The sequence below is a fragment of the Anabrus simplex genome, chromosome 1, assembly GCF_040414725.1.
Source record: "Anabrus simplex isolate iqAnaSimp1 chromosome 1, ASM4041472v1, whole genome shotgun sequence".
Taxonomy (NCBI): domain Eukaryota; kingdom Metazoa; phylum Arthropoda; class Insecta; order Orthoptera; family Tettigoniidae; genus Anabrus; species Anabrus simplex.
In genome coordinates, this window is record NC_090265.1 from 18,411,902 (window position 1) to 18,551,579 (window position 139,678).

Consider the following 139,678-nt stretch of genomic DNA (forward strand, 5'->3'; position numbering starts at 1 on the left):
ATCTCTGCACATGGTTATGAGAGTATTTAGGGGTTGTAGTAAGGATGGAAAGGAGAGAGCATATTTGTCTCCGGTAAGACCCCAACTAGTGTATGGTTCCAGTGTATTGGACCCTCACCAGGATTACTTGATTCAGGAACTGGAAAAAATCCAAAGAAAACCAGCTCGATTTGTTCTGGGCGATTTCCGACAAAAGAGTAGCGTTACAAAAATGTTGCAAAGTTTAGGCTGGGTAGACTTGGGAGAAAGGAGACGAGCTGCTCGACTAAGTGGTATGTTCCGAGCAGTCAGTGGAGAGATGGCGTGGGGGGACATCAGTAGACGAATAAGTTTGGATGGTGTCTTTAAAAGTAGGAAAGATCACAATATGAAGATATAGTTGGAATTCAAGAGGACAAATTTGGGCAAATATTTGTTTATAGGAAGGGTAGTTAGGTATTGGAATAACTTACCAAGGGAGACGTTCAATAAATTTCCAATTTCTTTTCAATTATTTAAGAAAAGGCTAGGAAAACAACAGATAGGGAATCTGCCACCTGGACGACTGCCCTAAATGCAGATCAGTATTGATTGATTGATTGATTGATTGATTGATTGATTGATTGATTGATTGATTGATTGATCCCTCCCTGCCGCTTGATACCTTTCAGCAGTTTCAGCGGTTGAGCCATGTAATCTATGAACAGTAAAGGTGAAAGTAAGTACCTTTAATTCCATACTCCCCCAGTACGCGTGCTACGTGTACGTAAGGGTAGCATCGTGCTTCACCGAGCACGTTCAGAATATTCTAATCAAATTGTAAAGAAGAATGTTGACACAATGTTTGCCAATAAGAGTAGCAGGCAGTCAACTTAGTTTCGAACAAGCTCCGTTAATTATACACTAGGCTTATCAGCTGTGCTATTTGATATTTTGAAACTTTATTTGAACAGTTTTTAATTAATTTTGTCCGTAAAACTGTTTGTGTTGTAGTCGATACTTCGCTATCGGTTACAGCGTATAGTTCTGTAGTTACTGAAACTAATTAAAGTTAAGTAGGAACATTTAAGTGGTGCACGTTGACCCACGCAGGCAGTCATGCAATATATTGCATTACGTCCTACTGCTGTAATTGCATTTGTGCTGATTATTCATAGGTTACTACATTTTATTTGAGGGGAACCGAATTTTTATTTTAGCACTCTGGCGCATCACATTCGTTACGCCCCTGCGCCTAGAGAAACGCCGATTATGTCGCTTTGTATTCCGCAGGCTGATAGACCCATGCCGTACACAACTGCAGGTGTAATTTTGGCCGTGCGGTTAGGGGCGCGCAGCTGTGAGCTTGCGTGGTGGTGGTGGTTTAAGAGGAAGTACAACTAGGCAACCGTCCTCTACATAACACTAATCAGAGAGAAAAATGGAAGGGTCCGACACTTCCCACTCCTAGGCCTTTCCTATCATCGTCTCCGTAAGACCTATCCGTGTCGGTACGACGTAAAGGGAATTGTAAAAAAAATGTTTCATTACATAAAATGTATGGAGTAAATTCGAGTCCTGTTCCCGAGGTGGAGATGGAGGTGAGGTGCATGCACCAGCCCTACGCTACGGGGCGGACATTCTATCATGCATGCTTTCCTTTTACTAGGAATGTAGCCCAAATGAATGGCTGTGATATTTATTGTAATAATGTTTTAGACCTTATCCTATACGTAACTATTTAATTTTAACCGTCCACACTTCTTTGATCATTAAATTACTTTGTTCATGCTTAGAACTAGGCTACTAGCTGAACATTTATTGAGATAATTTTTCATATAATCTGTTTTTAATTCCACTGCAGCTGTTCACAATATTGCCGGTGAAGAGAGAATACCACGTGCGTAGTTAAGTTATTTCATTCCTGCCACAAGAGTGGCAGGCGGGCCGTCAGCTGAACGGGCAGCTCTTTGGCCATAGATTAAGAAGTAAGAGAAAAACAGCTTACCAGGGAGTATGTGTTGTACATACTTAAGGGGAGGAGTACATAGAATTGGCGCAGGGGTTAAGCGATCACAAGATGACCCCCACGGAGAGACCCACCATCGCACCCCCCAAGTATTAAACCCCCACTAGTCCCCCGTTTATTGAAAAAAGATTACATACAGAAAAGTATAACAGTACAAGCAAGGGTAAAATACATTTTTTTCTCAATTGTCTCTGAGATGTGAGTCCATGGTGCACTGATTGTAACACGTATAAATGAGAATAATGAAAACAGAATAAGTAAGTACTGTAATAGAAAATTCCGTCGTCGAAGTGTGTGTAAGAGTGAAAGAGGAAACATAAAAGTCCAATGTGCATACGAGGTGAGAAATACATATGGGAATAAAGCACAGCTGAAAGAAGCAAGCACAGATTTGATAGCAACACAGAAAGAAACAGGAGAAAATGTATAAGGTAATGAAAGTAAACAGTGCACTGAGTAACGTAGTAGGTGATGATACAAGTCAAGCACACTGGGAGGAGCACAAAATTGTAGTGTTGCGGCGGAAGTAAATGTATGCCAGTAAGAGCACTAAAGGAAAAACAACACACAGAAATACGCTAAGGTACACACTCGGTGAGAAACACATACGCATTGCACTTGAACACAAAACACTGTCGGCGCTTGTGGCGCCATAGTCGGCGCGTGGAGGAGATACTGCGACCGTAGCCTCGAGCAGCTGATGCAGGCAGTGTCCTATAATCTAGTTTCGAGTACAGAGCAAATGAAGGCTACGGGATCAGGAAAGGATAAGTGGAAGCTATGTGTGAGCAGAAGGGAATAAGTAGGCAAACTGTGGAGAATGGAAGTGGCTAGAGGGGAAAGGGATAAAGCTTCACGTACTAAGTGATTATGATCACGGCCTGAGGTAAGATATTTTAAACGGAGAGAATGAAGATGGGTAAGAATGGGAGGGAACCGAAAAATATGGCATAAAATGAGCTGAAGAAGTGTCATAGGGTAGGCGATAAACAATTCTAAGTGCGTGTCGGTCCAGTCGGCTAAGGCGAGCATATTCAGTCGGGTGAGCAGTAATCCATGTCAAAGAGGCATAAGTGGCGAGTGGGCGAATACATGACGTGTAGACATGTAAAATATGAGCAGGCTTCAGACCCCAGGAGGGGCCGGTGAGAGAACGCAAGGCACGGAAGCGATATAGGGCTTTGCGATATACTTAGTCAAGATGATGGTTCCAGCGTAAGTTGTTTTGAAATAGAATTCCAAGATAAGTGAGTAATTGAGTTTGACTAAGGGAACAGTATACATGGTAAGGCGGAGGCGATGACTGGTGGGACGGAGGCGCGAGGCGAGTCGAAATGTGAGAAATTGAGTTTTGGAAGGATCAACAGAGAGGTGCCAAGAGTCGAACCAAGTTTCGAGAAGGTTAAGATAAGATTGAAGTTTAGTAGTAAGGGAAGTGAATGAATGACCAAGGGCAAGTATGGCAAGGTCATCAGCGTATTGGTACAACCGGAGAGGCGGGTCGGGATGAGGAATGTCGGAGGTAAAGAGGATGTACAGAAGGGGAGAGAGGGGAGAGCCTTGGGGTACGCCAGAGCGGATAGGGAAGGGATACGAACAAGTACCGTTGATAGTAATAGTACCGGAACGATGGGCGAGGTAGTTAGAGAGGAAGCGTATGATCGTGAGAGGAAGGGGGATGGCGGAGTTTGTAGACAAGGCCCTCGTGCCAGAGGGAGTCGAAGGCCTTGTTTACATCAAGGCAGACAAGAGCAGCAGGGCGATGTGACCGTAGAAACGAAGTAAGAGAGGACGTGATGTGCGTCGAAAAGTGAGCACGAAAACCTGCCTGTGACGAAGGAAGAAGATCAAGGTAGTGAAGATAACGGGAAATCCGGTGACAAAGAATGCCTTCGAAAATTTTAGAAAGTACCGGAAGGAGAGAGATGGGGCGATAGGATGTAATGTCAGAAGGTGGTTTGGATGGTTTAAGAAAAATAAGAATAAGAGCATGATCCCAGTGGGTGGGGAACAGACCAGTATATAATAAGGTATTATAAATAGTACAAAGGGCATGAATAAGAATGAGTGGGGCTTCGCGAATATGACGGTATGTAATGTGGTCAGTACCAGGAGCTGTAGATCTCTTGGGGAGTGATGGGGGCATTCAAAGGATGAGAAAAATCAACATCACGAAAATGAGAAAAATATGGTTGCAGTTGGGGGAGGGTGGGATTACAAAGTTGATGTATGAGAGGTTCGTCAGGATGTTGATTACGTGTGAAAGAAATAGGGGAAAACAAGGTAGAATAATAATCAGCAAACATATCAGCTTTCTGTTTATCAGTGGTAGAGGGAGTGGGGTAGGCAATAAGAGGATAAGTGGGACGGAATTGTTTAGTTTTTGTCAGTTTACGATAAGTAGTCCAAAATTTACGAAAAATTTCCATTTCAGAGAGATTAGTACAGACAGTCGTGCAAAGTTTACGCTTAACAGCTTTAATGTACGATCGAGCATGTCGAAGTGGGCGTCTATGAGCTAGGAGGATGGTTGGGTCACGAGTACGAATATATGAATGATAATAGTCATGAGCAAGCTGTAAGAGAGAAAGTGCCTTAGGAGGAATAGGAGGTTTGGAAGGGTGGTATGAATGGCCTGATCAGCGATTTGAAGTGCATGTTCTACTTGGGAAATGAATTGCAGAACATTAGGCAAAGAGGTCGGAGGCGGGGGGGTCACGTAATAGTTCAGTAATCGTAGTACGATAATGCGTCCAGTTTGTCTGATGAAAACGGCGAGTAGGGGGAGGGCGGGAATGATCAGGACGGGAAGTAAAGGAAACATGTGAAATAGTAAGGAGAGCAGGGAGATGATCTGAGTCAATATGAAGAAGTTTGTCAATGGAAATGTTAGTTGTAAGTGACGGCGACAGAATCAGGACGTCCGGGGTGGAATGGGAAATGGGGCGGGTATGAAAAGGGAAGGAAATCTGCACGGCCCGGATGCGAGATAATAAATTAAGGAAAGTAGTAGAGGCGGAAACATTATAAGAAGTGACATTAATATCGATAAAAAAAATGAAATTGGAGAACGTGGAATCAATATAACTGAGAAAATCGACTGGGGGTGGCGTGCGAGGGGGAAGATACATAGTCACAAACGTGATGGCTGGGTGGTTAGGAGGAAAAGTTTCGACAATGAGGTATTCGTTAAAGTTGTTAGAAAAAGTATAGGAGTGGAGTTTACAAGTAATGTGTCTTTTCACGCCTACAGCCACGCCACCACGACCTTCAGAAAAACGATCCGCACGATAAAGATGATAAGAAGGGAAACTCGGCCGTTGGAAATAAGTTAGAAAAGTTTCATTTAGGATAAAGACATCCGGGTCGTACAGATTAAGGGAGAGGTCCAATATGGGACGACTGGTGTTAATAGATTGAAGGTTGGTGTAATAAATCTTCAACGTTTCATTCTATTAAAGGAACAGCCCGGAGGGGAAAAATGCAAAATGCATTTTATTCCCCGCGTAGGAGACATCCATATGGGTACTGAACACCAGCCGAGCCGCTAACTGAACCACGCTCTTCCTATCCATTATTGCCTTCCCAGTCACAAGTCGTACAGAACAGCGCTCGTTGTGTTGATTTTCCTATCCGAAGTTATAAAGGAAAATGCAGTACACTATTGTTACAAGTTGCTTTACGTCGCACCGACACAGATAGGTCTTATGGCGACGATGGGATAGGAGAGGCCTAGGAGTTGGAAGCAACCACGGAAAACCATCTTCAGGGCTGCCGACAGTGGGGCTCGAACCCACGATCTCCCGGATGCAAGCTCACAGCCGCGCGCCTCTACACGCACGCCCAATTCGCGTTGTATGAATATTTAAAATCTTCCGGCCTTCCTTTCAAGTGCCAGTAACGAGAGCTACCGAATATAGCCGATTTCCAACGATACAAGCACGACAGCTGGTATATATATAACGTAGCCAACGTTCGGCGTCAGATGAGGCAAACCAGTGACTGGAGGCAGCGTTTTGCGACGAAGTCCAAATACTAACCAAGAGGAAGAAGAGGAAAGACGACTGCAAGGCCAATCAGAATCTAAGAAGTTGTACTCCTTGACTTGAAACATCATGAGCATCGTAATGCCAGCTGTTGTTCTCTTCATAGTAAGGTAATATTAGGCCTACTTATGGCTCATTTACATCTTTAAAATAAGATTTCAGCCGAAGCTATGAGTTCAAGTAACAGGTTAGCTGAGCTATGATTTTTGAACATTTATGAAAACATAAAATATTTTAAAAATATAATATAATTTCGTGTGGCTATTTCTAGCTGAGTGCAGCCCTTGTAAGGCAGACCCTCCGATGAGGGTGGGCGGCATCTGCCATGTGTAGGTAACTGCGTGTTATTGTGGTGGAGGGTAGTGTTATATGTGGTGTGTGAGTTGCAGCGATGTTGGGGACAGCACAAACACCCAGCCCCCGGGCCACTGGAATTAACCAATGAAGGTTAAAATCCCCAACCCGGCCGGGAATCGAACCCGGGACCCTCTGAACCGAAGGCCAGTGCGCTGACCATTCAGCCAACGAGTAGGACTTTTTTAAATACGAACTTGATGCATTTGACAGTGAAGCATTAAAGTGAAATTCGAAGTATTTGTAAGCTGATTGCATAGCCTAAATGTAACATGATGACACATATTCAGGTTGGGGTAGGATAGAGTTAATTTACGGTAATTACGATACTTCAGATTGGACTGAATACATTTATTTCAGGCAATGGCATGTCTTGTTAAGCGGGATGCGTCCGGCTCCATGGCTAAATGGTTAGCGTGATAGCCTTTGGTCACAGGGGTCCGCCGTTCGATTCCCGGCAGGGTCAGGAATTTTAACCACCATTGGTTAATTTCGGTGGCGCAGGGACTGGGTGTATGTGTCGTCTTCATCATCATTTCATCCCCATCATGACGCGCAGGTCGCCTACGGGAGTCATATAGAAAGACCTGCACCTGGCGAGCCGAACCCGTCCTGTGATATCTCGGCACTAAAAGCCATACGACATTTCACATTTCATTTCGAAAGAGATGGGATATAATGTAGGTGTAATGACGATTCCTCTGTGGTGTAATGGTTAGTGTGATTAGCTGCCACCCCCGGAGGTCCGGGTTCGATTCCCGGCTCTGCCACGAAATTTAAAAAGTGGTACGAGGGCTGGAATGGGATCCACTCAGCCTCGGGAGGTGAACTGAGTCGATTCCCTCCTCAGCCATTCTGGAAGTGATTTTCCGTGGTTTCCTACTTCTCCTCAAGGCAATTGTGGGGATGATACCTAACTTAAGACCACGGCCGCTTCCTTCCCTCTTCTTAGTCTTCCTTTTCTTCCACCCCCCACAAGGCCCCTGTTCAGCGTAGCCTGGGCGAGGCACTGGTCATCCTGGTATACCTGACCCAAAGTCTCACGCTCCAGGACAAAACCCTTGAGGCGGTAGAGGTGGGATCTCTCGCTGAGTCCGGGGGGAAAACCGACCCTGGAGGGTAAACAGATGAATAATAATAAGAAGAATCACGATTGCGGATTTGAAAGCGAGCTGACTGAAAGGGAAGGATTAAAAGTAGAAACATTTTCTTTTAGTGTTTCTGCTAACATTGAATTCTTTAAGTGCAATTAGTATTTTGAAAACATGTGTATAGAGGTGTACATAAAGCACGATATTGGTACGACTACAGTACATTCAGTACTACTGAATTTAATTTCCCTTCAGCGCACGAGTTTCAGGACCTTGTTTCAGGTTATAAGACGGATATAAAAATGTTTTTAAATTTGGAACTGGTTAATTATTTCGTGTTCAGGAAGTCTGCAATTGATGGTGCTCCAGCTTAGGCATTGCGCCGACTGCCAAAGCCTGTCGCACTCCTCTGGGGCAATGACTAGTGGCTGACAGATGAAATAAAATTGGAGAGTGTTGCCGGAATGAAATATGACAGGGAAAACCGGAGTAACCGGAGGAAAACCTGCCCCTCCTCCGGTTTGTCCAGCACAAATCTCACATGGAGTGACCGGATTTGAACTACGGAATCCAGCGGCGAGAGGCCGGCGCGCTGTCGTCTGAGCCACAGAGGCTCATTGAATAGTAAATAATTTTATTGTTTCTACGTCCTACTTACTACTTTTACGGCTTTCGAAGAAGCCGAGTTGCCGGAATTTGGTCCCGCAGGAGTTCTTTTAAGTGCAAGTAAATCTACCGACACGAAGCAGACGTATTTGAGCACCTTCAAGTAGCACCGGACTGAGGGAGGATCGAACCTGCCAAGTTGGTCTTAGAAGGCCAGCGCTCTACCGTCAGAGCTACTCAGCGCAGCTAAAATGATCGAAATAAGTCATATTAACTAATCAGAACGTCACTAACTTATTATAAAATTAATTATCTAATTCACTCGTGGCAGTAATTGCCAACGGCCGTAGCCGTGTTGAAACACCGGATCTGTCCCCGGGGGATGCAGTGCCACCCAGATTATATGGACTGCCTAAGATCCATTAAAAAAAAGTTCCCCTCAGGCCTATTGTTGGTGCGATAGGTTCTCCTACGTATTCTCTGGCTAAATACCTAAGCAAATTGCTTCAGCCACACATAGGACATACTAAATCATACGTCAGGGACTCTCGGTATTTCGTCAACAAGCTGTCAACCATAACCCTTCAACCTAACGCACTTTTGGTGAGTTTCGATGTGGAGTCCTTGTTCACTAAAGTGCCGATTGACTCGGTCATGTCTCTCATTGAACACCTGTTCCCTGAGGACATTACTAAGCTGTTTTACCACTGTGTGACCTCCAGCTATTTCTTGTGGGGTGAGAATTTTTACGAACAGACTGACGGAGTGGCTACGGGAAGTCCACTTTCACCCGCAGTGGCTAATTTCTTTATGGGGCATTTTGAAGAGGAGGCTATTACTTCGGCGCCCGTCAAAGTATATTGATGATGCATTTGTGGTCTGGACAGAAGGTCCTGAGAAACTTCATCTGTTTCTAAACCACCTAAATCAGCAACACCCTTCAATAAAATTCACTATGGAGATGGAGTCGGACGGAAGCCTTCCTTTCTTGGATGTTCTAGTAAGAAAGAAACCGGACTACTCCTTAGGACATACCGTCTATCGTAAGCCTACCCACACAAATCGCTATCCTCATGCAAATTCTCACCACCATCAAGCACAAAAACAAGGCATTCTCACGACACTCGCCAAGAGGGTGAGACGAATTTGTGAGCCATCAAATATCCAGGTGGAGATGGACAAGCTCAAAGTCGCGTTCAAGGGTAATGGTTACAGCGATCTGAAGATTCATAGAGCCCTGCATCCCAGAGAAACGACCAAGCAAAGCTCACAGAAGGAAGAAGTGGAGGGAATTGCCTACTTGCCTTACATTCACAACACCACAGATCGAATTGCCAAGATCCTCCACAAACACAATATCAAAACCGTGTTTGGCACCGCCACTAAAATTGCTCACAGTCTGAGTAAAACCAAGGACAAATTGTCCCCACTTTTACATCCTGGGGTATACGAAATTCCCTGTACTTGCGGTAAGGTATACATTGGCCAAACATGCCGGTCCATTGGTACTCGTATCAAGAAACATGAACGTAATATTCGTCTCAACCAACCTGACAAATCAGCAATAGCTGAGCACGCTCTATCGTCGGGTCATAATGTCATGTTCCAAGATGCTCGAGCTCTTACCCACACTAGACACTACAGGTCCAGGATTATACGGGAAGCTGTGAAAATACGTAGAAATCCTAACAATTTCAACAGGGACGCCGGCTATCAAGTAAGTAATACCTGGTTGCCAGCGATTAAGAATTTACGTAGGCAGTTCCCTTCCCTGTCCCTTCACTATTGTTATTTCGTCTCGGTGTTTTCCAAATTCGTGCGTTCCTCGTCGCCAGATGTTTCATTCCAGGCTTGTGTCAATGTCATACACCTGTCAATGTCATATGTTACGTACACATGTTATGTGAACCTCTTAGACTAATTATGATAGTTCAGTCAGCTTCCGCTTCGAACGGTAGTGCTGTGCCACATCGTGGGAGTCATCTGGTGGCGAATGAACGTACCATTTCTATCATAACGTCTAAATTTAATGAGTCATTGTTTAAGTAGCCTTTCTCGTGGACAGTTGAGATTTCTTTTGATGATGCAGAGCACAATTCTCTGCGAAACATAAATAGTTTCACCTTATTTTCTTGACACGGCATAAGCCCAAAAGTCTATACAGTATCATGTCTATAAGTACGGACCGTGAAAGCATCAATGGCAACAATAATAATCAATATTTTCATTATTTACCCGTGGGTTAAGGATATTAGTATCTTACACTTGGGTCAGCGCGCTCAACACATGCACAAGAACCTTCATTGGCTTCTATCATAATTTTGTACCTATAAAGCCTCCGCCATCGGTCGATCGTGGCTACGCTACTGCAGTAGTTATATCATCTTTCGTTGAATCTTACGTTCAACCCACATTCTTGCGAACAGCTGAGAGTTTCTAGTGACCTTAACGGAGCGGAGGTGCACTTTCACTCTTAGCTTCGGGTTGAATAGTGCCATGTTTTACAGCGCAGCACTAACAGGCTTAGACTCCTCCCTCGGCTCGTAACTAATCATCCTACATTTCTGGTCACGTTTTTTGCGTTTTTGACGTGTACCCAGCTAAACTGAGCCTACTGTATACTGGCAGCAAAATATTGGGAATATTTCAATAATAATAATAATAATAATAATAATAATAATAATAATAATAATAATAATAATAATAATAATAATAATAATAATGAACGCAGGGTACTGCATACATTCTTCGCAGATAGGCCTGCACTTTTCTGAAAAACAATTGAACCTATGTAGATATAATGTTTGTTGTGAGTAAGGCTTGTATCAAAATAAGGTATGAATCATATGTGGATAATTTTTTTATAGAAGACTTTTGTGCGAGGATGCATGACTATACGTTCTTTGTTAAGAGGTACCGTATTGTGTGGAATGTCAGTGATATAGATAAGTTTCAGTGTATGCAGGAAACGCTTTTTTTAGGGAGCCTAAAATCACAGACCAATACGTCCGTACAGCCAGAAGTCCTGCGTACAGGAGGTAGCCCTCCGGTTAACCTCCGAAGCTGCGTAACTGCTTTGCGTCCGTCGGTAGTACCGGAGATCGCCAGAGAAGCGCTGTAATCGTATTATGCGGGGCCACCTCCTCTTCACCTTCACAGCGCTAATCATATTGGTCCAGAGGGTCCCGAGTTCGATTCCCGACTGCGTCGGGGAATTTAACCTTAGTTGGTTAATTCCAATGGCTCAGGGGCCTGAACGTGCGTGCTGTCTTCATCACAGGTAGGTCACAGGCGCGCAGGTCGCCCAGACGGCGTCAACCAGGCCACACGCCGTTATGTATATTATTATTAAAACTTGATAAACCAGGGTTGCGAGAAGGCATTTCAGATGAAAATTTGAGAAATCGTTTACTCTTGTCTGTAACGTGTTTTATGACAACTGTTTACTTATGAGAACAAGACTAATTGAAAGGAAAGCAGGCATTTGTATTAGCAAAGACGTGCTAGTTTTACTGTTGTGTAAATGTATGTTTGCCAATCTATAAACATATAAATATCAATTGCATTTAGCCTGTTACTCAAGTTGTTTTTGTATGCGTGTGGCACAGTGATATTTTTCTCCTTTTGTACACAAAAACACCTGTTAGAAGTTTACCGTGTCAAGCAATTCAAAATTACAACCACCACCATTTTGATATTGAATTATTTGTTGTTCTTTCATAGGCCCTCTCTTCGCATGACACGCAATTTGCTTGATAATTGACGAGCTTAATATTTTATGAACAATAATTTTGGTTTCCTCTTAAGTTCGTGAAAAATTAATGACATCTTTCCTCTAAAAGTTGCAATTGGTGAGAAGGCTTCCCCATCGCGTGAAGAGTCGCAAACTGTGCGGACCTCTGCACGCTGTGCAAAATTGTTGACACCACTGCAGGACATGATCCACATAAACTACGAACAACAAAGATGAAAGATTACAGCCGTGTCTAACCCCTGTAAGTACTTTGAACGAAAAACTCACTCTACCATCAATTTTCACCGTAGCCCATTTGTCAACACAAATGCCTTTGATTGCTTTTAATAATCTTCCTTCAATTCCATAATCCCCTCAGTAAGGCTAGCATGCTTTCTGTAGATCTACGGAACATAAACATCGTATGTTATTCCTCTCGTAGCATTTATCTAGTGCTTTCTGAAAACCAGATCCAGACACACCTCTGTGGTCTGAAACAACACCCGTTTTCATCCAGGTTTCAACCATTGTTCGCGGGCCCTCCCTTTCAAAATCCTAGTGAACACCTTGCCTGATACACATACCAGTGAAGTACCTCGATAGTTGTAATCTTTCCTGTTTCCTCGCTTACTCTCCGATACGCAACCTGCAGTATTTGAAGCGCGCGCGTAGTTCTTGATCTCGCAAGCACCAGTCGCCAGTCAGAATCTCAGCTGTTAACATGGTGAAACAGTTATCAGTGTAACACCATATTTTCATCTTTAAACGTCATTTTAATTACGAATCGACTCGACGGGTACGCGATCCTGGTGAGGTGCCACAGATTCGCGTACGGTAAATGTAAATAAATTGGAAGCTACTGGCTCAGTGCTCGATGCGCGCACGCGAACAGTTTTAACAGAGGAAAAGCTAGATGACAATGGAGCGAATCCTGAACAGTAGAACAAGTAGTGGTTTCAGTTTCTTCTGCACAGAGAGCTACAAAGCTGTTACTTACCAACCGTACAGGTTTACACGGACCCACTGTTCAAAACCTGCTGATCGATCCACAAGAGAGAGGGAGTGGTGGTGGTGAGTTGTAAGAGGACGTACAACTAGGTAATGATCCTCTCTGAACAAATAAAGTGGAAAATAAATTTAAAACAAAATTAACAAAAAGTGTTGTATGCATCCGATAAGGTCACCAACGAATCAAAAGTAGAGATATCCGTAGAAACTCTCTTACTGTTGTTGTAATTAGGATAGGCTTAATTGCAGTTTATAATTGTGTAATTCTTGTGTATTCCTTTCGGTATCCCGTAGTTAACAGCCGTTTTTATCCTGTTAGGGTGTTGTAGGATAAAAGTACAGTTCGACTAAGTAGTAGTGTAGTGTAGTCGTATATTAATTACATTATTGTCGTGTGATCCTTGAGTTCTATACCAGACGATATATCCCTCCGTTCATTTTTTTGCAGGTAAATTATTTTATTTTTCCTTTTCTTTTCATTTTTTCCGTAAAGAATGGATGAGGAGTGCAAGTGTAGGAACTAAGGGATCAAATTCGCATCAGCCAGAAAGTGGTTACCAGATACAATGCCTGTATAACCCAGGAAGGACGTCACCTTTTATCTTTTACTAGCAGAAGTACCCGTTCTTCGTACGGGTTATCAGAAACTGGCTTTAGTCACTCATACTATCGGTGTGGCTGACTTCATTAGATATTTATATCACTGGTGTATTTACTTAAGTACTTAGAAATTATTTGTCATGTTTCGCCAGATAGTACCACAAATATTATTGAATGTATTTGTTTGATCCGACATTTCATAACTATTACAAATGACAAAGGAAATACGCGTTGCATAAAAGAAACTACTATAATTATCGAGAATAAAATTCTCAGAGCTTGTCACTCATGTCGCACATCATATAATGAATCTGAGTATAAATGATGAGACATTTTTTTCAAGTCAAGGGCGCACCATCTTGACAATTGTGTACAGTATATAGGTTTCATGGGTACAATGATCGTAAAAGTGGACCAAAATATTGGCACTAATAACATCAGTGATCCTACTACTCCATGATTTGATAGAATATAGTTTAACAGACTCCGCAAAATGCTGAAACCTAAGCCAGTACGTAAAAACGGAGGCCCGTCGGCAACCGCTGGTCGCTGTACTACGGAGATCTCCGGGGCTATTATTTTTATACTTCACTCCCTTTCCATCCCCGCCCAAAGGAGTGCTATGAACGTCTTACACAACAGTTTATTTTTTCCAGATAGTAAGTCATATGTGTATCAATTTTGGTTGGCAGCTAAGCCCAAACGTGCATGCATAATCTAGCTGCTGTGGGATCCTGGAGCTGACGTTGCCATGGTTACGGCCGTTCGTTTCTTAATCCGATTCCTAGAGGAGGGGTAGTGTGGTTCCAATATCTCCATAACGGTTAGTTTTAGAGCCTTAAAACGTGGTTTTCGGGCCCGAAAGGTTTACCGAGTTTTGTTGTTTGCGTCAAGGGGCTTAAAATGAGCTATGTCTCGCCCTTGTACGACAAATTCGATTTCGCCTATATCAGCCTATTATTTTAATATTTTTATATCTCCCCCGTCGCCCCCCTCAAATTGTTTTGAAAATAAAATACAGCCCATGTTACTCACTAGCAATGTAGCTTTCTACAGGTGAAGTAATTTTTAAAATCGGTTCAGTAGTGTTTGAGTCCATCCGTTACAAACAAATATACAAAATTTTCCTCTTTATAATATTAGTATAGAAGTATAAATTACATCCCTACACATACGGTTGCCGTGAGGAAGGGCATCCATCCGTAAAACAGGGTTTACTCCACATGTGCGACACAGTTCGCACCCGCAACCTCACAGGTGTGGATAAAGCGATAGAAGAAGAAGATACTCATTCTTTTTAATTCACCCGCTTTTTTACTCTTTTCACCCCCGTAAGTGGATTTTCCAAAAAGAGTGTGTTCATTTTTAAAGGAGATTCCAAGTACAAATTTTAAAGTCTGTAACATCTTCATTTTTTGAGATATATGTATCTTCGTATAAATAATTCAACTCCTTCCTCACTTTCTTTCACCCCCTCCTCCCTTATGTGGATTTTCTGAAAACGAATATTTGTGTTCTTTTATTTTTAAAGAGGATTCCAAATATCAATTTTCATGCCTGTAACATGTTAAGGTTTTGTGATTTATTGTAGATAATTTCGCTGCTGTAGAATCCTGGAGCAGACGTTGCCATGGTTACGGCAGTTCATTACATTATCCGATTCCTATAGCAGGGGTAGAGTGGTGCCAATATCTCCGTAACGGTTGGTTTTAGGGCCTTAAAACATGGTTTTCGCGCCCGTAGGGCTTACCGAGTTTTGTTCTTTGCGTCAAGAGGATTAAATTGAGCTTTGTCTCGTCCTTATACGACAAATTCGATATTTTGCCTATATTAGCCTATTATTTTTATATCTCCCCCCCGTGCCCCCCACCTCGAGTTGTTTTGAAAATAAAATACAGCCCATGTTACTCACTCGCAATGTAGCTTTCTATAGGTGAAGAAATTTTTAAAATCGGTTCAGTAGTTTCTGAGTCTATTCGTTACAAACAAACAAATTTTTCCTCTTTATAATATTAGTATAGATAAGGTTAGATTTCATATAAGATTATATACACGCTTAAAGCAGGGCGGCAGCGCAGAATACAAACAGCGCGTGATCCGTCTTACTTTATATGAGAGACTCTGTAGATAAGTGTAATTACTGCTTACTAACATTCCATGTTAATCTTTTTACTCTGTGAGGCCATTTCACCACCGAGGTCTAAATTTACCTATTCCTGCTGCTTTAAGACAAACAAGTTCTTACCATCCTTTCCAGTTCAAGCATAATTTCAGCAAAATCATTGTTCTCCTTCCCATGAGCTTGGTTGATTGTCATGTCAATAGAAATATTTGCTTTTTTCGTTAAGGTGATTTTCAAAATATTCCTTCCACCTGTTCAGTAATTCCCTGGGAATCAGTTCACCTGATTTATCCAAAACACTATTCATTTCCTTTTCCCTCCCTTTCTATGATTACAATTCTTCAGAAAGCTTTCCCTGCTGCTCGGCCAAGTCTTTCCAGGTTGTTATCAAAATCTTCCCAAGACTTCTTCTTGGATTCCTAGTTATTTGTTTTGCTCAATTTCTTTCATTTACATATACTTCCATATCTGGATTAGTCCTTCTTTGGAGCCATTTCTGATATACCTACTTAGTTTATATGATAGACCCTGTAGATAGGTGCAGTTACTGCTTTCGTCCAGACAGAACGTACCTTACTAACATTCCATGCTGATCTCATTACTTTTAATCTTAAATACTTAATGTTATCCCACACTTTCCCACAACCAATCCCAATCCCCTCACACTCGCACACACACACGCACACCACTCAAACACGTGAGCTCCCTCAGGGTGAAACCCTGTGCCACCAGGAGCCTTGGCCGTCTCGCGGCAATACTCAACTTCTTGAGCCCGCAGTCGCCGGGTCAATATCTCGCTCCTGATGGTGGACCGGCCACGTAATCAGCGCTCTTGGCAACCAAAGCGAGCACTGGTCTTCCCAACTTTTAGAGTGCGTATGCGATACCTATACAACAGATCCATACTAGATCGTAATCTGTGCAATCTTTGCAACTTATATTGCTGTTGATTAAATATTTTATTGCGGTTTATACGCGAAAAAGAATGAGCGAATCTGGGAAAGTGAGCTAGCGGATAGGTTAGCGCAAGCATGACCTAATGCACTGGAAGGATCCCATCATTATTAGCTAAACAGAACAAGAGGGTGGGGCTCCACCCAACCTAACCCACTCCCGTTTAGACCTGGTAGGTTTGGGTGAGAATTGTGAGATCACTTCCAGCTGCTAGATACTGATACCAAGCTCACGACACTACTACCGCCCCCGAGTACATGACTTGCATGACTGGAAGTAAAATTGTGAAAGAGCACTTAGTTCCAGGGCTTTTTTTTTCCAAGATGGCGTCAGCGAAGGATGTAAGTGAAGATAGCTCCCGCTTCTCTTGCGAAATAATCGGGAATAAGTGTGGTGTAAACAAGAAGCGAGTGAAGAATGGTATCCAGTGTGAAAAGTGTTTAATTTGGTACCATTTTGAGTGTATATGTAGTGCTGGTTTTGCTAAAAATGAAGATACTTGGACCTGTGTTAGCTGTGGCGAGAGCAATTTGAAGAGCGGTAACAAACCTAGGTCTACAACGGTGAACGAATCGCTGGCGTCTCATTCCTTGGAGGATGGAGGTAATGATAATGTACTTGTAATTCTCTCTTTATTGCAACAGGATATACAAGCATTAAAAGCGGAAAATGAGATTTTAAAGGAGAAGGTACGTTTACTGGAATCGAAAGTACCAGTACCAGTAAACACTCAGAACACGGGTGGCTCCGTGAATTCTAGCGCGTGGTCAAGTTGCTTCAGATTCTAGGAGGAAAAGAGTACAGTTAAATAAGGACAACTTTGTAATTGACACTAAAAATAGATTTTCAGCCCTGAGGGAAGTAAGCGATACGCAAGGTATCCGCACGGGAAGCAGTCAGACGTATAGCGCAAGACCCGTTACGAGAAGCGGCAAAGTTAGACCTAAAATCTCACACAGTGCACCGGCGAAAGTGTCGAACATTCTTATATTTGGTGATAGCCAGGCGAGGGGAATTGCGGAGAAAATGAACAATAAAGATATTGCAGCATCGGCTGTCATCTATCCAGGGGCCTCAATGACGAAGGTATTGGAAAACACGGAGCAGGCGGCAAGAAATCTCGGAAGTCGTGATGCAGTAGTGATCATCGGCGGGACGAACGACGTAGCTCACAACGACGCTAAGAATGACATTTCTGAACTTAAATGTACACTAGGTAAGCTGACTCACACTAACATCTTTGTAGTGAACGTGCCCCACAGGCATGATTTGATTAGAGACTCGTGTGTGAACATTGAAGTGGACAAAGTTAATACAGATATGGTTAAAATTTGTAAACATTTTCGTAATACACAGGTAATTGATAGCAGCAGTTTCGAGAGACACCGTTACACAAAGCATGGCCTTCATCTAAACAATTCAGGTAAACAAAAGATAGCAAATATTGTTCTAGATTTTATTAATCTTAAGATACGTACTGTAAAAGAGGCAACTCCCTTGAGTTATAATACTGACCAGGAAAACTAGTAGAAAGAGCCAGCCGTACTTCAAGCTGGCTCAGCCAACTAGAAAATGAAACTCAGGAAAGTAACGAATTTCAAGTTAACCAATTGCAACAGTCAAGTTTTAGGGAGGAAGGGGGTCTGAGATTGCTCTTGGTAAACTGTCAGAGTGTAGTAAATAAACAATTAAAATTCGGTACATTGATGGAATCTTATGAGACTGATGTGGTGATAGGAGTGGAATCGTGGTTGAGAGAAGGGGTGGGTAACAGAGAAGTATTTCCAGAAGGGTACACAGTCTATCGTAGAGACCGAGGAGATAAAAAGGGAGGGGGGTGTTTATTCTGGTGAAGGAAACTTAATGTTCACATGAATGGTTTACCGATGAAAGGGATGAAATATTAGGGATAAAATTAATTTGTGATAATATGATGGAGGTGGGAATTATAGGAACATACAGGCCAGGAAGAGAGGAAAGGGGCGTGGAAATATTTGAGAAAATAATAGATTATACTCATAAAAACAATAATAATGATGTGGTAATAATTGGGGGAGATCTAAACTTGCCTGAAGATGAATGGAATGGAGCTACAAGTGAAGCCCATGAACAGAAACTGGCAAATAAGTTAATCTGGGAGGGAGGATTTACACAAGTAGTACAAGAACCAACTCGTCTCAATAACTTAGTAGATGCATTCTTGATTAAACCATGGGAAATTGTTGATAAAGCTGAGGTAATTGAAGGAATAGGTGACCATAAGGCTGTAATAATGGATGTAGGACTGATACCAAAAAGGCTTAATAAGAGGGTCACACAAGACAAGAAATTGTACAGAAAAACTAAAGTTGATGAATTTGGGACTTACCTTAAATCATAGTTCAGTTGTTGGATAAGTGAAGGGAGTAATGTGGATACACTTTGGGCCAAATTCAAAGGAATCATTTGGGAAGGAGAGAAGAGATTTGTACCTGTTAAGAAGGGTAAAATGACCTCAGACCCTGTTTATTATACAAAGGAAATAAGAAAATTAAAAAGAAAATGTAGAATAGTAAACAGGAAAATCAAAGAAGGTAGGGAGAGTAGAGAAACTAGAAAACAGCTAATGAGGGAACTGAATAGAGTGAAAAAGGAAGCAAAAGAGAATTATATGAATGGCATTCTTCAAGAGCGTAATGACCACAAAGGGAAATGGAAAAAGCTGTATTCATATATCAGGAATCAAAAAGGAAAAGGAATCCAAATTCCTACAATGGTGGGAAAAGCGGGTGAACACTATTTAACAGATACTGAGAAAGCAAACCTCTTTAGTAAGGAATTCAGATATTCAGTAGATGATTGTCAGGAGTTGGAAACCGAAACAGAAGATACAGAAGGAGTGACACAGAGGGAAACAAGAAGCTTCTCATTCACAAATGGAGATATTTTCAGAGAAATCCAACTGCTTCAGCAAGGAAAAGCAGCAGGAAGTGATCAAATTACTGGGGAGGTGTTAAAGACAATGGGGTGGTACATAGTGCCTTATTTAAAATTTCTCTTTGACTATGTCATAAATAATAGTGTAATACCAAAGGAATGGAAGGAATCTATAATAATACCAATTTATAAAGGAAAGGGTGATAAAAGGAAACCAGAAAACTACAGACCAATCAGCCTGACCAGTATAGTATGTAAAATTCTGGAGAGTTTAATATCGAAGTACATCAGAGGGATATGTGATGATAAAAATTGGTTCATGAGGAGCCAGTATGGATTTAGAAAGAAATTTTCTTGTGAGGCACAACTGGTGGGATTTCAGCAGGACATATCAGATCAGTTGGATTCAGGAGGCCAGTTAGATTGCATAGCCATAGATCTTTCCAAAGCCTTTGATAGAGTGGAACATGGAATATTATTAAAGAAATTGGAGGGAATAGGACTGGACGTAAGGGTTACACGTTGGGTGAAAACATTTCTAAATTCAAGGGTTCAGAAAGTCAAAGTAGGAAATAATGTATCTCAGGAAGAGAAAGTTTGGAAGGGAATTGCACAGGGTAGTATAATCGGTCCGTTACTTTTCTTAATATACGTAAATGATTTAGGGAATAATATAACATCAAAAATAAGGTTGTATGCAGATGACATAATTGTTTATAGGGAAATAAATACCATTGAGGATTGTTCAGAATTACAAAGGGACCTTGAGAGTATCCAACAATGGGTTGAAGAGAATAATATGAAGGTTAATGGAGGCAAATCAACTGTTACAACATTTACAAACAGGAGTTTTAAAACTGAATTTGAATATACTTTGGATGGGGTAGTTATCCCAAAAGATGGCAAGTGCAATTACTTAGGTGTCAAATTTGAAAATAATCTGCACTGGAAGGGTCATGTTGATGACATTGTTGGGAAAGCATACAGATCATTACATGTCATAATGAGGCTACTTAAAGGATGCAACAAAGAATTAAAAGAGAAAAGTGACCTAAGTATGGTTCGTCCATTATTGGAATATGCAAACAGTGTTTGGGATCCTCACCAAGAATACCTAATAAAAGAAATAGACAGTGTGCAGAGGAAAGCAGCAAGGTTTGTAACAGGGGATTTCAGGAGAAAGAGTAGTGTATCAGAAATGTTAAAGGAACTAGGGTGGGAAACTTTAAGTAAGAGAAGGGAGAAAACTAGACTTATAGGGTTATATAGAGCCTATACAGGAGAAGGAGCATGGGGAGATATCCGTGAGAGGCTTCAGTTGGAAAATAATTATATCGGCAGGACTGACCACAAATGTAAAATTAGAAGAAATTTTAATAGAAGCGATTGGGGTAAATTTTCGTTCATTGGGAAGGGTGTAAAAGAGTGGAACAGTTTACCAGGGGTAGTGTTTGATCCTTTTCCAAAATCTGTACAGATATTCAAGAAGAGAATAAACAGCAACAGAGAAAATAAATGAAATGTTAGAGGGCATTCGACCAGTGCAGGTTAATGTAAATAAAAAAATGTGTGTGAATAAATTAATTCCATCCCCTAGTCTAAGGAGTTTGGACAGCCAAAGTAAGGGACTGCCTGTAGGGGTGAAGTACAGTGGGGACTTCGAGGGCCCTGGGACCGCTACGGTAGCTGTGAAGGCCCTTCAGGAACTCTGAAAAGTGGTGGCAAAAGGGGCTCTGGTTAAGACGCAGCAGGTCGTTATGCTACTTAGGTTCCAGAATGGGTAAAGGAAAACAGAAAAAAGTAAATAAATGCAATGTAAATTTTAATCTTATACCAGTTGTACAGTATCATTTGAAGTAATTCCACATAAAGTATATCAGTTGACTATATTTGTAAGTAGTACAGGAGATATTATTAGTAGAATTTTGTAAACAATATAAATTTACTAAGGATGAGCTGTGTGTTTAATAGAAAAAATTGTTAGCATAAATTGTATAATATTGTATTATAGGAAAATTTTGTTCTCTTGTTAATTTAATATTTAGTGCTTGACAATAATGTATTTTAGTGTACCATTTGCCACCGAGGTAGGCACCTCAGTTGCAAATAAAGAGATTTTGATTTGATCACAATTATACACAGATGGGCCACATGAACATTATGGGCAATGATGCCAACTTAGTCTAAGTACATCATTCAACCAAGATCTTCACGATTTGCCATCTCTAGGCATTCCCCTGCAGTTTCTACTACAGCATTCCTGTATGTCACCCATTCTCTTTCTATATCCAGAACCTGCTTAGTGTCTATTGTCTGGAACTTTTCATTAATCATCTATATCTCTGACTGACTGACTGACTCGTCATCGCCGAGCCAAAACTACTAGGCATAAAGAAATGAAGTTTGGGAGATACATTTAGCTGCTCACTAAGGATATTCCACCGCTCAGGGGGTGAATTTTTAAATGACTATATCTCAAAAACTTAACAGTTTACAGATGAGAAAATTGGTACATGTATTTTTTTTTTGTAAAATCCACTAGGGGGGGGGGGGGGTTAAAAGGGGTTGAATTATTTTTCATGAGGATACTTATATCTCAAAAACTGAAGTTTATACAGGCATGAAAGTTGGTACATGGAATCTCCTTTGAAAATAAACACTATTTTGGCGGGGGTAATCCACTTAAGGGGGGGGTGGAAAAGGTGTTGAATTCTTTTACATGAGGATACTTATATCTCAAAAACTGAAGTTTATACAGGCATGAAAATTAGTACATGGAATCTCCTTTGAAAATAAACAATGGAAGAGGCTGTGGATTTCCTTTACTCGTCAATATATAGATGCTTCTATAATTACGTACCTAAGGGTAAAGTCATTAAAAAATCAAAATTTCCAGTCTGGTTTAACCACGATATCATTCAGATAATCAAAAAGAAAAGGAAGCGAACGAAAGATTCAAACAGCTCAGATCGGAATTGAAAGTAAAAATAAATTCCGCACATCGAGATTACATAAGTGAATTAGAGGTTACTTTAAAATGTGATATAAGCGACTCACGACATAAGGAAGAACTACGTTCGACTATAATGGCGAGAGCCACGAAGGCGGTAATGTTGTTCATGGCTTTATTTGCTCGATATTTTTCGTCACTTTACGTCAGATCAGATTTTAATTATATATTGGATAATTTGGCTTTGGATGACATTCCTCTATTTCTCTCTGTTGATATATTACATGTCAGTGAGATATCTCTTGAAGAGGTGAAAAAGGCTATTAATGGTAAACTAAAGCCTAAAAGATCGAGTGGTCCTGATGGCATACTTCCATATATAATTAGGGTTTGTGCCGATTTATTGGCTAATCATTTAACTTTCATTCTTAACCTTTCTATTCGCACTTCAGCCTTTCCTGAGAAATGGCAAGTCGCTAAAGTTACGCCAATTTTTAAGACAGGCAGTTTTGTAACGATATATAATTATCGTCCAGTGTGCATTATCAACGCAGTAGGTAAGGTGTACGAACATATATTGAACCATAAGATTTATAACCATGTTAAGATTGCTCTATCTGAATTTCAACATGGATTTGTACCGAACAGATCAGTTATCGCCAATCTTCTGGGCTATACTCAAAATTTGTATGATACAATAAATTTATACCAACGGAAGGACTAATGCTGTTTGTATGGATTTCGAAAAAGCATTCGATAAAGTCGACCATAGAATTTTAATTACAAAAATGTATAAATTTGGTTTCTCTAAACAGTTGTTGCAGTTAATATGTTCATATTTAAAACATCGACAGCAGTTTGTTTATTTTAACAATGGAATTTCAGATAATTTTATCAGTCCTTCCTGTGTTCCGCAAGGTTCAATTCTTGGACCTCTCTTGTTTTTAATTCTAATTAATGATTTACCAGGGAATATTTGCCACTCTAACTGTTTATTTTTTGCAGATGATTTGAAACTTTACAAATATATTAGCGACCACCAAGACCAGGACGAGTTGCAAAAGGACATTAATAATGTCATTTCTTGGTATGATATTAATAATTTGTCTTTGAATGTTAGTAAATGTAAATACATGACGTTTACCAGGAAGAAGGAATTTGATGTCTCAGCCTATCATATAAGGGGGGGGGGGGAATTTGATAGGGTTTTAACTTTTAAACCCTTGGTATAATTTTTGACAGTAAGCTAATGTTCAAAGATCATATTAATACAATAAGAAAGAATGCTAACCGAATGCTAGGATTTCTGATAAGAACTTCGAGACCATTTACCCAGCCGTCTGTACTGAATAAATTATACATTACCTTAGTACGGAGCATACTGGAATATTCTGTAATAATTTGGAGCCCGTATACAAAGCAACAAGTGAATGCTATTGAAATCGTACAAAACAAGTTCCTACGTTATCTTTATTTCAAAACGTTTAATACTTTTTGCCCTTTCGACACATCAACCCAGTTATTAAGGAATTTATTTCAATTTCCTTCATTGAAAACCAGACGGTACCTAATTTCTATACAAATACTAAGAAAAATTGTAATAGGACAATTTGATTCCTTGGACCTGTTAAAACGCATTTCATTCCATGTTCCGCAGACAAGATCACGTCAGCACCAATTATTTTACGTTCAAAGGTCAACAACATTTCATCCATCAAATTCACCTTTCTTAAAAATTACAACGCTTTATAACTGTAACAAAAAAGTCGATATATTCACCGAATCGGATAATGAATTCAATAAGAAACTAGAAGCCTGCCTTTACAATTTGTAAATGTTTAATTATTCCTTCTTTCTGGTATTCACCATATTTCCCAGTGTACTCATTCATGTTTTAAGTTTCTTTGTCTTTGTATTGTATATTGCTTTGTATTACCGTGTGATATCTTAGTGAATTTCTCATTTCTTCTAATTTGTAAATGGTGTCAGATATAATGTTAATTTTGTTATTTTTTGCTGATTTTTAACTTTGTTTTTGTTAAACTTTAACTTCATAGATACAGATTGTTACTGAATGTCCAGAAGATACTTATTTGGGTGTAAAACCTGTTTACTTTAAGATAAATAAATAAATAAATAAATAAATAAATAAATAAATAAATAAATAAATAAATAAATAAATAAATAAATAAATAAATGTATTTTTGGTTTTGTAAAATCCACTAAGGGGGTTTTAAAAGGGGTTTAATTATTTTTCATGAGGATACTTATATCTCAAAAACTGAAGTTTACACAGGCATGAAAATTGGTACATGGAATCTCCTTTCAAAATAAACATGTATTTTTTGTTTTTGGAAAATCCACTAAAGGGACAGGGGGTAAAAAGGGGTTGAATTCTTTTCCATGAGGATAGTTATATCTCAAGAACTGAAGTTTATACAGGCATGAAAATTGGTACATATGATCTCCTTTGAAAGTAAACATGTATTTTTTTGTTTTCGGAAAATCCACTAAAGGGGACGGTGAAAAAGGGGTTGAATTATGTTTTTTGTGAGGATACTTATATCTCCCTCCCCTGCGAACCATGTGACCGTGCCGCGCTAAGGAGGCTTGCGTGTCCCAATGAAGCAGATAGCCGAGCCGCAGGTGCAACCATATCGGATGGGTATTTGTTGAGAGACCAGGCTAAGAAATAGTTCATCGAAAGGGGGGTAGCAGCCTTTCGGAAGTTGCAAGGGCGGCAGTCTAGATGATTGACTGATATGGCCTTTTAATAATACTCAACATGGCTTAGCTGTGTTGATACTGCTACAGGGCTGAAAGCAACGGGAAACTACAGCCGTAACTAATTCCCGTGGACATGCATCTCTCTCTGTATGAATGATGAACTAATGATGGCTTCCTCCCAGGTAAAATATTCCAGAGGTAAACTAGTCCCCCATTCGAATCTCCGGGTGGGGACTACACGAGAGGGGGCGATCATCAGGAAGATGGATACTGACATTCTGCGAGTCGGAGCGTGGAATGTTAGAAGTTTGAATCGTTGTGGTAGATTAGAAAATCTGAAAAGGGAGATGGATAGATTAAAGTTAGATGTAGTTGGTGTAAGTGAAGTACGTTGGCAGGAAGAACAGGATTTTTGGTCAGGCGACTACCCAATTATCAACACAAAATCAAACAGAAGAAATGCAGGAGTTGGTTTAATAATGAATAAGAAAATAGGGCAGCGGGTAAGCTACTACGACCAGCATAGTGAAAGAATTATTGTCGTCAAGATAGACACCAAACCAATGCCCACCACAATAGTGCAAGTCTATATGCCTACTAGCTCAGCGGATGATGAGGAAATGGAAAGAACATATATGAAGAGATAGAAGATTTAAAACAATATGTAAAAGGTGATGAGAATCTAATTGTGATGGGAGACTGGTGTGCAGTGGTAGGCCAAGGAAGAGAATGTAATACAGTGGGAAAATTCGGATTGGGACAAAGGAACGAAAGAGGAAGTCGGCTGGTTGAATTCTGCACTGATCATAATTTAGTCCTTGCCAATACTTGGTTCAAACACCAAAGGATGTATGAGAAAGGAGAAGTCCCATCCGATTTTCGGCAGAATGTTGTTATACCTATTCTCAAGAAAGCTGGTGCTGACAGGTGTGAAAACTATCGCACCATTAGTTTAGTATCTCATGCCTGCAAAATTTTAACACATATTATTTACAGCAAAATGGAAAAACAAGTTGAAGCTGAGTTGAGAGAATATCAATTTGGCTTCAGAAGAAATGTAGGAACACGTGAAGCAATCCTGACTTTACGTCTGATCTTAGAGGATCGAATCAAGAAGGACAACACCACGTACATGGCAATCGTAGATCTAGAAAAGGCATTCGATAATGTTGACTGGACCAAGCTATTTAAGATTCTGAAGGTGATTGGGATCAGATACCGAAAACGAAGAATTATCTACAATCTGTATAAAGATCAGTCTGCAGTAATAAGAATCGAGGGCTTTGAAAAAGAAGCAGCAATCCAGAAAGGAGTGAGGCAAGGGTGCAGTTTGTCCCCTTCCTTTTCAGTGTTTACATAGAACAGGCAGAAAAGGAAATCAAAGAGGAATTTTTAAAGGGAATCACAATCCAAGGAGAGAAAATCAAAACCTTGAGATTTGCCGATGATATTGTTATTTTATCTGAGACTGCAGAATATCTCGAGAAGCTGCTGAATGGTATGGACGAAGTCTTGTGTAAGGAGTACAAGATGAAAATAAATAAGTCCAGAACAAAAGTAATGGAGTGCAGTCGAACGAAGGCAGGCGATGCAGGAAATATTACATTAGGAAATGAAGTCTAAAAGGAAGTAGTTGAATATTGTTACTTGGGTAGTAAACTAACTAACGATGGCAGAAGTAAGGAGGACATGAAATGCAGACTAGCACAAGCAAGGAAGAGCTTTCTTAAGAAAAGAAATTTGCTCACTTCAAACATTGATATAGGAATTAGAAATCTGTTTTTGAAGACTTTCGGGTGGAGCGTGGCATTGTATGGAAGTGAAACATGGACGATAACTAGCTCAGAAAGAAAGAGAATAGAAGCTTTTGAAATGTGGTGTTACAGAAGAATGCTGAAGGTGAGATGGATAGATCGAATCACAAATGAAGAGATATTGAATCGAATTGGCGAAAGGAGATCGATTTGGCTAAATTTGACGAGAAGAAGAGATAGAATGATATGACATATCGTAAGACACCCAGGACTTGTTCAGTTGGTTTTTGAGAAGTGTAGGTGGTAAGAACGTTAGGGGTAGACCAAGGTATTAATATGACAAGCAGACTAGAGCAGATGTATGATGCAGTAGTTACGTAGAAATGAAAAGGTTAGCAGAGGATAGGGTGACATATGGAGCTGCATCAAACCAGTCTATGGACTGATGACTTAAACAACAACAAACTTATATCTCAAAAACTGAAATTTATACAGGCATGAAAACTGGTGCATGGAATCTCCTTTGAAAATAAAGAAACACATGTTTTCGGTTTTCAGAAAATCCACTTAAGGGAGGTATGAAAAGAGGTGAAAAGGGGAGTGAATTTTTAAAATGAGTATCTCAAGAACTTTACATGTTACAGGTGTAAAAATTGGTATTTGGAATCTCCTTTGATAATAAAAACCCGTTTTTTTGGAAAATCCTTTTAAGAGGGGCAGGGGGGTGAAGTAAAAAGGACTGAAAGAGGGGTTGAATCTTTCTTACGGGCATATATATCTCAAAACCCGAAAATGTTACAGAGGTGGAAATTGGTATTTGGAATCTTCATTAAAAATAAAGGAACATGTATTGTTTTGTTTTCGACTTGAGAGAGGACTGTTGCTCAAAAGTTCTGTCGCATGTTTTAGAGTAAGCTCTGTCAGTAACCTGGTTATCTTAACCCCAAAATGCAATACCACAAACGTGGTTTACAAAGATGCACTGGGGTAAATGAAGCTCAATTTTTGGGAGTTTTTATACTTAAAGAATTTCAGATAATATCTTAGTGCAGCACTGAATATGGTTACTTTTATCAACTTACGAAATCCACGCGAGTGAAGCCTCGAGTAACAGTATCCATATATAAGTACTTCTGTCTAATTTCCTCGCCCTTGAGATTCTGTAGTCATATTCATCTGCAGACAGATTTCACTTTCTCTATCCTATGTTTAAGTGATATTTGATTCAGTGCAGATCAGATGCTAGTCAGTATCATCGAAGAATACCCACACATTCCTAACATTACCAGAATTCAAAGTTGGTTGTGATAGTCTGTTATGGATCTGGTGCCCATGCCCTCCCATGTGTAGCAGTGAATAGCCTCATACTTGAAGAACATATTTGTAACTACTAATCCCAGAAGTCCAGAAGTCCCGTTCCTAGTAGCTTCCATACCTTCCCCAAATTTACCCATCACTTCCTTCAGTTATATTTCCAGCATTCACACTGAGATTTTCCATTATCATTATCCTATCCTTGCAGTTGATCCTGTCTAAGATGTCACTCAGTGCTTCATAAAACTTGTCATCTGCATCCTCACATGGTTCACACTTCTCGTCGTAATTCCTCCAACTGTTGAATCTACCCACGTTTGCTCCTTTACGTGCATGACAGAAACTATGTTGCATGCAGTAGTATTCCTGATGAACGGTCTTACGCGACACTCTGTCCTTCATTTCTTAACTCCAGTTAAGAACACTGTATAACCTACTATCTCGTTATCTCCCCTGACCTGAATATCATTAACTCCTAACACACCCAGATGATGCAGCTGTTCATCTTTCGAGCCACATTATGTATTTTATGTGGTGTGTCACCATCTGGTGTCGCACTTCTCCATGCGAGGTCATATGTGTACATCATGCTGGTATATAAAGCAACCGTCTTGGTACCAGCAGTATAGTTTTGCCAATTGATGACTGGCGCAATCATACTAGCAGAGTTAGTTTGGTATCCAGAATGTTAAGATCTTCGGATATGCGAGAAACTGTCTTGGCACCATGTGCTCATCCTTTATTTAAATGACTGTTCATGTATTGAAAGGTTCATCTACTTTGTGTATTTAAGCAATATATGAAAGCAACATTATTTTATAATTATATCTGTTACTTATGGAATTTTACTTTTTACTAGTGTGAAGATTGCCCCTGGTGCTGCTGAAGTTCGTGGTAATGTTACCATCGGCAGCAATAATGTAATTAACCCGCTGGCAACCATCATTGCTGAAGCCGGGCCAATCATAATTGGCACGGACAACGTCATTAATGACGGGGTGGTTATCATTAACAGGTAAGAAACTAGCTACACGCTTGGGGGAAGTTAGGTCCATGTGTGCTCACTCAGAGATCTCAGTTGACTTCAGTAATGCTACGAAAATATGCAAATGGTAGTAGTAGTAGTAGTAGTTGTTGTTGTTACTGTAACAACATTAACATTTCACTACCTCTTTCTCGCCCTCTCTTCAGTTCGTCGTTCTCCATTTAGAGTGTTGATGATAAATCTATATACATAAAGTAAGAATTCTGTTTGTACATTACTCAGAATTTGAAAAGAATGGCATTTCTGTATCGGTCATATCCACAGTAACAAGGAAGTGCACTTTTTACTTTTCCGTAATTTCTGTCTGATACATTATGCACTAATCATATTGTTAACTAAGATTATCTACTGTTTGTTGAAACTTCTTAATTGTCCCCGATGATAACTGATAATGATGATTAGGGCTTTTGCGTTTGACAAAATTACCAAATAGTGACTGATTAGGTCTGATGGAAAATCACAAAACGCACCAATTGAATGTCGATCACAAAATATAAGCTTTTAATGTAGGAAAGGAAGTGGAATTAGAGTATGGAATAATTTATCAAGGGAAGTGTTTGATAAATTCCCAAGTTCTCTGAAATCATTTAAAAAATCTAGGAAAAGGAATTAAAGGGAATCTTGCCATATGGGTGACAGCTCTAAATGCAGATGAATGATGACTGATTATCTTCTTTTCATAACGGTGATATTTTCAGATCAGATTCGAAAGTAAACAAACATTATTTCGAAATGCCTTGCCTTTCTTCTTAGGTTTTACTTGGGTTCCTACCCCCTACTGTAATAATGATAATAATAATAATAGTAATAATAATAGTAATAATAATATTTACCGTGTTTGTGTGGATCTCAGAGGTGACAGAAAGTGCGGGCATGAATGGGTCGATATAAGACAATAAAAAGATTAATTTAAAACTTGAAAATTAGTTATATTTCTTTCTCAGCTGTCTTTTGTGTTTCTTTTCAGATGTTACATTTTGACAAACAATTCGCTAAGCGAAAACAAGATTGCAGGTACAACAATGAGATACAGAAGTAATGTAATAAATGACAAGAGCACCTTTGCTCCACATAGGAGCCTACTCTCCAAACATTACACCATTACAGCCTTTACATCAATGTAAAGAGCACCTATGCTCTATAAAATTTACACTTAGGAACCTACTTCCAGAAATGTCCAAGCCTGTCAAGGCACAACCTACATGTTACCAATTCACACAGCAATCACTGTCTTATATGCTCAACAGTCTAACATCTTTACATAAAAGAAATGAAATAGAGTTTAAAAGGGGTATCGAGTACCCATTCTACCAGGCCTTTGTGAAAACCACTGGTTAAAGTTACTGGCCCAAAAATCAAAATGGTGAGGAGGTGGACACTGGCGCTCCTTGAAAATTGAAGTGAAAAGCTTTGAAACACTATGTGGGCTCATGGCCCGAAGTTACAGGGGCTAAGCCTGTACTACTGAGGCGACTAGATGAAGAAAATATATAGGCTAAGTTACAAAGATTACAAAGTGAAAAAAGGGTTACAAAATCATAGTCACCTCAAAATCAAGTTGATGGGGAACACGAGAGGGCAGCTCACCCTCTATTCCCTGATTTCGGTTAAGTTCCTTTTCGCTTGTTTGAAATTTACATTTGAAGTTTTAATGTATATTTTAGAAAATTTAAGTTACATTATTAAAGACTGGAAACCTTCCCCTCGAGCTAGCTTTCAAAGAGTATTACTTAGTTAAGGAAGAACTGCCATTACCTTGAGCTGTCTGACTGCTGGAAGATGGACGAGGCGCCCTCGCCTCCTTTATAAACACACACTCTGCAGCCTGGAACGATCAATAAGACAACCTGGTATGAACATGTGTCAGCTTTTATACCCGAGAGGAAAACTGTGGGATAAGGTCCAACACATTCCCAATTCTTATTGGGTGATTAAATAAATGCCAGACCTCTTAAATGGATAAAAAATAAATAAATATACAAAATTTTCTATTGGCCAACATTTTAAATTGGCGGGAAGAGTTCGAAGTGTTGTAAACCTCAACACAACATAAACGAAGAATAATCAATTCAGATTAGGAAACCTTAGAATACAAAATTATGTTTACAATTTTAGTAGTCTATCTTCACGCTAGAGGGCACAACATAAGTTTATAGTAGAGACACCTGTATAGAAATGACTAAACTTCTTGTATTAGTTTTTATGAGTTTTAGATTTCAGATGGCATTTTCTAAAGCGCTTCATTTAAATGAATGTACCTTCCGGTACATTAATAATAATAATAATAATAATAATAATAATAATAATAATAATAATAATAATAATAATAATAATAATAATAATAGAATTATTATAATATTATAATTATTATAATTATAATAATAATAATAATAATAATAATAATAATAATAATAATAATTATTATTATTATTATTATATACATACCGGTATATAATTATAGACTGGCAAAAATGAGCGCAATTGGACTTGACAAAAGAGTGACTAAATAGGTAGCTATGTTTATAGAAAATAGATATCAGAGAATTAGAGAGGGCGAAGCTTTATCTGACCCTGTAATAATTAATAGGATTCCACAAGGCAGTATTATTGGAACTTTATATTTTCTTATATATATATATATCAATGATATGTGTAAAGAAGTGGAATCAGATACAAGTCTTTTTGCAGACGATGTTATTCTGTACAGAGTAATAAGTAAGAAGATTGTGAGCAACTGCAAAATGACCTCAATAATGCAGTGAGACGGACAGTAACAATGGTATGATGATAAACGGGGATAAGAGTAAGGTTGTGAGTTTCACAAATAGGAAAAGTCCTCTCAGTTTTAATTCCTGCGTTGATGGGGTGAAAGTTCCTTTTGGGGATCATTGTAAGTACCTAGGTGTTAATATAAGGAAAGATCTTCATTGGGGTAATCACATAAATGGGATTGTAAATAAAGGATACAGATCTCTGCACATGGTTATGAGGGTGTTTAGGTGTTGTAGTAAGGATGTAAAGGAGAGGGCATATAAGTCTCTGGTGATTTCCGACAAAAGTGTAGCGTTACAAAAATGTTGAAAAAATTTGGGCTGTGAAGACTTGGGAGAAAGGAGACGAGCTGCTGGACTAAGTGGTATGTTCCGAGCTGTCAGTGGAGGATTTCGTGGAATGACTTCAGTAGACGAATAACTTTGAGTGGTGTCTTTATAACTAGAAAATATCACAATATGAAGATAAAGTTGGAATTCAAGAGTACATATTAGGGCAAATATTTATTTATTTATAGGAAAAGGAGTTAGGGATTGGAATAACTTACCAAGGGAAATGTTCAATAAATTTCCAATTTCTTTGCGATCTATTAAGAAAAGGCTAGGAAAACAACAGACAGGAGTCTGTCACCTGGGCGACTGCCCTAAATGCAGATCAGTATTTATTTATTTATTTATTTATTTATTTATTTATTTATTTATTTATTTATTTATTGATTGATTGATTGATTGATTGATTGATTGATTGATTGATTGATTGATTGATTGATTGATTGATTGATTGATTGATTGATTGATTGATTGATTGATTGATTGATTGATTGATTGATTGATTGATTGATTGATTGATTGATTGATTGATTGATTGATTGATTGATTGATTGATTGAATAGGAAGTGAGTCCACAAGGTTGTGCAGGTACGTCACAGCCAGGTTAAGCCACTCACTAAGGATCTGATCGCGCAGTTCCACCAAATTGCGGTGATGCTCTTGTTGGTGTTCTACCCGCCGTTCCAACATGTCCCACAGATTCTCGTTGTGGTTCAAGTCAGGTGATTTTGCAGGCCAATCAAGATATAATGGGCGTGTTCATAAAACCAGTCACATAAGCGTCCAGCTCGATTCTCACTGCAGCCAAATTGTCGATATAAATTTCCTTGATTGATTTTAATAATCTACCCTTAATTCCATAGTCTCCCAGTATGGCGAACATCTTTTAACTCGGTACTCATCATATCCCTTCTCTAGATCTACGAAACGTAACTGTTATTCCTCTCGTAGCATTTTTCAGTTACCTGGTACATCCCGAAAATCTGATCCTGACAGCCCGTTTGTGGTCTGAAACCACACTGGCTTTTATCTTCCTTCCTCTCAGCCACAGACTGCACCCTTCCTTCAAAGATGCCAGTAAACACCTTGCCTGGTATGCTGATCAGTGAGATACCTCGATAGTTGTTGCAATCCTTCCGGGTCTCTTGCTTATTGATAGGTTCCATTACTGCTTTTGTCCAATTAAAAAAGCAAAGTCATCTCCGAACAGGCCATGAAGAGAGGGGTGGAAGGTAACCTCGGCACTTGGTGGGGGTAGAGTGGTTAGCTCTACCTGCCGCCTTTGCCCCCGGGAATTAATCTGGTACTCATTTTTCGTGCAGGCTGAGAGGAACGACTTCCTGGCGGAGATTCGAACCCACGTCCTTCCGGGCGAAACGAGCACGCTTTTACGCCTCGGCCAGGTAGCCCTGCTTTGGTCCAATCGGAAGGTACCTTACCAACACTCCAAACTAATATTATTACCCTAAGAAACCATTTCATCCCTGTCTTCCCACTATACTTCACCATTTCACATCTAATATCACCTACTCCATCCTTTCCATTTCCTCAAGCATAATTTCACCAACATCATTCTCCCCCTCCTCTTGAGCTCGGGTGCTCGCGACGTTTATTATTTTACGTTGAGAACATTTTCAAACATTCCCTCCACCTCTCCTGTGATTCCCAGAATCTATTATGAGTTCACTTCAATTACCCAAAGCACTATTAATTTCCTTTTCCCTTCCCTTCCTCAGATTCTGTATTACTGTCCAGAAAGGTTTCCCTGCTGCTTCAATCAATCAATCAATCAATCAATCAATCAATCAATCAATCAATCAATCAATCAATCAATCAATCAATCAATCAATCAATCAGTACTGATCTGCATTTAGGGCAGTCGCCAGGTGGCAGATTCCCTATCTGTTGTTTGCCTAGCCTTATCCTAAATGATTGCAAAGAAATTGCAAAATTTATTGAACATCTCCCTTGGTAAGTTATTCCAATCCCTAACTACCCTTCATTTAAACGAATATTTGCCCAAATTTGTCCTCTTGAATTCCAACTTTATCTTCATACTGTGATCTTTCCTACTTTTAAAGACACCAACCAAACTTATTCGTCTACTGATGTCCTCCCTCGCCATCTCTCCACTGACAGCTCGGAACATACCACTTAGTCGAGCAGCTCGTCTCCTTTCTACCAAGTATTCCCAGCCCAAATTTTGCAACACTTTTGTAACGCTACTCTTTTGTCGGAAATCGCCTAGAACAAATCGAGCTGCTTTTCTTTGGATTTCTTACAGTTCCTGAATCAAGTAATCCCGGTAAGGGTCCCATACACTGGAACCATACTCAAGTTGAGGTCTCACCAGAGACAGAAATGCTCTCTCCTTTACATCCTTACTACAACCCCTAAATACCCTCATAACCATATGCAGAGATCTGTACCCTTTATTTACAATCATATTTATGTAATTACCCCAATGAAGATTTTTCCTTATATTTATACCTAGGTATTTACAATGATCCCCAAAGGGAACTTTCACCCCATCAACGCAGTAATTAAAACTGAGAGGACTTTACCTATTTGTATAACTCACAACCTGACTTTTTATCCCCATTTATCATCATACCATTGCCTACTGTCCATCTCCCAACATTATCGAGATCATTTTGCAGTTGCTCACAATCTTGCAACTTATTTATTACTCTGTACAGAATAACATCATCTGCGAAAAGCCTTATCTCTGATTCCACTTCTTTACACATATCATTGATATATATGAGAAAACATAAAGGTCCAATAATACTGCCTTGAGGAATTCCCCTCTTAATTTTTACAGGGACAGATAAAGCTTCACCTACTCTAATTCTCTGAGTTCTATTTTCTAGAAACAGAGCCACCCATTCAGTCACTCTTTTGTCAAGTCCAATTGCACTCATTTTTGCCAGTAGTTTCCCATGATCTACCCTCTCAAATGCCTTAGATAAGTCAATCGCAATACAGTCCAACTGATTTCCTTAATCCAGGATATCTGCTATATCTTGCTGGAATCCTACAATTTGGGCTTCAGTGGAATAACCTTTCCTAAACCCAAACTGCCTTCTATCAAACCAATTATTAATTTTGCAAACATGTCTTATATAATCAGAAAGAATGCTTTCCCAAAGCTTACATACAATGCATGTCAAACTGACTGGCCTGTAATTTTCAGCTTTATGCCTATCACCCTTTCCTTTATATACAGGGGCTACTATAGCAACTCTCCATTCATTTGGTAAAGTTCCTTCATGCAAACAAAAATCAAACAAGTACTTCAGATATGGTACTATATCCCAACCCATTGTCTTTAGTATATCCCCCGAAACCTTATCAATTCCAGCCGCTTTTCTACTTTTCTACTTTTGTATCTTACTGTAAATGTCATTGCTGTCCTAGGTAAATTTGAATACTTCTTTAGTATTAGTCACCTCCTCTATCTGAACATTATCCTTGTAACCAACAATCTTTACATACTGCTGACTGAATACTTCTGCCTTTTGAAGATCCTCGCATACACACTCCCCTTGTTCATTAGTGATTCCTGGAATGTCCTTCTTGGAACCTGTTTCTGACTTAAAGTACCTATACATACTCTTCCATTTTTCACTAAAATTAGTGTGGCCACCAATTATCCTTGCCATGATGTTATCCTTGGCCGACTTATTTGCTATATTCAATTTCCTAGTAAGTTCCTTCAATTTCTCCTTACTTCCACAGCCATTTCTAACTCTATTTCTTTCCAACCTGCACCTCCTACTTAGTCTCTTTACTTCCCTGTTATAATATAGTGGATCTTTACCATTCCTTACCACCTTTAAAGGTACAAACCTATTTTCACATTCCTCAACAATTGCTTAAAAACCATCCCAGAGTCTGTTTACATTTTTATTTACCTTTTTCCACCGATTATAGTTGCTTATTAAAACTCCCTCATGCCTGTTTTATCAGCCATATGGTACTGCCTAACAGTCTTAATTTTAATCTCTTCCTTTCTTTCACATTTATTTTTAATTACCACAAAAACAGCTTCGTGATCACTAATACCATCTATTACTTCGGTTTCTCTATAGAGCTCATCTGGTTTTACCAGCACCACATCCAGAATATTCTTCCCTCTAGTTGGTTCCATCACTTTCTGAATCAGATGCCCTTCCCATATTAATTTACTGTATTTGCCATTTGTTGGTCATGTTTCCTGTCGTTCGCATTACCTTCCGAATTGACATTTGTTAAATTGAGATCACCCGCTACGATCACGTTCCTTTCCCTATCATTTCCCACATAGCTGATTATCTTATCAAATAATTCTGAATCAGCATCTGCGCTACCCTTTCCCCGTCTGTACACTCCAAGGACATCTAGTTGCCTATTATCTTTAGAAATGAGCCTTACCCCTAGAATTTCGTGTTTGTCGTCTTTAACTTTTTCGTAGCTTACAAATTCTTCTTTCACCTAGCATTTCCGGGTTATTACCAAATTCTTCCAACCCTGAATTCTTGGACTCATTAATCATTTGTTTCGTTCTGTTTCTTTCATCTACGTACAATTCCCTGTCTTTATCAGTCTTTGTTTGGAGCCAATTCTGATACACCTTTTTACGTTTATAAGCTGTTCACGCTTACCATTCCACCAAGATGTTTGATTTTCCCCATCTTTACATACAGTTGTTCATAGGCATTCATTTGCTGTTTCTACAACAGCATCCCTGTATGCCACCCATTCTCTTTTTTATGCTGAAAAACATTTTACTGTCCATTGCTGGGAACTTTTCACTAATCGTACACATGTACATCTAATTTTTTCAGTCTGGAAATTTTCTACACTTATCCGTCTACAGACAGATTTCACTTTCTCTATCCTAGGTCTAGAGATGCTTAGTTCACTACATGTCACATAATTGTCTGTATCATCAAACAATTCCCGCAATACCCTCATATTCCTGACAGATTTCCTGAGTTCAAAGTCGGTTATGATATAGTCTATAATGGATCTGGTGACCCTACTCTCTCATGTGTAGCGGTGAATAGCTTTATGCTTGAAGAATGTATTTGTAACTGATAATCGCACGCTAGCACAGAAGTCCAGCAAACACTTTCCATTCCTATTAGCTTCCATATCTTCTCCACATTTACCAATTGCCCTTTCATGTCCTTCACTTCTGTTTCCAACTCTCACGTCAAAATCGCCCATTAGCACTATCCGATACTTGCCATTGATCCTGACCACGATGTCACATACTGCTTCATAAAACTTGTCAACTTCATTCTCATATGCAGCCTTTCATGGTGAGTACACAGAGACAACTCTCATCCTAATTCCCCCAACTGCCAAAAACTTATTCTTTCCCCAAAATCTTGGAGCACATTTTTGTCAGTAATGCGAAACTGTGTCACTCCCTTCTTCTTGGTCAATTTCAGTTTGATCCGCATTTTCATGTATAGCATAATGTGGTCACTACCGCAGTCTGCTCGAGGATATGTTTTGCAATCCAGTACAGAAGTCCGCCATCGTTGCCTCACCAAAATGAAATCAATCTGATTTCGAACCCTGTCGCCAGGAGAAATCGATGTGAATTGACGCCGTGGGTGATGTTGGAAGAGAGTATTGCAGATAGACAGGTTATTGCCAACACAGAACTCCAGTAGACGCTCACCACGCTCATGTCTCACACCTAGACCGTGCCTTCCAACCACATGTCTCAAATGATTGTCTTCAATAGTCTCACCTATCTTCGCATTAAAATCACCCTGAATGACTAATATTTCCTTCTGAGGAATCTTTCTGATGGTGTGTTTCAGCAACTCGCAGAATTCATCGACTTCTTCATCCAGTGCAATTGCAGTAGGAGCATAAATCTGAATGACGTTGATCCTACACGGAGAAGCATTCATCTTAATGGAGATTATTCTGTCAGAGACAGGCTCTTATCTCACGACAGCACTGGGTAGTATTTTAGGAATCACTACAGCGATACAATTCCGACTCAGATCCTCACTTCCAGAAAAATACTTAGTGTTATTTGAGTGAGTGACAAAGTGGCCACAACCTTTCCAATGTGTCTCGCTGAGTCCAAGTATGTCCAATCATGTAGGCTCGTTGCTCTTTCAACGATAACCAGTTTTCATGTCTGTAAGAGACCTCGTACATTCCAGGTTGCAATCTTTCTAACTACGTGCAAGGTTGGTTTGGATTGATTTGCACGTTCAGATGCTCCTCTCAACCATGTCTCCTCGGAAATCCGACTGGAAGACTTACTCCGAACACTGATTTATGATTGAGTAAAGCCATGAGGTTGTCTTGGGAAAATTAACAGTGGTGGTTTCCCATTGCTTTCCACTGACCCCAATTCCAGTCGGCTCACCGACCCAGCTTCCCGCTGGGGTTGGTACGCAACGTTCCACTGGGTTGCTCGGCTTAAGAGGGGCACCACGTGTAGGTAAGAAATGGAGAATTGAAGTGAGAGAGGCTAAGAGAACTCTCTTGTTGAGTTCTTATAGTCGCATCACATCTCCATTTAGTCAGAGTCTCAAGGTGGTCGCAGAGACTCTCCCTAGGTCAGTTTACAGGAACCGTTGTTATCATATATACATTTTAACATTCTTTAGTTAGTCGCCTCCTCTATCTGGACATTATCCTTGTAACCAACAATCTTTACATACTGCTGACTGAATACTTCTGGCTTTTGAATATCCTCGCATACACACTCCCCTTGTTCATTAATTATTCCTGGAATATCCTTCTTGGAACCTGTCTCTGCCTTAAAGTACCTATACATACTCTTCCATTTTTCACTAAAATTAGTGTGGCCACCAATTACCCTCGCCATGATGTTATCCTTAGCCGACTTTTTTGCTAGATTCAATTTCCTAGTAAGTTCCTTCAATTTCTCCTTACTTCCACAGCCATTTCTAACTCTATTTCTTTCCATTCTGCACTTCCTTCTTAGGCTCTTTATTTCTCTATTATATTAATGTGGGTCTTTACCATTCGTTACTGCCTTGAAAGGTACAAACCTATTTTCACATTCCTCAACAAATGCTCTAAAGCCATCCCAGAGTTTGTTTACATTTTTATTTACCACTTTCCACCGATCACAGTTACTTCCTCATGCCTGTTTATCAGTCATATGGTACTGCCTCATAGTCCTACTTTGAGACTTTCCTTTCTATCACATTTATTTATAACTACCACAAAATCAGCTTCGTGATCACTAATGCCATCTATTACTTAGGTTTCTCTATAGAGCTCATCTGCTTTTACCAGCACCAACTAATCTAACCCCATTACACTACAGCCCAGGAAGGCCTCGACCGAAGGCCCGCAGACTACGAGGTGTCGTGTGGTCAGCGCGACGAATCCTCTTGGCCGTTATTCTTGGCTTTCTAGACCGCGGCCGCTATCTGACCGTCAGATAGCTCCTCAATTCTAACCACGTAGGCTGAGTGGACCTCGAACCAGCCCTCAAATCCAGGAAAAATCCCTGACCTGGCCGGGAATTGAACCCGGGTCCTCCGGGTAAGAGGCAGGCACGCTACCCCTACACCACAGGTCCGGATTTGTACCAGCACCACGTCCAGAATATTCTTCTCTGTTGTTGGTTCCATCACTTTCTGAATCAGGTATCCTCAGCATATTAACTTATTTGCCATTTGTTGGTCATGCTTCCTGTCATTCGCATTACCTTCCCAATTGACATTCGGTAAATTGAGATTACCCGCTACAATCTCGTTCCTTTACATGTCGTTTCTCACATATCTTATCAAATAATTCCGAATCAGCATCAGCGATATCACTGCCCGGTCTGTACACTCCAAAGTAAGCAATTGTCTATTATCTTTCGAAATGAGTCTTACACCTAGAATTTCATGTTTGTCATCTTTAACTTTTATGTAGCTAACAAATTCTTCTTTCGCCAGAATGAATACTCCCTCTCAAATCATTCCTAAGCCATCTCTACAATACACACTCTAGTTCCGTGAGAACATTTCTGCATCCTTTATATCATTTCTCAGCCATGATTCAACTCCTATAGTGTGCGGTTCTCACCATCGGTTGAGTCGTGTGCGAAGTGTTCAGTGAATAATAGTGCACGCCCTACTCTTGTAGTATGGCTCTGTTCGATAGGAGAGGCGGAGGAATTAACCGCTCACCAGACATAGATTCTTCTAGTGACATAGATCAACGTCCACTAATGGTGAAAGTTGCAATCAAGTTCCCAGTGGAGAAAATCATTTTTCCAACTCTCATCCTGATCAGAACGTTGTTAACAATAAACTATTATATTATCCTGATCTTAGGGGTCCGTATAAGGTATACGTGGAATCAGACGATGACAAAGACATTGGCAATATACATCCAATGGTGTTGGGGAGGCCTTTTTTATTATAAAAATCGAATACCATGCATTCAACTTAACTTTAGCTCCGCTTATCATGCTCTTCTCCATCAATTCTTAAAATCTAAAAGTCTAAGAGCTTTCATACCAGAGTCCAGTATTTTTCGTATCGGATTAATTCGTGGGGTAAATAAGAATTTGACTGAGAAGGATATTGTCGAATATATACAATCCCCGGTCCCTGTTGTCAAGGGACAAAGGCTAAACAGAAGATTGGCAATTGAAGTTCAAATTGACTACATTCCTACCTGCACAGTAAAGATCACCTGAAAATGCCAAACGTTACCTGAATTTGTAGTCATTTTGCATGTCATGTTCGAAGTACAGAATTTTATCTTTCGCCCCATTATTTGTGGCAAATGTCAAAGGTATGAGCATACTGCCAAGAACTGTTGATCAAGAATCCTGCAATGTGGTTACTGTTCCATGAATCATGAAACGATCAAAAACTCTGTTGAATTAAGGAAATTCCTCCATTGTGGACTTAATCATAGTGTGGGTTCAGGTCGCTGTGAAGTTCACAAGCAACAAAATAGCTCTTAAATGCATTATGTGTTTTGACAATATATCTCTTCAACAAGCACAAGATAAATTACAGCCAAGGGAATATTCCCCTCTTCATGTCCCACTTCTCTTTCCTCCAATTCGTGAACCCGAGTCTACACACGAGACACTTCGTAAGCGCAAATTCACAGAAGTAATTCACAAAAAACATATGGCAGGCCCCGACTCCAGGTTTTGATAAGGCAGGGTATCACACTGTATTGTGGAACCCTGGTTTGGAGCACGTCACACGAGATTCGGCATCACAACCTATTTTGAAAAAGTGCAAATAGAATCATTAAATAATATAGATTCAAATTCATCAAATCATCAGACTCAGTCAGAACTCAATAAACTCCCTATCACAAAAATGAGTGCCCAAGCTGAAATCCTGAAATATTGTGAACAGTTAGCAGAGGTTTTTTGGGGAACAAACTCAATGGGTGCATTTACTTAAAATGCTTTTTTTATAAAGTTATCCCGTTTTTGTAGAGGAGGGTGCGAATAATGCAATGGAATTGCAGGAGTATTGCTGCAGAGAACATGAACTAATATCATTAATCCAAGAATATCACCCCAACACCACTTTATTGCAAGAATCGTGGCTGAAACCTGAGTCCAAATTGTATATACTAGGTGACAGTGCTGAACGTGTAGATGATAGTGGGTGTGGGGGCGTGCTTACTTTAATTAAAACTAATATAGCATATACAACAATAAACCTATATTATATCATTCCTAACACATACGGTACTCTTTAGTAGTGAGGATAAAAAATTTCATCATTGTAAACATATATTGTCCACTTGCAGTACAGAGAAATTTCGTTAAATAGAATCAGTATTTTGCTCAATTTTCATCCCAAGAAAGTATCTTTATAGCGGGTGATTTCAACGGACATCACATTGACTGGGGATGTGTCAATACAACTACAAAAGGTCGCAATATTTTAAAGGCAGTATCAGATAACAATATGTTTATTTTAAAGGATGGCTCACCTACGCATAGATCACCACCAGAACACCCTAATAGTGTGGAGATTTACTAATTTGTTCAAGGAATCTAGCACACAAATCAGTATGGTATAGGAATAAAGATACTCATGTCAGCGATCATTTTCCAACATTAATGGACATTGGTACACAAATTCCTTTGCAGAAAACATATTTATCAATTCAACGCCGAACTAGAAATCTGCTCGATTTGGATTCTGGACAATTCCAAGCCTATATTTTAAACAACACTAAATTTCAATCACATACCTCGTCAGCATACAATACTTCTTACAACAATATCCAAAACTATCCAGATATATAGCACCCTCTTCACTCTAGGATCTATAGGAAATCTCAAAGAAGCTTTAAAATTCAATGGTGGAATAACCAATACATGACAATGATGAGAAGACGCCGAATCCTGCTAAAAGATCTAAAAAATTTTACTCTTGACTATTATGTTCAATACAAAATGTACACTGCACACCTAAGACAATTTTTCTAGCACATACGACGAGAAGCTTGAAAATATTTCATCAACAACCTCAACAGACATACCGATACAAAAGACTTATGGGCTGCTATTAAAAACTAGCTCATTATAAGGAAAATCACAAAACAGAAAGCATCAACATATTCTATCACAACTTAATACCTGATTTTGTTATACAAAATTATATGCAGAATAATACAAAGCCTCTTTCTGATAAACTTGTCGCACTTTTACAACCTATTAATTACATGGAATTCTGTAATATTCTCAAAAATAACCCTCCTTCCACACCAGGCCCAGATTATATCAGCTATCAAATGATCACCCACCTCCCTTACCAAGCACACAAGATAATAATAGAACATTATAATCAAATACTAAAATCAACTATCATTCCTTCTGTATGGAATACATTTACTCTTGTACCAATACAGAAACATAAACTCTCTACCACAAATTTAATAGAGTATATATGAATCCGTTTAGCATATTGTTTCCGAAAAGTGTTCCTCAGTACTCTGTTAGAAAGACTTTTGTGGTACCTAACTTATTACAATGTATTGTCCAAATATCTATACGCTTTTATTAAAGGGAGGAACACAGCAGATCCCATAAATATTTTATTCACAGATCTGTTACTCGCAAAGCGTCGTAAACAAGGAACAATTGCTGCACTTATCGATAGCTGCAGTCGGTTAAGTGCGGCCAGTATCCATTAATCGGGATATAGTGGGTTCGAACCCCACTGTCGACAGCCCTGAAGATGGTTTTCCGTGGTTTGCTATTTTCACACCAATAAAAGCTGTACCTTAATTATGGCCACGACCACTTCCTTCCCTTTCCTAGGCCTTTCCTGTCCCATTGTCGCCATAAGACATATCTGTGTCGGTGCGACGTAATGCAAATAGAAAAATCGCAATGCAGATCTCTCATGCACCAAATGGCTTGCCTCAAGGCGATAATTTAAGCGGTCTATTATTTGCTTTACGCTTAAAAGAATTAGAAAACGTAGTGACACAAGACGCTAGAATATTAATTTATGAAAATGATACAGTAATTTACTCTTATAATGAATGTCTGGAAGAGGGTAGAAGTAATATGTCTAAAGCTTTAAATAATGCTGTGTCATGGTTAAACAATCACGGCTTGGAATTATGCCCTACCAAGAATGTGGCAGTGATTTTCACACACAAATGAAACTATAACAAAGAATCTTTCAGCATTAATAATATTACAGTTCTGATTGTAGGAGTTCACAAATATTTAGGCATATGTTGAGATAACAAACTCTCTTGGAGACCACATTTTGAACACCTAAAGATGAAAATGCACAAATTTACTAATATGTTAAAAATTATTATTCGGTGTAAATGGGGTGCTGAGCTAGTAACAGCTTTACTACTTTGTAGGCATACCATACGATCGGATTTAGATTACGGAGCCATTTATTTCAATATTGCATCATCAACTCTCATTCAAGAGCTCAATGTAACTCAATATAAAGCCCGCAGATTATGTATTGAGGCATTAAACTTTACGCCGACTAACGCGCTACTTGTATAAACGTGCGAAATGGCTCCAGGCTATCGAAGATTATATTTAGTTTCCAAATATTTACTTCTGAGTATAGCCCTATCCGGACATCCTCTACTACCTAAAATACAACTATTGGCGGGATATAGACAACGTACTCAACAACACTCACGAAACCCTGCACTCTTAGCAGCCTTTCAGCTGACAATGCAATTTAGAAATAGTATTCAACAAAGTCTTTCATTTCCACGTAATATTATGCCATATATCGTTATATATTACGAATCTAATATCATGGCGACCCAACACATTTCCTTTGACAACAGAAAGTGCAAATTTTCGATATGCTACCCCAGCAATTAAAATGAGAATTCACAATCTAAATCTCAATCTCATCATATATACCGATGGATCCAAACATAACGAAGGCACAGGTGCCGCATATTACATCCCGAAGTGTTACGTCTGTGAAAAATGTATCATAATCATCGATTTTCCGCTCCAGCAAGCCGAGTGCGGGTGTTTACGAGCCTCTTCCAGTTCGTCCTGCCCATCCACAGATAATGTTCTACCTTTTACTGCCAATTAACATCACGTTTGTCAAGGTATTTGAAAATGTGCTTTTCCCAATTATCACGAGGCCTCCCTCTGGGCCTCTTGCCAACAACATTCCTTTCATAGTATGCTCTTGGGGTCCTAATTGGAGTCATCCTTCTCATATGCCTATACCATCGTAATCTGCTTAATTCTAAGGTTTCCAACAGGCTCCTGTCCAATCCAAGGTGTTGCCGAATACTTTCATGCCTTATTTTGTCTCTCCTTGTCTTTTGCATACATGACCGAAGGAACTTCATTTCAGTGGCCTGTAGGCGACTTTGTGCAGATCTATTCAAGGTTGCTGCTTCCAGGCCGTCTGTTGGAATTGGTACAAGATATTTTTGTACATCACGCGCTTGAAAGATTGGGGAAATGAGTTATCCCAAAGTAATTGACGAACGGAGTGATATAATTTTGATGCAGCTTGTATTCCATTGACAATTTCCTGCTTTATGGTATTGTCAGAAGAAACGAATATCCCTAATTATTTGAAGTTATTGATAATGTCTACTTCTTCATTTTGCACTCGCAGGTGGACTGCTTCAGGATTTCGACTCATCACTAAACCAACGGTTTTAGTTCGGCTGATGATCATTCCCATTCTTTCAAATTCTTCTTGCCAAAGATCTAGTTTAGCTTGAACTTCTGTATCACTAATTTATCCTTCCTAAAATGCCTCAATATTCACTGCAGAGGATTTTGCTATAAGGCAGACTATTCTGCATAAAACACCAACCATATCCGAAAGGACATCATTTTCACAGATTCCTTAAGTGTACTTCACAACTTAATGGCACATAAATCGTACAAAAATTGGTATATACGCAATATATGATGGCTATTATTCAAATTAGAAATAATTGGCTGGGATATAACTCTAATATGGATAAAGGGACATTCCAACAACACTGATCAGAATGATAAATTGGCGAAAAATGCTGCATGCGGAAATGGTACCAATGCTTTCAATTGCCCTTCCATTCACGGATTACATCCCGTCAATTAAACTTACTATAAAACAAGAATGGCAACACAATTGGACACAATGGCGAAATTACAGGGAAATAATTACTATCAAATTCGACCGCTCATTCCACATTTTCCATGGTTTTATGAAACAAAATATTTATAAAGATATGTTACTACTATTTTCAGATTAAGATTTAATCATGCTCTTACCCCGGTTTATGAATTCAAATTTAAACTGTCGAGCTCACCCATGTGTTCATGCAATAATAGCATTGCAGACATCAACCATTTTTGCTCCCATTTCACGCTAGATCAAAAAAAGTTTTTACATCGACATCGTAAAAAGTATAAGTTCCAACAACTCTAGATAATCTTCTTAAATGCCCTATGCCGTCACTTGTCTCAGTTATTCAAGAATTTTTGGATAACTATAATATTAAAATATAATTCTTTTGCATAGACAGCATTCTCAACACTCTCTAATCACATCCTCCTCTACATGACCTATCAACTAATATTTCGTAATATAATAACGAAGCTAAGCTACATTTTGTAAATGTGCCAAACAATTCAAGAAATAGCGTGTGAAAATGAGATCTGTTTCCCTGAACATAAAGCGATAATAAGTGTAGTGACTGGGTAATGGCTATTAAGCAGTGCTCGAGAAATAAAAAAAAACAAGAAAGTGTTAGTCGTTTAGCAACCTGTTAAGTACAGAATGTATTGCGGGTTAGGGTAAGCCTTCGCCTGCAATTATTGGAGGTATCATTTAATGACTTGATTTTATGATTACTCAAACTTTATTGAACTTACAGACCTATCAATGTCTCATAATTCACCAACAGGTTATTGCGGAGAGAATAAAACATTAGTGAACGAAATTGGTCCGGTAGAACGGATGGACGGATTTACCAAACTGTTCTTAATAAGCTCTTTTAATGTATAGTCTTCTATGTTGTGTAAATTCAGTGCTGATTGTGAAAAATAAGACAAAACTGTGTACTTATTATGTTGTAATTTGTGTTGTCATGTGTTATGTAGGTGGATGATATTGCTATATTATAGGTATATCAATCTGGTTAATTTTAAGTGTATATTTCTTATGTTGTCCTTTTTGCTGTCATGTGTTATGAAGGTGGATGGTATTGGTATGCTACAGGAATATCGAGGTGGTTAGTTTTTAGAGTATAATTATATATTTTAATTCGCTGTGTGTCATTTCAGCCATTATATTCTCATACCTTTTCAGTTCAACAGGTCGTCAGGTTAGGTTAACAAGCGAGAATACCGTCAGCCTATAAAATACAATGGCACCTAATTAGTTTTTATTTACTTATTTATTGTGTTCCATAACACGGTATTAATTAAGTAAATGTAAATATATTGGGGAGTCCAGAAACGTGTAGATGACACTTGGGTGCTACAACAGTTTAGGTTTCAGAATCACAATAATAAAGGGGCTGCCTGGCCGAGGCGGTAAAGGCGTGCTCGGCTCGCCCGGAAGGACGTGGGTTCGAATCCCCGTCAGGAAGTCGTAAAATTTAAGAAATGAGACTTCCACTTCCGGAGGTGCATATGGCCCTGAGGTTCACTCAGCCTACACCAAAAATGAGTACCAGGTTAATTCCTGGGGGCAAAGGCGGCCGGGCGTAGAGCTAACCACTCTACCCCATCAAGTGCCGAGGTTACGGATAGTGGAAGCCTTTACCTTCCACCGCTCCAAGGGCCTTCATGGCCTGTACGGAGATGACTTTGACTTTGAATCACAATAATAATAATAATAATAATAATAATCGATTTATGAGAGTTACCCTGAGTAGTTCAGTTTTAAAAGCGAATGTTATGATTTTGAGTCCTAGTAAGGTTGCGATCACGTTGTGGAGGTAGTGTTTGATTGGTACCAGTGCAAATAATGTTGGGTGACTGTTAATAGTAAGAATAACTCAGTATTGTTCTCTTTATGAGGATCAAAGTATTTTTTAAATTCAAAATATTTTCAACTTCCTGTGATGGCTCACGTTACAGGCTGGCTCCTGGAGAGACTCCTTCCTCCACGCGAGTTCTCAGGATTGGAAATAACAATGTTTTTGGCTCGGAGAGTCATTCAGAAGCTCTGAAGATTGGGAACAACAACGTCTTCGGGTCGAAATGTAAGTCATTCACTTGGGTTACATGAATACTTCTTGCATAAAAACAACAGATAAGGAATCTGCCACCTGGGCGACTGCCCTAAATGCAGATTAGTGTAGTGACTGATTGATTGATTGATTGATTGATTGATTGATTGATTGATTGATTGATTGATTGATTGATTGATTGATTGATTGATTGATTGATTGATTGATTGATTGATTGATTGATTGATTGATTGATTGAATGCTCTTGCCACTCGAACAATTTTAGTAGGGTTATTTATTACTGAAAATAATGTCTTACAACATACGTTATAATTTAATTGAATTTCATCAGAGTCATTAGCTTGCATTTAATACCTAATACACAAACATACATCAGAAGATGACAAAGAAGCACTTCACCTCCCCCCTCCACTGAGAGGGTTATTGCCTACAGAATTCGCTCAACATACCACATAGCAACCACGACTGAAGGAAGGGACCTGGCTTCAGTCCAACCATAGTCGCTGGAGGTAACGAACAATTACCAGCTTGTTAATTGTTAATATATGTTTTTATATGCCTTTGCTGGCCAGATGTAGTGTTTACAGTGCACTATGTCTTCTGGTATGGGCTATATCAAACTTGTTACTTTCACTGACCTGTCTCACTCTCATACTTGGCTTTGACAATATGAAAGTGACTGAGGCATGCTAGTAATACCATTCCTTATGCAGCCAGTCCCTGCTATGAATGGTGTGAAAATATCGCTCATAGGGTCGGTTGGTGCATGCATTTCAGTGGGCCTGGCAGGCTGATATATAATAGCAACGGCTAGCTCGGCGAGGAAAGCAACGGGAAACTACCTCACTCCTCATTTCCCTAGTACGGTTCTTCAGTGACGCCTAAGCTATTTATGACAGCTGTTGGCGGAGCTGCAGAGGATCAAAGCAGCCTTCGGGATGAATACCCAACATACATACAAACATGTTGTTATAACATTTCATTAATTACCGGTATTACAATTATTTATACTTTATAACAATATTAATTTCATAAAAATAAAAGTACAGTTCGAGATAATCTGATGTTCTTTCAAAAACGAACACGTCATTGTATCTTTAATTGTTTCTTTTTCAGGTATAATCTGTTGTTATATGTTTTCTTTTTCGGGTATAATCTGCTGTTATATGTTTTCTTTTTCAGGTATAATCTGTTGTTATATGTTTTTTTTCAGGTATAATCTGTTGTTATATGTTTTCTTTTCAGGTATAATCTGTTGTTATATGTTTTCTTTTTCAGGTATAATCTGTTGTTATATGTTTTTTTTCAGGTATAATCTGTTTTTATATGTTTTCTTTTTCATGTATAATCTGTTGTTATATGTTTTCTTTTCAGGTATAATCTGTTGTTATATGTTTTCTTTTTCAGGTATAATCTGTTGTTATATGTTTTCTTTTTCAGGTATAATCTGTTGTTATATGTTTTCTTTTTCATGTATAATCTGTTGTTATATGTTTTCTTTTTCAGGCATTTTCTAAATTTTATTTAATCGTAAATTGTGTTTGAAAGACTGAAGAACGTGACATATTATTGATGAATGCCACAAAGAAGTGGCCCATAACGTTACTCCCGTCGTTACAGAAACTAGGTGGGAGTGTTTGCGTGCAGTCTGTCAGAAATTCTTGCATCCACAGAAGCAGCCATTTATCAATGTTTTTCCCACCAGTTTTCATATCAGAATACCATTTAGTATCGGTCTTCTATGTAAGCAGTTGTTTCGTGTTGCAGGCTTTGTTGGACGTGAAGTGCAGGTGACCGACAATAATGTTGTGAACGCAGGCTGCAGGTTGACGTGCCAACAGGTTGTTGGCCCGAACGCGGTAACATGTGGTTATCAGTGTGCCTAGAGGCAGACAATCCTCCTGTAAGTACAATGTTCAAAGTCTACTTCATGAGGAAATACTCAGTGCATTTAGTGTTTTCCTGCAAAATGCTGAGATGGTATTAATCGTCTGATGAGTGATTACTGGTAGCTGTGACAGGGGCTACTCTCTCTGAACAGAGTGATGCATTCTGTCACCTCACCGATGAGTGATTACTGGTAGCACAGACAGATACTCCTTGCTCTGAACAGAGTGACATTTTCTTTTACCTCAGCTACAATGGTACAGCCACATCTTCGCGGAACATTCTTCGCAATAGTATTGATGTTGGTCATGTGTGGTGAAAAACTGCCAGAGATCTGTTGCTTTTTGTTTTATTTCTTTGTTGTTTAGTGGAACTAAAGCTCTTTATTCAATGGAAATGCCTCCAGTGAAATCATGAAACTGCCCACCGTTTGAAGACTTTGACCAACATTGCCTTTCTCTTGTCTTCTTCTTCTTGATATCACCATCGCCTGCACTGATTTTCCTATCACACTTTTCAATTTTCTAATTCAGTGCATCAGATTATTCTTGTACTCCTTTGCTGTTCATTCCCCAGACCGCAATATCGTCTGCAAATAGTAATAACTTCATACGCTTCCTTTGTCTCCTTTACAATTAGTCCAGAACCATTAGAAACAAAGGCGGTGAGAGAACACTCTCCTGTCTTAGTCCAGTTTCATTTCTAAACCATTCAGTCTTTCCGATGCCGCAGACGCAGTTGCTGTACATTGCTTCCCAAACCTTCTCCTTTGAAACAGTATCATATGCCTTTGTTAGATCTAAGAATGTCATGACCAGATCTTTTCCCGGTAATTGTCTCATTGGTCCACTCTTCCACTTCTAACCCCCACTGTTTCTCTTGCAACCCCTCTTCCTTTTTTTCTCATTTTCCACTCTACTATCCTTTCTATTATTTTTGCTTCTTGTGATAAGTGTGTGACCTCTATAGTTATCACAAAGATTTGTTGGCCACCTTCTGAAAGACTGGTATTATTATTATTCCCTTTCCCCCGTTTTCTGGTATATGTTTACGTTTCCATATGCACTTTAATTATCTGAACACCCATTGTAGTCCAACAGCCTTTATCATTTCCATCCTAATTTCACCTCTAACATTATTACCCAGTATATCATCTTCTACTGTTGAGATATCATACCATATTACTACCCTCTCCTCTCCACAATTTCTCACATTAAGCTGTTTATCAAAACACTCCTTCCAGCTTCTCTTTACTCCTTCTGGATGTGTTATTAACTCTCCACCTTCTACTTTCATCAGGTTTGTATAAACTCTTTATTTCCTATTACTTTGTAAAATTCCATACAGCATTCTTTTACTGCCAACTTCATCCGTCTTCATGTTTTTGGTGTAAATTATTTCCAATTTCTTACATTTCCTTCCATTATCAAGATATTTCCTTCCCTTTTATCTCTGTTCAAGTCTTGCCGTACTTAGTTCTTTTCTCTCACTACTTCTCTCAACTTCTCATTCCACCGTGGTGTCTCATTTCAATCTCATCAGTGTTCCACCACAAGCACTCCCTGCCCCACTTAAACATGTCCTTTTAAAGCACTACATTTCTTCCGAACGGACAGTCCACAAGCGCAGAAAGCCCCAAAGAATTCGAAACACAAAAGAAAACAAGGACCAAAGACTAATAATTGATTTCTTTTTTACACACAGAAACGTTTGGAACATACTTTGGATGCTCAAATTATTAGTTCAGATGGCAGTGGAGTAAAAACTCCTATTGTCGCGCTGATTAATACCAAAATGCAGCAAAACCCCTGGTACTTTATTCATGTTAATATTTAAATCTCTATGCCTTTTACCTAAATAGAAATAGTGGCACTTGGATTTTGAAACAAACGCATGTTCACTGATATCCAAACTTGCAAAAAGACACTATTCTCTATGACTGAAAAAATGAAATGGTATATGGCATTTAGTGCCGGGAGTGTTCGAGGACAAGTTCGGCTCGCTAGATGCAGGTCTTTTGATTTGACACCCGTAGGCAACCCGCGCGTTGTGATGAGGATAAAATGATGACGAAGACGACACGTAATACTTGCCCCCGTGCCAGCGGAGTTAACAAATTATGGTTAAAATTCCAGAGTCTGTCGGGAATCGAACCTGTGACCAAAGGCCAGCGCGCTAACCATTTAGTCATGGAGCCAGACTCTCTATGACTATTCAGTGACGAGAACTATATATAAACTGCATTAATCTTCAATACAAGTGGAAAACGTAAAGCCGCGTGTAGGCTGGATAAGTAAATCTGAAGAATGTGGTAGCGTTTTTACTTCTAACACTTATTAATTAATTCTAATGATCACTTACACTTAGGTACACATTCAGGATTTCTGAGTCACACTTACTGTAAATCTACTTCTTGACGTACCGTAAAACTCACGTTTATTTCTACTGTTTTCTCTTCTATCTGTTTCCACAGAATCGAATGGGAGGGCAAAATGTTGACATCACCAGTCCCTCTCAAATTGGCATGGTGGACGCTATAACCATTACACTGCCCCCTCCTTAAGGCTGCTCGTCCTGAGCTGCTCCATGATACAGCACAAGGCGATCCAGGTGAACGACCATCATCTTCCCAAGACCATGTTGGCAGGTGCAATGCCCGTCGTCTCGTGGGTGGATGCTCGATATGCCATCAACAAGAATGGGACCCTCCCATCCCAGTCCTTCTGGTGTGCCTAAACCACATTTCTGAGATGGTCCTCGACAGTTTTTACAAACGCACTCCACCATCCAGGGTGGAGGGGCGTCGTACGGATCTTCCGCACTCCTAATGCTGCAAAACTTTTGCATCAGCCTCGACTCAAAGTGTCTGCCTTGAGTTTTCTGCGGTTCCCTAGGGACACCAAATCAGCAGGAGAAGTTCTCAACTAAGACGTCGGCCACTGTCGATGCTTCTTGGTTCGAGATGGTAAAGACCTCTGGCCACTTTCTGAAGTAGTCCATGGCCAGGAGTATCTTATCCCAGTATCGGATTCAGGGAATAGTCCAGCGACATCAATGGCGATCCTTTCGAAAGGTGCTCCGATATTTTATTGCATCATCCGGCCCTATCCCTAGTTTGTGGGCCTCGGCTCGCCGAGCAGATGTCACACACTGGCACATCCTCTCGACATTGTTCCTCAGGTGTACCCAGTAGTAACGCTGTCGGGCACGGTCTAGTGTCTTATTCACTCCCAAGTGGCCGACAGTAGTTTCCGCATGCAACTCGAACAACATTTCTTTTTTCATGCTCTTGGGAATATACCTGCTGAGCAATCTGTTTCTTTCCGTCGGTCGATTCCCACACGCAGGTAAGCACCCGATCGCTAACCTTGAGAGACGACCATTCGACCAAGTATGCCTTGTAGGTTGGACTGCGTTTGGTGATGTCCTTCCATTCACGCCTCTGTTCCGACTCGACTTCCAGTAGGAGCTGTCCGATGTCGTCATCCTTCAGCTGTTCCCTCCTCAGGGCGGCTCGTTTCCATCCTTCAGCAGCGGTGGCTCTCACGACCCGGACGTCCATGGTGCCCGCCTATCTCTCCAGTGTGCACAATTCTCCGGGTATGGTCTTCTGGATAGAGTGTCGGCGTTGCAGTGCTTCCTTCCTTGTTGTGTTCGTGGTGAAGTCGTACTCCTTAGGAATTTGCACCCAGCGAGCTGTTTGTCCTTCCACATTTCTGAAACTTAGGAGGCAGGTCAATGTGGAGTGAGTTGGAAAGGCTGCCATACTGATACTGGTGGAAGTGCTCCAAGGTCTTCCCGATGGCCAGCAGTCCCCAACGCGTTACGCAGTAATTTCGCTCTGCTTTTGACATTGTCTTGCTGAATTAGGTGATCACCTTCTCCTGGCCGTCTTGCACTTGCGACAGCACCCGACCAATTCCCACGTCGGTCACTGGCGTTGGTGTCTATGATGAACTACTCCCCAGACTTGGGGTATCTACGGTAGGGTGCTGTACCCAGAGACTCCTTCAGCGTTCGCAATGCAGCCTCTGCCTCACTTGACCATTGGAAATGCCTTCTCTCCTCGGTGAGTCGTGTAAGAGGGTTTTAGAGATCTGCATAGTCAGCTATAAATCTGCGGTAGTACGTGCAAAGGCCAAGGAAACTCCTGAGTTTCGCTTGTCCTTCGGTACAGGCCTGTCTCTGACGGCTCTTAACTTGTCCATATCCGTGGCTACCCTTTCCCCTTCCAATGACACGATTTGGCCCAGGTAGCACACCTCCTTCTGGAGTAGTGGGCATTTTCCGGGATTTGATATTAGGCGAGTGCTACGTAGTCTCTGAAACACTCCCCGTAGATTCTGAACGTGCCCCCTGAACGTCCGTCCCACAATAATGATGTCGTCCAGATATATGAGGCAAGCATTGTGAGTACACCCGCTCAGGACTGACTCTATCAGTCGTTCGAAGGTTGCCGGCGGGTTGCAGAGGCTGCAGGGCATCACGGACTACCGAGCCACAACATATGTCGCCCTATGTCGACAGTTCCTTCTTATACCCGTAGCATGTCTAGGCCCAGGATGACCTTATCCATAATAGTAGCGAGAAAAGCCCAGACTCATAGGCGTTGTTGTCCCAGCGTCGAATGAAGTAGCGCCTCCTTCAGGACAGTGATGGTGACTCCCAAAGCCGTTTGAAGCGCGTGTGGGGCGGTTGGGTTCCCTATCTAGCTGTCCCTCAGCGATGTCAGGCCTGGGGATGGTTAAGGCTGGCCCCGTGTCTACCGCGATCCGGCACGGCCCGTCTCTAAATCACCCGTCAGTGATCAAGCTGTTGTCACTCCACTTGGTGGCCAAATTTAACGTGAAGCAGGGGACGGTAGTGACGGCGTCGCAGAGCCCCCTCTCCTGCTCGGCCCTTATTCGTTTCCTTAATCAGGGGCCAACTCCACACGCGGGTTCCTCCGCAGGTGGCCACGCTCGCCTCTGTTCCAACAGGTGATCTCGTAGGAGCGCTGGTGTCTCGGCGGTCGCGTGCTTCGTCCTTCTGTGATGGGGCGGGTTTCGGGCGCGTCCTCGATTCTCACGGCTCGTATCCTTAGTGACGGCGCTGCTGTTCCCTTCCTCCGCCCATTTACTTACTATAAATCTACTTCTTGATGTAAATACACCGTCCATGCACCCAATCAATCAATCAATCAATCAATCAATCAATCAATCAATCAATCAATCAATCAATCAATCAATCAATCAATCAATCAATCAATCAATCAATCAATCAATCAATCAATCAATCACTACTGATCTGCATTTAGGACACTCGCCCAGGTGGCAGATTCCCTATCTGTTGTTTTACTAGCCTTTTCTTAAATGATCGCAAAGAAATTGGAAAATTATTGAAGATTTCCCTTGGTAAGTTATTCCAATTCTTAACTCCCCTTCCTATAAACGAATATTTGCCCCAATTCGTCTTCTTGAATTCCAACTTTATCTTCATATTGTGATCTTTCCTACTTTTAAAGGCACCACTCAAACTTATTCGTCTACTGATGTACCCCCACGCCATCTCTCCTCTGACAGCTCGGAACATACCATTTAATAGAGCAGCTCGTCTCCTTCCTCCCACATCTTCCCAGCCCAAACTTTGCAACATTTTTGTAACGCTACTCTTTTGTCGAAAATAACCCAGAACAAATCGAGCTGCATTTCTTTGGATTTTTCCAGTTCTTGAATCAAGTAATCCTGGTGAGCGTCCCATACACTGGAACCATACTCTAGTTGGGGTCTTACCAGGAACTTATATGCCATCTCCTTTACATCCTTATTACAACCCCTAAATACCCTCATAACCATGTGCAGAGATCCGTACCCTTTATTAATAATCATATTTATGTGATTACCCCAATGAAGGTCTTTTCTTATATTAACACCTAGGTACTTACAATGATCCCCAAAAGGAACTTTCAGCACATCAAAGCAGTAGTTAAAACTGAGAGGGCTTTTCCTATTTGTGAAACTCACAACGTGACTTTAAACCCCGTTTATCATCACAGCATTGTCCACCGTCCATCTCACAACACTACTGAGGTCACCCTGCAGCCGCTCACAATCTTGTAACTTATTTATTACTCTGTAGAGAATAACATCATCTGCAAACAGCCTTATATCTGATTCCACTTCTTTACACATATCATTGATATATATAAGAAAACATAAAGGTCCAATAATACTGCCTTGATGAATTCCCCTCTTAATTATTACAGGGTCAGATAAAGCTTCACCTACTCTAACTCTCTGAGTTCTATTTTCTGTAAATATACCCACCCATTCAGTCACTCTTTTTTTTAAGTCCAATTGCACTCATTTTTGCCAGTAGTCTTCCATGATCCATCCTATCAAATGCCTTAGATAGGTCAATCGCAATACAGTCCATTTGGCCTCCTGAATCCAGGATTTCTGCTATATCTTGCTGAAATCCTACAAGCTGAGCTTCAGTGGAGTAACCTTTCCTAAACCCAAACTGCCTCCTGTCAAACTAGTTATTAATTTCACAAACATGTCTAATATAATCAGAAAGAATTCTTTCCCAAAGCTTAGTATGTATGCACGTCAAACTTACTGGCCTGTAATTTTCAGCTTTATGTCTATCACCCTTTCCTTTATACACAGGGGCTACTATAGCAACTCTCCATTCATCTGGTATAGCTCCTTCAACCAAAGAATAATCAAGTAAGTACTTCAGATATAGTACTATATTCCAACCCATTGCCTTTAGTATATCCCCAGAAATCTTATCAATTCCAGCTGCTTTTCTAGTTTTCAACTTTGTATCTTACTGTAAATGTCATTATTATCATAGGTAAATTTTAACACTTCTTTAGTGTTACTCACATCCCCTATCTGGACATTATCCTTGTAACCAACATTCTTTACATACTGCTGATTGAATACTTCTGCCTTTTGAAGATCCTCGCATACACACTCCCCTTGTTCATTAATGATTCCTGGAATGTCCTTCTTTGAACCTGTTTCTGCCTTAACGTACCTAAAGTACCCCGCCGGGCATCAGCCTTACCGGGAGAGTCGGCCATGCGATTGGGGGCGCGTGGCTGTGTGCTTGCATCCGGGAGATAGTGGGTTCGAAGCTCACTGTCGACTGTACCTAAATTGAGGCCACGGCCGCTTCCTTAACACTCCTAGCCCTTTCCTATCCCATCGTCGCCATAAGACCTATCTGTAAAAAAGAAAAAAGAGCATCAGCCTTGGACGGACCTCAGTATCGCGAAGCCCATCGATAAATGTATAGACTGCCTCCTGCTGAATGTGGTCCTGAGACAGCTCATCTAGAGCCTTGTGGGCTAGCTGCCCCACATCTTGTGCGAACTCCTGCAGCGTCTCGTTAGCGCTCTGGGTCTTCTTTCTCAGCTGAACTCTGTATGTGGCTGTCAAGCGCTCCCACAATCTCTTCGTGGGTGGCACCCGGCTGGAGGCTGTGTAACACATCCACTGCTGGCGGTTAGGTGTACGGCCCTTTCCTCCGATGTCCAACCGCTGTACCCGCACACGGTCTCGAATTGGGTGTAGGAAGTCTTATTGAAGTGTGGGTTTTACCTTCGTGCACTTGAGCCGTCGTAGCTAGCACGAGCCTCCATAGCCGTCACTCTCGTACGCACGGCATTCACTTCCTCTTTCAGGTCTAGAACCCCACACTACGTAACCTGCGGTATTTCTTTAAGCTGTTCCCCCACAATGCTACTCTTTACTTTTATTTCAAGAGAGCGCATTTCCTGTTCTGATTTACATTGTTCACCCTTAAGTTCATTTATTTCTAGTTTCAGTTCGCACTTCATTTCGTCCGGTTTGGATGGCAGTTCGATGAATTTATTACGAAGAGCCTGAAACTGTTAGTTATCTATTAGCTAGGGGACGGTCCCGATTGTGACACCAATTGTCGTGAGTTGGCTGGATAAGTAAATGAGCAGAATTTGGTAACATTTTTACTTCTAAGATTTATTAATATTAATTCTAATGATTACTTACACCTCGATACACAGTCAGGATTTCAGAGTCACACTCATTGTAAACAAATACAGTCGAGACAATACGCGACACTTCCGGATTTAGCCTTGTTAAAATGGGAGACAAATCGCAAGTGGCGCTCCTAGTGGCGTGACCTGGAAATTCGCGCTAAAATCAAATATCAATGGAAATGTATATACGGAAATGGATAAATAAATTATTCCTAGAAAGACAGTGTTACTAAAATATTAACTTCAAAGTTGCTACAGCAATTCTGGATAAATGAATGAAGAATTATTTAACAGGTTATCATTTAAAGACTGAAATTAGACATATAATCAAGATGTGAAATGGACTGCTGTGAAAGGGCTTGATCTTTCATTCATGCATTACTTTTTTAGCTTTTGCATACCCGCCTGAACTTTCACGGCTAGATTTGTCTTTTATTTTCATTTAAAAACATTGTATCATCACATTAGGACACTTGTCAATAAAAATATCGGCACATTCATTATACACACGATTCAATAAATTTACATGTAAGAGCTGGACAATTTTTCTTTTAACTTGAAGCCTACTAACAGAAAGAAAATCTATAAATTTATCCGCAAAAACATTCAAAATTTCCCTATAAGTAATACTTGCCATTACATTAGGGTAAAGCAGATTTGCATCATCATCAAATTTCTTAAATCACCCATATTTTCTTCAGTGCTTGACAACGCATTACGGCACTCCAAATGGGGTAACTTGGAACACAACCAGCCACACGCATATGCATATGCATTTTCCTGAATTAAACCAAAACCCACAGATCACACCTACAACAACACATCGGTACTGAAGGTGAACTGTTGCACTATTGCAATAAAATAAGCTTATTATTAAGCCAGTTAAAATATGGGTCACGCAGGTCAGAAGTTTGGGAAGTACTATAAAATATCTTTGTAACTGGAAGAATATATATGCAAACACAGTATTTACTTACATTTTATTGTGACGGAGGAAACGGAAGGAAGAACACCAATCCTTCTGCACTTCATAATTATTGCACCCAAACGTAGCACATATCTATCCACTCATATTGACAGTAGATATACAGGAATGACACACGCAACTATTTACTTACGTCAACTTAATGCAAACGCATAAATAACGACAAAAACTTCACAAACAAATACACGTGCTCTTATGACAGAATCAGTAACTCTAGGTCACTCCGCTAGACAGAGCTGCAATCGATGTCTCTCGATATCTCGCAGAGTGTCGCGGATTGTCTCTACTGCATTTGCTGTAAATCTACTTCTTGATGTAATCACACCATCCACGCTAACGTCACTTTCTACTGTTTTCTCTTCTCTCTTCTTTTCCGATCACAGAGTCTTCCACAGAGTTGAAGAGTAAACGACAGGCCACATGGTAACGTCACCAGTCCCGCTCAAATCGGCATGGCGGACGCTATAACCATTACAATAATTTTCATACTTCCCAGATAATATCTGTGACATACATGTTATTTCATTCAGTTTTGAGATCAGTGGATTCGCCACCCATCACTGATGATAAGTTATAGATATCGATTGCTGCCTCTGATTGACCCAATGACAAAATATAGGGCGTTCATTCCAAAAGAATCCAAATTATGTACTGCCCTCAACAACGCCATTTGTTTGGAAACTATGTCTCCACATTCCTTTGGGAACTTCCGACCATCATTTGTCTTCTAGCACTTAATCCCAATTTTATTTTAGCAGTATATACATAGAAGATATCTACCAAAAGAAAAATTCCTTCCATGCACACAAAACTGAAACACCACACCACAGTTATAAAACCAGATGCAACATATTCCGTAGATACCCTCTTTCACCTGAACGAACAATCAAAGACCGACAGACTCGAGAAGATCGCAGGAAGAATTGGAAGAACATGCATCAACAAAATTGATCAGAAAGATGGACAGTAGCGAATCGTTCCCCAACAAAGTCATGTACAGAGAATTATAACCCATTAATGAAACTATGCGTGAAAGGAAATTGGGATTGTGATAATGAGTATGCAGGATTCAAGACTTCTGAAACAAACGGTACAGTATAATTTTTAATAAAAAAATATCACAACAGGCTGCAGATGGATCAAATAAATAAGAGAGGATCTGAAGGAAATCGGCCTTAAACCAGAAGACACCACAGAAAAGGTAAAATTAAACAAAAAATTTCCAGACAAAAGTCGTATTTTCTCTACAAGAAGGACGCTCACAACACAAATATTTTCAACACAAGAAAGGGCACAAAGATCGGAAGAGATGAAAACGTACTGGGAGAAATTCAAGGCCCAAACTGTCCCTTCAAAGAGACTTTAGACTGACCAAAGTGATCCAATGCGGTCATGAAGAAGACGGCACTGAGCCTGTGTAGTTAATATTTTTCCTTTTCCAAAGTAAGCTGTGCATTTCATGCTGCATTGGGGGGACCTGAATATGGGAGTGATCCACTGTTGGAGCAAGGTTTTCACCTCTGTACAAATTCTTGTCACTGTGCAAACTCCCGCATCCACAAGCTTCAATGTTCAACTCCCGTGCTGAATCTGACAGTTTATTAAAGAATGTGCAGACATCGAAAATAACGTCGGTCCATGGATAAGTTCACGTTCATTTACCACTACTATTTGTACCATTATCGATTTATTACTACAAGCATTTCCATCATACGTACTTGTTTTAAATAATAATAATAATAATAATAATAATAATAATAATAATAATAATAATAATAATAATAATAATAATAATAATAATAATAATAATAATAATGTTTCGTGTAAATTTCACTAGTAAATTGTACTGTACATTGTTACCTGAAACTCTGTTTTATCTTACATGTTCGTAAAAAATGGCTATTGCCCAAGAATTGGTGCAAACTGTACATTCCTTCCCCGCACCTCTCGTATCTAGCCCAGACTGAACTCCAGTATGCCTTTGCTGAAATCCGTGGATATGTAGATGCGACAGATGAAGACCTTGATGTGTGATTTGCCCTTGAAGCAGCATATGATGGGTCATTATCACGTTTAAGGGTACATATCTATTGCTTCAAATCCACCCCATAGGCTGTTTACATTTTTATTTACCATTTTCCACTGATTAAAATTACTTTTTATAAATCCCCCATGCCTTTTTATCACCCATGTACAATTGTTTAATAGTTTAAGTTTAACAACCTTCCTTTCTATCATATTTATTTTTATCCCTACATTTGGTAAATCCAGGATTTTGGAATTGAAATTATTATTTAGTGGAATATGTACCAGGAAACAGGTATAATAAACAGAAATATAGTGTAAAATCAGAAAGTATTATATTTTAGGCACTTTATTACTAGTATCTTACAGGATATATTGCCAAAAATAGCGAACTAGAAAAAAGTAACTTTAAATTCAGATCAAATTAATTAAAACACCTTTATTTACTACAAACATTGGATGAAATATTACAATATAGATTAACTAACACTAAAAATCATATACATGACCATGACTAATAAAAATACTGAATTATATTTATGATTCAAAGACATTGCGTATGTCGATAACATTAATTAGGTTTACTTCATCTTTCGAGTGTATAACGTCTTCATCCTGAAGTTCAAAATTAGGACAACATACCTCTTCTGAGTTTTGTAATAAACTTCCTTCAGTTGCATTTCCATCTAAATCATCTTCTGTGTCAGATTCTGCCCCGTGAACTGACAGCTTTGAGAGTATCTTCTTGGCACGTGACGTATAAAAAAATTGTCTTCTGAAAGAATATGTAAAAAACGCATTCATTATCCATACTCCACCAAGGCTAATATAACTATTAATTAATTATTAAAATTCAAACAATTAATTTGTAACTACAACAAATAACTAATTAACAATTTGAGGTTATAGTTACGAATCTCCCAGGACTTGTCAATGTATCTCCTGAGATACACTATTAAAGACTGGCATAATTATTATAATGAATTAGAAGAGTTCCATGAAGGTAATAGGTAAAATGCTTCATTACTTAAATATATATTGTGACATTTATTTGTAAATTGTAATGTACAGCTATTTTGGAAAATAATGTTACTTACCTCTGAAACACAAGATCTGTTCATGTGGGCAGCTATCTTGTATCCTATAGTATACATTGCCAAGCTCAGGGTCTATGAAAAAAAAACAGCTTCATGAGCACGTATACCATCTATCACTTCCGTTTCTCCATAGACCTGTACCACATCTAGAATATTCTTCCGTCTAGCTGGTTCCATCACTTGCTGATTCAGCAATTCAACTTATTCACGATTTCCTTATCGTGCTTTCTCTCGTTCATATTCCCTTCCCAGTTAACATTTGGTAAGTTGTGATCACCCACTACAGTGTCACTCCCTCCCTTGCTACGTCTATACACCCCAAAACATCAAGTTGCCTATTATCTTTAGATGAAAGTATTACAAGTAAAATTTTGTAATTCTGTAATTGCTTTTACGTACCTTACAAATTCTTCTTTCACCATATGATTATTATTATTATTATTATTACTACTGTGACATGACGAGGGCCGCTCCCTTGAGTTGGGCAGCCTTTTAAACAACTACCCGCAGTGGAGATACACTGAGATGAAATTCCGCGTGGCCTCTGGAGGGGCCTGGTGATTTGACGGCTGTAGGCGACCTACGCGTCGTGAAAAGGGTGAAATGATGATGGAGACGGCGCATACGCGCAGTCACCGTGCCAGGGGAATTAACCCATTATGGTTAAAATTACCTACCCTGCCGGGAATCGAACACGGGACCTTGCGACCAAAGACCAGCACCCTAACCATTTAGCCATGGAGCCGTACTGGAGATATACTGAACTCTGCCTTAATATGAAGTTCTGAAACCTACCTATGGATAGCCGTTTCCTGTTAGAGTTTGCCACTTCGGAGCCTATTTTAGAACTTTCATTTAATTTAATGTAAATATGATAGTTAGGGGTTGGCATCTCTTCCCCTCTGGCCTTATCTAAGGGTTTCTCCTACTGAACTTTATTCAACGAATCATAGCCCAGTCCGCCATTATAAAAGGTCCGGCCACTTGTCCGCTAATGATTGTCTTGACTGTGGAATCATCGGCTGAGGTTCACAGCTCAGTTGGCGTGCTGGAGCAACGTGAGCAAGGTAGACATATTCAGCCTAAACCAGCGACTCTAGAAGATTATAGTGGTATCGGGATGACGACAGCATTCCCGTAGAATTTAAAGTTTAGGGTTGTGCCGTTCTTGCTTCAGTTTCAACGTAGGGATTTTATTAACTTGGTTTATTTTTGTATCATTTAGGTTTCTGTAAGTTTTTCAAGCAGCGAATGTAACCGTCCTAAGGAGTGATATGTCTTAAAAGGAAGTACGAGTGTGGACCCTTGTTTCCCTTTCCTTAAATTTTATTTCTTCAAAATTTAATTGTATCCTTCACTTTTCCCTCCTCCTATTTACAAGGTACTATGGGGTTATAAGTTTTTGTCTGGGCTGTGCCCAATTACGACAGCAAGTGTTCAAAACTGTTATTCTGATACGTGAAGGTGTGCGGCTGGAGAGCTCATTTCTCTCCTGTTATTAAGGAAGCTCTGAGAGCTATCACCTTGTTATAAATAAAGTAACTTAAATGATTACCAAACTGTTGTTAAGTGTGATCGATCATCATTAACTAACTTCTTGTGGTTTCTTGTTAAAGAGGAAAGTGTGAAATAGAAAACATATTAGTGTTTTCCCGTTAAGTGGTCATTTATTTGTCCAGCCACTCACCCTGTTGACTGCTGTTACAAATATCTTTACTATCTTAATCTTCTGCCTGCTGTCATTTCTTGACGGATGCAGTACTTTTGCGTCCATCTCTTGGCGCAGGCCAGAGCGAAGTGTAGCTTCCACCGAAGTCCCAGTCTCATCCATGGCTGTGACAATATGGAAGCTGCTGGGGTATGGGTTGTGCTGAGTGATGACAATCGGAGCACATCCAGTGAATCTGAGGGTTGTGAAAGGTGTTGCTCATAGGGTTAGTCTTGCTACAATAGCACTGTCTGATTCAGTGAGGAAAGCAATGGCAAACTACCTCACACCTCGTCTTGCCTAGTACGCCTCATTTTGGTGCTGTCATTGGTTTTGTGATTTTCCTATAGCTGCATAGCCTTTGGTGGGGCTGTTTGAGGATCCCACCAGCCTCTGGGCTGATGACCTAACAGATATCCTAATCTAATAGAAAATTGGTATGTGCCCCGGCAGTGTTTAAATGCACAAATATATAAACTAAGCATGTAATATTTGACACAGGTTTATGGTAGCTATGACCGCGGCGAAACTGTCTGTGTGTCCTCTGCATAAATGTATGCTATATTAAGAACTGTGTACAGTGGAACATCGGTATCTCAAATCGAAATTTCAAGATATAGAGAATACCGATTTTGACCGTGTATGGCATGTAATTCAATCAATGTACCTACGGGCTTATACTGAATACATTATTTTTAAAAGTATTTGATAATATACAAACTATTTCATGGTATTACTTTAATTATAACCCTTATTACAGCAACTTTTTAGAAGATAGGATGCAGCAGTGAAACAAGAAACATACCTCCGTCAACACCTTTGAAAAAACTATCAAACTTTCTTCCCCTCACGCTGAAATTTCTCGTCAATGCCGCGCAGCCGATATTTCTAAATGGAGCTTGTCATCCGCGACTTTGGGGGTTGCTTTCGTACGTGACCGGTAATTAATTCACACCCGAGAAACAGCGAGGCTTCACCAATTTTCCGATCACTTAGAAGTTTTAGTTTTTCGGTTCCCGTCATATCAGCTCCCAGCATCTTTCCTTGTTAACTCTTCCTCACAAACCACAAATGCCGTTTTGCACACAATTCGAGTTACAGGGGAGGAAACGTTTGCTTCGAGAAATCGTGTAAACGAATTTCGTGTAACAGAGAAACAAATACACATGACGAACAGGCCAAACGGCCAAAATATTTAAGTAACTTAGAGATACTAAAAACTCGAGTAATGGAGGTTCGAGATATCGATGTTCGACTGTACGTGCTTTTATCCATGAAAGTGTACTTAAAGATGTGTGTTCTTATTTCAGCCTCAGACTCTTCAGCTGGACTTCCTAAGCAGGGTGTTACCGAATTACCACCAACGTTGATTCTCCGTCCCTCGATTAACCGTTCTGCGGATTGCCTTCTCCACTCGGTGTCTCAGGGATTACAAACCTTTCAATACAAATATGAAAATGCTGGAAATAGTATATTTTTATAAATGTATTTCTTCTTGTCTTGTGTGCTAAATAAATAAGACTGAACTCCGTGTCCAGTCCTGCATCAGTTCTTTTTCCAAGTTTTGTGTCTTTCCCTTTTCGTTCTCCACTAAACATCCTAGCTGCCCTCCACCTCCTGAACCCTGGACCCCAACTGAAACAGCAGGTACCTCAGCATCTCCGAAAGCCATAAAACTAGTTCGTAGGACATAATAGCACACTATGTATACAGGACTGGAAATTGGACTATTAACCATTTTTGTTAAACAGGCTACGCTGTTTAGAGAGAACTGATGCTGTATTTCTGGAGATACTTTGAAGTCTGTGAAAATGTAATAATCACGAATATCGCCCATTGTTATTCCCCGTAAGGCAAAAGCATAATGAGAAACAAAAGACCAGCAAGTATATTATGCACAATTTTTATTTTCAATTCAGCTGATATGTATTAACGGAGAAATTTGACATTTCCCGTTTTGGCCTCCACACACCATTCAAACTCGGCTATCCCTCAACTTCAATAGAGAGTTTTTGAGAAATTTAGTCATGATGTAAGAAACAAACTGGCAGACAAACAGATAAAAGCTGACCTAATCCTATTTTGTTATTGGTGGTGATGGTGATTATTGCTTTTTCCTTACAATGGGCTTTACGTCGCACAGGCACAGATAGGTCTTATGGCGATGAAGGTAGAGGAAAAGCCTAGGAGTGGGAAGGAAGCCGCCCTGACCTTAATTAAGGAACAGACCCGCCTTTGTCTGGTGTGTAAATGGGAAACCACGGAAAACCATCTTCAGGGAGTTCGAACCCACCATCTTCCGAGTAGTAGGGCTATGTATGTTCTAAAACAAACAACCGTCAGCATTTTTTGGAGTCAGCAACCGAGGTCATTGACCTGGCAAGGACATTGACCCCAGCATGCATAAATACATACATACTGTACTGTCACCGCCGGATTTTGGATAAGAGAGCAAGCCTAACCTCACAGTAGCAATCTTCGAGGGGCCTAACCTCACCTTAAAGGCCAGATTCCCTTCCTGACACCAACAGTCGCCATCTTGGAAGGGCCTAACCTCACTTCTATGGCCAGATGCCCTTACCGATGCGATCTTGAGTAGTAGGACAATGGGGATTCTCGCGACGCCATCTTGAGTAGTAGGGCAATGGGGATTCTCGCGACGCCATCTAGAGTAGTAGGGCAATGGGGATACGCGTAAGAGAACAAGCCTAACCTCATGAAGGGGCCTAACCTCACTTCTACCGCCATATGTTCTTCCCGACGCCATCTTGAGTATTAGACAATGGGGATTCTCGCGACGCTATCTTGAGTAGTAGGGCAATAGGGATTCGCGTAAGAGAACAAGCCTAACCTCACATTTACGGCCAGGTGCCCTTCCCGATGCCATCTTGATAGTAGTACAATGGGGATTCGCGGATTTTTCCGATGCCATCTTGAGTAATAGGGCAATGAGGATTCGCATAAGAGAGCACGCCTAACCTCATGGAGGGACTTAACTACACCGAGCCTAGTTTTACGGACAGATGCCCTTTCCGTCGCCATTTTGGAGGGGCGTAACTGCACAGTCGCCATCTTGGGCTACGTTATACGGTCAGATGCCCTTCTCTCCTCACAGACGAGATTTTGGAGGAGTGTAAATGCACAGTCGCCATCTTGGGTCCAGTTCTATGGATAAATGCCCTTTCCGTCGCCATTTTGTAGGGTTCCAACTACACGGTCGTCATCCTTGGCCCAGTTTTACGGACAGATACCTTTCCCTCTTTACAGACGCCATTTTGCAGGGCCTACCTACACAGTCGCCATATTGGACCTAGTTTTACGGTCAGAAGTCCTGCCCTCTTCCTCCTCATCTGCCCCAGTCCTACCTTGGATTAGTGACAGAGCTGTGACGTAATAAGCGCGGGCGATTTAAAAATTCCGTTTTAACGTGCAGCGATTATGTCGACATAGTTATGCATGTATAGACTTGTTCGGTTTCAACGTTACTCTCTAGTAAACTCAAGCCTTTATAGCTCGTAAAAGTGTGAGTTTTTCTTTAGTCTCTAAGATACAGTGATAGAGAGTCGAGTGTTTTATTCCATCATGACAAGAACATTAATAGTTGATGTACAAGGCTTTAAAGTAAACGGATACAAATTTGTGTTCAAGGAGGTGGCTGTGTTGGATTGCACTGTGTTGGGGGCGCCAAAACTCGTTAGTTTAGAATTTAGCCCATCTTTCCCTTAGTGTTTGCAAACAGATGAAGACAAAAAGCAGATACAATGGATAGACAGAATTAAGGTCTGCAGTGGGAAGAAAAAGGAATACCTTATCGCTTTCTATCTATGATCATGAATGCTCGTTTGTCAAGAGCAGATCGTATTTTTAAAAGGGTTGTGAAAAGAAGGAATGGTGGCGTGAGTATCTACCATCAACGTTTGAAATTATCGACATGCATAAATTAGGATGTCCATCATTAAAACTCTTCACAAGGAGCATAGTGGAGAAACAATAAAACAGTCTTTACGACATGTGTGCATTATCTTTGACTGGTTGTGTTGCAGTGCATGCCGGGAGTTGAACAACATATGTAAATTACAGTGTCGAAATGATGTCAGTGTGAAAGAAACATTTGTAGAGTAAAGACATCATGTCATTTCTATCCGATACTAAGTGTAACGCAGTTGAAAAGGCAATCGTAAAGATTTATGCTTACAGAAAAACCACACTTTTACTGAAAAAGAGTTGAATGCATTACCAAAGGCATTTTAGTGAATGTAGATGCGAATGCTGTAATGAAGATCTGGGATAAGGCGCCTCATGCGTGGACTCAAGATCCTGCATTGTCAGAGCTTCAAACGTGTAGTTTATATCATGAACAAGTGTAGTTAGGAGACCTTCATAATGACAGTGCCGTACGTGTCAACTCATTAAACTGTATCATGGACCTAAAACTAATGAGTTGTCTTCGCTTATAAACACTTATCATGGCCTCGGAAAGAGTAAGCAAGTTGTCACAGAAAAAGGTGAAGAAACGTGCTGGGAGAAAGTTGAGGAAGCATGCTGGGCATGGACTCATCAATAAGGTGATTGATCTTCTTCCTTTTGAGTTCCATCTTCCTAGTTACCAGTATTGAGGCCCTGGAACACGACTTGACGTCCGTTTGGCACGTGGTGATACTGACATAAATATGTTACATGCTGCTTGCAAAGAGCATGACATTGCTTATCGTCAAAACATTCCTGAACTAAGACGTGTAGCTGATGAAAATCTGCTTCGTAAATCTATGCCGCCCTAGTCGTTACCTAATGCTTTAGTTGCTGAGAAGGTAGCAGCACTTGTCGTTACTGGTGCAATGAAAAGAAAACTGTTACAAGGTGGTGGCATTCAACAGCGAAGACAGTAGAAATAATCTATGTAAAAAAGAACAGAACAGACTTACTTGAAGAAAGAAAAATGTATATATTCTAAAATAAATACGAATTGTGAAACATATTGCAGGTGTTGTTTACTTTTTTAATATTAATCCTATCCTACAGCATGTCCTAAATTAACTAATAGTAATAGTGTCTACTTGCAAGTTTAATCTTGTGTTATGACGTAGAAGAAAGGAGAGGTTCGAAAGTACATCCTCTTTATTAATCCATAAATTGAAGTTGCTATTAAAACCAAGCCAATTGACATACAAATTATTTCCACAACGTCGAATAACACGTTCGATTAAATAGTGAGCAGTATATTTTGTTTTCTGCAGTTTTTCGATATAAAATCCTCCTTCAATAGGCTGTCCTCTGAGACCGCGAAGTAAATATGTAACTGGATTAGTAAGCTTAACACTCCTGATCTGAAGAATTTCTGTGCTCCAGTTAGGGGTGAATCCTTTTGCAAAGATAGACTTGTGTTTGCTGATGCGAACGAAATCACCTCTTTTAAAGAGATGACGGCGCGGATCAGCCGTCTGATTACAAGATGAATAGCATCTAAGCGTGGTGTATTCTTTGTAACAAGACGTGGATTTGTCCCGATAGTGCAATGAGGTGTATCGTTGTAGGTAGACACGAGTCTAGGTAGCAGTTCAGTCCAACAATATGAACCTTGAGCAGTAAATTCTCACCACATTTTTGTTTTGAGTATACGATTAAAGTGTTCTACAACACTTGCCTTGAGATTGCTGTACGTAGAGTAGTGATGAATGCCAAGTGACTTGAGGTAAGAAGAAAAATCCTTGTTGTAAAACTCTTTACCTTGATCGGTTTGAAGAAGCCTTGGGCAGCGTTTCGATTGTTCAATAATATGTTTAAATGCGTTCTTGACTTGAGCTAGTGTCTTTGAACGCACAGGTAGTCCAAAAGCAAAATTAGAGTACACATCGATGACAGTAAGTAGATATTTATATCCCTTATTGCTAGAGGCATATGGAATAATTTCTAAGCCTGCTTGCCAGAGATCATCTTTTCCACGTATAATAACGCGTCTGCGACGGTAGGTAACACATGCTGGTTTATTTAACTCGTGTGCGGTGCTTAACTTTATAGCGAGATCTTATCTTGACGAGCCATTACTGAATAATACCCGTATGTCGTAATTCTATCTCTATTTCTAGAATTTCTGATTCATGACCTGTTTGATCAGCATCTTGCGAAGCTCTTAGAAGTTGTAATCGTTCAACGATTAAGTTAGGGTCGTTCAAATACCTTACGTCTACATGCGGTAACAAAGGCTTGTAGATAACATTACGACCACGTGCAGCTGGTTGATGTGGCGGAAGCAGCTTAGAAATACACTCCCGATACTTGTAACTCTTATTTTCATTTACAGCTTCTGTCCTCTTGTAATTACGTCGTGTTGTATTAGTAGCAAATGTATTGCTTCATATTTTTAAGATCATCTTGTAAAATGATATCGTATTCGTGAGAAAAGATGTTCAACAAGCCTTTAGTAGGTGTATAGGTAACACATTTTTCCGATGAGTCTGTTGCTGTTAATCTTAATATTTTCATTACCTATCCAGAAACAGCCGTGTTCATAGCGAACAACGTAGGTTGTGTCAGTTTGTCCAGTAAAGAGTTTTTCTATGTAAGGAGCAAAGAGAGATCTATAAGTATTTCGAATAAAAGTCTTAAACTGATTACGATACTCTGGCGTGATCATAACCTCAGACATTGAAGGTAGATCTTGTGTTGATGTAGTAGGTGTTTCAGCAATAACATCTATAGTTAAAAACTTAACACGCTTAGATGGTGAAGTATCGTTGAGGTCTTCTTCCCCTTTTTCATCCCTATCCTGCATCTCCTCTTCCTCATTCCGCTTCTCTTATTCTTTATAGTTTTCTTGTTCGTGCTTCTCTTCTTCTTCTACTTCATGCTTTTATTGTTCATGCTTCTCTTTATTTTAACACATTGCTGTCCGGCCCATCTGACGTATAACTGGCCCCTGTGGCCGTAAGGTTTTGGCAGAGACATGGAGTTATTGCAGGGTATCATAATTTAATAATTTTAGGTTCATTCACAGTTATATCTGACCACTTTAAAGTTTTTGGTGAGATTTTATATCTCGGTTCATTCTGGTATTGATATCTGTTTGATTCCTCCACCATATACGCCAACAAATCATTACAAATGAACAACTTGACATCACAACCTATATTTTCAGGTTCACTCGGCGAAATTTTAACGCCAGGCGTCCACGAGAAAGACTCCAAAAACAGTACAATATCCTATTAGGACACCGACTGCCAGAAATAGGGAGAATATTATCAACAGTACTTACATCTAGACCATCTTTGCTATCTGAAGCATCAGGTCATTGCTCACATGGTGCAATAAACGTGTCATTCAACGCATCACTTCCACATAAATGCATGACACTAGCACTAGAATTATCATTAGACAATTAATCTTCACTCTCCTCACAATCACGGGAAACATATGACAAATTATCAGCGTATAATTCATGTATAATATCACCAGGAGTCAGTCCACTGTTTTTGTTTACCGGGGCTGCCATTTTTGTTTACTAGCATTGATGGATACACGGAAGATATTCGAAGGCAAAAACAAATGCAACTGACGCAATAAAACGGGCAAAACCAGTACTAAAAGAAGCGTAGTTTTTCTACCATTTAGGCACATCAACGATAATCTCCAAATAGTTCCTCAATAACCGTTAGATGGTATCAGAAGACAGACTTGCACAAACACGTATTGATACGTGAGCGGACAACATTGTGTTAAGATGATTGCATAGAAATCAAACTTGTAGTAGGCTGGGGCAAAGAAATAGAATTAAACATTTATTTCAGTGGTGTACCTAGTTCCGTTTTCAAAAACAAATCAGTGTCTGCTTGAATACGTTTAAACTATTTAAATTTTCGTCGAATATTGTTTCGAGCACGGATTATATGTTTTGTAATATCTTTACTGGATGTTGACATGATAGTGGTTTTTGATCGAGTGGTGACTGTAACTTTGTCCTAATGCATATAAAATGGTCAAAACCATGCGATATCGCCCATACTGAACATCGCTTTCTTTATCAATAATTAAAACCCGTAACGATGTGAATACCAACATGTAGCACACATACGTTTAAAGTCATTGAATGTCATATCAGTGTTAACATGATCATCAAACACATGCCGCATTTTAGGCTCATCTTGTCGAAAAAGCACAGTAATATTTGCGCTGTCTCGTATCATCTGCTTAGGCACACGAGAATAGATGCAATCTACATATTTATGTCACCCCATTCTAAAGTATCCAAGAATAAGGTTTTGCTGTTCTATTGCGACATCGTCAAAGATCATAAGAGAATTGGGAAGTACATCATCCTGTGATGGTAATTCTTCATGTTAATTAAATTCAAAAGTATTTCAATCCAGATCGTGCATTATAATTTGTAGAATATTATATTGCGGTTGTTAGAGTGACTTGGCGAAAATGTAAATATTCTCGAAGCGTACGCCATTGAAAGAGGTAATAGATGTGAGTGAAAGATTTGTCTTTCCACATCCCGGTGGGCCAGATATAATACATCGAATTGTGAAAGGAAACAACTTTCCATGACATTTTTGTAGTTGTACAAGTACTAGGTAAGAGATGTGGCACTATGTCACTATCAGGTAGTGTGTCTTGTTGCTTTATAATCTTCATGATAACTGAATAATTAAGTAGGCAATAGTAAAATACATATATCAAACAACAACAGGTAACTGTCAGTTCATGATTTGCTCTTCACCAGTAAAGTCATGTACAGATTGATGAGACAACGATATCCAAAAGATATGAAGAAGGAAACTAAAACTGTTGTGTGGACAGATGTTGTAAAGGCTGCAGAAAAGCTAATCGTGGGAAATACAATCCGCGTGTAGCTATTACTATGGCAGAACGCGCACCAAGAGCGAGAATTTCACCAAGTGCAGAGCGATGTTTTGTAAATGTACACGAATTATTCCTGTACCAAAACGAGGAGGATTTCTTCCTGCGCTGTTTGCTGGACTAGCAGCTTTAGGCCCTTTGCTGGGTGGTGCTAGTGTTGTAGCAAGAACTGTTAAGTCAGTAGAAGAAGCGAAGCAACAGTTGAAATAGAGTGAGCGTAATAACAAGACAATGGAGGCAATTGTATTACAAGGCAAAGCCGTACACGTGAAGCTAGCGCCATACAAAAAAGGGCTTGGCATTTACATGTCTCCAAAAACGTCTCCTGAATGCATTGCCACATCGAGCTCTAACCTACGAAGAAGTTTTTACGTTTGCTAAATTAGGAATTCATTATTTTCGAGGTAGGTATATGCGCGATCAACTACCAGAATGCTCACGTGAAGGTGAGAGTGCTGTAATTCATTTAGAAACCAGTCGCGGACCTGGAACTCGTTACGTTGCCTACGTAAAACGTAAATCTAAAGTGTGGTATTTCGATAGCTATGGAGACTTAACTCCTCCATTCGAGCTCATACGTTATTTCGGAAGAAGTGCAGACATTGTTTACTATAAAAACCGTGTGCAGAAATTCAGTACACGCACGTGCGGGCGATTATGTCTTATGTTCTTATATCAAACCCAGACAGTAGACAAAGAGCATTAGTGTGCACGTGATGACTAACGGTGAAAGAACGTTCGCTGTACGCGGAGAAGGACCTGAAACAACCGTCTAAGGAAAGATCTTCACTGGGGTAATCACATAAATGGGATTGTAAATAAAGGGTACCGATCTCTGCACATGGTTATGAGGGTGTTTAGGGGTTGTAGTAAGGATGTGAAGGAGAGTGCATATAAGTCTCTGGTAAGACCCCAACTAGAGTATGGTTCCAGTGTATGGGACCCTCACCAGGATTACCTGATTCAAGAACTGGAAAAAATCCAAAGAAAAGCAGCTCGATTTGTTCTGGGTGATTTCCGACAAAAGAGTAGCGTTACAAAAATGTTGCAATGTTTGGGTTGGGAAGAATTGAGAGAAAGAAGAAGAGCTGCTCGACTAAGTGGTATGTTCCGAGCTGTCAGCGGAGAGATGGCGTGGAATGACATTAGTAGACGAATAGGTTTGAATGGCGTCTATAAAAGTAGGAAAGATCACAATATGAAGATAAAGTTGGAATTCAAGAGGACAAACTGGGGCAAATATTCATTTATAGGAAGGGGAGTTAGGGATTGGAATAACTTACCAAGGGAGATGTTCAATAAATTTCCAATTTCTTTGAAATCATTTCGGATAAGGCTAGGAAAGCAACAGATAGGGAATCTGCCACCTGGGCGACTGCCCTAAATGCAGATCAGTATTGATTGATTGATAACAGCTACATATTCTTGGACTTGTGTCGTTTGAAAGCTACACTAAAATCTACGATGTTTTGATGGCGTAAACAAGTTCTATTACGAAGAGTATGTGTTAACGCTACCATCAGACAGTTGTTCAGTAGACGATATTCATGACTACATTGAAAGTACGTTAATTGACAAGTTTCGAGAAGAGAGTTTTAATAATCATAATTACAAGTACTCAATTACTGTGAGCAACATCACGTTATGGTGTCATCATTTAGGATTGACTTCAAATAACAACCTGATTCGATTGGAACATTGCGTGGATTTTCACCAAGAGACCTCATACCGAACGTACGTTACGAGTCTGATCAACTTATAACACTCTTCGATGATCATGTAAACATCACTTGTAATATTATTACAGACTTGAATCAACAACCTTCACACGTTCTGTACGACTTTATTATTACAGAGGAAAGTTGCTTATATTATTCGTGAAGAACCGTCAATAGTTCTTTATCATCCTGTGTCTGTACACAATAGCAACATCACTCTTAGGCTTGTGAATAAACATAATCAGTTTATTAATATAGATCAACACACGCACGTAGCTTACAAACTTCATCTTAAACCAGTGTGAAAAATCTATAAAACACGGTGTACATTCCGGAGACATACTACATGTTTGCGAAGGCTCAACGCGTTAACAGATGTCCATAAGCAGATATTGCAAGATTTAGGTTATAGGCCTGCGGTACTACAACAAAAGGGAAAAAATGCTAGACATGAACACAGTAGAAACTCATGAAGGTGTAGTACGAAATGAGCTCCATTCTTATCAACCTTTCGCTTTTGGACTGAATAACAATGGCGAAATTCGCTTAATCATTAATCAGCAAGATTTATCCCCCCTACCAAGCGAAATCTACCTCTATATACAGTATAAGTCAGATGGAAGTGGACCAAGCACACCTCAACTAAACATCCACAGTCTAGCTTTTCTCTTTTCTGAGGAGCGAATGAAGTAAATAATGTGGAAATAGATAGATCGAAGAATGTTGGTATTACAAGTGCAATGAAACTCTATCCTTCTTATAGTGATGAAAAGGTAATCTTTTACAGATGGCAGGATGGTGTCCGAAAGCTAATAACAATTGGATGATTAATGAGAATGGTACTCTTTCTGGTATGTTACCATTAAAACATCTTTTTGGCTTCGCAAAAGACAACAGACTATTATAATCAACGCAAAATGAGAGTTGATTCTATTCCGTGATCGAAGTGATTATCATTCTCCTAAAACAGCAGAAACACCAGTAGACTCGAAAATTACACTTCATCGTATATTGTGGAGAAAAACTTCGATTGTTCAAGATTGTAGAAAATGATACACCATTACCTAACGTTTTCGAAGTTGGGAGATGCATGAATATCTTGTCTTACCACCTACAAACAAGCACAGCTAGGCTTTTAAAACGTCACGTCTTACTGTAAAGCCACCGTATATTATTTTGGATTTCAAACCCATCGTGAAAAAGATAGCTCACAGTTTCATCACTGTAAATTAAGAAATATTAAACTATATCTCAACGGAATTACGTATCCCTACGAAAACGTGGACATTAATTTTGAGAAAAATAAATTTGAGTTATTGACATGTTTTGTAAATTCCAATCATGGTATTATAAGAAAGAAGATCGCCCGCTCTTTTCGCCTGAGAATTTAAAAATAAAGCACCGATTGTAGTTATAGACTGTTCTTATCACGAATAGTCTAAAAAAGAATCTCCTGTCGATATCCGTTTAGAATTTGAAACATCTGAAACATTCCTGCTAACACAACAGCCTATTGTCTTATTATTCATATGAGTGATGTTACTTACCATCCGCTAACGAATATTGCTTCAAGACTATAAATATGGACAGCCCTTTATTATAAACAATAGTGTGTGCTTCTACACTGTACACTAAGAAACAGAAAGAAGAAAACGGCTACACGGTTACAGACAATCGTCTTGATAACAAACTAGACTGTGAATGTGCATGCTGTTTGCATGCTTATAAGCAACATCTCGTTTATCTCACACAAGTAACTGAGGCTATTATGTTCTATAAACACAGAACCTTATATCAGATGCCAAAACATCTGATTCAATGTTTACCACCAGGATTTTTATCAACGTAGACTGCTCCTTCCGTAGATGCATTTTTGGGACATCCTTCCTCTCCACAGTAAGATGCTAATCGATGTAGCTTTATGCAGTCCCTGCCGACGTCATTACAAGCATCAAGGAAAAATGGTTCGGATGATTGGGTTGGACCAAATCCAAAGATTGAAAACTGTACACAGTGTATGGATGAATTTTCCCCTTCATTACAGTACCTGATAATAATTCAGAAAGTAACTTTGTAAAGCATAACATACATAGTGTTACCGTGTTTTTGTGGATCACAGAGGTGAAAGAAGGTGCGGGCATGAATGGGCCTATCTACTACAATCAAAAGATTAATTAAAAGCTTTAAAATTAAAGTGATATTTCTCTTTTTTCAAATGGAAAACATTAACAAAACGTGCCGCTCAGCGACGAAACAAGATTTCAGGTACAATAGTTTACATACAAGGTAGGAGATGTCAGAAAATCAACCAAATTGTCGATTAATCATCTCAGCTTAAAGCTCCCAGTTTCCAAAGTGCTTGAGCAATATTGCTCAGTCCACTGCGTAGTCGAGGAGACAGGTCTCCCAATTTCATTTGTAGGAATACTAACAAAATAGAAGGAGAGTCAATGCTCTGTGGACTACGCTCCAAACCTTACACCTTTACTGCCTTGTCACGGCAACCTTCAACAAGCAGAGCATACTTGCTCACTTTCAGGCCTCTCAAGGCACCATCTACATCTTACAATACAAAGAGAATTCACTGTGTTAAACTCTGAACAGTTTAACCACTTAACACAAATAACACGAGTATCGAATACTCATTCTACCGGGCCATTGTGGAGAAAAACACAGGTTAAAGTTAATGGCCCAAAAATCAAAGTGATGCGGAGGCAGACACTTGCACTCCTTGAAATTTGTTTGGAAGGGTAATAGGGAGGTACATTCAGGGAAACGGGATGGCCTAGGGAGCGGTGATAAGTGAACAGGGAACTGGAAATCAAGTAGGGATGACATAAAATTGTTAGTGCTCAACTGTAGAAGTATTGTAAGGAAAGGAATAGAATTAAGTAATTTAATAGATATATATTCACCAGATATTGTAATAGGAGTTGAATCTTGGCTGAGAAATGATATAATGGATGCAGAAATATTCTGACGGCACTGGAGTGTGTATCGTAGAGATAGGATAGGAAGGGTGGGAGGCGGAGTGTTCATTCTGGTGAAAGAAGAATTTGTAAGCTACGAAAAAGTTAAAGATGAGACACATGAAATTCTAGCTGTAATGCTCATTTCTAAAGATAATAGGCAACTTGATATATTTGGAGTGTACAGATCGGGAAAGGGTAGCACTGACACGGATTAAGAATTATTTGATAGGATAGTCAGCTATGTGGGAAACGACATGGAAAGAAATGTGATTGTAGCGGGAGATCTGAATTTGCCAGATGTCAATTGGGAAAGAAATGCGAACGACAGAAAGCATGACCAACAAATGGCAAATAAGTTAATATGGGAAGGACAGCTGATTCAGAAAGTGATGGAACCAACCAGAGGGAAAAATATCCTGGATGTCGTGCTGATAAAACCAGATGAGCTCTATAGGGAAACTGAAGTAATAGATGGTATTAGTGATCATGAAGCTGTTTTTGTGGTAGTTAAAAATAAATGTGATAGAAAGGAAGGTCTTAAAAGTAGGACTGTTAGGCAGTACCATATGGCTGATAAAGCAGGCATGAGGCAGTTTCTAAAAAGTAGCTATGATCGGTGGAAAACTGTAAATATAAATGTAAACAGACTCTGGGATGGGTTTAAAGAAATTGTTGAGGAATGCGAAAACAGGTTTGTACCATTAAGGATGGTAAGGAATCGTAAAGACCCACCTTATTATAATAGAGAAATAAAGAGACTAAGAAGGAGGTGCAGACTGGAAAGAAATAGAGTTAGAAATGGCTGTGGAAGTAAGGAGAAATTGAAGGAACTTACTAGAAAATTGAATCTAGCAAAGAAGGCAGCTAAGGATAATATGATGGCAAGCATAATTGGCAGTCATACGAATTTTAGTGAAAAATGGAAGGGTATGTATAGGTATTTTAAGGCAGAAACAGGTTCTAAGAAGGACATTCCAGGAATAATTAATGAACAAGGGGAGTGTGTATGTGAGGATCTTCAAAAGGCAGAAGTATTCAGTCAGCAGTATGTAAAGATTGTTGGTTACAAGGATAATGTCGAGATAGAGGAGGAGACTACGGCCAAAGAAGTAATAAAATTTACATATGACAACAATGACATTTACAATAAGATACAAAAGTTAAAAACTAGAAAAGCGACTGGAATTGATCAGATTTCTGGGGATATACTAAAGACAATGGGTTGGGATATAGTACCATATCTGAAGTACTTATTTGATTATTGTTTGGTCGGAGGAGCTATACCAGATGAATGGAGAGTTGCTATAGTAGCCCCTGTGTATAAAGGAAAGGGTGATAGACATAAAGCTGAAAATTACAGGCCAGTAAGTTTGACATGCATTGTATGTAAGCTTTGGGAAGGCATTCTTTCTGATTATATTAGACATGTTTGTGAAATTAATAACTGGTTCGATAGAAGGCAATTCGGTTTTAGGAAAGGTTATTCCACTGAAGCTCAACTTATAGGATTCCAGCAAGATATAGCAGATATCTTGGATTCTGGAGGTCAAATGGACTGTATCGCGATTGACCTGTCTAAAGCATTTGATAGGGTGGATCATGGGAGACTACTGGCAAAAATGAGTGCAATTGGACTAGACAAAAGAGTGACTGAATGGGTTGCTATATTTCTAGAAAATAGATCTCAGAGAATTAGAGTAGGTGAAGCTTTATCTGACCCTGTAATAATTAAGAGGGAAATTCCTCAAGGCAGTATTATCGGATCTTTATGTTTTCTTATATATATAAATGATATGAGTAAAGGAGTGGAATCAGAGGTAAGGCTTTTTGCGGATGATGTTATTCCCTATAGAGTGATAAATAAGTTACAAGATTGTGAGCAACTGCAACGTGACCTCGAAAATGTTGTGAGATGGACAGCAGGCAATGGTATGTTGATAAACGGGGTTAAAAATCAGGTTGTGAGTTTTACAAGTAGGAAAAGTCCCCTCAGTTTTAATTACTGCGTTGATGGGGTGAAAGTTCCTTTTGGGGATCATTGTAAGTTTCTAGGTGTTAATATAAGGAAAGATCTTCATTGGGGTAATCACATAAATGGGATTGTAAATAAAGGGTACCGATCTCTGCACATGGTTATGAGGGTGTTTAGGGGTTGTAGTAAGGATGTAAAGTAGAGGGCATATAAGTCTCTGGTAAGACCCCAACTAGAGTATGGTTCCAGTGTATGGGACCCTCACCAGGATTACCTGATTCAAGAACTGGAAAAAATCCAAAGAAAAGCAGCTCGATTTGTTCTGGGCGATTTCCGACAAAAGAGTAGCGTTACAAAAATGTTGCAATGTTTGGGTTGGGAAGAATTGAGAGAAAGAAGAAGAGCTGCTCGACTAAGTGGTATGTTCCGGGCTGTCAGCGGAGAGTTGGCGTGGAATGACATTAGTAGACGAATAAGTTTGAATGGCGTTTATAAAAGTAGGAAAGATCACAATATGAAGATAAAGTTGGAATTCAAGAGGACAAACTTGGGCAAATATTCATTTATAGGAAGGGGAGTTAGGGATTGGAATAACTTACCAAGAGAGATGTTCAATAAATTTCCAATTTCTTTGAAATCATTTAGGAAAAGGCTAGGAAAACAACAAATAGGGAATCTGCCACCTGGGCGACTGCCCTAAATGCAGATCAGTATTGATTGATTGATTGATTGATTGATTGATTGATTGATTGATTGATTGATTGATTGATTGATTGATTGAGAATGGTTTGGTTGGTGGTGGTACCGTTGTAATGTATCGCATTGGTCAGAATGTGACCTGGACACCGGAGGGTCAAAAAAGATGGCCTAGGGGCAAGCCCCAGGTAGTCGTAATTTCCCGTAGTGGGGTTTCTAAATTTGGAAGTTTTAATGGGTTGGTATGGGTTTAAATTTTGGAAGTCTTAATGGGATTGGTAGGAGAGCAAAAGGAGGGTGAGTGGTCACCCATCCAAGTGCTGACCATGACCAGTGTTGCTTAACTGTGCTTAATTGAGTGACATAGCGGAATGAAGAACTACCTTGGAAAGGGAGGGGTTGGAAGGAGGGACTGAGAGAGCTTGGCCGGGAGAATAACTTGGTATGGTTTCATGGTGGGTTTAATTTATGATTAATTGCTTGGCAGGCATGGTTGGAGTTACAGGGGTTGCTTGGAGAGCAATTAGTTGTAGTAGTAATTGTAGGAGGAAGGAGGGGCTGGAGGGCAGGCTAAGGCCAGGGGGTGGGGGAATGTTACGGTTTAGGCGCGGGGGGAGAGGTTTATGGGATTTGATGTGCTTGAAGTGTTTGTAGTGGGTTTTAATTGCATTCTTGATGTAAGGACAGCCGGGGAACGAGGCGGCGCGGCTAGCGTTGCAGTTAGCACACTTGGGCTGTTCTCTGGGGACCGTGCAGTCGGCAAGGCGGTGTGGACCTCCACATGTGTTACAACCCTCTTTGGGCTTCTGGCCCGAAGGTACAGAGGCTAACCCTATTCTACTGAAGTGACTAGATGGAGAAAATTTAAGTTACAAGTCACAGACAGAAAACGGTTACAAAAGCATAGTCACCTCAAATTCAAGTTGATGGGGAGCTCGAGAGGGTGTCACAAGCTGTATTCCCGAATTTCGGCTAAGTTTCAGGGCTAGTTTTGAAATTTACATTTGAAGATGAAGTTTACACTATACAAGAGTGGAAATTAAAGACATCAAACCTTCCCCTCGAGCTAGCTTTCAGAGGCTATCACCTAGTTACTAAATGGCTGCCATTACCTTATTGAGCTGGACTGCTCGATGAAGGGCGAAACGCCCCCGCCTCCACTATTAGCATACACTCGGTAAGCTGGATGATCAAGAAGACGAGGTGGCTCGAAAATTTGCCAGCATTTATACCCGATAGGAAGGTTCTGGAAAGATCTGGGCTAAGACACGACACACCCCCAATTTTATTGGATAACTAGCTGATGTACCCGTGTTTCGCTACGGGATTCTCAGAAAGACTGACTTTGTGGTTTTCCTAACTGAAATCAACATAGGTCATTACAAAAACGTAAGTATGAATGTAGCGATTAAAAGCAATGCTATCATATAAAATAGTCGATCAAAAGGAAAGCTGCACGTTTTATCACTTTTAACGAACAGTGCTGCGGTTAGATTGCGGTGCCAATCTATTAGTCCAAAGTTCCAGAGCTGGGATGACCAGGCTGCAGATTGCCATGAACACTCATCTGCCATTATTCCGTTAAATATGCACACTGTTCATTCGAATCAGTGCCTCAGAGTAGGGATTGATAGCCCGAATGCTATGATGATCCAGTGTGTTACGTACCAGTAGTATCAGAAAATTTATAAACCAGGGGAATGGCATGCTAAAGGAGAAAGTTATCTAACTCCCCAGCTAATTCCCATCAATATTCAGGCAGGCTGTTACACTCTGTACGACTGGGCGAGTTGACTGTGTGGTTAGCGGTGCGCAGCTGTGAGCTTGCATCCGAGAGATAGTGGATTCGAACCGCATTGCCGGCAGTGCTGAAGATGGTATTCTGTGGTTTCCCACTTTCACACCAGTCAAATGCTGGGCCTGTACCTTAATTAAGGCCTAAGGCACTCCTAGCCCTTTCCTATCCCATTATCGCCATAAAACCTATCTATGTCGGTGCGACGTAAATCAAACAAAAAATACTCTGTACGCAGCAGTAATCCTATCTACCGGAGATGAGGGCAACAGAAGACACAAAGCACATCACGACAAACAATGGTCAATGTAATGGTATTGTTGATCAATGTTATGAGCTTTCTATATTGTAGGCCTTCACATTTAGTTTTCTTTCAACTCTGTGATTTGTAAAATATTTTATACCGTAAACTGTAGTTTCTTATTCTCCAAATTTACACACCGATTTTCATTAAATACTGTTTACCCATTTTCTCGTTACTCGATGCTGATATGGACTTAGTAACAAAAATCCAAATTCATGAATATCTTTGTGATCATAGCCAGTACGGTAACAATGTATAAGACATGAATAATAGGAAATTTAATACTATATAACGTTAGTTATGTAGCATTCATCGATTACACCTCTAATAAGAAATATTTGAGAATTACATTTTAGGCCTTCCACTAAACTACCATTTCACTCAGCGTGAATAAAATAATTTACAGCCTAGACTATAGCAACTTATTTCCTGACTTTACATACCGATTTTCATCAAGATAGGACTACTAATAACAATATTTGAGAATTAAATTTTAGGCCTTCCCCATAACTACCATTTTTCTCAGCGTGAATACAATTATTGATTGCCTAGATTGTAGCAACTTATTCCCCAATTTTGCACACCCATTTTCTTTAAAATACGACCACTAATAATATAAATAGTTGAGAATTCAATTTTAGGCCTTTCCCTAAACTACCATTTCACTCAGCGTGAGTAAAATGATTTGTAGCCTAGATTGTAGAGTCTTATACCCCGACTTCACATACCAATTTTCATTAGACCACTAATAACATAAATAGTTGAGAATTCAATTTTAGGCCTTCCCCTAAACTACCATTTCACTCAGCGTGAGTAAAATGATTTATAGCCTAGATTGTAGAGGCTCATCCCCCAACTTCACATACCGATTTTCATTAAATTCTCTTCAACCGTTTTCTCGTGATGCGTGTACATACATACATACAGACAGACAGACAGACAGAAATTACGGAAAAGCAAAAAGTGCATTTTCTTGTTACTATGGACATGACCGATACAGAAATACCATTATTTTCAAATTCTGAGCAATGTACAGACAAAACTCTTATTTTATATATATAGATTAAATATGAAGAAGAAAACGGTGATTGGCGGAAAAATACACATACAAAATTTCTCATTGGTTAATTTTGAAGTTGGCAGAACGAGATCGAAGTGTTGACAACTCTAACACAACAAAAACAAATAACAATCAACTCAGTGTAGTAAACTTCAAAATAACAAATTACTTTGCAGTCTCAATCGTTCCTCTTCACACTAGAGGGCATAACATCAGATTTTTTGTAGAGACATCTGTGAAGAAAAGTTCAAACTTCTTGCATAAGTAGTTGCAAGTTTATATTGAAGATGGCGTTTTTCAGGGCGCTTCATTTGAATGAACGGGGCGGGTGTACCATCTCGGTACACATAGTATAATACATTTTTAAAATATAATTTCATAAACATTAAATGTTTTCTTAGAAGTGAAGCTTCCACGGTGTGAAGAATTATTTAATTTATTTTCCGGGTTGAACCGTGTTGTACTTGTACGCATATCACGTACAGTTTGCCGACGTTTCGAATACATTGCAGTATTCATTGTCAAGGCGACTGAAATACCCCTACTCGATCCGAGGTAATCAGTCTCCCAGGCAGAGTTACACTACTAGAGTGGCCTTGATCTTGGCCTTTTATATCCTAGCCTATCTGGCTGGCGTAAGCCCTGGCTGTCTCGCGAGGCTTCTGGAAAGTTTATGTCACAGCCAGGTAGCGGGGGCTTGCCCGCGTTGTTATGTAATGTATGTAACACACGGGCCGCAACCCCATTACATAACAACGCGGGCAAGCCCCCGCTACCTGGCTGTGACATAAACTTTCCAGAAGCCTCGCGAGACAGCCAGGGCTTACGCCAGCCAGATAGGCTAGGATATAAAAGGCCAAGATCAAGGCCACTCTAGTAGTGTAACTCTGCCTGGGAGACTGATTACCTCGGATCGAGTAGGGGTATTTCAGTCGCCTTGACAATGAATACTGCAATGTATTCGAAACGTCGGCAAACTGTACGTGATATGCGTACAAGTACAACACGGTTCAACCCGGAAAATAAATTAAATAATTAAATGTTTTGTTTGATTTGAATGTTGCAGGGGATATTGCAATTTTGGAAGCATGCTACCTCTTCGCAGTAAGCTGTTAAGTAGTACAGTAACCTTGATGGCAACATAACCAAGATTGTTGTATAATCAAGACTGTTACCGTGTTTTTGTGGTAGGTAGAGGTGAAAGAAGGTGCGGGTGTGAACGGGTCTCAAACTACGAAATTAAAGTTAATGTAAAATTTAACAAGGTTATATTTTCTTAGCAAAAAACAAGAAATAACAATAATGGCAGGTACAGAGTAGCAAAACCACTAATCGAGAATGTACAATTACAAGATTTGGGCTCCGAGAGCCAGACACACAATTCTGAGCAATTAGCCCAGCATTACGATATACCGAATTCAACAAAGGGGCAGAAGACCCCAATCAAGCCCAGGAGCACTTGCTCCAAATTACACAGTAAAGCCTCCCCGAGGCATACAACACTCAATTTTCGAAAAAGAGCCACTCGCTCTCAACTTTAAGCCTATCAAAGGCCACACCAAACTCCACCTTCAAGTTGTCCTCTAAGGACATATTCACAGGGGTAACATACCCAACCTACTGAGCTCTATTAAGTGAGAAAAGGTTAATTACTTGACCTCTAAAATAACAATTGAGAGGAGGCGATCTGCACTCCTAATACACTTGTTTAAAACATTAATTTGGCACTAGGCCGCTAATGCAAGGACTAATCCCATACTAAAGAGGTGACTTAAGAAAGAAACAATTTACATTACTGTTACGGAAGAATCGGTTGAGAAAAATAAGTTCACCTCAGAACAATATGAGTGGGAGATCGAGAGGGTTAAGCACTCTCTATCCCAATATGTAGTTTTGAAAGAGAATAGAGGCTAAGAGTCTTTACATTTTAGGGAAAGTTACATGGTAGAGACGCTTCGGACCCGCCCCGAGAGTTAAACTGCTGAGCTAGCAAGAAAAGAAGTTATTAAAAGGCCATTACCTTGGTGTTGAACTGCTCCCCGAAGAAAGAGGCGCTTCCCGCCCCCTGCTATGTACTTTACACACTGAAAGATGGTACTGAAGTGGCCTCGAGACTCGAAAATCAGCAGTTTATATACTCTCGCGGAAAGTTCGAGGCGTTTTTGGAATGAGAACACCCTCCCACAAGGATTTTATTGGTTCACCAAGAAACCCCCTACACAATACGAGGAAGAAACATATTATTGGTTGAAAATTAATTCGAGAAATTCGGGATTGGCTAAATTCAAAACAAAGGGGAAAGGAAGGGTTAATATTGACAACTTAAACAATGACTGAAAGAAATTTAGCAAAGAACAAACTTTTGAAATTAAATTTTCTCAACAAAAACAGTTCTTTCACTTCGCACTAGGGTGCACCGTTGTAGTTCTGCAGTAGTGTCCTCTAGAAGAGAATGTTCCCACTTCTTACTACAAGCAAAACAAAAATACATCGAAAACAACACAGTTCAGAAACTTCAAAATTTCCAAGTAGTGGCATCTTCAGGGTAACTTGAAAATTAACACATAAGACCAAGTTCAGACTTCTCCCAGTAGGGGAGTTTCAACTGGCGCAAGGTTTAAATAAGCGGCGTGGAGGTGTACCGCCCGGTACAAAAATCCCCCCCCCAAAAAGTTCCTCCACGGGGGTAACACAGAAGAACATAAACTTTTGTTTGAAAACAAGGTCCAAGTTATGATGTTGCTATGGAGATTAATTGGAGAAGCATTTATCAAAATAGTGAAAATTTGATTTGATCCAGTTTCAAAAATTCTCGTAGTAACTGCTGAAGTAATGTCTTTATGTTTGTAGAAGTTGAATTCAGAAGAAAAACGTTTAATACTTGAGAGTGAAGAAAAATTTTCAAAGTCCACCAAATATTGCTGTTAAATTCCCAAGTGTAGTAATTGCTGATAGTAAATGTCCATGTAGTCGATTACATATTTCGATGTTGATTAAGTTGGATGGCCAGACCGGCCGTTGCAGCTTGCGTCCAAAGGCGGCCGCTCGGACCCCTCAAGTACCCTGAGATACCGCTCGCCCGCACTATGAGGGGAGCAGTGGTGTTGAAGCACGCCGCGCCCGCGGTGAACATATACACGCTGCGGGCAAGTAGCAGGTCGTGCGCCGCACATCAGCCTTGGCCGGGAGGAGGGCTCCGGCTCGCCGTACACTGGTCGACCTCGCTGTCGGAGAGGGGGCCCTTCCTCTATTCCAGAAGCGGTACAGCGCCGCGCGGCTGCGGGGGCACTGAAACATTAAAGCTAAGCGGCAGAATTTTGTTGGACCATCATCTTTTTTTTGAGGGCACAGTCTTTGTGGAGAGGTTGAGGGGCCAGCGGCGTGCAGATATCCATGGCATTTTATATAAGCAAGCCACTGTGTGTAGTGGAGCAGGAGACGGGAGCGTGGTAATGGCCGGGCAACGACAGGATGGCAGTTTAACGGTTCGGGGAAGGTTTCACAAAATGCTTACATATAAAACAAAATATTATAGAAGGGGCAGAAAGCCTTAGAGGTGAAAACCTCAAAAAAAATATAACCACATTTCTTTCAAAATAATATGAAGCAAGTTAATACAGAAATTACACCGGTTTCACCTGTGACAGGTGAACCCTAAATATCCTCTCGGTGGCTGGATTACTTAATAACAAAGTAACCGGCGTAAGGAAATCGAGAATGATACACGGCCCATGAAATCTGGGGGCAAGCTTGCCCGCGGGAACAAAGTTCTTGACCATCACCTGGTCACCTACCTTCAAATTGGTGGGTCTCCGTCCACGATCATATCTTTCCCTAACCTTTTCATGAGACACTTTAAGATTGGATTTAGCCTTCTTCCAAAGATCTTTAATATTGTCCGGGTCTATTGTCTCGGGTAGAATGTCGCTCAGAGACCAGAGGTTAGAGAGCGGCGTGTTGGGAACAAACTTGAACATCAAAGACGCTGGAGTAAATTTATGTGATTCATGAACCGCCGAATTCAAAGCAAAAGCTAACCAATGCAGGGACGTGTCCCATCTAGAATGATCTTCATGATGATAGGCAATAAGCGCGGACCGGAGATTACGATTAAAACGTTCAGCCAGAGATGGTTGAGGGTAATAAGCAGAAGTCGTCACATGAGATATGGATAGGTCAAAGCAGAATTTACGAAATAAATTAGATGTGAAAGCCTTAGCATTATCAGATACAATATATTGACACGGACCAAAAGAAGCAAAGATAGAATTTAGACAAGTAATGGTGGACTGAGCGGTAGCCGGCTTAGTCGGAAATAACCAGGAAATCTTGTAAAACCATCTACGCATACAAAGATGAACTTGTTGGCATTTCCCTTCGACTGGGGGAAGGGTCCTACATAATCAATATACAGGCGTTCCATGGGGCGCGACGCTTGATGAGAAGACAAAAGGCCTACCTTGGTGGACATGGTTGGTTTACTAAGCAAACAGGATTTACAAGCCTTTACTAGTTCACGGATTTCACCCTCCATACCCTTCCAGATGAACATTTCACGAATCTTCTCAATAGTTTTAAAGATGCCTAGATGCCCCCCTAATGGGGTCTCATGATAATACTTGAAGATCATAGGTACAAGAACAGCTGGAACGACAACTTTCATCATCTTATCATGCCTCGATGGGCAACATAAAACACCATTCCTCAAAACATAAGGGACGACATGTTCCCCAGAAGAAAGGGTTTCCATTATCGGAGCCAGCGTCGGATCTTCACGTTGGTATTTCTCGATATCCCTAAAGAGCATGGGAGCATCTGTTAAGATGGCATTAACATCAGATACCATGGACTCGGGAGGAGATGAACTATCGACCGGTTCATGGTTCTCAACGTCGTTGGAAAACATACGGCTGAGTCCATCAGCAACAACATTTTCGGTACCTTTGATATGCCTGACATCGAATTGGAAGGCAGAGATTCGGATGGCCCAACGGGCTATACGACCAGTACGACGCGGCCTACCTAAGACCCAGCTTAAGGCTTGATTATCTGTCTCCAGGTCGAATTTGACATGTTCCAGATAGAGACGGAACTTTTCTAAGGCAAATAAAACTGCCAAACCTTCGAGCTCATATATGGAGTACTTTGCTTCTTGAGACGATAGAGTCCTAGATGCATAGGCGATGGGTCGCCTCCCTAGTTCAGTCTCTTGAAGAAGGACTGCAGCTACTACTGACGACGACGCGTCAGTTTGGACGATGAATTTCTTTGAGAAATCAGGCATAGCAAGGACAGGGGCATTACAGAGGGCTAATTTAAGATCTTCAAAAGCGGCTTGTTGAGAAGGTCCCCACTCGAATTTGATGCCTTTCCTACGAAGAAGGTTTAAGGGCGCCGCTCTATTAGCGAAGTTAGGAATAAACTTCCTGAAGAAATTCACCATACCAATGAACCTGGCGATACCTTTAATGTCCTTGGGAGGTTTAAAATCACGGATGGCCTGTGTTCTAGAATGATCGACGGCAACACCATCAGGTGACACAATATGCCCTAGGAATGACATAGAGGGCTTAGCAAAGGCCACCTTGGACAACTTGACAGTTAACCCAGACTTACGAAGGCGATCGAGAACTTCTCGCAGATGATCTAAATGTTCTTCAAAGGTCTCCGAAAATACGACGACATCATCCAAGTATTGATACAAGTACTCAAATTTGATGTCGGAGAAGACCCTATCTAGCAGCCTAGTGAGTACCGCCGCTCCCGTGGGGAGCCCGAAAGGCACGCGGTTGTATTCATACAAATTCCAATCCGTGGCAAACGCTGTAAGATGTTTAGACTCTTCGGCCAGTGGAATTTGATTGTAGGCCTGATTCAAATCCAAGATGGTGAAGAACTTGGCCTTACGGAACCATGAAAAACAAGAATGAAGGTCGGGAAGGGGCACAGATTGTAACACCACCTTCCGATTGAGAGCCCTATAATCAATGACAGGCCTGAAGCCCCCTTGGGGTTTCGGGACTAGGAAAATAGGCAAAGAATACGCCGACTTAGAGGGCCTAATAATACCATCCTTCAACATCTGATCGATGATTTCTTTCAGAGCCTTCATTTTAGGTGGAGATAGCCTATAAGGTGGAAAACGGACAGGAATCGAATCCGTGAACTCAATTTTGTATTCGATAAGGTCAGTAACACCAAGAGTATCAGAGAACACCTCTGGAAACGACTGACACAACTTACGAATACTATCAGCCTGTTCCTCAGGTAGATGCCAGGGGTCTAACAACATCTCATCCTGGGTAGGCGAAATAGATGAACATGACGCAGAATTACATTTTAATAAGGGGATTTTACAATTGGAAGCAAATTTGAATGTGCACGACTTACTCTGAAGATCGAGCACAAGACCCGTGTGAGAAATAAAGTCGGCTCCTAATATGATGGGGCAAGACAAGTGCTTAGCCACAAACAATTTGATTTTCCATGTAAATTTAAAAATACGAATTTTGACCTTTACAGAACCGAGAATTTCTAATGGAGATGAATTAGCCGAAACATATTGAACAGGAGATGAACCATAGTAAGGTAGTTTACAAACCGATTTCAATTTTGAATACCATTGATCCGAAATAATAGAACAAACACTGCCTGAATCTAATAGGGCTGTTATAGGCTCATTATTTAACTCGATTTTAAGAAAAGGAACAGGTGCGGGGGTATCCGCCGCAATCCTAAGGCACTCCTTGGGGCATTCAAAAGATGGATTTGCAGATTGAACGTTCCCTGAATTTTCGACCTGTTTACCAGGGGCTGAGCCTCGGAAAGATGGATTAGTCGACTCAGCCGAAGCCGCTAGTCACTGATTATTAGTGACATTGGTGGAAGTTGCACCAGAGGTTGAGCAAGAGGGGGTGCTATTTGAATTTGGGCAATTTTTGGCGATATGTGAGAAAGCCCCACATTTAAAACAGCCATTTGATGAACCAGCTCCATTATTTGCCCTACTAGATTTGATCAATGGACACTTGTTCCGAAGATGGTCAGGCGACCCGCAAGCATAACATTTACGGGGTGTGACTGGTCGGCGAGGTGGAGGCCGAGTATTACTAAACGAAGGAGGGGGTTCTTTCGCGACACGCAAGGAATCGGCGTATCTAACTCCTTCCGCTGAGACGGCCAATGCTTCAGGTTCAGAGAAGGTTTGCGGGCACGCCGCGAAACACAAATATGACGTATAGGACGGTGAAATTCCTTCTACAATAGGCTGTACAATCTGATCTTCACGAAAATGAAGAGCAAAAACCCTAGTATAAAACTTAATGTCTTGTATGAAATCAGCCAGATTTTCATCCAATCTCTGTACTCGATAATAGTACTTCTGAATCAGAGATGACCTTGCCCTAGCCGGGATGAAGGTAGCTAGCAAGTGGGCGTGGAAGTCTTCAATAGATGATTGCTCGGCAATGGCCCTTACTATTTTGTCTGAGAGAATACCTATTGCATAAGGATAGATGATTTGCAAAATCTGACATGGAGAAAGAGAAAAAACAAGGGCATGATCCTGAAATTCAACTAAAAACCTGAAGAAAGAAATAACTTCATTGGTAGTGTTAACCGAAAACTTCGAGATACCTCTGAGCAACATTGCCAATGGATGAGGCAAGCTGCTGAACCCAGGTGACATAGTAGGTAAAGGTTTCAGAGGCAAAGAAGTTAATTCAGAACGTACATTATTCAACGATGCACGGCGTTCAGACTCGTTGTCCAATGGGGCAGAGATCGTTTGAGCTCCAACGGTTATCCTATTAACTTCTCCCTTAGGAGGCTCTTCCTCGCTACCTACATTCACCGTAGCGGGTAGATCAGTTTTGGGAGGAACTTTCCCAGTTAACAATTGAGTGACCTTACTAGATAATTCAGAAATATTTTCAAGCACCGTACTAGCTTCCTTCCTCTGAACGTCATTCAACTTTAGAGACAACAGATCGTTAACTCTATTTGAAAAATGAAATAGCCTGGCTTGCACACGCTTAATTTGATTAGGAGAAGGATCATTTTCGTCAAAAAAACTAACTACAGATGCTAGCCCAGTAATATTCTCGATGATCGTGGAAAGAGAGTCGTCAATTTCTTTGCCTCCCAAAGTGGGGATGGAAATGGGCAAATCAAGGGACTCTCTAAGCTTGTTTGTGTCTACTGCAACCGTGCCTCCAGATTGCACATTTCTAATAGTTAATTCATAGATCAACTCCTCCTTGCGCAAATAGTTAAGATGGAGAACATCGCGAGGGCCGGGCATGATGACAGAACAATTTTGAAACAGAAAAAGCAAAAAATTCCAGCAACAGAGAAAATTGTTAGAGTTCGAATCAAAACAATGTTTAGCCGTCAAAAGGGGCTAAATTGAGACCCATTCAACCACGCTCTGCTACCATTTGTTACCGTGTTTTTGTGGTAGGTAGAGGTGAAAGAAGGTGCGGGTGTGAACGGGTCTCAAACTACGAAATTAAAGTTAATGTAAAATTTAACAAGGTTATATTTTCTTAGCAAAAAACAAGAAACAACAATAATGGCAGGTACAGAGTAGCAAAACCACTAATCGAGAATGTACAATTACAAGATTTGGGCTCCGAGAGCCAGACACACAATTCTGAGCAATTAGCCCAGCATTACGATATACCGAATTCAACAAAGGGGCAGAAGACCCCAATCAAGCCCAGGAGCACTTGCTCCAAATTACACAGTAAAGCCTCCTCGAGGCATACAACACTCAATTTTCGAAAAAGAGCCACTCGCTCTCAACTTTAAGCCTATCAAATGCCACACCAAACTCCACCTTCAAGTTGTCCTCTAAGGACATATTCACAGGGGTAACATACCCAACCTACTGAGCTCTATTAAGTGAGAAAAGGTTAATTACTTGACCTCTAAAATAACAATTGAGAGGAGGCGATTTGCACTCCTAATACACTTGTTTAAAACCCTAATTTGGCACTAGGCCGCTAATGCAAGGGCTAATCCCTACTAAAGAGGTGACTTAAGAAAGAAACAATTTACATTACTGTTACGGAAGAATCGGTTGAGAAAAATAAGTTCACCTCAGAACAATATGAGTGGGAGATCGAAAGGGTTAAGCACTCTCTATCCCAATATGTAGTTTTGAAAGAGAATAGAGGCTAAGAGTCTTTACATTTTAGGGAAAGTTACATGGTAGAGACGCTTCGGACCCGCCCCGAGAGTTAAACTGCTGAGCTAGCAAGAAAAGAAGTTATTAAAAGGCCATTACCTTGGTGTTGAACTGCTCCCCGAAGAAAGAGGCGCTTCCCGCCCCCCTGCTATGTACTTTACACAGTGAAAGATGGTACTGAAGTGGCCTCGAGACTCGAAAATCAGCAGTTTATATACTCTCGCGGAAAGTTCGAGGCGTTTTTGGAATGAGAACACCCTCCCACAAGGATTTTATTGGTTCACCAAGAAACCCCCTACACAATACGAGGAAGAAACATATTATTGGTTGAAAATTAATTCGAGAAATTCGGGATTGGCTAAATTCAAAACAAAGGGGAAAGGAAGGGTTAATATTGCCAACTTAAACAATGACTGAAAGAAATTTAGCAAAGAACAAACTTTTGAAATTAAATTTTCTCAACAAAAACAGTTCTTTCACTTCGCACTAGGGTGCACCGTTGTAGTTCTGCAGTAGTGTCCTCTAGAAGAGAATGTTCCCACTTCTTACTACAAGCGAAACAAAAATACATCGAAAACAACACAGTTCAGAAACTTATAGTCGTCGGCGGTAGCTGCAGTCCTTCTTCAAGAGACTGAACTAGGGAGGCGACCCATCGCCTATGCATCTAGGACCTTGTCGGCTCAAGAAGCCAAGTATTCCATCTATGAGCTCGAAGGTTTGGCAGTCTTATTTGCCTTAGAAAAGTTCCGTCTCTATCTGGAACATGTCAAATTCGACCTGGAGACAGATAATCAAGCCTTAAGCTGGGTCTTAGGTAGGCCGCGTCGTACTGGTCGTATATCCGTTGGGCCATCCGAATTTCTGCCTTCCAATTCGATGTCAGGCATATCAGAGGTACCGAAAATGTCGTTGCAGACGGACTTAGCCGTATGTTTTCCAGCGACGTCGACACCCATGAACCGGTCAATAGTTCATCTCCTCCCGAGTCCATGCTATCTGAGGTTAATGCCATCTTAACAGATGCTCCCATGCTCTTTAGGGATATCGAGAAATACCAACGGGAAGATCCGACGCTGGCTCCGATAATGGAAACCCTTTCTTCTGGGGAACATGTCGTCCCTTATGTACTGAGGAATGGTGTTCTATGTTGCCCTTCGAGGCATGATAAGATGATGAAAGTTGTCGTTCCAGCTGTTCTTGTACCTATGATCTTTAAGTACTATCATGAGACCCCATTAGGGGGCATCTAGGCATCTTTAAAACTCGTGAGAAGATTCGTGAAATGTTCATCTGGAAGGGTATGGAGGGTGAAATCCGTGAACTAGTAAAGGCTTGTAAATCCTGCTTGCTTAGTAAACCCACCATGTCCACCAAGGTAGGCCTGTTATCTTCTCACCAAGCGTCGCGCCCTATGGAACGCCTGTATATTGATTATGTAGGACCCTTCCCCCAGTCAAAGGGAAATGCCAACAAGTTCATCTTTGTATGTGTAGATGGTTTTACAAGATTTTCCTGGTTATTTCCGACTAAGCTGGCTACCGCTCAGTCCACCATTACTTGTCTAAATTCTCTCTTTGCTTCTTTTGGTCCGTGTCAATATATTGTGTCTGATAATGCAAAGGCTTTCACATCTAATTTATTTCGTAAATTCTGCTTCGACCTGTCCATCTCTCATGTGACTTCTGCTTATTACCCTGAACCATCTCTGGCTGAACGGGTTAATCGTAATCTCAGGTCCGCGCTTATTGCCTATCATCATTAAGATCATTCTAGGTGGGACACTTCCCTGCTTTGGTTAGCTTTTGCTTTGAATTCGGCGGTTCATGAATCTCATACGTTTACTCCAGCTTCTTTGATGTTCAAGTTCGTTCCCAACACGCCGCTCTCTAACCTCTGGTCTCTGAGTGACATTCTACCTGAGACAATAGACCCAGATAACATTAAAGATCTTTGGAAGAAGGCTAAAGCCAACCTTAAAGTGTCTCATGATAAGGTTAGGGAAAGATATGATCGTGGACGGAGACCCACCAATTTGAAGGTAGGTGACCAGGTGATGGTCAAGAATTTTGTTCCCGCGGGCAAGCTTGCCCCCAGATTTCATGGGCCGTGTATCATTCTCGATTTCCTTACTCCCGTTACCTTATTGTTAAGCAATCCATCCACCGAGAGGATATTTAGGGTTCACCTGTCACAGGTGAAACCGGTGTAATTTCTGTGTTAACTTGCTTCATATAATTTTGAAAGAAATATGGAGGTTATATTTTGTTTGAGGGGTTTCAATCGTAAGGCCTTCTGCCCTTGGAATCTGTTTCCTTTGTGTGTAATTATTTTTTGTAAACCTCCCCCGATCAGTTGATCTGCCATCCTGTCCTTACCACGGCCATTACCACGCTCCCGTCTCCTGCTAACATAACACCCCGTGGCTTATACATGACATGAATATCTTCACGCCGCTGGACCCTCAACCTCTCCACAAAGCCTGTGCCCTCAAAACAAAAAGATGATGGTCCAACAAAATTCTGCCGCCGAGCTTTAATGTTTCAGTGCCCCCGCAGCAGCGCGGCGCCGTACCGCTCCTGATGCAGGGTACGGGCCCGCCCTTCCCCAGTGAGGCCAACCTGTGTACGGCGAGCCGGAGTCCTCCTCCCGGCCAAGGCTGATGTGCGGCGCACAACCTGTAACTGGCCCGCGACCTGCTTGTTCGCCGCGGGCGCGGCGTGCTTCAACTCCACTACTCCTCTCATAGTGCGGGCGAGCGGTATCTCAGGGTACTTGAGGGGTCCGAGCGGCCTCCTCTGAACTCAAGCAGCGGCGGCTGGTCTGGCCGTCAAACTTATCAACGTTAAAAGTACATATCCAGCTATATGGACATTCCAGTTCAACATTACTGCCTTTGTTTTAGATTTACACTGCAATATCTGGTGGACTTAGAAAATTTTTCCTCAACTTTAAAAAACTAAGTTTTCTTCTGAATTCAACTTCTACAAACATAAAGACATTACTTCAACAGTTACTACAAGAATTTTGAAACTGGATCCAATCATTTTAAGAAAATTTGTTGGTAAATACTTCTGCAATTAACTTCCATATCAACATCATAGCTTGGACCTTATGTTGAAATAAAAGTTTATGTTCTTCTGTGTTACCCCTTGGAGGGACTTTTTTTGGGGGGGGAGGTCTGTACCGGGCGGTACACCTCCACGTCGCTAATTCAAACTTTGCGCCAGTTGAAACTCCCCTACTGGAGGAAGTCTGAACTTTATCTAAGGTGTTAATTTTCAAGTTTCTCAGAAGATGTCACTACTTGGAAATTTTGAAGTTTCCGAACTGGGTCGTTTTCGATGTATTTTTGTTTTGCCTGTAGTAAGAAGTGTGAACTTTCTCTTCTAGAGGACACTACTGAAGAACTACAATGGTGCATCCTAGTGCGAAGTGAAAGAACTGTTTTTTGGAGAAAATTTGAATTCATAAGTTTGTTCTTTGTTAAATTTCTTGCAGTCATGGTTTAAGTTGGCAATATTAACCCTTTCTTACCCCTTGTTTTGAATTTAGCCAATCCCGAATTTCTTTAGTTAATTTAAGACCAATCAGGTGTATCTTCCTGAAAGGGGATATGTTGCTTAACCGTAGCCAATAAAATGATTGTGGGCGGGTGTTCTCATTCCTGAAACGCCTCGAACTTTCCGCGAGAGTATATAAACTGCTGATTTTCGGGTCTCCGCGCCACTCCAGTAACATCTTTTGGTGTGTAAAGTACATAGCAGGGGGCGGGAAGCGCCTCTTTCTTCGGGCAGCAGTTCAACAACAAGGTAATGGCCGTTTAATAACTTATTTTCTTGCTAGCTCAGCAGCTTAACTCTCGGGGCAGGTCCGATGCTTTTCCACCATGTAACCTTTCCCTAAAATGTAAGGACTCTTAGTATCTATTCTCTCTTAAGCTGCATATTGGGATAGAGAGTGCTTAACCCTCTCGAGCTCCCACTCATATTGCATTGAGGTGAACTTATTTTTTTCTCAACCGTTTCTTCCTTAACGTAATGTAAATTGTTTCATTCTAAAGTCACCTCTTTAGTATGGGATTAGCCCTTGCATTAGCGGCCTAGAGCCAGATTAGGTTTTAAACAAAATGTATTAGGAGTGCAGATCGCCTCCTCTCAAATTGGTATTTTAGAGGCCATGTAATTAACCTTTTCTCACTTAATAGGCCTCAGTAGTTTGGCAATTTTACCCCTGTGTTTATGTCCTTAGAGGACAACTTGAAGGTGGAGTTTGGTGTGGCCTTTTATAGGCTTGAACGTTGAGAGCGGTTTGCTCTTTTTGAAATTTGGTTCTGCGTGCCTCGAGGAGGCTTTACTGTGTAATTTGGAGCAAGTGCTCCAGGGCATGAATGGGGTTTTCTGCCCCTCTGCTGAAACTTGTTTTGGGGTAAAGCTGGGTTAATTGCTCAAGAATTGTGAGTTCGGGGCTCGAAGCCCAAATCCTGTAAGTACTGTAATTGTACTTTTGTTGCCTTGCTACTCTGTACCTGCCATGCGTGTTATTTCTTGATTTTGTAAAGAAACTATAACCTTGTTAAATTTTAAATTAACTTTAATTTCGTAGCCTGAGACCTGTTCACCCCCGCACCTTCTTTCACCTCTGCTGTTCCACAGATACCTCGGAACAATAATAATAATAATAATAATAATAATAATAATAATAATAATAATAATAATAATAATAATAATAATAATAATAATAATAATAATTGTTGATTGTTTAACAGTCAGTTGCAAATGAATTACGGTATAGTATTATAATTAGATAGATATTTATTGCAATAATTAATTCCAAGGAGCCAAAGGCTCGTGCAGAGGAATTATACAATGAATAATATATTCAATGGCGGATCTACAAACTCTGACACTTACAATGATAAATTCAGATAACTTCAACAGTAAAAGTAGAGACATCAATAAAGAAGTGTTAAAAATATAATACAATTATATAGTTCCCTTAATTATACTAAGATACTTAAACAGGATAATTGACAAAGCTGGTGGTTGTTTTAAAGATTACCTATTTATAAACATTGACATATAATGTATCTTATCCATAAATTTCCTTTGCCTTTCGTTTGAAGGTTATTAAAGTAGGGGTATTTTTTTCGTCAGCGGGAAGTTTGTTAAATGCTTGAATTGCTGAAAATTTACAACTATTCTTCCCATATTTTGAAGAGTGGATGTGATACAAGGCCAAATCATCTGCATGTCTAGTTCTATACCTATGGTTACTTGAATTAATTAAAGTACTGTTGTGAAATATTATATTTCATTTTATTTTGTCCATTAGTATGACAGAATTAAGCTCTATAATTATGCTGAGAGGTAGAAATTTGGAGTGAATGTACAGGTCTTTTACTGGGGTGTATAATGGTAAGTTAAGTATGTTACTTATTGCCTTGTTTTGTATCACCATTAGTTCATTCAAGGAAGACTTCATACAATATGACCAAATTACACAAAAGTACTGCAAGTGACTGTGTACTAGTGAATAATAAATTTGTAGGAGGAGGTGTTTGGAGATTAAACAACCAAGTCCCTTTAGTTACCCAGCAACTGGGGCGATTTTCTTAGTTAAGTATTCAACATGATCATTCCATGCCAGGTTCTCATCAATAATTAATCCAAGATATTTCACTTTATTTACTTTTTCTATTCCCGTATTGTTTATAAGTAATTTGTCACAATTTGAGTGAAGTATTTTCTGTTTTGAAATGATCATGTATTTAGATTTCCGCAGATTCATTGTCAATTTGTTACACTGGTACCAGTGTAAGAGAGTGAGTATATCTTGCTACATGTTTTCTAAACCTGTGTCCTTATTTTTGCCTGTATAGAAAATATTGGTGTCGTCAGCGTATAATGTGATATAGCCATTTAGATTACATGAAGAAATATCATGTATATAAATGAGGAATAAAACAGGACCTAGTACCGAAACTTGTGGGACCCATGGTTTACATGATTGGTAGAGCTCGAGTAATTATTCACGGTAACAAGTTGCTTTCATCCTCTTAAGTTATTTTCAAACCATACCAGGGCAAGGATATGAATTCCAGCCTTTTCTAATTTTCTTAAAAGAATACTATAATAAACAGTATCAAAAGCTTTGGTAAGATCAACAAAATAAGCCTTCTGCAATGTTGTTGTTGTTGTTGTCCACGGTGGACTGTAACATTGTAATGAGATCAACAGTAGCTACCTCAGTACTAGACCTCCCCCTGGCCTATATTGACTCTTTTTTAGAAAAGCCCAAAAGTCTTTTCTTCACAACTGTTTCCATAATTTCGGAAACAATTGATAAAATCGAGATTGGCCTATAATCACTTCGATTTAGTCCATTCCCTCCCTTAAACACAGGGATCACTTCTGCTATCTTTCGTTTATTGGGTATTATATGTAATGGTTCAAATCCCGTTACAAGGTGACATCTGTATTTTATTATTATTATTATTATTATTATTATTATTATTATTATTATTATTATTATTATTATTATTATTGTATCATTATTATTAATATTAGTATTATGTCCTATTATTATTTTATCTGTGAGATTACTATTATTGTATTATAATTATTATTCAATTCAATTCTGCAATGCTTCTCGCTTGCGTGATTGTAGTTAAACGTGTAAACATGTAGTTAAACCGTACTAAAACATGTACAGTGAGAGTTGCTGTATATCAGATGTGGATATGACATTGTTACGTTGTGCAATACTGCTGGCGTTACTGCCAAGTCATCGCTACGTCATCGTGCTTATTTAGCGGTGAACTCACGTTCTGGGAGTTACTTACTGGGTGCCGCGGGGGATTTCGTCATAGGGTGTAACATTTGTCGCGAGGTGGGAGTAGATCATAGTTATTTCTGAAGATTACGTAGGTGTGTCAACCATTCTATACAAGCTGGGTGTATCTTGTAGCGTCAGTCATTATTCAATTCGAAGCAGAGGCCACAGTTGGTCAGTGAGTGAACGAGATGGAGAGGCCTCAGCCGGTCAAGAGTCATTAGTTAAACGGAAGCTGAACAGTGAAGAAGTCATAGGTATGCAAAGGCCTCAGTCGGTCAGTCAACGAGAGTCAACGAGAGTGAACGAGATGATGATGCTTGTTGTTTAAAGGGGCCTAACATCGAGGTCATCGGCCCCTTGAACGAGATGGAGAAGACTCAGTGAGCCATTAGTCATTGAGAGAGTGAGGCCACGGTTGGCCGGTCACTTAGTTGAAGATACGGACGGAAAGGCTTACCATGGAGTCATAGAAGGATACACTTGCAATGAAGTAATACAGTACAGACTTCCCAAGAAGTCATATGATATGGAGAAGAAGCAGTGTCATGTATACATCACCAAATTAGGCGAGACACGTCCACAGTAAACGCCAGATCAAAGTAATACGTCGTATTTACACTCAAAGTGTTGAAGGTACAGTCAAGTGAACCAGTGAGGGATATATTTAATGTAAAATTGTTAAATGTCCGGTCAAGAAGAATTCAAATTCATGCCTAGTTTCTTTCAGTTGCAATGTCATAACTTCATATTATCTGTTTTAACGCAGCAATACTTACTATATTTTCTATACAATTTAAAGAATATATTTTGTTCGATCAAATTCATTCATAGTATTATTTCAATTTTTTTTTTTAATTTCGTGTGGCTATTTCTAGCCGAGTGCAGCCCTTGTAAGGCAGACCCTCCGATGAGGGTATTATTTCAATGACAGAATTAGATAACCTCAAATTTAATGGGCAAACCGAACGCCAATCTCCTTTTCCCAGAACTTATATGGTATGTTGTCAAAAGTAAGCTTATTACCCCACACCCTAGAGATATTCAAGAAATTCATTATCTTATTGCTGCACTGAGTTGTAGATGGCGCCCTTCAAATAACGTATGTGTAAGTAAGCAGGTAAGAAGTAAGTGTGAGTACAAGGTCCAACGATTGAGTATTTTATTTAATGAATATTAATTTTCATAATTGTTAATTTAAGTGCAGTTTTATATTTGTAAAGTCAGTCAGCGAGTCAGGAACAAATTTACATATACCAGCAGTCAGGGACTCATTAATGATCTCTACCAGTAATCCTATTATAGGGTCCTTTGATTTTTTAATACTGAGCTAGTAATGTAATCTATTCTGCACCTATTCATACTTTTAAGGTTAGATATGATGGACTTTACTTCTGACATATCAGTTGAGTACAAGTAAAGAGATTCAAAACGAGTAAATTCACATAAAGACACAGTATTATGTTCAGGAATACTTATAACTACATTTTTGGCAATGATTGTTGTTACGGAGTTTTCCGTGGTACGTAGAGGTGAAAGAAGGTGCGGGTGTGAATAGGTCTCCAGCTACGAAAGCAAAATTAATTTAAAATTTAACAAGGTTATATTTTCTTTTCAAAAACAAAGAAATAACAAGCATGGCAGGTACAAGGTAGCAAATCAAAAAGGGTAGTTACAATATTTACAGGAATTGGGCTTCGCGCCCTGATTTTACACTGCTTGGGCAATCAGCTCAGTTTTACCCCAAACACGAGTTTTAACAGAGGGGCAGAAAACCCCATTCATACCTAGGAGCCCTTGCTCCAAATTACACAGAAAAGCCTCCACGAGGCATACAACACTCAATTTTCAAAAGAGCCACTCGCTCTCAAAATTTAAGCCTCTCCCAGGCCACACCAAACTCCACCTTCAAGTTATCCTCACTGGACATAGACACAGGGGTAAAATACCCAACCTACTGAGGCCTATTAAATAAAAATGGGCAATTACATGACCTCTAAAATAACAATTTGAGAGGAGGCGATCTTGCACTCCCAATACACTTGTTTTTAAAAACCTAATCTGGCTCTAGGCCACTAATGCAAGGGCTAATCCCATACTACCGAGGTGACTTTAGAAAAGAGCAATTTGTTTTACATTAACGAAGAATAGGTTGAGAAAATAAGTTCACCTCAAGACAATGTGAGTGGGAGCTCGAGAGGGTTAGCACTCTCTATCCCAATATGCAGCTTAAAAGAGAATAGAAGAAAAGATCGTTACATTTTAGGAAAAGGTTACATGGAGGAACGCTTCGCACCCGCCCCGAGAGTTAAACTGCTGAGCTAGCAAAGAAAGAATTTATTAATCGGCCATTACCTTATTGATGACCGCTGCCGAGGAAAGAGGCGCTTCCCGCCTCCTGCTATGTACTTCATACACTGAAAGATGGAACAGAAGTGGCCCGGAGACCCTAAAATCAGCAGTTTAAATACTCTCGCAGAAGGTTCTAGGCGTTAGGGGAATGAAAACACCCTCCCGCGATGATTTTATTGGTAGATCAATAAACCCCCTACACAATACTAAGAAGAAACACATAATTGGTGGAAAATTAATTCAAGAAATTCGGGATAGGCTAGATTTAAAACAAGGGGAAAGAAGGGGTTAATACTGCCAACTTAACCAAAGACTGAAAAAAAATTAGCAAGGAACAGACATTTGAAATAAAAATTTCTCCAACAAAATAGTTCTTTGACTCCGCACTAGGTTGCACTATTGTTGATCTTCAGTAGTGTCCTCTAGAAGAGAAAGTTCACACTTCTTACTTCAAGCGAAACAAAACCACATCAAAAATGACACAGTTCAAAAACTCAAAATTTTCCACGTGGTGACAACTTCTGAGAAAGTAGAGAATTAATAGCGTAGATAAAGTTCAGACTTCCTCCAGCAGAGGAGTTTCAACTGGCGCACATTTTAAATTAGCGGAGTGGAGGTGTACCGCCCGGTACAGACCTCCCCCCCCCAAAAGTTCCTCCCGGGGTGACACATGAAATTGTTTGAAAACAAGGTCCAAGTTTTGATGTAGATATGGAGATTAATTGCCAAAAAAATTTATAAGATTTTCTTAATTTGGTTTGATTTAGTTTCAAATTTTGTTGTTGCAGATGAAGAATAGTTTTTAAGTTTGTAGAAGTAGAATTCTGAGGATAAACTTTTAATACTTAAAAGTGATGAAAAATTTTGCAATGTCCACCAAATATTGCTGTTGAATTCCCGAGTGTAGTCATTGCTTATCGTAACTGTCCATGTAGTTGAGGTTGATGAAGTTGGATGGCCAGACCGGCCATTGCAGCTTGCGTCCAAAGGAGGCCGCTCGGACCCCTCAAGTACCCTGAGATACCGCTCGCCCGCACTATGAGGGGAGCAGAGGTGTTGAAACACGCCGCGCCCGCGGTGAACATATACAGGCTGCGGGCAAGTAGCAGGTCGTGCGCCGCACATCAGCCTTGGCCGGGAGGAGAGCTCCGGCTCGCCGTGCACATGTCGTCCTCGCTGGGGCCGAGGGGGCCCTTCCTCAAACCCAGTTGCGGCGCGGCGCCGCGCGGCTGCGGGGGCACTGAAACATTAAAGCTAGGCGGCAGAATTGTGTTGGACCATCATGTTTCTTTTGAGGGCACAGGCATGAAGAGAGATTGAGGGGCCAGCGGCGTACAGATATCCATGGCATTTCATCTAAGCCAGCCACTGTGTGTAGTGGAGCAGGAGACGGGAGCGTGGTAATGGCCGTGGCAAGGACAGGATGGCAGTTTAACAACTCGGGGGAGGTTTCACAGAAATGCTTACATATAAAATAAAATAGAAGGAGCAGAATGCCTTAAGAGTGGAACTCAAAAAAAATATAACCTTCATATTCCTATCAAATTATATGAAGCAAGTTGACGCAAAATTTACACCGGTTTCACCTGGGACAGGTGAACCCTAAATATCCTCTCGGTGGCTGGATTGCTTACTAACAATGTAACCGGCGTAAGAAAATCGAGAATGATGCATGGCCCATGAAATCTGGGGGCAAGCTTGCCCGCGGGAACAAAATTCTTGACCATCACCTGGTCACCTACCTTCAAAGTGGTGGGTCTCCGTCCACGATCATACTTTTACCTAACCTTTTCATGAGATACCTTAAGATTGGCTTTAGCCTTCTTCCAAAGATCTTTAATATTATCCGGATCTATTGTCTCGGGTAGAATGTCACTCAGAGACCAAAGGTTAGAGAGCGGCGTGTTGGGAACAAACTTGAACATCAAGGAAGCTGGAGTGAACTTATGAGATTCATGAACCGCCGAATTCAAAGCAAAAGCTAACCAATGCAGGGACGTGTCCCACCTGGAATGATCTTCATGATGATAGGCAATAAGTGCGGACCTGAGATTACGATTAACCCGTTCAGCCAGAGATGGTTGAGGGTAATATGCAGAAGTAGTTACATGAGAGATGGATAAGTCAAAACAGAATTTACGAAATAAGTTAGATGTAAAAGCCTTAGCATTATCAGATACAATATATTGGCACGGACCAAAAGAAGCAAAAATAGAATTTAAGCAAGTAATGGTAGACTGAGCGGTAGCCAGCTTAGTCGGAAATAACCAAGAAAATCTGGTAAAACCATCTACACACACAAGGATGAACTTGTTGGCATTACCCTTTGACTGGGGGAATGGTCCTACATAATCAATATACAGGCGTTCCATGGGGCGCGACGCTTGCTGAGAAGACAAGAGGCCTACCTTGGTGGACATGGTCGGTTTACTAAGCAAACAGGATTTACAAGCCTTTACTAGTTCACGGATTTCACCGTCCATACCTTTCCAGATGAACATTTCACGAATCTTTTCACGAGTTTTAAAGATACCAAGATGCCCTCCTAATGGGATCTCATGATAATACTTGAAGATCATAGGTACAAGAACCGCTGGAACAACAACTTTCATCATCTTATCATGCCTCGAAGGGCAACATAGAACACCATTCCTCAGAACATAAGGGACAACATGTTCCCCAGAAGAAAGGGTTTCCATTATCGGAGCCAGCGTCGGATCTTCACGTTGGTATTTCTCGATACCCCTAAAGAGCATGGGAGCATCTGTTAGGATGGCATTAACCTTAGATAGTATGGACTCGGAAGGTGATGAACTGTCGACCGGTTCGTGGGTCTCGACGTCGTTAGAAAACATACGGCTGAGTCCATCAGCAACAACATTTTCGGTACCTCTGATATGTCTAACATCAAACTGGAAGGCAGAAATACGGATGGCCCAGCGGGCTATACGACCAGTACGACGCGGCCTACCTAAGACCCAGCTTAAGGCTTGATTATCTGTCTCCAGGTCGAATTTGACATGTTCCAGATAGAGACGGAACTTCTCTAAGGCGAATAAGACTGCCAAACCTTCGAGCTCATAGATGGAATACTTGGCTTCTTGAGCCGACAATATCCTAGACGCATAGGCGATGGGGCGCCTCCCTAGTTCAGTCTCTTGAAGAAGGACTGCAGCTACCGCTGACGACGATGCGTCGGTTTGGACAATGAATTTCTTCGAGAAATCAGGCATAGCAAGTACAGGGGCATTACAAAGAGCTAATTTAAGGTCTTCAAAAGCGGCTTGTTGAGAAGGTCCCCACTCGAATTTGATGCCTTTCCTACGAAGAAGGTTTAAGGGCGCCGCTCTATTAGCGAAGTTAGGAATAAACTTCCTGAAGAAATTCACCATACCAATGAACCTGGCGATACCTTTAATATCCTTGGGAGGTTTAAAATCACGGATGGCCTGTGTTCTAGAATGATCGACTGCTACACCATCCGGTGACACAATATGCCCTAGGAAAGACATAGAGGGCTTAGCAAAGGCAACCTTGGACAACTTAACAGTTAACCCAGCCTTACGAAGGCGATCGAGAACTTCTCGCAGATGATCTAGATGTTCTTCAAAAGTCTCTGAAAATACGACGACATCGTCCAAGTAGTGATATAAGTACTCAAATTTGATGTCGGAGAAGACCCTATCTAGTAGCCTAGTGAGTACAGCTGCTCCCGTGGGGAGCCCGAAAGGCACGCGGTTGTATTCGTATAAATTCCAGTCCGTGGCAAACGCTGTAAGATGTTTAGACTCTTCGGCCAGGGGAATTTGATTATAGGCCTGATTCAAGTCCAAGATAGTAAAGAACTTGGCCTTACGAAACCATGAAAAACAAGAATGAAGGTCGGGAAGGGGCACAGATTGTAACACCACCTTCCGATTGAGAGCCCTGTAATCAATGACAGGCCTGAAGCCTCCTTGGGGTTTCGGGACTAAAAAAATAGGCGAAGAATACGCTGACCTAGAGGGCCTAATAATACCGTCCTTCAACATCTGATCGATGATTTCTTTTAGAGCCTTCATTTTAGGTGGAGATAGCCTATAAGGTGGAAAACGGACAGGAATCGAATCCGTGACCTCAATTTTGTATTCAATAAGGTCAGTAACACCAAGAGTATCAGAGAACACCTCGGGAAACGACTGACACAATTTGCGAATACTATCAGCCTGCTCCTCAGGTAGATGTCTAATGTCTAACAACATCTCATCCTGGGTAGGCGAAATAGAAGAACATGATGCAGAATTACACTTTAATAGAGGGATATTACAATTAGAGGCAAATTTGAAAGTGCAAGACCTACTCTGAAGATCGAGCACAAGACCAGTGTGAGAAATAAAGTCCGCTCCCAATATAATGGGGCAAGACAAATGCTTGGCCACAAACAATTTAACTTTCCATGTGAATTGAAAAATACGAATTTTGACATATAAGGAACCGAGAATTTCTAATGGAGAGGAATTAGCCGAAACATATTGGATCGCCGACAAACAATAGTTAGGAAGCTTACAAACAGATTTCAATTTTGAATACCAATCAGCCGAAATAATAGAACAAACACTACCTGAATCTAAGAGAGCTGTTATAGGCTCGTTATTTAACTCAATTTTGAGAAAGGGGACCGGTGCGGGGGAATCCGCCGCAATCCTAAGACACTCTTTGGGACCTTCAAAAGATGAATTTGAAAATTGCTCGTTCCCTGAATTTACAACCTGTTTACCAGGGGCTGAGTCTCGGGAAGATGGATTAGTCGACTCAGCCGAAGCCACTAGTCACTTTTTATTATTGGCATAGGTGGAATTTGCACCAGAAGTTGAGCAGGAGGGGGGTGCTATTCGAATTGGGACAATTCTTGGCGATATGTGAGAAAGCCCCACATTTAAAACAGCCTTGTGATGACCCGGCTCCATTCCTTGTCCCACTTGACTTGATCAGTGGACACTTGTTGCGCAGATGGTCAGGCGACCCGCAAGCATAACATTTACGGGGATTGACTGGTCGGCGAGGTGGAGGCCGAGTATTACTAAAGGAAGGCGGGGGTTCTTTCGCGACACGCAAAGAATCGGCGTATCTAACTCCTTCCGCTGAGACGGCCAATGCTTCAAGTTCAGAGAAAGTTTGCGGGCACGCCGCGAAACACAAATATGACCTGTAGGGTGGTGAAATCCCTTCCACAATAGCTTGTACAATCTGATCCTCAGGGAAATGAAGAGCAAACACCCTAGTATAAAACTTAATGTCCTGTATGAAATCAGCCAAGTTTTCATCCAGGCGTTGTACACGGTAATAGTACTTCTGAATAAGGGAGGACCTGGCCCTAGCCGGGATGAAGTTAGCTAGCAAATGGGCATGGAAATCCTCAATAGATGATTGCTCGGCAATGGCTCTTACGATTTTATCTGAGAGAATACCAATAGCATACGGATACATAATTTGCAAAATTTGACATGGAGAAAGAGAAAACACAAGGGCATGATCCTGAAATTCAACTAGAAATCTTAAAAAAGAAATTACATCACTGGTGGTATTAACGGAAAACCTAGAGATGCCTCTGAGCAACATTGCCAATGGATGAGGCAAGCTGCTAAACCCGGGTGACATAGTAGGTAAAGGTTTCAATGGCAAGGAAGTTAATTCAGAACGGATGTTACTCAATGATGCACGACGTTCAGATTCGTTGTCCAATGGGGCAGGGATAGTTTGAGCAGCAACGGTTATCCTATTAACTTCTCCCTTGGGAGGCGCTTCCTCACTACCTGCATTCACTGTGGTGGGTAGATCGCTTTTGGGAGGAACCTCCCCTGTTAACAATTGAGTGACCTTGCTAGATAATTCAGACATATTTTCAAGCAGCGTACTAGCTTCCTTCTTCTGAACGTCATTCAACTTTAGAGACAACAGATCGTTAACCCTATTCGAAAAATGATATAGCCTAGCTTGCACACGCTTAATTTGATTAGGAGAAGGATCATTTTCATCAAAAAAACTAACTACAGAAGCTAGCCCAGTAATATTCTCCGTAATCGTGGAAAGAGAGTCGTCAATTTCTTTCTCTCCCAAATTGGGGATGGAAATGGGCAAATCTAGGGACTCTCTAAGCTTGTTTGTGTCTACTGCAACCGTGCCTCCAGATTGTACATTTCTAATAGTCAATTCATAGATCAACTCCTCCTTGCGCAAATAGTTAAGATGGAGAACATCGCGAGGGCCGGGCATGGTGACAGAACAATTTTGAAAAACTCAAAAAATTCCAGCAACGGGGAAAATAGTTAGAGTTCGGAACAAACAATGTTTAGCCGTCAAAAGGGGCTAAATTGAGACCCATTCAACCACGCTCTGCTACCACTTGTTACGGAGTTTTCCGTGGTACGTAGAGGTGAAAGAAGGTGCGGGTGTGAATAGGTCTCCAGCTACGAAAGCAAAATTAATTTAAAATTTAACAAGGTTATATATTCTTTTCAAAAACAAAGAAATAACAAGCATGGCAGGTACAAGGTAGCAAATCAAAAGGGTAGTTACAATATTTACAGGAATTGGGCTTCGCGCCCTGATTTTACACTGCTTGGGCAATCAGCTCAGTTTTACCCCAAACACGAGTTTTGACAGAGGGGCAGAAAACCCCATTCATACCTAGGAGCCCTTGCTCCAAATTACACAGAAAAGCCTCCACGAGGCATACAACACTCAATTTTCAAAAGAGCCACTCGCTCTCAAAATTTAAGCCTCTCCCAGGCCACACTAAACTCCACCTTCAAGTTATCCTCACTGAACATAGACACAGGGGTAAAATACCCAACCTACTGAGGTCTATTGAATAAAAATGGGCAATTACATGACCTCTAAAATAACAATTTGAGAGGAGGCGATCTTGCACTCCCAATACACTTGTTTTTAAAAACCTAATCTGGCTCTAGGCCACTAATGCAAGGGCTAATCCCATACTACCGAGGTGACTTTAGAAAAGAGCAATTTGTTTTACATTAACGAAGAATAGGTTGAGAAAATAAGTTCACCTCAAGACAATGTGAGTGGGAGCTCGAGAGGGTTAGCACTCTCTATCCCAATATGCAGCTTAAAAGAGAATAGAAGAAAAGATCGTTACATTTTAGGAAAAGGTTACATGGAGGAACGCTTCGCACCCGCCCCGAAAGTTAAACTGCTGAGCTAGCAAAGAAAGAATTTATTAATCGGCCATTACCTTATTGATGACCGCTGCCGAGGAAAGAGGCGCTTCCCGCCTCCTGCTATGTACTTTATACACTGAAAGATGGAACAGAAGTGGCCCGGAGACCCTAAAATCAGCAGTTTAAATACTCTCGCAGAAGGTTCTAGGCGTTAGGGGAATGAAAACACCCTCCCGCGATGATTTTATTGGTAGATCAATAAACCCCCTACACAATACTAAGAAGAAACACATAATTGGTGGAAAATTAATTCAAGAAATTCGGGATAGGCTAGATTTAAAACAAGGGGAAAGAAGGGGTTAATATTGCCAACTTAACCAAAGACTGAAAAAAAATTAGCAAGGAACAGACATTTGAAATAAAAATTTCTCCAACAAAATAGTTCTTTGACTCCGCACTAGGTTGCACTATTGTTGATCTTCAGTAGTGTCCTCTAGAAGAGAAAGTTCACACTTCTTACTTCAAGCGAAACAAAACCACATCAAAAATGACACAGTTCAAAAACTCAAAATTTTCCACGTGGTGACATCTTCCGAGAAAGTAGAGAATTAATAGCGTAGATAAAGTTCAGACTTCCTCCAGCAGAGGAGTTTCAACTGGCGCACATTTTAAATTAGCGGAGTGGAGGTGTACCGCCCGGTACAATTGTAAAAAGGAGTTGTCAGTTATTAATTTGCCTTCAAATCAAACGCGGTACACGAGATTTTCGTTACCTTTTTATTATGAATGATTTCGTTCAATAAATTTCATGTCTGTTTTGGATTGTTATTATGAGATTTGAATTGGCTTGAGTAGTAGTCATTTTGAGTCTTCTTTTTAAATTAGTTACTGTATTTCTACATCTGCAGTAGTCTTGTCACAGAAGCATGTTGGTCCTGTGAGTATGATGTTTGAGCTTTGCATGTAATCAGTCTCGTCTCTTTATAAGGGTAAGAAGATCATCAGTAGTGATGGGCAGTCTGAGACGAGGTCTCTAGATTTCTCGAAATTTCTCGAGAATAGTGCAGACACTTTTTCTCGCAATAAATTTCGAGAGATTTCGAGAGCGTTGTCCCCGCATTGTGTGGTGAGCAACGTGACGTAGGTCTACGTTGTTCGTGCCGCGTATTCAGATTGCAGTATCAATCAATCAATCAATACTGATCTGCATTTAGGGCAGTCGCCCAGGTGGTAGATTCCCTATCTGTTGTTTCCCTAGCCTTTTCTTAAATGATTGCAAAGAAATTGGAAATTTATTGAAAATCTCCCTTGGTAAGTTATTCCAATTCCTAACTCCCCTTCCTATAAAGGAATATTTGCCCCAATTTGTCCTCTTGAATTGCAGATTTATCATCATATTGTGATCTTTCCTACTTTTAAAGACACCATTAAAACTTATTCGTCTACTGATGTCCTCCCACGCCATCGCTCCACTGACAGCTCGGAACATACCACTTAGTCGAGTAGCTCGTCTCCCTTCTCCCAAGTCTACCCAGCCCAAAACCTTGCAACATTTTTGTAACGCTACTCTTTTGTCGGAAATCGCCCAGAACAAATCGAGCTGGTTTTCTTTGCATTTTTTCCAGTTCCTGAATCAAGTAATCCTGGTAAGGGTCCCATACACTGGAACCATACTCTAGTAGGGGTCTCACCAGAGACAAATATGCTCTCTCCTTTACATCCTTACTACAACCCCTAAATACTCTCATAACCACGTGAAGAGATCAGTACTCATTATTTACAATCATATTTATGTGATTACCCCAATGCAGATCTTTCCTTATATTAATACCTAGGTATTTACAACGATCCCCAAAGGGAACTTTCACCCCATCAACGCAGTAATTAAAACTAAGAGGACTTTTCCTATTTGTCAAAATCACAACCTGACTTTTATCCCCGTTTATCATCATACCATTGCCTATTGTCCATCTCACAATATTATCGATGTCATTTTGCAGTTGCTCACAATCTTGTAACTTATTTATTACTCTGTACAGAATAACATCATCTGCAAACAGCCTTATCTCTGATTCCACTTCTTTACACATATCATTGATATATATAAGAAAACATAAAGGTCCAATAATACTGCCTTGAGGAATTCCCCTCTTAATTATTACAGGGTGAGATAAAGCTTGGCCTACTCTAATTCTCTGAGTTCTATTTTCTAGAAACAGGGTCACCCATTCAGTCACTCTTTTGTCAAGTCCAATTGCACTCATTTTTACCAGTAGTTTCCCATGATCTACCCTATCAAATGCCTTAGACAGGTAAATCGTGATACCAGTCCAACTGACCTCCTGAATCCAGGATATTTGCTATATCTTGCTGGAATCCTAAAAGTTGGGCTTCAGTGGAATAACCTTTCCTAAACGCAAACTGCCTTCTATCAAACCAGTTATTAATTTTGCAAACGTGTCTAATGTAATCAGAAAGAATGCTTTCCCACAGCTTACATACAATGCATGTCAAACTGACTGGCCTGTAATTTTCAGCTTTATATCTATCACCCTTTCCTTTATATACAGGTGCTACTATAGCAACTCTCCATCCATTTGGTAAAGTTCCTTCATGCAAACAATAATCAAACAAGTACTTCAGATATGGAACTATATCCCAACCCATTGTCTTTAGTATATCCCCCAAAACCTTATCAATTCCAGCCGCTTTTCTAGTTTTCAACTTTTGTATCTTACTGTAAATGTCATTGCTGTCATAGGTAAATTTTAATACTTCTTTAGTATTAGTCACCTCCTCTATCTGAACATTATCCTTGTAACCAAGAATCTTTACATACTACTGACTGAATACTTCTGCCTTTTGAAGATCCTCGCATATACACTCCCCTTGTTCATTAATGGTTCCTGGAATGTCCTTTTTGGAACCTGTTTCTGCCTTAAAGTACCTATACATACTCTTCCATTTTTCACTAAAATTAATGTGGCCACCAATTATGCTTGCCATCATGTTATCCTTAGCTGCCTTCTTTGCTAGATTCAATTTCCTAGTAAGTTCCTTCAATTTATCCTTACTTCCACAGCCATTTCTAACTCTATTTATTTCCAACCTGCACCTCCTTCTTAGTCTCTTTACTTCCCTGTTATAATATAGTGGATCTTTACCATTCCTTACCACCTTTAAAGGTACAAACCTATTTTCATATTCCTCAACAATTGCTTTAAACCCATCCCAAAACACATTTTTATTTACCATTTTCCACCGATCATAGTTACTTATTAAAAACTCCCTCACGCCTGTTTTATCAGCCGTATGGTACTGCCTAACAGTCCTAATTTTAATCTCTTCCTTTCTTTCACATATATTTTTTTTTACCACAAAAACAGCTTCGTGATCACTAATACCATCTATTACTTCGGTTTCTCTATAGAGCTCATCTGGTTTTACCAGCACCACATCCAGAATATTCTTCCCTCTAGTTGGTTCCATCACTTTCTGAATCAGGTGCCCTTCCCATATTAACTTATTTGCCATTTATTGGTCATGCTTCCTGTCGTTCGCATTACCTTCCCAATTGACATTTGGTAAATTGAGATCACCCGCTACGATCACGTTCCTTTCCTTATCATTGCCCAGATAGCTGATTATCTTATCAAATTCTTCTTTCACGAGAATGAATACTCCCCCTTCTAACATTCCTATTCTGTCTCTACGATACACCCTCCAGTTCTGTGAGATAATTTCTGCATCCAATATATCATTTCTCAGCCATGATTCAACTCCTATTAAAATATCTGGTAAGTATATATCTATTAAATTACTTAATTCTATTCCTTTCCCTACAATACTTCTAGCCAACCACGGACCTTCTCCATGCCGTCAATACGTGTCAAAAAGCGGCTAGGGCGTTCATTTGTTTCACTTCTACCGAGGTCTATTTCGACGCAGTGTAACGTAATTGTAACGGATAAGCATTCTGGCATTGTATGCAGCAGTGAGTACAAGAATGAGCAGGCTAAGTACAGATACTGACGGCTACCGTAGGTACCCCTACCTGGATGCTAGAGAGTGCATTATTCGAATTCGAGACGGGACAAGATGCGCCTTTCTGCATATGCAACCACCATTACGCATGACTGGAACGTGTAATCTAAAATGCCTGAGTTTCCTCCAGTTCTTTTGACAGGTAGGTGTACATTGTTATCAGACCCCGCATTCAATATCATATTACCACTGTTCGTGTTTACCGACATTTTGGTGTCGAAGGAAATAATTCCTTACAATGTCATAAAGTATTCGCGTCAAAATTAGTTATTTCAGTAAATGACGGTGCAATGCGTAATTATGGCTAATTGTACGCGACAACTTTAAGAGGAATCAATCAATCAATCCTGATCTGCATTTAGGGCAGTTGCCCAGGTGGCAGATTCCATATCTGTTGTTTGCCTAGCTTTTTCTTAAATGATTACAAAGAAATTGGAAGTTTATTGAACATTTCCCTTGGTAAGCTATTCCAATCGTTAACTCCCCTTCCTATTAACGAAATATTTAGCCCGATTTGTCCTCTTGAATTCCAGCTTTATCTCCGTATTGTGATCTTTCCTACTTTTAAAGACACCATTCAAACTTATTCGTCTACTAATGTCATTCCACGCCATCTCTCCACTGACAGCTCAGAACATACCACTTAGCGGAGCAGCTCGTCTCCTTTCTCCCAAGTCTCCCCAGCCCAAACTTTGCAACATTTTTCCAACGCTATTCTTTTGTCGCAGATCACCCAGATCAAATCGAGCTGCTTTTCTTTGGATTTTCCAGTTCATGAATCAAGTAATCCTGGTGAGGGTCCGATACACTAGAACCATACCCTAGTTGGGGTCTTACCAGAGACTTCCAGAGATGTCCGGAAGGCAACGTATGTCATGGATGTACGTTATTTTGAAGAGATCGCCACAGAGTACAGCCAATTTTGTTGTTTATTCAAAAGGAGTAACGTACGTCAGCAGAAATACTTCAGGGATGATCTGGCACTTAAACACAATAACGGCGATAGACGCGGGGGGGGGGGGGGAGTTGCCGCCACTTTGTGGAGAAAACATTGCATTTGTATTCCACTTTAGCAGGCTGAAACTGGTCATTATTTTTTAAAGCAATGTAGTGAAGTCCTGTTGTCTTTTCAGCTCTTGCTATATTTTCTTAAATTATTACAAATGTTTTGGTGGAAATACGCACAAAATGTCGTTTGTCGCGGCTAACCGATTTATATAGCGCCTCAGCAAGTAGTGAAGACTTTGCATTTTCATGTGCTGTGAGGAAGGGTAGCAGTCTGTTATTTGCCGAAGTTATAGACACTGAGGTAGGATTCATCCGCTTGCGGTGCGCATTCGTCAGTCTGACAGTCTCCTTTGTGTCTGCTAGTTTCTTAGTATGTAGTCAATTAATAAATGATTTTAATTGTATTATCACGCCTTACTTCTATTCAATTGTAATAGATGTATAATTGCTCCTCTGATGAAAGTTTTAATGTACACTATAGAATCAACATCTCAAAAAAACCTCTTATTACCGCACTGAAGTTCGTCAACTGTTACCTCTCTGTCGAAATTCGCTCAGAGAGCTTCAAAAACTACCATTTTGTAGAGTTTTTCACTTTTATGTACCCCCTCCCCCCGTCGCATTATCCCGCAATCCCAGGAACATTCTCTTGTCTGTGCAGTTTCTTGCCCCCTCACTTCTAATTCCAACCGCCGCTACTGCTTAAAAACGCATAATGTATATGAAGGAGAATCGTCACAGAAACCCCTGTGGGTGGGGGAGTATAGTAAAACCCACGGTATCCCCTGCCTGTCGTAAGAGGCGACTAAAAGTGGCTCTTAACTAGGGAGCGTGGGTGGGCGACCACGGGGCCCTCAGTCGCGTCACGATTTTGCTTCCACTTACTTCTGACAGCCTCCTCACTTTCATCTATCCTATCCGACCTCCCTCGGTCAACGCTTGTTCTTTTACAACCCCGGCGGTATTACAGCACTCGAGGCCTAGGGTTTTTTCATTTACAGGCCTTTTGTGGCCCGCCTTCCTTTGGCCGACACCTTCATTTTTTGAAGTGTCGGATCCCTTCCATTTTTTTCTCTCTAATTAGTTTTGTATAGAGGATGATTGCCTAGTTGTACTTCTTCTTAAAAATAATCACCACAACCATCAATTGTCACAGAACACCCCGGCTTGGCGCTGCACGATAAGAAGCTGCCCTGCCGACAACTATAACTGCCAGGTGTACGTCCTCTTGCAATAACTCTTGAACCCTTTAATATACTGACATTCTGTTTCCACTTTCGTTAATGGTATTTAGGGGCTCATAGTTCAACATACAGTATTTCTACAGGATTTTGACAAAATTTATCGGCACACACGTTTCCATATGAGAACTGCTGATGATATGGCATCAAGCTTACGCTCCTAGTTACTGGGACGTCGCACAGCTCGCAGCACACAAGAATCGGTCTCGAGAGCGTTGCCCATTACCCGTGTCGAGAGAATTGGAGCAAATCGGGCATTTTGGATTACGCGTTCCACTCATGTGTAATGGTGGTTTCATGTGCAGCCATGCACATCTTGCCCCGTCTCAAGTTCGAATAATGCGCGCCTCTAGTATTCAGGTAGGTGTACATCCTATCTGCAGTTTTTCACAAATTATACAGGATTATTCGGCTAAGATGTCCACCTCAAATAAGTAGTGAATAGTTTAAGATATTGACATTCTGTTTTCACTTTCGTTAATAGTATTACGCGGGCCATTGCTGAACATGTACTACTTTTCCAGGCTTTTGACAAAATTTATCGGCTCACACGTTTCCATATGGAAACGTTTTTCACGCAATAACTGCTTATGGTATACTATAAAGTTTACACTCGTAGATGTTGGGACGTGGCACAGATTGCAGCACAGGAGAATCGGTCTCGAGATTCTCACGAGAGTTTCGAGATCCGTGACGTCAGTCTCGAGAGTATCGAGCGAGAGCGTTGCCCATCACTAATCATCAGTAACCCAAAGGAATTTTCTATACGGCAGGTGAAGCCTGGACTCTCTTAAGGTACCCGAGCGCGTGTACAAGAGGAAGAAGAAGAAGAAGGAGAAGAAATATTTCCCCGTTTTATACCTGTATTTCTTTTTCTCATTATTATTATTATTATTATTATTAATATCGTAGTTGTTACGCACTCTGGTGTATGGAAATGTATAAAGAAGAAGAAGAAATGAGATATTCAGTACCGTCCTGAAAATGTTTTTCTACTTCAATCTTAAGGAGAAGTAGAAGATGATAATGAAGAGGAATAAGAAGAAGAGAAGGAAGAATAATTTAAAGACCCTCCTGTACCCTTTTCTCTTCTTGTTCTTTAATCTACCTTAAGATGAAGATGAAGAAGGAGAAGTATGATTTTCGCCGTTTTCTACCTGTTCTGCATCTTTATTATTATTATCCCTCGTTGTTGTTATTGCCAATACTGAGCAATATCATTAACACTTCTGTTACGCACTCTGGTGTAGGGAATAAGAAGTAGAAGAAGAAAAGGAAGAAGAGAGGGGAAGAGGAAGGTGTATTTTAAGACCCTCCTGTATCATTTTGGCTTCTTCTTCTTCTCCTTCTTCAACTTTTCTTACGGCGAAGCATTTTCCCCGTTTTCTACCTGTACTTCTTTTTCTCATTACTATCGTAGTTGTTACGCACTATGGTGAACGGAAATGGATGAAGAACAAAAATGAAGAGAAATTCAGTACCATCCAGTACATTTGTCTCTTCTTCTTTTTCATTACGAAGGATAAGTAGAAGGAGGAGAAGAGGAGGAGGAATGAGATTTTCAAGACCCTCCTCTATCTTTCTTCCCTCCTTGTTCTTCAACCTTCCTTAAGAAGAAAGGAGCTGATTTTCCCCGTTTTCTACCTGTACTTATTATTATTATTATTATTATTATTATTATTATTATTATCATAGTTGTTACGCACTCTGGTGTACGGAAATGGAAAGAGAAGAAGAAAAATGAGGAAAATTTCAGTAGGCCTACTGTTCAGTACATTTTCTCTTTTTCAATCATAAGAAAGAGAAGCAGATGAAGATAACGAAGAACTAGAAGAAGAAAAGAAGAGGAGGAACAAGCATAATTTTAAGAACCTCCTGTATATTTTCTCTTCTTGTTCTTCACTCTTCCTTAAAAAGCAGAAGAAGAAGTATGATTTTTGCAATTTTCTACTTGTACTACCGGTACTTAATAAGGTAAACCTATTAACTTATGCACCAGTTCCTTCTCTTGCTTTCTTCCATTCATATTCCCTTCCCAGTTAACATTTTGTAAGTTGAGATCACCGACTACAATAACGTTCCTTTCTGTATCGTTCCCCACTTAGCTGATTGTCTTATGAAATAATTCCACATCAGTATCAGCCCCGCCCTCGCCAGGTCTATGCACCCCAAAACATCAAGTTGCCTATTATCTTTAGAAAAAAGTATTACACCTAGAATTTCACCATTTCAAATCTTTACATCTTCGTACCTTACGAATTCTTTTTTCACCAGTAAGAATATTATTATCAATTGTTACTACCATACTCTGACGAGAAAAGGGCCTCTCCTTTGAGTTAGGCAGCATTTTAAACAACTATCTATAGTAGAGATGCACTGAGCTCTACCTTAATATGACGTGCTGAAGCTTATCTATAGATAGATAGGCTAGATAGATAGACAGATACACATGTTGTGAGTTTCACAAATAGGAAAAGTCCTCTCAGTTTTAATTACTGCGTTGATGGGGTGAAAGTTCCTTTTGGGGATCATTGTAAGTATCTAGGTGTTAATATAAGGAAAGATCTTCACTGGGGTAATCACATAAATGGGATTGTAAATAAAGGGTACAGATCTCTGCACATGGTTATGAGGGTGTTTAGGTGTTGTAGTAAGGATGTAAAGGAGAGTGCATATAAGTCTCTGGTAAGACCCCAACTAGAGTATGGTTCCAGTGTATGGGACCCTCACCAGGATTACCTGATTCAAGAACTGGAAAAAATCCAAAGAAAAGCAGCTCGATTTGTTCTGGGTGATTTCCGACAAAAGAGTAGCGTTACAAAAATGTTGCAAAGTTTGGGCTGGGAAGAATTGGGAGAAAGAAGAAGAGCTGCTCGACTAAGTGGTATGTTCCGAGCTGTCAGCGGAGAGATGGCGTGGAATGACATTAGTAGACGAATAAGTTTGTGTGGCGTTTACAAAAGTAGGAAAGATCACAATATGAAGATAAAATTGCAATTCAAGAGGACAAATTGGGGCAAATATTCATTTATAGGAAGGGGAGTTAGGGATTGGAATAACTTACCAAGGGAGATGTTCAATAAATTTCCAATTTCTTTGAAATCATTTAGGAAAAGGCTAGGAGAACAACAGTTAGGGAATCTGCCACCTGGGCGACTGCCCTAAATGCAGATCAGTATTGATTGATTGATTGACTGATTGATAGCAGTTTCCTGTTTGAGGTTGCCATCTCGGAATCTAAGAATTTTCATTTCGTGAGAAATGTAATAGTTAAGGTTTGGCATCTCTTCCTCTCTGATCTTATCTAAGGGTTGCTCCTACTGAACTTCATTCAACCAATCATAGCCCAGTCCGCGATTATAAAAGCACCGGCCAGTTGTCCGCCAACAATCGCATCTCTGATGTTGGTGAGATCTCTCTTGCAACTGGACGTCTCCACCTCCAACGCAACACTTCTTCATTTTTGATCGGTTGGTTGGCTCTTCATTCATTTCTACTGTCAGCTCCCCGCCGACCCAATAAAGCATATAGGCAGACTCCGCACTGGAAGTTAGCCTCCCCATCATGACCATCACAACCACCACCACCGCAACCACGACCTCCGCTTTTACATTTCTTCCCATTCCTATCACAACTGTTACGTATTCCCACCCTTCACCTATTGCTACTTCGACGCTTCCTCAGCCAAGATACCCTGATAAACCCAGTTTTCTTTACATCCCTCCCCGGTACTTCAACCACTTGCCAACAAACGCCGAAAAAAGCTCTACGACGCCACCAACATCGCAGCCATCACCTCAAGCAGATGCCGCACAACAATCGCCACAGCTACAACCAGCCCGCAACATCATGTATAGTTGTGTCCTCCGCGGTGTGGATCCCCTTATTTCTCACCGAGACGTCATCCACGAGCTCAACCACGAAGGTGTCCCTGTCCAGCGAGCCTTCCGCATCTGGAATACCTCGGGACCAACATACTCAGTCCGTCTTCACCTGAAAACTGAAGAGGAAGTCCAACGCCTCATCACCAACGGCGCTCGTCTCTATGGTCGACAACTCACCGTGGAGCCTTCCCGCTCCCCTCCCAGACCCTCACACACCTCACGTCATCGACCCCAAAATGCCACCCCATATTGACTTCCGCCACCAATCAACCCCTTCCTCCAACGTCCTCCTTCATCCCATCACCTGTAACAACCGACGTACTCAGACTTCTCACCACCTCCTTATGCAACATCTCAGCCACGCTTCACCTCCTCCTTTCAAACATCGGAACTCCAGTTTGAATCTTCACTACTCCCTAGCCCACATCTTCTCAACCGAGAAGCCCTAATCACTTCTTCACCTAATATCAAACTGCATTACCCACCTTCCTCAATTCCCATACCTCCCAGTTCTCTTCGCTTCTCCCGGCCCGAGCGAGAGCGTCACTATCTAGGGGGCCCGCCCCGCCCTTAGGCGGGGAATGAAAACGTGAAAACGTCCGCCTAGACAGAAAAACAGGCGACAACATATACACCTCTGCAAGTGGAACGGCTCAGTTCACCGCAGCTACTCCTCTTACTCCTCGGCCGGGTGCCTTAGCATCAATAATTCAGCTACCTCGCCGACTTCAAGAAAGCAAATTGGCTGTCACCCGTTGGAAGTCGGCCTCCCGACATCACACATACCTGCGTAGTTCGCGACGTTGACACCTCCATCTCCACTCAAACCATCCTCGATTAACTCCACCTAGATGGCGTTCCCGTTCACCGAGTCACCAGGATCACAAAAGGCTCCGCACCAACACCTCTCGTTCGCCTCTATTTTGCCTCCAAAGGCGACGTCCTGGAACTCATTCGCACCGGTGTCCATATCTTCCGCCAGCTCCTTCCAGTGGAACCAAGTCGTCAGTATACAACGCCGCCTGCTGCCGCATGTGTCCTTCCTGCACCAACAGTGTGGATAGCGCAACCATCGACACCAACTTCCTTCTACAGTCCGCCCCCCCCACCAACCTTTCCTCAGTTCCTATCACTACTATAGTAACGTCCCATCCTTCCCCTATCATGACTCCAACGCTCACCATCTAGCCCACAGCTCAACAACCCCAACATGACAATGAATCCCTCCAACAGTCTGACGACACCCTATATCGCCCCCAGTCCTAGAAGCACCTGCTGACACAGCACGACCACCATCGCCACAGTCACCACGGATTCCACCCGCCAATATGTTCAGCTGCGTCGTCCGTGGAGTCGACCACGAAGTTCCCGAAACAGAAGCTGTCCGAGGACTCCGCCTGGAGGGCTTCCCCGTCCGAAGAGCATTCCGCATATACAACGCCCACGGACCAACTTACCTCGTGCGCCTCCATCTTCCGCATCAAGAAGACGTTCAACATCTCATTGCGCACGGAGCTCGCTTCTATGACCGTCCGAAAGTTAAATCTTCTCGCTCCTCTCCCCAACTCATGACCCGACATATCGCCATCACAACCCGTCACCGCCCCCGGCCGGATCCTCCTCCATTCCACGTCCGTTTTCAGGCTCCCCCACCCGCTTTCTTCCCTCCACCTCCAACACACGATCTTATTCAACTCCTCCTAACTTCTCCCGTTGATTACGCTTCCACATTTCACATCCTTGCTCTCTACCTTACCCACAACACTCCAGTCTAAATCTCCAACTCCTTCCGATCTACTAGCCAAGATCACTTCGCCTTTATTCTGCACATCGTCTTCCCCTCTTCTGCACCACACAACTCTCCTCGTTCTCATAAATCTCTCGGCCCGAGAGAGCACGTTACGCTCTAGGGGGCCCGCCCCGCCCTTCAGGCGGGGAATGAAAACTTTAATTGATTGATTGTCCGCCAATGATTGTCTTGACTGTGGAATCATCAGCTAAGGTTCACACCTCGCTTAAGGCAGCTGGCGTGCTGCTGGAGCAACGAGACTAAGATAGGCTTCTTCATCGTAAACCTGCGACTCTAGAAGGTTCTAGTGGCATCGGGAACATCGTGGTGGTGATTAATGTTTTAAGAGGAAGTACAACTAGGCAACCATGCTCTATATAAAACTAATCAGAGAGAGAAAATTGGAAGGGATCCGACACTTCGGAAAATGAAGGTATCGGCGAAAGAAAATCAAGGGCCAAAGGGCAGGAAAATGAAAATCTCCCCTAGCCCTCGCAAACCCAATAGCGTAAGGGTCGGAAAAGAACAAGGGTTGACCAAGGGAGGTCGGATAGAATAGATGAAAGTGAGGAGCCCAGCACAAGTGGAAGCAATGCCAGGACTCAGCTGAGGGCCCCGTGGTCCACGCTGCAAAGTTTAGAGCCCCTGGGGCCATTGGGAAGATAGTGTTCCTATAGAATGTAAAGCTTAGGGTTCTGCCGTTTTTGCTTCAGTTTTAACGTAGGGATTTTATTAACTTAGTTTATTTTTGTACCATGTAGGTTTCGGTAAGTTTTTCAAGCAGCGAATGTAACCGTCCTAAGGGGTGAAATGTCTTAAAAGGAAGTATGACTGCACGGTTGTTACCCTTTTCTTAAATTTTATTTCTTCAAAATTTAATTGTATCGTTCACTTTTCAACCGTTTAATTTCCTTCCTCCTAGTTACAAGGTAGTATGGGGTTATCCTTTGAATATTGAATTTTCATGACCACATTGTAATCGAAAGCGACTTTCAACCTATTAGGTCGTGTTACGTACATTTAGTACGTGTTGAAGAGATGTTAAGTACAGAACAAAAATGGCCAACCAGACACCAGTGGGATCCAAACCCACAACCTCCCGATTTCGCTCAATTGGTAGAGCAACCGACGCGAAATCGGGAGGTTGTGGGTTCGGATCCCACTGGTGTCTGGTTGGCCATTTTTGTTCTGTACTTAACATCTCTTCAACACGTACTAAATGTACGTAACACGACCTAATAGGTTGAAAGTCGCTTTCGATTGGGTTATCCTTTGTTTCTTTGTACCTTGCGCCGAATTAGGTTTTACTGTTATGCAATTCTGTGAGATCGCTCGGCTGTTTTCAGCATTTCCTTTCTCATTTCCGTGTTGGCCTATTTTCTAATACACAAGAACCTCGTTTATTCGGATCGTAATAAAAAATTATTTTTACTTGTACAGTATTTCTTTACGGGGTCGATAATTTCTGAAAATCTTTTCTGCCAAGGATAGTCAAGGACAGGAATTGGAAGGAAGTCGGGCGCGGTCTATCAAAGGTACCGTCCCGGCATTCGTCTGGAATTGAGAATTGGAGACCGTGGACACTTCTGAGTTCCTTGACACATTTGCACGCTTTCCCGGATGCTCGGACGTAAATGACCGGTTGAAAAATTACTGGTAATTTCCTCGGCAGGTAATGACGAGTGTGCTGAAACCGGCGCTCCATCAGAAGAAACAATGACTCATGGCCTAGTACACCGGCAGAACTGATGTTAGTAAAACGTCCGCGTGATCGCGCTGCGCGCAAACGCTATACAAATGCAAAGCAGAAAAAGCTCACACATTACGTTAGTGCATAAAACAGAGTCGTAAATGTAAGAAAAGTGTTTTTATATTCTTTTGTACAATGGAAAAAATGTATTACTGTAAAACTTATGTCAATTATTACACTTAAGAAAATGGAAATTGCAACACCATGAAGGCATTGGTTGTTTGTGTTGATTTTCAACATATGGAACGATGCCAAGTAGGTATGTAAACGATCAAAGTTTCAGACCCATTGGATTGTTGCTACAGGTCTCCCCACGTAATTGTTCGCGGAGGAATCAATTCCAGTATACGGACTCTGGTGTAGCGTAGCTGACTTGCAGTCTGCGCAGTGAAGTGTTCCCTGTCAAACATGCCTCGACGACAGAGAAGAGCACGCTATCAACAACTGTCGCCGTTTGAGACGGCTCGGATAATTAGGCTGTGTGAGGCTGGATTATCGCTAAGGACTGTCGCTCCACGTGTTGGCCACCAGGTATCTACGGTACAACGTGTATGGCAGCAGTAGTCAAATGAATGTACCCACACTCGTAGACCTTGCACAGGACCAGCACGACAGACAACTCTGAGAGAGGATCGCCGCATCATTCGGATGGCCCGGATGGAACCCCCTGCAACAGCAGCTCAAATTCGAGCAGGTGTGGCACCCTACGTTACACAGCAAACAGTTGGTAATCGCCTGCGTGCAGCTGCCTTACGAGCCCGTTCACCTGCAGAAGGTGTTCCATTGACCCCACAACAGCGAGGTGTAAGGCTGGGCTGGTGTCGAGAAAGATCGACGTGGGTCGACGAATGTCATAGGGTCGTCTTTAGTGATAAATCGCGCTTCTGTCTTGCCCGCAGTGATCGCCGGAATCGTGTGCGCCGACGTACCGGGGAGAGGGGCCGCCCAGATCTTATTGTCGAGAGGCACACAAGGCCAACACCAAGCATTATGGTCTGGGGAGCTACTGGCTTTAATGTGAAATCACAATCAGTGCTTGTTGAGGGCACTATGACTGCTCGACAGTACGTTGATAGGGTACTCAATCCAGTGGTTGTCCCTATGATGGCGAACATTGCTAATGGGATGTTTCAGCAGGACAATGCCCGGGTTCACACTGCACGCATCTCCAGAGAAGCTCTCCACGACAGCACTACCTTAGAATGGCCCACCAGATCCCCGGACCTCAGTCCTATTGAGCATGTGTGGGACATGATGGGTCGACAACTGGCCAACCGTCCTCAGCCACCCACAACTCTGGAACAACTGACCCGTGCAGTGCAGCAAGCATGGGCCACAATTCCTCAGGAAGCGATCCAGGGCCTTATTGACTCCATGCCTCGACAAATTCATCAATGTATTGCAGCTCCTGTTGGGCACATCCTGTATATATTGTTGTCCAAACTTGCGGTCAGAGGGACCTGAAAGTATAATCATCGAATCACAACCGAACACTCGTCCTGCATGTTCAATTGCAGCAATCAAGCACCACTCCCTCTGGGTGTTGCAATTTCCATTTTCTTCAGTGTCTATAACATGTAGCCTACTGTATGTGTTTTTTAGTTTTCCGGATTATCCGGATTTTCGATATTCCGGATCACTTCCGGTTTCACTTAATCCGTATAAACGAGGTTCTTGTGTATTCATTTTCGGACCAATTTTTTGAATTTAACTTATTCTTGGCCAATATTTGTAACATGAGCTTTAGCTCCTGATCAGTTCTTATGTGCTTTTTGTTGGTTTCCCTTAGGGAGCTCAATTCTCTCTTATTATTTATGACGCCTGAGAGCTGCTACCTTGTTAATAAAGTTACTTAAATGATTAGCAGACTGCTGTTAAGTGTGATCATCATGAACAAACTTGAGGTTTCTTGTTAAAAAGAACAGAGTAAGATATAAAATATATTAGTGTTTTGCCTTTATGTGCCCCCAGGCACTGTGGACTGCTATTACAACTACCATTACTATCTTGATCTAATAGACAATTGTTATGTGCACTAACAATGTTTTAAAGGCACAAATAGATAAATAAAACATGTAATGAATATTGAATTTTCACGACCGCATTGTAATCGAAACAGACTGTCAACGTATTAGGTCGTGTTACGTACATGTAGTACGTGTTGAAGAGATGTTAAGTACAGAACAAAAATGGCCAGCCGGATCCCACAATGGGCGAATTAAACGCACTCTACAGTGTGCTAGCAGCAGTGCCAGACCTGTAGCTCAGATCCTTTCAAACAGAACAAAGATGGCCTAGACCACCATAGCTCAATTGGTAGAGCAACCGACGCGAAATCGGGAGGTTGTGGGTTCGGATCCCACTGGTGTCCGGCTGGCCATTTTTGTTCTGTACTTAACATCTCTTCAACACGTACTACATGTACGTAGCACGACCTAATACGTTGAAAGTCTGTTTCGAAAACATGTAATACTTAACAATGGTTTATGGTAACTATGATCACGACTGTGCTGTCTGTGTTTCCTCTAGGTAAACGTATTGTACATTAAGAAATGTGTTTAGGTTTTGTTGTATGAGAGTGTACTTAAAGCTCTGTTTTCTTATTTCAGCCACAGGCTCTTCAACTGTACTTCCTGGCCAGAGTGTTACCAATTTACCACCATTTGAAGAAACCACTACATAAAGGCCAGGCTGTAGAAGGTCTCCTCACTAAAAAGGGCACTAGGAAAGTTTTGCAATACGCAAAAACGGTTGACTGGACACCCCTGTTATGGCCAGGGATGAAAACTGGTCTAGAAGACAGCAAGGCCCGACCTTCTCAGCAGTCGTTACCAAGCAGTGGGATTGAAAGCAAGTAAGTTGTCAGTGTGGACTAAAGGTGAATATCGCGCAATTATCCGCTACAAATTTGCTCGTGGATTAACTGTTGACCAGTGCCTGAAGGATACGATTCCTTGTGCTGGGGAAAGGCTGTCTACATCAGACAACAATTTTCCGCTGGTGCAAAGAGTTCCGGAGGGGATATTTTGGTGTTGAAGATGATTCGCATTCTGGGCGACCGTCTGAATCAGTGACTGAGGAAAACATTGAAGCTGTAAAGGAAATGTTGAAGCAAGAGACGCGGTTGACATATCGGCAGGTAGAAGAGACCCTCCACATCCCTGCACCAGCTATTAATTCAATTCTTCATGACCATCTCCATGTCAGAAAGGTTTGTTCCGTTTGGGTGCTCCATTCACTTCCAGAGAAACAAAGGGCACATCGAGTGAAATGGTGCCGACAAATGTTAAAACAGTTTGAAAATGGGACTTCGCATAACGTAAATAGCATCCTTACAGGTGACGAAACATGGCTTCATTATTACGATGTCCCAACAAAATCCCAGAACACGGTGTGGATGTTTGAAGATGAGGGTACTCCTGTGATTGAGCGAAAGTCAAGGTCAGTGAAAAAAATGATGATTGCAGTATATTCTTCACTAAACGGGGCATCCTGACTCGGGCTGCGCTAGAAACACAAAGGAGAGTTACTGCGAAGTGGTACAGTGAGACCTGTCTGCCTCAGGTCACCCAGGCTCACAAGCAGCTCCGTCCAAGGTCATGGCTCAACACTTGGCTCTTGCATCACGACAATGCTCCAGCACATCGTGCTAATGTAACAATGGATTTTCTTGCCAGATCAGTGTACTTGATCACCCTCCATACAGTCCTGATTTTTCCCCCATGTGACTTCGCACTCTTCCCAGAAGTGAAGATGAAGCTGAAAGGGGAGCGTTTTTCATCCGATAAGGAGCTTCTGGCAGCATGCGATCAAGAGTGTGAAAATGTAACCGAGAAAAAGTGGCAGAGTTGTTTCAGTGACTGGTTTCGACGTATGGAGAAGTGTATTGAGCATGGTGGAAATTATTTTGAAAAAGTCTAAAGCATTCACTCACAATGCAAAACTTTCCTAGTGCCCTTTGCAATACTGACTGACGACCACCAAATCAGAAAATCAGGGTAGGAAAATGGGATACAAACACATAGTGGCCTTATTCGAATGTATGAATAGACTAGCTGGTTTCAATTTGTCTCGGACAGTCTGGTCAAGATTGTACTGTTCTAACTGGTAGGGTTGGCTAGAGTCTCCTTGAAGTGACTGTAGTTTGAAATGCATACTTATCAAACACATCGTGCAGGACTGCCTTCTACACTCGTACCCCAGTTCGTTGGATGAACTCCACTCAGTATGTCAGGGATTACAAATATTTCAATATGGTCCTAATGCTGTAAATTGCATAATTTTTTATTGTATTGTGTGCTAAATAAATAAGACTGAACTTCATGTCCAGTGCTGCATGACTTCACTTTCCACAGTTTCAAGGTCTTGTGACCTTTCCCTTCTATTTCTCCACTAGCCAACTCCATTGTCTTACTTATTTTCATTCCATAATTACCAAATATACTCACTCAACATGTCCTCTTGTACTTGTACACCGCAAACTAGAGAAGGGTAACACTGACATCACAGATCTCAATAACCTTCAGACCGACATCACAGATCTCAAAAATCTTGAGACCAATTGCCCTGTGGTGCGATCAGTGCAATGTCCCAGTAACTATGAGCATAAGCTTGATAGTATATCATTAGCAGTTATATGGAAACGTGTGTGCCAATAAATTTTGTCAAAAGCCTGGAAAAGTACTGAATGTTCAACTATGAGACCCTTAATACCATTAATGAAAGTGAGAAAAGAATATTAGTACAGTGAAACCTCGGAATGCGAGTAACTTGGTCTATGAGTGTTTTGCAAGGCGAGCAAACATTTTAAATAAAACTTGATAAGCGAGTGAGGTTCTGCAATACGAGCGTCACGTGTGCCTACGTTTTCCCCTACCCTGTTTGTTTAAGTGGATGAACGAGGTCTTTGGTCCTGTAGTGAATACCTTTCAGAAAATAATCTGCCGCTCAAAGTCTTGCTGGTTATGGACAGTGCTCCTGCTGATCCTCCAGGCCTTACTGGAGGAATTCAAGTTCGTTAAGGTTAAGTTCCTTCCTCCCAACACTACTCCACTACTCCAGCATATGGATCAGCAAGTCATTTTGAACTTCAAGAAGCTATACACCAAAGCACTATTTCAGCGATGCTTCGAAGTCACCGAAGGAACAAACCTTACCCTCCGAGAGTTTGGGAGAAATCGTTAACCATCGTGATCTCCCTGAAGATCATTGATAAAGCATGGGATGGAGTCACCAGGAGAACTGTCACTTCCGCTGGGAAAGCTGTGGCCTGTCTGTGTTATTGGATGCAACTTTGAGTGGATTGTTGGTGACAATGAGCCGCCGATTGTCGATGAAATTGTGTCCTTAGGGAAGACTATAGGGCTGGAGGTTAATGACGTGGACATTCAAAGGCTGGTGGGAGAACACAGCCAGAAACTGACCACCAATGAACTGATGGACCTGCATCGCGAACAACAGGAGGAGGTTATGGAGATCTTGTTCGGGGAAGAGGAGGAAAAGTCAATGGAATCTCTCACTTCAACTGAGATTCGGCAGAAGTGCAAAAAGTGAAAAACGGTGCAAAATTTTGTAGAAAAACACCACCCGAATAAGGCTGTAGCAGTACGAGCGATGAATCAGTTCAATGACAATGCAATGTCACATTTTCGTGAAATCCTCAAAAAGAGGCAAAAAGCAACAGTCACTGGACAGGTTCCTCGATAAAGTTGCACGAAAAAAAAAAAAAAAATCCAGTGAGCCAACAGGTAACAGTGATTCTGTTAGTGAAATTTGTGCTTCACAGTAACTCTTCTCATGTCATCAATCGTCTCCCTCACACCAACAATCATTCTATTGTAAGAAAAAGTGCACTTTAGTTTGTTTTACGTTATATTTTGTTTTAGAAATGGTATGAGATTTTTCTTTTGTGTTGTGGACAAATCGTCTACATTTCAATTGTTTCTTATGGGAAAACTTGCTTTGATATACGAGTGCTTTGGATTACAAGCATGTTGCCGGAACGAATTATGCTCGCAATCCAAGGTTCCACTGTATCTTTAAACAGTTCATGAGTTATTTGTGGTGAAAGTCTTATAATTTGTGAATAACTGTACATAGTATGTACACCTGCCTGGATGCCTTGCAATTGTTGACAGAGTAGCTTCATGTGATGCAGGCCGGGCGTGTTGTGTTCTCGGTGACGATTCCCCTTTGCTGATATTATGTGTTTTTAAGTGCTGGATCATCCCAGAAGTATTTCTGCTGATATATTTTACTTCTTTCGAACAAACAACACAGCATTGCATTTCGCACATCGTCTTAAAGTTGTTGCGTACATTTAGACAATCACAGATTGCACCACCATATACTGAAGTACCTAAAGCGAATACTCTATACCATTGTAAGGAATTATTTCCTTTGTCACCATAATATCCATAAAAATAAGCACTGGTCAAAAGGATACTGATGTATATCTACAGCAGCATGTAATGTAGCCTACTCACTTGTGTACTTACCACTGCATGCAATGCCAGAATGCTTATCCTTTATAATTATGTTATACTGCGTCTAAATGGACCTCGGTAGAAATTAATGCCGTAGTTACTTGTTGACACATATATGTGGAATGAAGAACGCCCATGGTTGGATAATACCAATATAAATGGTCAGTTATTGGACATTATAAATTTTCCAGCTAACTCATTCCTGGTTGCCAGCGTTTCGCCCCAGTGTACTAAGTTGGGCTCATCAGTTGGTACATAGCACACCCACCAAGATGCATGGCTAGTCCATACCGTGGAGATCACTGCATAGGCTACTTGGAGTCACTGGCAGTGCCAATGCACTATGAGAGACTTTGCCTCATTACCAAAAATTGATGCCTGCCTGGCCATATGCATGACACTAATCATAAATTCATCGATATCGAACAAGACATGGAAATTCTTCAAACAGCTGATATATTTTACTACTTTTGAATAAACAACACAGCAGGCTGCGCTTTGTGGCATCTCCTCAAAAGAACCTATATCCACAACTAAAGTTGCATTTTCAGACATCGTCTTAAATTGTCGTGTACAATTAAGCACAATTATACATTGCACCATCATATACTGAAGTACCTAATTATGTAGCGAATACTCTACAACATTGTAAGGAATTATTTCCTGCGTCACCAAAATATCAATAAACACAAGCAGTAGTTACATGATATTGAATGTGAGGTCTGATAACGATGTACACTAGCTGTCGAAAGAATTTTCTGTCGAAGGTATTTTAGATTACACATTCCACTCATGTGTAATGGTGGTTGCGTATGCAGCAAGGCACATCTTGCTCCGTCTCAAGTTTGAATAATGCACACCTCTAGTATCCAAGTAGGTGTACTTACAGTAGCCATCGGTTTCTGTACTTAGCCTACTCATTTGTGTACTTACTGCAGTATACAATGCTAGAGTGCGTATCGTTTATAATTATGTTATGCTGCGTCAAAATAGACCTCGGTAGAATTGAAGAAATGAAATGAACACACTAGTTGCTTTGTTGACACGTATTTATGGAATAGAGAAGGCCAACAGCCTTCTGATGTGAGGAGGAGCAATAGTACAAAGTACAGGTAGCCACCACGAGGGAGTGCAACGTAGAGTGAAGTTGAATATCAACCAGTCAGTAATGGAAGCTATTCAATCGCACAGCTGCATGGTATTCAGCTGGAGATTATATGACGGCCAGAGCGGTAGTCCTGAATGTTTTGGCATCAGCTCCTCATGATGTACGGAGATCAGCAAAAGGGTACATTTTACCAGGGTACGAGGTATTTAATCTAGACGGAAGTTAAAGAGGTGAGGCATGCAGCAAAGACCTGGACACTGATAAAAAGACAGGACAGTAAAATACAAGCCAGTTAGATATCAGGAAGGAAATTAAGGGTAGAAAAGCTTTTGGAGAAAATGGGAAGAAATACGTGACATGGAAGAGGGAAGGATAAAGGAGGCAAAGAAGGAAGGAGAACAAGACGCGGACCCAGATTGAATGAAGAACAGTATAATAACAAGAAACCAGAATTGGAACACACCAATGGTGGTTGGTGAGAGGAAGACAGAAAAGTGGTATTAACATCCCAACCCAGGCAAAGCTGGAAAAGAGAAATGAAGATGATGATGACCAGTGTAACTGTGAGAATGCTATCACTGCTTTATTGATACTGTTATCACTTCACTTACAAGGGGAGACTATAATGTGGCAGACAATGATTTTATCAAGCTATCACGAGGTTTATTTATATGGGTACAAAATATATCTCTTGAATGGGCTTTAATTTTTGGGATATTAGTGTTCCAGTTTTCAAACACCAGTCATAAGCTGATAATGTAATGTAAGGAACATGGGTTCAAGTTGCCACTGAACCTTTCTTTCTATCCTCTTCCTTTTCATCACTTCTCTGTATTTCCTTAAAAATGTCTTTCTTCCTTTTTAGCTTTGTCTTTTAACTGGACAGTAGAACCTCGCTTATACGTTCCCGGAAACTACATTTTCCCATATTATTCGTTCATAACCCGTTAGAGGAGAGATCCTCACTTGGACTATGTGCAAGTAGGGCAGCATCCTGCTTCATGAATTTACCGAGCTCAGAACACTTTAAGCAAGCCTCGGACCTATGGGAGTAATGGAGTCCCACTCCCATTTGACAGGCGAGGGACTCCTTGGAAACAACTCGGCGAACGAAATAGAATTCGATGGGGAGCTATCAATATTAATGGGGCTTATGGAAGAAAGAAGGTAGAACTTGCTGAGTCAGCAAAGAGGATGCATCTGGATGTGCTAGGAGTAAATGATATTCGGGTAAGGGGAGAAAAGGAGGAAGAGATAGGAGATTATAAAGTGTACTTGACGGGTGTTAGAAAGGGAAGGGCAGAGTCTGGGGTAGGGCTCTTTATCAGGAATACCATTGCACGCAACATAGTTTCTGTTAGGCACGTAAGTGAGTGAATGATGTGGGTAGATTTGTCAGTGGGAGGAATTAGGACAAGAATTGTGTCCGTGTATTCACCATGTGAGGGTGCAGATGAGGATGAAGTTGACAAGTTTTATGAAGCATTGAGTGACATCGTGGTCAGGGTCAACAGCAAGGATAGAATAGTGCTAATGGGCGATTTCAATGCGAGAGTTGGGAATAGAACTGAAGGATACGAAAGGGTGATTGGTAAATGTGGGGAAGATATGGAAGCTAATGGGAATGGGAAGCGTTTGCTGGACTTCTGTGCTAGTATGGGTTTAGCTGTTACGAATACATTCTTCAAGCATAAGGCTATTCACCGCTACGCATGGGAGGCTAGGGGTACCAGATCCATAATAGACTATATCTTAACAGACTTTGAATTCAGGAAATCTTTTAGGAATGTACGAGTTTTTCGGGGATTTTTCGATGATACAGACCATTATCTGATCTGTAGTGAACTAAGTATCTCTAGGCCTAGGGTAGAGAAAGTGAAATCTGTCTGCAAACGAATAAGGGTAGAAAATCTCCAGGACGAGGAAATTAAGACAGAAGTACATGGATATGATTAGTGATAAGTTTCGAACAGTAGACAGTAAGCAGGTTCAGGATATAGAAAGTGAATGGGTGGCATACAGGGATGCTGTAGTAGAAACAGCAAGGGAATGCCTAGGAACAACTGTGTGTAAAGATGGGAAAAGGCGAACATCTTGGTGGAATGATGAAGTAAGAGCAGCCTGTAAACGTAAAAAGAAGACTTATCAGAAATGGCTCCAAACAAGGGCCGAGGCAGACAGGGATTTGTACGTAGATGAAAGAAACAGAGCGAAACAAATAGTTGTTGAATCCAAAAAGAAGTCATGGGAAGATTTTGGTAATAACCTGGAAAGGCTAGGTCAAGCAGCAGTGAAACCTTTCTGGACAGTAATAAAGAATCTTAGGAAGGGAGGGAAAAAGGAAATGAACAGTGTTTTGAGTAATTCAGGTGAACTCATAACAGATCCCAGGGAATCACTGGAGAGGTGGAGGGAATATTTTGAACATCTTCTCAATGTAAAAGGAAATCATCATGGTGGTGATGCAAACAGTCAAGCTCATGGGGAGGAGGAAAATGATGTCGGTGAAATTATGCTTGAGGAAGTGGAAAGGATAGTAAATAAACTCCATTGCCACAAGGCAGCAGGAATAGATGAAATTAGACCTGAAATGGTGAAGTATAGTGGGAAGGCAGGGATGAATGGCTTCATAGAGTAGTCAAATTAGCGTGGAGTGTTGGTAAGGTACCTTCAGATTGGACAAAAGCAGTAATTGCACCTATCTATAAGCAAGGGAACAGAAAGGATTGCAACAACTATCGAGGTATCTCATTGATTAGTATACCAGGCAAAGTATTCACAGGCATCTTGGAAGGGAGGGTGCGATCAGTCGTTGAGAGGAAGTTGGATGAAAACCAGTGTGGTTTCAGACCACAGAGAGGCTGTCAGGATCAGATTTTCAGTATGCGCCAGGTAATTGAAAAATGCTACGAGAGGAATAGGCAGTTGTGTTTATGTTTCGTAGATCTAGAGAAAGCATATGACAGGGTACCGAGGGAAGAGATGTTCGCTATACTGGGGGACTATGGAATTAAAGATAGATTGTTAAAATCAATCAAAGGCATTTATGTTGACAATTGGGCTTCAGTGAGAATTGATGGTAGAATGAGTTCTTGGTTCAGGGTACTTACAGGAGTTAGACAAGGCTGTAATCAGTTAGGTGGAAATGTAGTAAGCAGCCTGGCCTATGCTGACGACTTGGTCTTAATGGCAGACTGTGCCGAAAGCCTGCAGTCTAACATCTTGGAACTTGAAAATAGGTGCAATGAGTATGGTATGAAAATTAGCCTCTCGAAGACTAAATTAATGTCAGTAGGTAAGAAATCCAACAGAATTGAATGTCAGATTGGTGATACAAAGCTAGAACAGGTCGATAATTTCAAGTATTTAGGTTGTGTGTTTTCCCAGGATGGTAATATAGTAAGTGAGATTGAATCGAGGTGTAGTAAAGCTAATGCAGTGAGCTCGCAGTTGCGATCAGCAGTATTCTGTAAGAAGGAAGTCAGCTCCCAGACGAAACTATCTTTACATCGGTCTGTTTTCAGACCAACTTTGCTTTATGGGAGCAAAAGCTGGGTGGACTCAGGATATCTTATTCATAAGTTAGAAGTAACAGACATGAAAGTAGCAAGAATGATTGCTGGTACAAACAGGTGGGAACAATGGCAGGAGGGAACTCGGAATGAGGAGATAAAGGCTAATTTAGGAATGAACTCGATGGATGAAGCTGTACGCATAAACCGGCTTCGGTGGTGGGGTCATGTGAGGCGAATGGAGGAGGTTAGGTTACCTAGGAGAATAATGGACTCTGTTATGGAGGGTAAGAGAAGTAGAGGGAGACCAAGACGACGATGGTTAGACTCTGTTTCTAACGATTTAAAGATAAGAGGTATAGAACTAAATGAGGCCACAACACTAGTTGCAAATCGAGGATTGTGGCGACATTTAGTAAATTCTCAGAGGCTTGCAGACTGAACGCTGAAAGGCATAACAGTCTATAATGATAATGTATGTATGTATGTATTCGTTCAAATTACATGGTCCCGCAAGCATCGTAATTAAATCACGTTGTAAAAATCCCGCATTATCCGTTCCTCGAAGAAACGATTTCCCGGATCAACCGTCCAGAAATTTCAGTCCCATGAATGCTAAATCCTCAATCAAACGTTTTTCAAGAAAATGCATCTCACGAAAGGACGGCTACGGCATACTTACGGGTCTTGGTGTTGATGTCTCGTCATTGCGGTAATTTGAGGAAGTACTGTAAGGTACTGGAAAAGCATTCGACGGCAAACTTGCATAAGGGACCATCTTAGCATCGCATTCGGGTGGTATTGTTTAGAGAATTCGTGGAAATCATAAAGCAGAGCGTGTCCACTACAATTGGAAGGAGACAGAATGCATTTCGAAAGCTCTGCTTGAAGACAGAATGAATTTCGTCAAATGTTCGTATTTGCGAAACGTCTACATTATGTCCAGGTTTAGATGTTTATGTATCGCCGAACAGGTTTTCGGCATTTTCCTCAGGGCACTGTACAGTCACTGGGCTTTCAGGCAGGAATCGAAACTGCTCCTTCTTAAGTAACACAAATTTACAGTCGTATTTTAATATTATCACACACGATTATATTATCGAGACCAGAACAGATGTTGCACCTTACATAAGTTACTTAAAGCTATGGGAGGTTTTGGGATTGCCTATTACTGTTTTCGTCCTTATATAAAAGAATGGGAATTTCACGTTTTTGTGTTAAAACGTTGTAAAAACCGCAGTCATTTCGTTTGTGCACGTTACATTTAAAGCTTTGTATCATTTCGCGCTCAAAACGACTTGTACAGCAAGCGTGCCTTCCAGCTGAGCTCAAGGTCAAGAATAATCGTAATTTCGGAAGTGTTAATGATATTTATTTTCTCTTTCCAGTTTGTTTAGTGACGGGCAGAATTGAATTTAATGTGTTTGAGAACCTGAGATCGATACTTATATTCGAAACAATTCAAAACCACATTCTCAAGTTCAGCATGACCTTGAAAAGCCGACGTAGGCTTAATTTACGTGGTACAAGATTTCCATAAACTGATTGCAAATGTATACTGGTGACCAAATTACAATGGAAGATAAAAAAGAGGATTTCGCCATCATGTTGGGCGCTTTTGTATCTAAGTTAGTCCACACCAAAGTTAATAAACAATGTTAACGAAAACATTTCTCAAGATGTTAATAAACTTTTGTTAACAAACCTCTTTAACATTGTGTCCACACCAAAATATATGTTTGTGAGGTTACAATGGATAGGGTCAGGAAGAAGAAAATACAGCTGCAGCTTTCATTATTTTAATGAGTGCAATTAGAGAAAAATGCAGACGCAAAGTGTGGCAAAGAAAAATAGTGTAAAAGCGTTTAGAATTAAGTTTGGAGAGGACACTTAGGCCTATGTCAGAACTTTCAATTCATGATGCAGCAGGTTTTCAAAACTTTCTGAGAATATCCCCACAAGACTTTCAGTTCTTGTTGACAGTAATTGAGCCTGAAATTGCAAGAAATGATACAAATTTGTCGGAATGTTATCTGCATTAATGTTAGACTAAGTATAACTTGAAGATTCCTAGCGACTGGTGACTCCTACCAAGGATCATGTAAGAGTGTAAGAGAAATACTCCTACACTTCACTTATGTATTTGTACGGTGTATATGAGTTGCTTGCAATTCGACAGTCGATTTCAAAAAATTAATAAAAGTATTGTATTCCGCGCTACGAATTTGCCAAAAAATTAATAAAAGTATTGTATTCCGCGCTACGAATTTGCGTGTTCTAATTGCGTCTTTGCGCATGTGCGAACCGAAATGTTAACGAAAACACGAAATGTTAATGAAAAGTTTCATTCACAAAAGTTAAAGAAATTTTGTTTACCAACATGCTCGCAAAGTTAATGAACACGCTATTTTGTTTATTAACAGACAGAAATGTTCATGAACATTGTTCATTAACAATATTTATTAACAAAGTTAACGAAAACATCTTGGTGTGGACGCACCTTAATGTGCTTTATTTCATTAGATTAGGGAATTAAAAACTACTTGTGGTCGATTGCTGTTTGGCTTACCGTTACGGGTAATACATTTTTCGAAGAGTTTGGCTCTGGCTGATCAAAGTTGCTGAACTGAAAGAAGTTTTCAGAGCAAAACTGATGAAGTTTAGCCAGTAAAACTGAATGTAAAGTTTCAAGATTTTTAAGTCACGTACCAGTAATGTTTGAAGCCGGCCCTGCGGTCTAACTTGCCTGCCTCTCACCCGGAGGGCCTGGGTTCGATTACCGGCCAGGTCAGGCATTTTTACCTCAATATGAGGGCTGGTTCCAGGTTCACTCATTCTACGATTACCTTTAATTGAGGAGCTATTGAAAGGTGAGATGGCGGCCCCAGTCTAGAGAGCCCGGAATAACGGCCGAGAGGATTTGTCACACTGACCATGCGTCACGTCGTAATCTGCAGGCCTTCGGACCAAGGGCGGTCGCTTGGTAGGCGGAAGGCCCATCAGCGCTGTAGTTTGGTTTGGTTTAGGGGTCTTTGTAAGATTATAAGTACACATATTTCATTTTTGTGATGTTTAGTCAAAATGATGCTTCATTTGTTCGCGGATTTCCCATTTTCCCGTGTTGTACTTTTTTTTTGTGGTCCCTCCAAAAACAGAGAATCGAGGTTCTACTGTACTTTATTTCTAACGCAATACATCTTGTACGTGTTACTTATAGAATATGACAATTAGAAAACGTTAGAATGAAATTAATTTTCAATAAAAGACTATGAAAAAAAAACGCATACCATTAAAAACAACAGCAGGGAGTAAAATTAACATTAAAATTAAATTAAGAATAAACGATGGAAATTCGTAAGTCTAACAAAATTAGTGCCTTCCACACTAAATACCTCAATGTTTCAATTCCCCGTACCATGGTGTAGTTTTAGTAATGCAGAACAACCAGATATCAGATTATTTGGCTGAGACTAGGCAGAAACTTGAGGAGCACAGAATAAAACAACATTCAGTTTCATATGTCAGCTCAATTTAAGAACAACATCCTTCTCTAAATGTAACACATTCAGACAAGAGTTGAGCAGATAATCCATATTACCAATTTTAGTGCAATCTAAACTACTGAAATATAATCATAAAGTACATTAATCCTACCCTGCTATAACACCAAGAACTCTGATGCTAAATTTGCAAGTAGTTTACAAAAGTCCAACTATATTAACTTAATTTTTGATGGTTGAAACTACATGTTTTGCCCCATAGTCTTGTCACTAGCAAGAAGTAGTCAATCCAGACCAACTGTCTTGTCACTAGCCAAATATAAGTTCCTAAGTCGGCAGCCTTGTGTATTACACGGTGATATTATCCAATGATGTAGATGTTGATTCCCATAGGGAACCTAAAATATTTGTCCCGAATGAGTAAATTTATATTACCAATATAATGGTCTGTTATTGGACATTATAAATTTTCCAGCTAACTCATTCTTGGTTGCCTGCGTTTCGCCCTCGTGTGCTAACTTAGCACACTTACAGTGTAAACAGTGTGAATCTATTCCCAAATGGTTTCTGGAGATGGTCTCTGATATTTCCAGGTGGTGTATATGTAGCAGTAGCCACTCCTTCCGAATAAAGCCGGGCTGTTGCTGTAGAAGGCACGCCAAACCACTAGCTCATGTTACGAGTTGCACTTCCGAATGCAATACATGGTAACTGGAAACATTTTGATAACTGCGGCTGTTGAAACACAGACCCTATTTTTGAGTACATTTCATGCTTGTTCTCTACATTTATCACATTAGGATGTACGTAAACAGCTGTCCATGAGATAAGACAGACCACATAATTTAGGTTAGGTATATTATCGCCCTGATATTGCCAAAAGTTACTCGACGGAAAGAATATAAACAAATAACAGGAAAATATACCGCAATAAGAGCAATAAGGAGTCAGAACACCGTAGTCATCTTTATCGATTTCACAAAAGCATATGACTCAATAGACAGACAAACCTTATTTATAGTCCTAGAGGAGTTTGGAATTGACAAGAAAACTAGAGAACTCATTAAACAAACCCTGATGGATACCATCTCGAAAGTCAAGTTCCTCCGAGATATATCTGACCCGTTCTAAATCAAGACAGGGGTCAGACAAGGAGATGGACTGTCCCCGATCCTCCCCAACCTAGTTTTGGAGAAAATAATGAAAACTTGGGAAGAAGCTCTGAAATCGGAAGGGATAAGAGGAATACACCTTGGAAGAGAAGCCTACAACTTGGAAATTAAATGTCTAGCTTTTGCCGATGACCTCGCCGTCTTGGCTAAAAATCGAGAAGATGCTATAAAGATGATAGAGAAACTGCACGAAATCGCCGGAAAAGCAGGTCTTAAAGTTTCTTACGGAAAGACGGAGTATATGTAGTATAGGCACCGAAATGAGAAGTACATGGAGATAAAGTATGGGAAAATTAAAAGGGCAGAGAAGTTCAGATACCTAGGAGAATGGATCCAACCCAATGGGCTAGACAAAGAGGCTATCAAAGGAAGAATCCGAAAATTAGAATTGGCCTACAAACTAACCCAGAGTATGTACAACAAACGGGCAATATCCTACATGGCCAAAATCCGAGACTATCATTCAGTAATCAAACCAGAAGGATTGTATGCCTCAGAGTGTCTTATTTTGAATAAAAAAGGGGAGCTACAAGAACTGGAAAAGAAAGAAAGGAAGATCCTAAGGAAGAACAAGGATCTTTATAAACATACGGAAAAGATCTCAGACACAATGAGGAAGCGAAGGTTGAACTTCTACGGACATCTAGTAAGAATGGATGAAAGCAGACTGACCAAAAAGATCTTTAAGTACATTGTAGGATTGAAGGCCACCACTAAGTGGGTAGAAGAGGTCAAAAGAGATGCAGAAGAAGTTGGAATTACACTAGAGGTGATCAATAAAAGGAAAGAGTTTAGAAACATAATCAACAAAATCAAATTTTTTGAGGACAAACCACCTAAAAAGAAGCCCAACCGGATAATCTCTGAGGAGGAGAGAAAAATACTAAGCGAGAGAATGAAAAGGTTCTGGGAAGAGAAGAGAAGAAAGGCCAACAAGCCTCAAGTTCTATGCGGTCCACAGTTGGCCAAATTCGGAAGGAGAAGAAGAAGAAGAAGAAGAAGAAGATACCGCATTTATGGATATCTATAGATGTGGCGGTATTATCATAATGTTTAATGTCGTACGTTTGTTGTCTCTTTTTTTATTAACGCATACCCTAGTATGTTTTGTTTGACGTCTCCGAAAATCGTTTAAAGTACGTGGGGACATAAAATTATTATTACTTGTTAGGTACGTTGGTGAGTAAAACAATCGTTTTAATTGGATAGCTTTTATCACATTTTAAACTTCCTTCTCTCTAAATATATACCTATATTGGCCTGAGTTACGAGATATTAAACGACCACTTTGTTAACGATCACGCCTGCTTTATAAACAGCAACAACCGCGAATATTTCTCAACTAAAGTAAACTCGTTTCCTCGTCCCGAGGTGGTACAGTCTTTTTAGACACACCCCCAGTGGAGGTGAGTTACATGTACCGCTTTTACTGCATATCAACCTTCCTGCCATTCGTAAATCTCTGGCAGTACGGTATCGGGAATCGAAGTCAGACTCCCGAGAACAGCAACTAATTGTGCTAACCATTACGCTGGCAGACATTATTAACTACAAAACACAGACATATA

General features: G+C 40.6%; 1 protein-coding gene across 1 annotated transcript; it reads left to right on the forward strand.

The window, feature by feature from the left end:
• The first annotated feature begins 5,960 nt into the window (after window positions 1-5,960).
• On the forward strand, window positions 5,961-65,269 carry LOC136859669 (dynactin subunit 6). The gene is made up of 5 exons (XM_067138710.2): window positions 5,961-6,143; window positions 29,022-29,177; window positions 47,883-48,007; window positions 49,763-49,898; window positions 65,019-65,269. The coding sequence occupies exons 1-4, from the start codon at window positions 6,103-6,105 to the stop codon at window positions 49,879-49,881; spliced, it is 441 nt and encodes a 146-aa protein (XP_066994811.2). The 5' UTR covers window positions 5,961-6,102; the 3' UTR covers window positions 49,882-49,898; window positions 65,019-65,269.
• The last annotated feature ends 74,409 nt before the right edge of the window (window positions 65,270-139,678 follow it).

Coding starts and splice junctions, on each gene's coding strand:
- LOC136859669 (XM_067138710.2), top strand. CDS start 6,103: ATGAGCATCGTAATGCCAGCTGTTGTTCTCTTCATAGTAAG. Junction 29,178..47,882: donor GGGGTGGTTATCATTAACAG/GTAAGAAACTAG, acceptor CTCACGTTACAG/GCTGGCTCCTGGAGAGACTC. Junction 48,008..49,762: donor CAACGTCTTCGGGTCGAAAT/GTAAGTCATTCA, acceptor TTCGTGTTGCAG/GCTTTGTTGGACGTGAAGTG.